The sequence below is a fragment of the Drosophila sulfurigaster genome, chromosome 3 (genome assembly GCF_023558435.1).
Source record: "Drosophila sulfurigaster albostrigata strain 15112-1811.04 chromosome 3, ASM2355843v2, whole genome shotgun sequence".
NCBI lineage: Eukaryota > Metazoa > Arthropoda > Insecta > Diptera > Drosophilidae > Drosophila > Drosophila sulfurigaster.
This window is the reverse complement of record NC_084883.1, coordinates 47,509,728-47,616,124: the sequence shown is the minus strand read 5'-3', so window position 1 is coordinate 47,616,124 and position 106,397 is coordinate 47,509,728. Positions and strand designations below refer to the sequence as shown.

The 106,397-nt window shown below is 37.0% G+C and overlaps 16 protein-coding genes across 18 annotated transcripts; 9 read left to right on the top strand and 7 right to left on the bottom strand.

The window, feature by feature from the left end:
- Positions 1-2,866: 2,866 nt before the first annotated feature.
- Positions 2,867-15,947, top strand: LOC133841365 (serine/arginine repetitive matrix protein 1). The gene is given in 11 exon segments (XM_062273782.1): positions 2,867-2,988; positions 8,884-8,975; positions 9,207-9,388; positions 10,585-10,679; positions 10,756-10,870; positions 12,181-12,314; positions 12,375-12,753; positions 12,755-13,093; positions 13,095-13,865; positions 14,569-14,740; positions 15,643-15,947. Coding segments are annotated over 9 exon segments (2,136 nt in total). The 5' UTR covers positions 2,867-2,988; positions 8,884-8,935; the 3' UTR covers positions 14,650-14,740; positions 15,643-15,947.
- Positions 15,491-22,935, bottom strand: LOC133841364 (helicase POLQ-like). The gene is made up of 6 exons (XM_062273781.1): positions 21,648-22,935; positions 18,651-18,856; positions 17,990-18,592; positions 17,051-17,929; positions 16,331-16,465; positions 15,491-16,277 (listed from the first exon to the last, which is right to left on the bottom strand). The coding sequence occupies exons 1-6, from the start codon at positions 22,873-22,875 to the stop codon at positions 16,179-16,181; spliced, it is 3,150 nt and encodes a 1,049-aa protein (XP_062129765.1). The 5' UTR covers positions 22,876-22,935; the 3' UTR covers positions 15,491-16,178.
- Positions 22,936-23,230: 295 nt separating this feature from the next.
- LOC133846090 (uncharacterized) lies at positions 23,231-29,405 on the top strand. Its single transcript, XM_062280838.1, is given in 7 exon segments — positions 23,231-23,357; positions 23,359-23,502; positions 23,561-26,085; positions 26,141-26,286; positions 26,957-27,058; positions 27,124-28,748; positions 28,812-29,405. Coding segments are annotated over 7 exon segments (4,746 nt in total). The 5' UTR covers positions 23,231-23,309; the 3' UTR covers positions 28,968-29,405.
- Positions 29,129-33,007, bottom strand: LOC133846093 (phosphatidate cytidylyltransferase, photoreceptor-specific). Its single transcript, XM_062280842.1, has 8 exons — positions 32,759-33,007; positions 31,803-31,927; positions 31,488-31,584; positions 31,233-31,409; positions 30,675-31,163; positions 30,479-30,610; positions 30,285-30,419; positions 29,129-30,218 (listed from the first exon to the last, which is right to left on the bottom strand). The coding sequence occupies exons 1-8, from the start codon at positions 32,849-32,851 to the stop codon at positions 30,141-30,143; spliced, it is 1,326 nt and encodes a 441-aa protein (XP_062136826.1). The 5' UTR covers positions 32,852-33,007; the 3' UTR covers positions 29,129-30,140.
- A 75-nt stretch (positions 33,008-33,082) lies between these two features.
- Positions 33,083-35,635, top strand: LOC133846091 (SUMO-activating enzyme subunit 2). Its single transcript, XM_062280839.1, has 4 exons — positions 33,083-33,407; positions 33,471-33,625; positions 33,686-33,973; positions 34,031-35,635. The coding sequence occupies exons 1-4, from the start codon at positions 33,264-33,266 to the stop codon at positions 35,562-35,564; spliced, it is 2,121 nt and encodes a 706-aa protein (XP_062136823.1). The 5' UTR covers positions 33,083-33,263; the 3' UTR covers positions 35,565-35,635.
- Positions 35,636-36,074: 439 nt separating this feature from the next.
- On the top strand, positions 36,075-36,742 carry LOC133846095 (uncharacterized). The gene is made up of 2 exons (XM_062280844.1): positions 36,075-36,207; positions 36,264-36,742. The coding sequence occupies exon 2, from the start codon at positions 36,264-36,266 to the stop codon at positions 36,654-36,656; it is 393 nt and encodes a 130-aa protein (XP_062136828.1). The 5' UTR covers positions 36,075-36,207; the 3' UTR covers positions 36,657-36,742.
- Positions 36,743-36,861: 119 nt separating this feature from the next.
- Positions 36,862-37,904, top strand: LOC133846094 (2-aminoethanethiol dioxygenase). The gene has a single exon (XM_062280843.1). The coding sequence runs from the start codon at positions 37,158-37,160 to the stop codon at positions 37,902-37,904; it is 747 nt and encodes a 248-aa protein (XP_062136827.1). The 5' UTR covers positions 36,862-37,157.
- Positions 37,905-38,059: 155 nt separating this feature from the next.
- LOC133846092 (lariat debranching enzyme) lies at positions 38,060-40,114 on the bottom strand. The gene is made up of 2 exons (XM_062280841.1): positions 39,837-40,114; positions 38,060-39,782 (listed from the first exon to the last, which is right to left on the bottom strand). The coding sequence occupies exons 1-2, from the start codon at positions 40,031-40,033 to the stop codon at positions 38,111-38,113; spliced, it is 1,869 nt and encodes a 622-aa protein (XP_062136825.1). The 5' UTR covers positions 40,034-40,114; the 3' UTR covers positions 38,060-38,110.
- Positions 40,115-40,564: 450 nt separating this feature from the next.
- On the bottom strand, positions 40,565-46,490 carry LOC133843748 (importin-7). The gene is made up of 11 exons (XM_062277419.1): positions 46,166-46,490; positions 44,554-44,789; positions 43,990-44,487; positions 43,751-43,927; positions 43,542-43,687; positions 42,677-43,474; positions 42,394-42,617; positions 42,015-42,325; positions 41,755-41,957; positions 41,426-41,695; positions 40,565-41,354 (listed from the first exon to the last, which is right to left on the bottom strand). The coding sequence occupies exons 1-11, from the start codon at positions 46,253-46,255 to the stop codon at positions 41,158-41,160; spliced, it is 3,150 nt and encodes a 1,049-aa protein (XP_062133403.1). The 5' UTR covers positions 46,256-46,490; the 3' UTR covers positions 40,565-41,157.
- A 257-nt stretch (positions 46,491-46,747) lies between these two features.
- On the top strand, positions 46,748-49,779 carry LOC133843752 (actin-related protein 3). The gene is made up of 6 exons (XM_062277426.1): positions 46,748-47,028; positions 47,105-47,285; positions 47,342-47,656; positions 47,733-48,269; positions 48,335-48,418; positions 48,477-49,779. The coding sequence occupies exons 1-6, from the start codon at positions 46,985-46,987 to the stop codon at positions 48,570-48,572; spliced, it is 1,257 nt and encodes a 418-aa protein (XP_062133410.1). The 5' UTR covers positions 46,748-46,984; the 3' UTR covers positions 48,573-49,779.
- On the bottom strand, positions 48,997-52,844 carry LOC133843749 (ribosome quality control complex subunit TCF25). The gene is made up of 6 exons (XM_062277420.1): positions 52,536-52,844; positions 52,090-52,469; positions 50,640-51,512; positions 50,248-50,574; positions 49,949-50,184; positions 48,997-49,840 (listed from the first exon to the last, which is right to left on the bottom strand). The coding sequence occupies exons 1-6, from the start codon at positions 52,680-52,682 to the stop codon at positions 49,677-49,679; spliced, it is 2,127 nt and encodes a 708-aa protein (XP_062133404.1). The 5' UTR covers positions 52,683-52,844; the 3' UTR covers positions 48,997-49,676.
- A 203-nt stretch (positions 52,845-53,047) lies between these two features.
- LOC133843747 (mediator of DNA damage checkpoint protein 1) lies at positions 53,048-58,003 on the top strand. 2 transcript variants are annotated; one of them, XM_062277418.1, is made up of 14 exons: positions 53,048-53,341; positions 53,405-53,611; positions 53,671-53,799; positions 53,860-54,280; positions 54,346-55,218; positions 55,277-55,446; positions 55,507-55,693; positions 55,759-56,565; positions 56,627-56,815; positions 56,879-57,019; positions 57,083-57,118; positions 57,178-57,285; positions 57,348-57,650; positions 57,712-58,003. In XM_062277418.1, the coding sequence occupies exons 1-14, from the start codon at positions 53,222-53,224 to the stop codon at positions 57,927-57,929; spliced, it is 3,909 nt and encodes a 1,302-aa protein (XP_062133402.1). In that variant the 5' UTR covers positions 53,048-53,221; the 3' UTR covers positions 57,930-58,003. The 2 variants fall into 2 exon arrangements, with proteins under 2 accessions (XP_062133402.1, XP_062133401.1); XM_062277417.1 differs by having other exon boundaries at positions 53,857-54,280.
- LOC133843751 (microfibrillar-associated protein 1) lies at positions 57,943-59,667 on the bottom strand. The gene is made up of 3 exons (XM_062277425.1): positions 59,497-59,667; positions 58,532-59,441; positions 57,943-58,472 (listed from the first exon to the last, which is right to left on the bottom strand). Exons 1-3 carry the CDS (start codon positions 59,564-59,566, stop codon positions 58,037-58,039), a joined length of 1,416 nt encoding a protein of 471 aa, XP_062133409.1. The 5' UTR covers positions 59,567-59,667; the 3' UTR covers positions 57,943-58,036.
- Positions 59,668-62,066: 2,399 nt separating this feature from the next.
- On the top strand, positions 62,067-65,413 carry LOC133842623 (uncharacterized). The gene is made up of 2 exons (XM_062275805.1): positions 62,067-62,381; positions 65,321-65,413. Exon 1 carries the CDS (start codon positions 62,228-62,230, stop codon positions 62,294-62,296), a length of 69 nt encoding a protein of 22 aa, XP_062131789.1. The 5' UTR covers positions 62,067-62,227; the 3' UTR covers positions 62,297-62,381; positions 65,321-65,413.
- On the top strand, positions 65,412-69,534 carry LOC133842622 (sodium-coupled monocarboxylate transporter 1). The gene is made up of 6 exons (XM_062275804.1): positions 65,412-66,059; positions 66,125-66,286; positions 67,105-67,220; positions 67,277-67,636; positions 67,699-68,160; positions 69,101-69,534. Exons 1-6 carry the CDS (start codon positions 65,412-65,414, stop codon positions 69,384-69,386), a joined length of 2,034 nt encoding a protein of 677 aa, XP_062131788.1. The 3' UTR covers positions 69,387-69,534.
- A 131-nt stretch (positions 69,535-69,665) lies between these two features.
- Positions 69,666-90,069, bottom strand: LOC133842621 (H2.0-like homeobox protein). 2 transcript variants are annotated; one of them, XM_062275802.1, is made up of 6 exons: positions 89,980-90,069; positions 88,770-89,916; positions 84,118-84,879; positions 83,869-83,973; positions 83,692-83,795; positions 69,666-70,739 (listed from the first exon to the last, which is right to left on the bottom strand). In XM_062275802.1, the coding sequence occupies exons 2-6, from the start codon at positions 89,347-89,349 to the stop codon at positions 69,873-69,875; spliced, it is 2,418 nt and encodes an 805-aa protein (XP_062131786.1). In that variant the 5' UTR covers positions 89,350-89,916; positions 89,980-90,069; the 3' UTR covers positions 69,666-69,872. The 2 variants fall into 2 exon arrangements, with proteins under 2 accessions (XP_062131786.1, XP_062131787.1); XM_062275803.1 differs by lacking the exons at positions 88,770-89,916; positions 89,980-90,069 and adding an exon at positions 85,038-85,107.
- Between the last annotated feature and the right edge of the window lie 16,328 nt (positions 90,070-106,397).

The window sequence follows — 106,397 nt, the reverse complement described above, 5'->3', positions numbered from 1 at the left end:
AGTGTGAGTGTGTGAGTGAGTGTGAGTGTGACGGACCTTTGCGAGATGTAATACGATGCAAGTTAAAAGTATTATACCACTACTATTTCAATGTTCACAGCTGTAGTACGTGTGTAAGGAAGTTCCATTGAGAGTTGAAAGCATTTAGTATTTATAATTTATAATTTAGTATTTAGTATTATACTGCTATTTCAATGTTCACAGATGTCGTGTAAGATGTGTGTAAGAAAGTTCCATTGAGAGTTAAGAGTATATTCAGTATATCATACAGCATTATGGTATGTGTGTCAGGTCGCTAGCACTGCTATTTCAAAGTTCACATCTGTATATTTAGTATTTTATACAGCATTAAAGTATGTATGCATCGAAGTTCCGTTGGTAGTTAAAAGTATATTTAGTATATTATAGCACTACTATATCAAAGCTGACATCTGTAGTATATACAGCATTATAGTATGTGTGTAAGGAAGTAGTTGAAAGTATATTTAGTATATTACACTAGCACTGCTATTTACACTAGCACTGCTATTTCAATGTTCCCAACTGTACTATATTATACAGCAATCATAGTTCACATTAAGCAATCATAGTTCACATTTGTATATATAGTATAATCTAGTAAGAAATTTCGATTGAGAGTTGAAAGTATATTTAGTATATTATACTAGCACTGCTATTTCAACGTTCACATCTGCATATATGGTATATTAAAACATTATAGTATGTGTGTAAGGAAGTTCCATTCAGAGCTGAAACTATATTTAGTATATTATACTCGATTATAGTATGTGTGGCTGGCACTGCTATTTCAAAGTTCACAGCTGTAGTATATTATGCAGCATTATAGTATGTGTGTTAGGCAGTTCCATTGAGAGTGTTGCGACTATTATGCTCTAATTTGAATACACAGACAACAACTGACAACGACTGACGACAACGCACACACACACACACACACACAGACACACACACAGAAAATCAAATTCAACTTTCACATGCGCAGATGCAGTGCACCACTCGCCAAGTACTTTGGATTTGTGACGTAATGAAAGCACACACACACACACACACACACACAGAGAGACTGCAGACACAGCTTCAAGTCAAGTCGTTTGGCAGTTAAAAGTAAAAAAACAAAACCATAATCCGCAGTTACGGCAACCGATAACAACAACAACAACAGCAACAACAATGCAGAAAGGGGAGCAGTTGAACTAGCGGCCGATTGAAATCATTATGAGCCGCTTGAAATGCTTAACATTATTTTGCATTCAGTCAATTCGGTTTGTGTATATGAAATGGCCTAACTAAAATTTAATTGTGATCCGCACCACGCGGCGTATACGCAATAATTCATGAGCCGTTTAAGCAATTTATGTCGCTGGACAGCGTCCATTGGGTTTGCGCTCAGCTCTCTGTTACGGTTATTTTCTTGTTACTGCTGCCAGTGTGTGTGTGTGTGTGTGTGCGTATGTGTGTGTGTGTGTATTTGTGACTAATGCCAGATGGATTTGGCCTACGTTAGTTCATTAATTGAAATGCCTGTCGATGCTGTTGTTGCTGTTGCTGTTGTTATTATTATTATTGTTGTTGATTGTGGCAATTTGTTGTGTTATTGTTATTATGTCATTGCGGTCGCTGAGCAAATAAAACGGAAAGTATTTAAACAAATTAACAAATGTGAATCGTTTAGAGTGGAGCAGTTAACATAGTTAGGAAATAGCTCCAATAAATAAATAATGCAAAGCATATTCTTAAAGTTGCACAAATATATTAAGTATACGAATTTCCTGCATGCATATTTCCAGCATAAGAAACAAAAAAGTTACAGCCGAGTGTGATCGACTGTGAGATACCCGCTACGCATTCTCAAAAAATATACCGAAAAATACTGAAAATATACCAAGGAATATATTTAGTATATCGCATTGGATTGAAAATATACCGGAAACAAAATATAATAAATTGTTAATATGTTGGAAAAATACTGAAATATACCAAGTGCTATATTTGGTATATCGACATACTATTGGATTTAAAACAAATCATAGAGTACAACATTTGACAGATTCTTAAAATACTAAGAAAATCGATATATTATTACATTTAAAAAAATACCAAAGAGTACAACATATGGCATATTGTTAATATACTGAGAATACTGAAATATACCAAGGGTTATATTTGGTATATCAATATACTATTACACTTTGGTATATATTAAGTGTAATAGAGTACAAAATATACCAGATTGTCAATTAAAGCAACTAAAACCCAACTGCAGCAGCTGCCTTTTTTTTGTCATATACCTTTATTTCTTAACGCGATTAGATAATAATTGTATAGGTAACACAATTAATTTCTAATCGCAAACAAATTTTCAGAAACAATAAAGACTGTAAATAATATTGTATGCACGAAAAATCGTTTTAAGTAAAGCATATTCTAAACGTTGCAGAAATCAAGTATACGCTCTTTCTGTTTTCATATTTACAGCAAAAGCAAAAAAATAAGATTTTATCAAAATAAAAACAAAAGCAAAACAAAACCGTATGCGAACTATTGCAGAATGTTGACATAGGAAAAACTGTAACAAAACTGCTATAAAATGAAAAGCTCGAGAGCACTCTTTGAGCTCACTTGACTCTCTCAAAGTCTTGCTCTCTCGCTCTCTCTCTGTCTCTTTCGATGTTTGTCTCTCTTGTGCTTGTCTTAAGCTCTTTTTCTTGAGCCGAACGCATGCGCATGCGCCGCTGCGACGAAGCGGCAAGAAACCTGTTCCACGAGACATGCGCGAGACTGGAAACCAAATTAGCGAGCTCTGCACCAACAACAACAACAAGACAGCAAAAAGCTTCGTTTGGATTCGTAACGAAACAGCGACGACGACGACGATTTTTATGCCAACGCAAAGTTGGCCAACAGTCTGCAATTTCAGTCTGCAAACGGTGAGCCTGGTGAACGGCAGCCAAGACACGTTGGCAAACAGTAAGTGGGCGTGGCTTAAACTCTTTTTTCGAATGACGCTACGCATGCGCAGCAATCGCACAAGTGTTCACACAGTTACATATATATATGTATATATCTTTATATATATATTTATTGTGCGCTTCGCATTGTTGTGTTGTAAAAAATTATATAAAAAAGAAATAAATACAAGTGTGGCGCGCGTAACAAAAGTTTTTTGCATAAAGCGGATTGCAATCTTCCAAAAAAAAATATGTTCAACAAAGTGTTAAATGCAAAAATGCATTTTCTTAGTGAAAATTTAGTGTTGTAATAATCTTAAAAAGAAACATAAACTGATTTTGAAATGGGATTAAAACGCGAGTGTTTGTAAAATCAGCGAAAATCAACAAGAGATTTTCACAACCACGCAACAAACTGCACGAAACACTCACACACACACAAATACGTTACCATATATTGAGTATATAAATGTATATATCTCACTCTGTCTCTCTGCGTATATCTCTCTCTTTTCTCTTATATCAAAGTGCGCTTGTGTTTGTGCAGTTTATTGTAAACTATTTCTTTTTATGCAGCAAAACTAAAAAGAAACACTATAATATTATAGAAATACTGTAAAAAATACCATCATACTATTAAAATACTGTAAAATCCTGTGGATGAAAAAATACCATAATATTATAAAAATACTGTAAAATCCTGTGGATAGTTTTTACCATTTTGTGCTTGTGCTTAAGGTAAGCATATATAGTATATAGTATATTCTGCTATCAAAAGAAGTATTTATAGATGCTACTATAGCATTTGATTACCAAGTTGCCAAGCCAGCCTCTTGATCGTTCATGGCCAAATCTCTTGGCAAAACTTTGCAAAATTATCTCAAGCGTAGCTAATTATTTTCCATGTACTTGTTGTACGCTCTTATTGTTGTTGATGTTGTTGTTGTGCATTACTCGCTAAAAAACACACAAACAATTGCAATCATTTGTTTATACACACATTTCATCGGTGTTTTCTTTGTGTTGTGCCTCGTTTTTTATGTTTTTCTCTCTCTCTCTCTCTCCTCATCTGCTGTGCGCATCTTTGCCAAACAAAACTACACCGATTTTACTTTCATCATCACAGCCACAGCAACAACTTCGGTTACAACAACTTTTTGCTTTTTTCTTTTTTTTAATTTTACTTTCATCCCATTTGCGAATATCATACGCATACGTAGCTCTTCATGTATTTGGTTTAGTTCGATTTGTGTTTAATTTCGTCACTGAATTTTAAAATATGTTCACTTTGGAAGCATCTAGAAAGCTTTGCCAATTCTATATGCTGGAGTAAATTTCCTATAGTCGACAACTTCAACTTCAACTCATAACCGGAATCGACTTTATTATTAACTTAAGCGACAAACTACCAAAGAGACACTAATTGAGACTGACAATGATTTTTCCAAGCGGAAATTTTGTATTTTCACCAACGACACAAAGCTGTTTTTTTTTTTTTTTCGCAAAAGAAATTGTGCAAGTTTTAAAAGTATTCGAAATTAGTCTAAAAAGAATGGCAAATTGTACGTGAACTGAGCTAAACTCATTTGTTATATAAAACAATGCTAAATCGATGCGATAAAAATAAACTAAAACAATCAACAGCTGCACCACAAAATTCAATAGAAATCAAAAGTCATAGCATCGACCTTGAAAGAGCATCAAAATTGAAAAGATATAAAATAAAACAAACAACATGAGAGAAAAGTAACGAAAAAAAAACCGATTGACTGTGGCCCAGAGATGCTAATTTTTAGTGACAACACAGCAGACGATGCGATGCGATGCGATGATTATACGGAGTAAACCGGGGAACCGGCACCAAAAGTGAGGAGGAGGAGATGAAGATTGAGATGAAGATGAAGATCGGTGGGTAACGGTGGTCCTCTGTTAGATGAGCCAGATGAGCAACCGGTTGCAGCGACTTGAAATATAAATTAAATATTATCAAGTTAAATACGAACAAGCAAAAAAAAAAACACAAAAAGGAAAAACTATCTGGCAAAACCAGTTGCTGACGTCGACGACGACGATATATTTCAAAGAAATTTTGTGACTTTTGAGACTTGAAGATTAGAAATGGAAATGAAATCGAGAGTTAATCAAGACGAGAGCCAAACACACAGGTTCAACTTGTTGTCGAGACGAGTCGAGACGAGACACGAGACATCTTATGACCTTTGAGTAATGAATGAATAATGCACAAAAAGTACAAAATAAATTGAATAAATGTTTCTAATTGTGCATTGTTTGATTCTATCTATGTGAATGACCTTACGATATTATTCCCTCCGATTCTAAACGCCATTCATTGTCTATATTTACGTAGGCTAATCAGCTAACGTCATTTGCCAAAAAAAAAAACAGAAGAGAAAAAAAACCCCGTAGACACGCATAGATAGAATTTATTGTTAAATTATATGAAAAGCAATTCGGTTTGTCTACAAATTTGCACAAATTCAAGGAACTTGCTCTCATAAAACCCATAAGCGAACGATTAAAAACAAACGAAACATTCTAATTAAAAAACTTCCTCTGAAGTGACTTTGCTTTGCTTACCATAAGCGAATATTTCCTTTTTCCGGCTACAGTGAAATAGATGATTTGATTTAGTAACTGTGACTGTGATTGTGACTCGTTACACATGATCAATAATTGTTAAAAGACAACAGACAAAGACAGAAACAAAGACAAAGACAAAGACAATGACATCAACAACAGCGACGAAAACAACAATGATTTACCGGTATTCATGTGTTTGTAAGACGTCGTGCTTAGCCTTGAATTTGAACTTGGCTAAAACAGTTTAACAACAATACCAACAACAACAACAACAACAATTTCGATACTGTAAAGACATCGCGCACATCTCCGCTGGTGGGCAGTAAAAATAAATATTCGCTTTTTTATTATTATTTTTATATTGCCAGACAGACAACAAAATTAATGAATTAATACAAAAGCTGTGCCATAACTTTAATATGGTTTAATATGGTCATTTATCACACGATCTGACCTTAGATATTTCAAATATTGGCAGTTCAAATATGATCTTCATATTTGGAACACGATCTGCAGACGCACACACACTTTGAGGGCATTGAACAGTCAATGGATCTATTAAAAAATACTTAGAAATCAACTGACAAATGCAAATCAGGTGTCGCGATCTCAAGTGTTAACAATGAAACTAAAAATAAAATACCATTTATTATTTATTAGATGTTTAATTAAATTTATCGGTAACTGAACTGTCAAATAACAAGTGAGTGTGTTCGTGCTTGCTATCCATGTTATAAAAAGCAAAACAGTTTGATATTGCTCTTAAAATAAAAGTAATTAATATAACCGAAGAAATACTAAAATATACCGAAGGCTATCTTTTTTATATTCATTCTACCACAATCAATATATACCATGCCTGAATATGTCAGCTTGTCCAATAAATATTATAGCTCTATCTCTTTTAGTCTCTCATATCTAAGATTTGATGGTGATCAAGGGTTTGTGTATGTATGTATATGGGATGTTAGATGCCTCAGTCGGCCTGTATTATATATTTTCGTATTTCTTTTATAATACACTTTTATCCTATAGTTATCGGGCTTAAAAATCAGTTGTAGCCATTTATAAAAGTAAAAACAAAATGCAATTTGTTACTTGTTAGATTATGTTTAATAATATATATCGCTGGTCTTTATATTTCCTAAGATATACCAAATTCAAATAAAAATTACTATTTTATACCGAAGGCTATGCCTGGTATATCGATATACTGCTATATTCAAAATATACCATAATAAACTTAATGTGTATATCAGATTGTCAATAAATTTTAACTATATCTTTTTATCTTAGGTGGCTTAGATGCATTCTGCTGTTAGTATAATACACTTCTGTCCAATAGCGGGCATAAAAATCATATGTCGGAATTTATCAAGTTATAAATGAAATGCAATACGATACTTGTTATTTTATGTTGTGCGGTATTATTCTTAAAATATACCAATTTAATATACCGAAATTTTATAGAAATATACTAAAGGATATCTTTGCTATATTTATTCTACATTTGTTAAAAATTCTAAACTATACCGATGTATTCATAATACTGCAATTGTAAAAATACTAAAATATACCGAAACCTATCTTTGGTATATTCATTCAAATATTAAAATATAGCGACGGTTATCCTTGCCTTACAACATTCAAAATATACTAAAAACTAAAATGATCAGATTGTTAAAAAAAAAGTATAGATATATCTTTTTTAGTCGCTTATATTTAGATGCTGACGCTGATTAAGAATTTATATACTTTAGATGCCTTCTTCTGCCTATTAAATATATTTCTTGTATAATAAACATGAGATGTCGCGATCTATGAAATTAAAAATAAACAGCAATATGTTACTTGTTATGAGTTTGTTAAATAATATTTATAACTCGCTTATTTGCATTTATTAAACAGAACCAGTTGGAGATGCTTCACACTGTGCAGCGTAAACCAAAAGCAACACTTGATTATCGTATTTTGTCACATACGTATTTATGCATTAAGCTAAAAGCCACAAAATGTCAGAAACCGCATATTAACTCAACGCAACGCAACGCAATACAAAGAAGTACTTCAACGACAATACAACGAAAAATCGAGAAAAATACAAATACAAATCCACTTAAAATGCGCGACACACTTTAGTTTTTTTTTTTGTTTCGTTTTTTTTTTGGAGCGGGGTGTGAAACGGTGTTGGATCTTTGAACTCGACAGTGAATGAAGCGAACGATGAAGACGAAACGAAACGAAACGAAACGAATCGAAACGCCTTCGTCATACAAAATGCAGCTAACAGTGATTCCAAAATATTTTGTGCCATGAATAAAATTGAAAGGCAATGCGGAGGAGGATGAACTCGCAGACAATTCGCAAAAGTTGCGTATACGCCCCGTTCTGTGTAATCGAATTTATGGGCAATCAATAAACAATGCATCTTAAACCAGCAAAAACAATCACAAGCTGCCGAATTACATTGCTCTCGTGCACTTTTGCCATCGCATTGTCTTTCATTTGTATTCGATTCAAATTCGATTGTGCTTCCCTTTTCTCTCTCCCTCTCTCTCTCTCTCTCTGTCTTTCGATTGTTTTGCAATAAATCAACCGCAGATTGTGGAATTTGCAACCACGCCAATAGTTTGTCTATATACCACAAGCTCTTAAATGAAACCAATATAAATAATTAAAAACACTTGTGTTTTATGGCAGCTGCCAGTTTTGATTTTTTTCTTTCTTTTTCCTCTTTTTCTATTTACTATTTGCACAGGGGAAAATGAAAGTGTTGGAGCTCTGTTTGCAAAGTGTAATTGTAACTATTGTTCAGCATTCAATTTGATATAGTTATGCATTATCTACTTGTATATTAATTGGCTTTCAAGCTGCCCTTTCGCTGCGCTTTACGTAAGTGACATTGATGGCCAGCCACTAATAATTATGCAATTACTTTGTATAAAACTATATTTCAAAGAAATCACTGAAGAGAAAATGTATTTTTCTATGCAATCAACTTGAGTCTAGAACACTTTCTACAACCATATCAAGTAGCCAAGTGCCTTTCTTTTCCGTCTTTAGCTTCAACGCAAAGGCAACTCAATTAACTGCTGACAAAAAGTAACGTTAATCAACACACAAAAGAGCAGAGAAAAACTGTTCGAGTGTCCGAAATGCGTGTCGAAAATGTTAAACAAGTGAAGAACTCGCAACACCGCAAAGCATAAATCTTATTTATTTCATTTGTATTTATTTCGGGGCGTGTTTTTAGCAAATTGTATTCCTTTGTAAATTTGCATAATATTTCATGATTTATTTTTTTTTTGTCTAGCAAACTAAACGTGGAACAAGTAAGAAACAAAAGAAACTAAAGAGTCATTACCATGAAGAGGGCCAAACGTTGGCTGTTCACAACAGCAACAGGTGAGTTGAGTAAAATAAATGTTCAGGTTCAGACATACTGTAATAACTTAATGGTTGTCTGAGTCCACACAACAAACAAAGCAAATAGCTAAATGACTGCTTACTACAAAATTGCTTGTCAGTGATAAGACAAAAAACTGAAAACAGAAAACAAACTCAGCTCTGATTATGAAATGTTGTTTGGCAAAAACTTCGCATTGATGTAATTTTGATATTTCTTACTTTTTGTAGTGCTGCTACTTTGTGTGCTGGCATCGACAGATGCCGCACTGCCCTTTAAAAAGGTTTCCATTGCCAAAGCATCCGCCTCCACAACAAGCACGAGCACGACGACCACAGCAGCTCCGGATTATGACACGGACAAGGAGGAGGAGGTGCCAGCAGAAGTCCCAAGTGAGAGTGAGGATAACAAAGTGAGTCTACTATTAAGATATGTATTAATGGGGGCAACAAGTAAAGCAAATTTGTTATTGATTACTTCAACCGATTGCTGATGGTTTCTTTATTGATATCCATTCAAAATTACAAGTTTAAATATGAATTTGATTTTGGTATACACGATTTTTTTGTAAAAAACTTCAATTGAATGTTTTGTTTTGGTATTTATGTTTAAACTATTCAGCACCACAATTCAACTGAATTTTGTGTGCTAATTAAAGTTTCTTTTACTAAAATCTGAAAGGTATAGTGTTAGAATTCTAATATGAATATGAACATCTCTAATGTTATTATACTAATTTTCTTTATGAATTCTTCACTTGATAAATAAATAGTTCAAAAACAAACCTAGAATATGATCTTGAAAACAAGAGTTAATAAATTGTTAATCATTTTTAAAAAGGCAGTTCATAAAGCATTAAATTCGAAAGAAAACACAGAATAACCTTTCACATCAATTAATAAGTTCAACCACAAACACAACAAACAATTGAAGCTCGATTTATAGTAAGACATGTCAGCGAGATTTTTGGAATATCAATAGGATCACTGAAAACCATTTTGAGTGACAATTCAAATGGTCACAGTATGGAAAAATATCAAGTGTACACAAAAACGAATCATTTGATTAAAAATGAGTTCCATTATACTATTTCATCAGTAATTAAATAGACCCAACAAAAAAAGGTATTACTCCTTATTATTATTAATAATAAAAAAAAGAATAAAATAATAAGATAATAATCACCAGATTATTTGCATTAGTGAAGTGGATCATATAATTTTATGACAAATGTCGAAGACCGACCAATGAACAGCATTTTTAAGATGAGAAATTATGAAAGGGAAATCACTTCATTTAATTTTAAGTTAAGTATTCTTTCGCATAATATAATATATAATATGTTATTCATTCTGATAGTTCAAATAGTTAGTTCATATTTATTTCAATTATTAGTATGTATAACCTAAGTAGAACAGGCATTTTTTTTTTGCATATTTTGTAAAATTAAATAAAACTCTTTGTCGCAAGTGTATTGCATGTAGGGAGGACTTTTTCAAGGCGTATAAAACTAATTTAAGTGAATAAATAAATATTAATAAGGTTATAGCAACAGACTCAATACTAAAACTACTTTAAAGCTAAAATAAAATACTTTTTCTTTTACAGTCAGACAATGCGACGCTGTCGAAGAACTCCAAGTTGACGGGCATACCGCAAATTGATTATATCTGGGATCCAAATTTGCCACGAGAACTGCGAGGGTAAGAAGCCAACTCTTAAATAAAATCTATATCTTAATTTCGAATCTAACAACTATGTTAAACTCTTAATTTACAGCTACAACCTCTCAACATATCCTTTCCTGTCCACCGTGCCACCCATGGATGAGATTCATTTCAAATGCGAGGGTCTCCACGACGGTTTCTATGCCTCCATCGAGTACAAGTGCCAGGTAAGGTTCAATGTAATCTCTTTAGATTCCCGAACTCCTGTGTGCAAAGAGGATGAACAGCCACTCGAGCTAGACGAGTTGACCTTGTGCTCAAAAGCGCAACGGTTGCTTTTGGGGCATATGTAGGGGAGAAGGAGGGAAAGGAGGGGCTATTCCAATTGGTCAAGCGTCGACGTAATTCATATCCAGTAATTTCTCTTTTTTGCTGTCGACGACTTGCGGACTTGCGGCTTACGTGCCCAAACGTGAAGCCAAAAACCCAAAGCAACAGTAAAATAACAAAAGCAACAACAAGTGAAAAAAAAACTTGTCTGCATGTCGATCTTGACCTCAAAAGTTGAAATTTGTTTGCCTGGTGAAGAGACGTTCAACAGACGTCATTCACACCTCCATTTTGACATCGCGTAATTGGGTTTAGGACTCAAGACAGCCAGACAATGTAAATTCAAAATAACTTAAATTAGGATTGACTACCGAAAGGTTAAAGTTTTGCAAACCATTTGATAATTTAAATAAATAAATAAATAAATATGAAGAGCCTAATTTATCTCAATTAAATATTTAAATGTGTTTCAAGTGATTTTCGGTAGAAATAATCTAAAATCGCGCCTTTTCAATTTCTTTCGCATAATCTCATCCTTAAATATTCGATTTTTATTGTTATTTTATATTTCAATATGTGTAACATATAATATATAAAACTATGAGAAATTTTAGTAAACAAATCTAAATATACGATTTTTGCCAATTGAGAAAAGTTTTAAAGCCAAGATTTTTGTTTTTATTGAAACTTCGACAAAGATTTTTTTTACCCTGTAAGGTTTAAATATAATACAGAAATGGTTCGAAAATATTAATGTGCTCAATTGGTATATGAAAATATGAAAATTTAAATATAGCTAGTTCAAAAATTAAATACCTCCTTAAATTGTTCCTTAAATTGAGTCGAATAAAGGTAAAAAAAAGTTTAAAATTTGAGCATAAAATTATTATTATTTTTTTTTTTACAAAATTTATTAATTCATTTAAATAAAATATATTCGGTTACCTGACAGCCTAACAAGTTATACATAAGAACAACAAAAAAGGAATTTATCAAATAAGAAGTATTCAATATTTACAGCAATTTGTGTTGTAGTGATCTATAAGAAATCTATAATCAACAAGTTCTTAACTTTAATGTCGTTTAACAGTTAAAAAACGAACTTAATTTCTATATCCAAGGTATTCTTCGATAAATAATAATATTAATAATATCAATAAAATAATTATATTCCCTTTATTATATTGTTGTATTCTCTTATCTGCAGATCTATCATCATTGTGTTTATGGCATAAGACACGACTTTTTGTGCGCCAATTTCACGGCCTTCGATCAGCGAACATTCATCTGTCACTTTGCATCCGATGTGGACTGCGAGGGATCTCAAAAGTATTGGAACAGGTGAGCAGCAAAGTGAATCACACCTAACTACAACTAAGGGGAGTCTTTTTAACTGAATAGGAACGATGAGCTGTACATGGCGACGACGACAACATCGACGAGCACAAGCACAACCGAGGCACCTGCCACAGCGCCGCCAAGACGTCGCCCCACACGTCCTTATCAACGACGCCATCGCCGTCCTCTGCCCGATTACTATGAGGAAGATGATTATTACTACAATGACTATGACGATGAGGTGCCTCGCAACAAGCAGCGACCTAGATCTCGGCCACGAAAGCCGCAGCCGGACTATGACGATGAGTATGTGGAGAAGCAGCCAGCGCGACGCAATCGGAATCGGTATAGGGACGAGGAATACGACAGCGATGACGACTATGATGATCGTCGCAAGCGTCCAGGACGTCGCAAGGCGATTGCAGCAGCAGCTGGCGGACGTGGAAAGGGGAACACCGAGAAAGCCAGGACGTGTGGACGAACGTAGGAGTTTCAATGAGGATCGCACGGCGGATGAACCGCGACGTGCATCGGCGGGCAGACGTCGTGCCAATGAGAAACGCACCACGCCCTCGACTGCGGATTTGATCGACGATCTGGAGGAGATCGAGAAACCCTACGGACTGGATCAAGAGGAGGCAGCCGAGGAGCAAACGCCACAAAAGGTGAAGACAACGCCCAAGCCACTGGCCGAGTACATCACACCGAAGTCGGCTGCCTCCGTCTACTCACGTCCACGTGCTCCCCCTCGCATAGCGCGTCCGGTGCCCATCAATGAGAAGAAAAAAGTATTCCTATCCGGTGCAAAAGAATGCGGCTGCCAATGCAGCAGGCGATGCGGACGAAGAGGATTACTATCAAGAGCCGGAACAAGAGGCACAGGAGGAACCTCAGCATGAGGATGACTACGTTGAACCTCAACGCACGACGCCCCGTCGTCGCACTGTCGCCCCGCCCCGGGAGCAGAAGCAACATCCCACGCGTCCAACGCTCCGGAAGCCCGTGACAGACAAGAAGCAATTGCTCAGTCAAGACGATCAGGATTACTATGCGAATGAGGCGCCGCGTCGCAAGCGTCCGCAAGGCAACAGCAGATCCCGTGGCACGCCAGCTCCTGCGCCAACCGCAGCGGATGCCGATTTTGTGGATGATGTGGACTACGAAGAAAAACCTTTGCCAGCGCGCAATCAACGCCTGCGTCCCAAGACAGCAGCTGCTGCAGCTCCCGCAGCACGCAAACCCATCCAGCGTCCACGTCAACCCATAGTGCAACCCGAAGAGCCCGAAGCGGAGCTAGAACCCAGCAGCGAGGAACAGGAGCCAGCGCCTCCTCCGCGTCCCAGAGTCAATGCAGCCAACAACGCGCGACGCAATCAGAAGCTGGCTCAGGCAACCAGACAGCGAGCGCTGCCTACGGTGAAGACCACAGCGGCGAGCATAGTCAACGATGAGGTGGAGCAGGAGCAAGAGCCGGAGCTCGATGAACCGGAACTGGATGAGACTGATGAGCCGCTGGCGCCGGCAGCACCAGCGAAATCGCAACGCCCCGCATCGGTACGTGTGGTCAAGCGACCGTTTCTTCCCTCACGTGGGGGCAGCCCATACTTGCCGCGCGGCCTGCAGCCGGTGGGCGTGGCCGTGAGGCAGCAACAGCAGCTTTCGGGTAACAACGAAGCTACACTGCAGCTGCATCGCACCACAGAGAGCACGCCCATCGACATGGGTTCAACCATATCGGGCGTGCGTCTGCTGGAGCACGGTGCGCCGCTGTTGCGTGGCGAAGAGGCGCCACAGCCACCGCATCCACCGTCGACACATGCGCCACGCACCACGTTGCCACCGCGCAGCTCGTTGCCCACAGCGGTGACGCCAAGGCGTCCGGAACCGTTGCCGGCCAAGCTCAATTTGGATGAGCTGTATGAGAACGATTACGATGTGACGCTGAACGATGCGCTCGATCCCACGCTTAAGCCGCTTACGCCACAGCATTCACAACCGCATCAGCATCAGCCACAGCATGCCAGCTATCAGGGTCGTCCTTATGCGAGTGCGTATGCAGCGCCAGCATCTGAGAGCGGTGCCTACAATCCATTCAACAGCTATCAACAACCGCAGCAGACATCCATCTATCAGAATCATTCGCCATCATCCGCATCCGCTTTGCAGTCACCATCACAGCCACAGCATCAGCATCAGTCGCAATCCCAATCCCAGCCAGCGAGCAGCTATCATAGTGATTCCTATTTCTCATCAACAGATATACGCAGGCGGGCGATTGCAACGGCGCCGGCCTCGCGTTCACATAGACACGAATACGCTGCTACCGGAGGAGCAGTGACCCATTCCCAACTGGCTGCGCGACCCCAACAGCAATTCTACGACGACTTTGCATATTAAAAGGGAAAGGATCGCGTGATTCAAACAAAAAGGTGAAAACTCCCATCCATATCGGGGCTGCAAACTTTGAAAACAATAATAATACCCGCTATACCTGAAATGAAAATATAATAAGCAGAATAGGGCATTTCCAGCCTATAAAGTATATATATATATATATATATATATATATTCTATATATTCTTGATCAGCATTAACTACCGAGACGTTATAGGAATGTCCGTCTGTCTGTCTGTCTATCCATGTGTTCATGGATCTCAGAGATTATAAGAGATAGAGATAGAGCAGATCAGCTTGTTTTCGATTTTTGCCACACCCCCTTCTGACCCCTTAAATCAGAAAAATTTAATAGCAAACGTAACTTTAAACCTAAAGTCACAATGTTTGGTACATACTATAATAATAACAGAGTATTTATGATTACTGTTTGGGATCAGTTAAAAAATGTAGAAGTTATTCTAGAAATACTTTTTTATGACAAAAAAACGGCTACAGCAATCGAGTCCTAGTTGCTTTGGTTGACCATCTGGTATATTTTATACTCTATGATGTATTTAGAACTTATTACTATATGCCTATACCAAATATAGCCTTTGTATATTTTTAGAATATCGTTTAAATTAAAATATAATGATAGTATAAAGGTATACCAAATATAGCCTTCGGTACTTTTTATGTATTCATTTGGTATATTTTTAGAATATGGCTTTATTGCAAATGTACCAAATGTAGCCTTTGGTATTGTATTATTTTTTTTTTTTTGTATATTTTTAAACTATGGCTTTGTTGATCTTTAGTAGCGGGTAAATCACTGTCGAACACACTCGACTGTAGCTTTCATACTTCTTAAACCTTGTAAGCGGTTTGCAGCCTTTATCTCACATCCATATACATATATCCATATATATTTAATCCTGTAATTCTTCTGTTGCAGCTGCAGATGTAAATAACTTTCAAGAGAGAGAGAGAGAGAGAGAGAGCGTTCCAGGTGCCTAGGCAACATAAATACATACAATGTACTCGTACTTTTCTCAACTATCTTTTTATTTTATATATATACTACACATACATATATATTTTAGTATCTTAGCCACAGTCTACTTATACTCTTATAGTTAATGCTAAAGTTTATTCAGACCTAAGTAACACACACGCAAAACACACAACACGTTTATCTTAAAAAACTAATTAACATATCGTACATTTACATTATATAATACTCAATTCTCGTGATAGTAGCCGAGACAAAAGTAAATTACAATTTTGTCAGCTAAATTTAAAGTAAAACAACAACAAAAAACCAACCAATTTTCCCTGTGACTGCGGAAAAACAAAAAAAAAGAATTCGAAAACAAATAAAAAAAAATTAAATATTACAAAAATTGCAAGAACAACAAAAAAGTGCGCCTAATATTTAAGTAAAACAAAATAAATAAAACAAAAAACCTAAAGCCTTGCTTTTTGACTTACTTATGTGGCTGTATTTTGAGATGTCTCTTGGTTTGATAAACAATTCTTTAGCAGCTCCGTTGCCTCCTCCAGATGATCCAACTTTTTCATTAAAATTATCTAAAAATGTAACAAGTTATAAGAACTTTCTGTACAGTAAAGGCAATACAAACCTTGGCTGCTGAAATCATTTCAGTGGCCACTTTGACGGACATGAATTCCACAGATTTTGCCAGCGTTATGGGTCGGGCTTTGGCCACATCCTCAATAGTTCTGAAACCTTGGGCATACAGCTGCTTAGCGCGATTCTAAAGCATACAAAGAAATTATAAATTATTATTGATAAATGATTTATTACATACAAGATATCAGATGAATAAACTTATAAAATTAAGAAATATTTAAATTTTTAAACGATAAAATTTGGACAGATTCTAATAACTATTAAAAAAGCTACAGTCGAGTGTACTCGAAATAAACCATATAGTGCAAAATATACCAATATATTTATATATGTATGTATATATATAATGTTTATATCCTTTTACCCTATGCATACCGGGTATAAAAAGCTAAGGAGATTTTATTTGACAGCCAGGAACAGCCGAGTTCGAAAAAGATTGTAAATTCTTAAAAACTCTAAAAATTATCGGGTTTCTGTGACAGGGCTGAAATTTTCCAGCGGAATTTCTGCTAGCGGAATCAATTCCATTAGCGATTTGTGTGGCACAATTTAAAAATTGTAAACAAACCTGATATTTATCTACTCAAAAGCTAAGGAAATAAAATATGCTACAAAAATTTTCAGGTTTATGTGGCAGCGCTAAAATTTTCAAGCGGAATCAATTCCGCAATTTAAAAACTGTAAACAAATAGGATATTTATCTACTCACAATTTTAACTGCTGGCAATTCGAGAAGCGGCTCCAACTCCAACGTGCCACAACGATCTATTTTATGATTGATGCGCTCAAACAGAGGTTTATAGCACCAGAACTCATCAATCTGCTCACAGAGACGCACAATGGCACTTGCCGCAGCCGTTGACTGGCTGATCAGATGCTGCAACGTGCCTCGCTCGATGTTGTACTTATTTGCCACTTCAGGCAGTGGCAGCAGGTCCAAGACATCGGTAAGAATGAGAACTTTGTAGAGACGATTCAATTGCAGCGACAATGGTCCTTGCACAGACTGCGTTTTGGCCAAGCGCGCAGCGTGAGCTTCTGTGAAGCCGAGTTGAGCAAACAGAGCGTGAGTCTTTGCTGTGTGAGTTGTGTATTCGCGGAAGAGTATCGTGGCATCGGCTGGAAACAATTCATCACCGCGCTCATTCGAATTGAAACAGACAACCAAATACAATAGATGCATGTAGCTAGATAGGATCAGACGTTGCTGAGCTTGCTGCAGCTCATTGTGTATGGCAAAGGCACGCTTGTAATCGATGCCCGCCTTGAAGGCGGCACAACCGATGCTCGTCAACTGGAATCGTGTGGACTGACTAATGAGCAGACGACGATTTAGTGACGCGGCGTGACTGCTCGACTGATTGATGTCTTGTGTGGTCATTATATCTGAACAATTCGACTTTGGTGCACTATCTTTGAGTTTAAGCACTTTGTTCTTAAACATATCGCGCAGTATGCGCAGCACAAGATCATCGACAGCCACCTCAAGGGCACCAGCCTGCACTGCCAGCAGTGTGCTGTTCACCAGACGATTGAGATCTCGACGACAATCCGCGAGGTTCAGTCCAATAACACTCAGTATTAAAGTCTGCAAAAATATGCAAGGATTTATTAACAATCAAAATCGAAGTAAATTCATTGCACTCACCTGCAAACCGGTGGCCTCTTGTTGCTCCAACGAACTCAACGCTTTGTCCATGGGCGAGAAGAGCATTTCACCCACTTTCAAGTTGTCTTTGTTCTGCGTGATGAGAATACTTTCGCCCGCATCCCCCAAGCCAGCGCGACCAGCGCGTCCAACCATTTGTTTGTATTTGCACAGCGTCATGAACTCTTGACCCACATAAGGAGCGCGTATAATCACACGCTTGGCAGGCAGATTGACACCAGCAGCTAGCGTGGATGTGCAGCAAATCACTGTGATGACTCCAAAGCGATACGCAGTCTCAATGAACTTGCGCTCGTCGGTTGTGAGTCCCGAGTGATGATAGGCAATGCCATAGGGCAGCGTTTTGGCCAACACAGGACTAAGAACGCCACAAATATTGTCCAGTGCATTCATGAGATCGACTTTCTCGCTCTGACGATGCTCAAAGAACTTTTGCTTTGACACAATGCGACTTAAAAGCAACGCGACATTCTCGCAATTCTTACGAGACGAACAAAAGACAAGGCAGCAATTTTCTGGTGCACACTCGCTGACCAGGCCAGCTAAGTGATCCGGATCAGCACGCTCCACAGCTGGACTATACTGTTAAAAAAAAAATGTTAAATTATCAGTTAGTTATTATGCATTATTTGTGACTCACATTGAAGTTGACGCTCCGCGTGGGCACAAAGATCTCCTCCATCGTTTGGCCAGCTGAATTGATCTGCAGAATGTCCTTGCCACATTTGATGTATTCCTTCAACTCCACTGGACGAAAGCCGCGTGTATAAACATCGGCATTTAGGAACATTGAGATCTCGTTTAGATTTCCAATAGTTGCACTCATGCCCACAATTTGTATGTTGGCTAAAAGAAGATAAAAAGTTTCATATAAGTTATTGCGTTTACTGGCAAATCTAAAACATTCAACTAAAACTTCAGACTTGTAATTAGAATTTGTAGAGTTTGAACCTTTACTGGTTTAATCAATGAGTCAGTCAATGAAACCGATGAGAATTGTCGTTGATTGCGTACTTAAGAAAGAATGAAATTAACTGCAATATGCACTTAAAAATACGCTTACACCTATTTTATCCGGAAGTACTGTAACTTTTGAAGGTCACTCGATTTTTAGTGTGCTGATAAATTATGTAACTTAATAACTATTGTGAAACTTATAAAAAAATTCGATCATAAAATTTTATTTTAATTAATAACAGTCATTGTGAACATTACTGGAATAGAATGCATTTAGGTAAAACAATGAATGCGATGATAATGGCTTCGAAGAACTGCAATTATGCAGTTATCTGGGATACTTAATTAAGTGCAATTAGTGATATTGCATATATTTTAATGCATACTGTAATGCAAACGTAAACAAGTAAGAAAGCTACAGTCGAGGGTACTCGACTGTGAGATACCCCCCTACCTATTTTGAATAAAAGAAATGTATTTTGCGGTATTTTTCTCAAAATATACCGAATATATTACACAAATACTAAAAATATACTAAATGGAATATTTGGTATATCGATATAGTACCAGACTCAAAATATACCACAGACGTCACAATATACTAGATTGTCAGCCAAAGCAACTAAGACCCCTAGTAAGTAGGCGTTTTTTTTGCCCATACAAAAGTATGTCTTTAATAACTTCGACAATTTTTATCTGATCGCAACCAAATAAGGAATCAAACTACTATAGTTATTACTATATATACCAAAATTCGTAACTCTAGCTTTAAAATTACGCTTGTTATTCGATTTTTTTGATTTGCAGGGGCGTAAGGGGGCGTGGCAAAAATTTGAAACAAATTTGATCTGCGTGCAAATATAACAAATGCTGTCGAAAAAAAAAATTATAGCTCTATGTCTTATAGTCTCTGAGATCTAGGTGTTCACACAGACGGACATGGCTATATCGTCTCGGCTGTTGACGCTGATCAAGAATATATAGACTTTATAGGGTCGGAGATGCCTCGTTCTACCTGTTACATACATTTCCTGCCGGCACAAAGTTATAATACCCTTCTACCCCATGGGTAGCGGGTATAAAACGATTCAAAGGTTAGGATATATAGTATTACTCTGGCATAATAATTGTACAGCACTTGTGTAAAACTGATCTACGCATATGGGCATTTCCCAAAGTCGCGAACGTACGTTCGTACGAGATAAATTAAAAAATAAAATCGAAAACAAACGTTTCCTGAAACTTTTTTTTTACTCTTCGATAGCATTTGTTTAGCTCTTTGGTTAGTGTAAATTATGGGGCTTATCGATTTTTAATTTTCATAATATTGTCAAAAAACATGCGGTCGCGAACGTACGCAAAATGGAAGTCGACTTTGGCTTAATACAGTAAAATGCAAAACTCTGCGAATTGAGACGGAATATTTTAAAGAAATAACTTTACTTTTAAAGTAGAATCATGTAGCTTTCTATTAAGTCTACTCCCAAGAAAATATCTCCATTTATTTATTTTTAATTTAATTAAGTTCCGGTCGCGAACGTACGGTCGCGAACGTACGATTTTTCCATGTTGTTTTATTTATTAAATTTTTATTTTAACCACAACTTTTTTTTATTAATAACTTCATATTTCATAAATCAAACGGATTTAACTCCATTTAAGGTGTCTAATAACATTTAAAAGCAAAAAAAATAAATTTTTATTAAATATGAAATATGTACTGAAATTTATTAATAGCAAGAAAAATATGTAATAAATAATAAGTAATAACTAACAAGTAATAAGTAACTGCAAACGACATAGTTTTCAAAAACAAAAACAAAAAAAAATTTTTTTTTTTTAAATCCATGCGACGCTAGTGAAAATCGACATATGCTTATAGGTAAGGTCGCGAACGTACGCTACTTTGACAATCAATAAAAAAAGATTGGTTTGAGTAACCCCAACGATTTTTTATATTTAAAATATATATACCAAAATAACTTAACACGCGAAGTTTCATCCACCTGCTTGCCCTTAATGCGAAGCAATTACAATAAAATGATGTTTTCGGTCGCGAACGTACGATTTGAACATAGATAAGAAGCAAAATAAAAATTAACAGTTAATTGAACATTTTTTCGCTCACTTTGCATTTTTATCTTATTATTGGATTGCTATTAAGAAATTTGGTAGAAAAAGAGCAAACATATCATATGTTTTCTTTGTGAAATAATAAAACATAAAAATGCATACAAAAGGAGCTAAAAGTGAAAAAATTACATTTTTTCAGTTTGCAGGGAAATTTTTTTATAAAAACAACGGACATATGCTACGGAGCCATTGTATTATGAAAATTTGGATATTTCTTTATGACATTATACAAAAAAATACGTTGAATGTGAAGATTTTTTTTTCGGTCGTGGTTTACCATTTTTTGGGAATTGCCCATATATAAGAAAAAACTCTTCACTCCATGTGGTAAAATGTTCCCTGCGTAAAAAAAAAATTACCTGTGTATGATAAGTATGTAAGGACCTATACTATATAAGACCTATCCGCAGGTATTAAAAAAGGAAACCAAGGAAGGTGACTAAATATTAGTTCTAAGAAAACATAAAAAGGAAACAATGCACTAGCAATAAACTTAAGCCGTTGTCAAGTGACCTTTTTAAGAGACAATCCTCATGCCTTTACATACCATTCAAGAACATCACCTTAGTGAGAAATGCTTCGAGTGTGGCGCCACGTCCACGTTCGCCAATCAAATGCAGCTCATCCACCACAACCAGCCCAATCTCATGTGGTCGCTCTGCATCTATCAAGCTGTCCATAAGCACAGCACCTTTCTCAATCGATGCAATGAACAAACATCGACGCTTGCGTTGCGGCTGTGGCGGACACTTTCCTTTCCCCGCTGTATACTCGTCCACAATGAAGTCCATGGCAATGGCAAACGGTGACATGGCACTAACCTTCTCCTGCACTATGGACACATATGGGAGGATAAACAGCACGTTACGTTCCCGGCACAGAATCTCACGCAACATTAGAATTTCGGCAACCAACGTTTTGCCGCCACTCGTGGGAAGTGCATAAATCAGATTCTTTCGCTGCTTTATCGCCGGTAGATTGAGGCATTCTTGTTGCCATTCATATAAGCTGTCGATGCCTTTGTGCTCGAATATTAGCCTCTTCACCTTATCTGGCAATCCATAGAAACTGCCCTTGGATGGAAAACTATCGTTGAGCTGCTGCTGCTGCTTTGTGCTCTCAAATTCAGCAAAAGCTTGAGTCTGCCAGTCCAAAGGATCGAGCTCTGCAAGTTCATTATTACATTGACTTGCCATGATCGTGCGACTTTTTAAAGCTTCGTATGTTTCGTATTGTGTGCCATGAACAATCCCATCGAGTATTGATTTTGATAGAAATGACATCGATTGGGACAACGACACATTTGGTGATTTTAGCAAAGGCATTGCATCCAAAAACATTTGCGTATTTTGCACTTCGGTAAAATCATCAGCATCGTAGAAAATGTCCTTGACTTCGGCTGCTGTCAAATCGGTTATGTTAATTTCATTAAAACTGTTCTCAATCACGTTGTTGGGAACAGTTGCATTCCTGGTTTGAGTTGCACTGTGTAGCGACATGTCACCAAAGAGACTATCGTCGGAGTCATTTTGAAATAATTTACAATTTGTTTGGCTGCTAAATGGAGCCGAAACAACACCATCTTGTCCACTAAACACTTCCTCCAGATTGACATGGCTAAAGAAGCTGGCATCGTTCTCCGGCCAAAATATACTTTCACTTAATGGCCTCGCGTCTGTAGTTTTCTTTGTCGATTGCACTTGTTCACTACGAATTCGCTTTGCATGTTTATTGTACAATGGTGTTAACTTTTCATTTGTTTGCTTTCGCGACATAATGTGCAACGAATTGTCAATTCAACAACAACGCGCCAAAACTACATAAAACAGCTGATGATCTGAATTTGCATGTAGATATGCCAGGGCTACATATCATCAAATCCAGTTGCGGTTTGTGATCAACTGGGCACACTAGTCGTTTCAAACCCGAATTGTACTTCAAGTGCAACTATAGTTTGTGTAAAGTTGGTGATTATTTGTTCATGCAAATATTTACAAATATGTAGTTGCAGTTATTAAACTATTTTTTTGATATCCTCGATTCCAATTAAAAAACATTACATCAATAAACTTGGCGGTAGATTTGAAATCAAAAATCCTAGAAAATAATAGCAGTTGGTCACACTAGTTCGCACAGTCTCGGCTCGTACATTGCGGAGTGCGCAACAGTTAATGTTGTTTGGATTGAATTTCATCATTGCCCTTCCGCAATGGATGCACCAACCAACTATTGGTATCTGGAGCACATTAGCTCTGGCAAAAAAGATAATATTGCAGTCTGGTGAAAATACAGTGGGTCGGCACTCGTGCTGCAAGGTTGTGCTGCCGGGAAATGAGTTTTTGTCGAGGATGCATGCCAAATTAATTGTAAACATTGAGACTGGAGTTGTTTTGGAACAAATGGTGAGTGGGTGATATAAACAAACGATGTGCAGCCTTTAAACATTTCTATTACAAACAGAAATCTCTGAATGGCGTGTTTATAAATAAGGCATTACTTAAAGCCAACACTCAGCTACTCAATGATGGAGACCGATTAGGTTTGGGAGTTGAAGTAGATGAACCAGGGATTGTGCCACCAAACTATGCCATATTTATAGTGAAACAAATGTGCCCTACAGCAGAAGATGTTATACAAATTTCCGATGACGAAGATGATGATAATAATGGCAAAATCATTAGCACAACGAAACCGGCAAATGTAGAGCTTAGCAATGAAAATGCCAATAAAGATAATGAAAATGCGCATCGAGCATTGCATTTGCCGATATTGCCGGAAGTTAAAGCCGAAGCTTTGTTGACAGCCACCCACGACATTGAAAATATATTCGGCGAACCTGATAAAGAGCTGCTGGAATCCGTTTTGCAGATTAATCCGTATGTTTTCCAGAAGCTGAATAACAAGCATGTTCCAGTGGGTCCAAATAATATATGCAATGGTGATGTAATTGAATTGAACGAGGACAAAACTGAAGATGTTGACAAGGACAAAAATGTAGAGGTTGCTGTTGAAGCCGGCGGAAACGCGGAGGTTGTTGTGGAAGACAAAAATGAAGAGGCTGTTGTTGAAGAGATTGTTCTCGGTGATGAGAGCGATGGCGATTATGATGAAAATTTTGCTATGTCACAGGCTGTGCTGCAAGAGATTAAAGAAGATATGGACTTCGAGGGCATCAATCTCAGCGGAGATGATGTTGACAATCGGGACAATGATAACTTGCTGGAACCGATCAAAATGGAAAGTGATATATCCAAACAATTCGACGAGAATGAGATTGTGATTATCGATGATGACGACGAAGTCGAGCTGTTCACCAAGGTGGCAGATTGGTCGTCGAAACTGCTTTCGCAAAACGTCATGTCGCAAATCTATCCTATGGATAATGAAGAAAATCTAGGCTTTGATAACATTCAGGAGGAGCCAAGCGATCAGGCAGCTAATGAGAAATCTAGTAAATCTAGTAAAAGCTCATCGCACAGCAAGGACTCAAAAAAGAGGCATAGAAGAAAAAGCTCAGACAAAACTGCCACAACGTCCAAGTCCGACAAGACAAAGGACAAGAAAAGCTCAACTAAGGAGAAATCTACTACAAATCGTAAGCGTTCCTACTCGAGTTCAACCACTGAGAAATCCAGCGACTCGAATCGCAAATCCCAGGAATCCACAGCCAAAGAATCAAGTAAATCCGCGGAGTCGACAAATGAGTCAACAAAGGTGAAGTCTGACGCAGCACCCAAAACTAAGTCGCCTCGGTTGATGAACAGATCTGTATCATGTTATGTTGAACGCCCTGCTTTAATACCTGAAAAGGATGTTGAAAATCCGAAATTGTTGGAGAAAACCAATCAAGAACCAATATTGATTTGCTCTAGCTCAACAACTGAGAAATCAAGCGACTTCATTTGCAAACCTCAGGAAACCTTAAACAAAGAATCACCAAGCAAATCCGTCGAGCCAACAAATGAAGGAACAAAAGAATTACCTTCCACAACACCGAAAAATAAATCACCTCGCCTGATGAACAGATCTATCTCATGTTATGTTGATCGAAATGACTTAATTGAGAAACCACCATTGATTGAAAAAACCAATCGCGGACCAACATTGATTACAGCACCGCAATTACCCAAGCATCGTGGCAAGCTAAGAGGCGTTTCAGCCGAAAGCAAGAAAGTCGAAGATAAACAAAACATTTTGGAAAGACAGCGCTCCAAAGATTACCAAGACGAAATGAAAAAGAAATGGTATCAAAAGCCCAAAGATCAGAAGATCGAGTATGAAAAGAATAAGGAAAAGCGTCGCGAGCATCTCAAGAAATTGTCCGAAAAATCGAAACCTTCCCCAGAGAAATCTTCATCATCATCGTCCGAGTTGAAACGCAAACACAGCGTACCCAAGCCAAGTAATAGCAACCGTGGTGATTTTCTCACAAAGGAGGTGGAGCCCGTAACATCAGCAAAGCGAAACAAATTGGACACAACCGCTGCAAGAGCTCAGTTAACTCGGCGGCGTGTTACACTCGATTGTCCTTCACAGCTGGAAGATCCGCCCGTTCAATCCAATCAGCCGGCGGAGCGTAAGGACGCTGAATCGGCACGAAATCGTCGAACCTGTAATCGAGTTACATTTGCCGAAATGGAACGTGACTTCGCTTTGCAGGAGGAACGGAATATGAAAGTCAAACGCAATCGTCGTGTTCGATTCAACGACAACGTTCAAATCCGCATTATCGAGCGTGTGGAAGGTGCGATCAGAAAAACGAACAATATCAAGGACACCAACAAGTTCTCGCTGAGCACATATGCTGAGCGACGCGAATGGGCTTTGGCCCTGGGAAAGGCACAAAACTGTAATGAGTTCATCACTAGCAACATTCTAAGCTGGGGCAATCAATGGCTCTCCCTGCGCGATCCAAACGAGGTAGCGGAATCGGATATCCTTTTGCCCATTCCAACCGAATTCAATACCTTTAAACAGTACAAAGAGTAAGTGATTTGCCTTTGTTGTTCGATTATTGATTGTAATAACTTTCTTTTTTAGAACATTCGTGCCATTAATGAAAGTCGAGCTCTTGACCACCATAGAACGTGAATACAAGAACTCCACACATACCTATGAAGTTAGTTTAGAGAGCTTTACCTGTGAGAGCACAAAAAGTCGTCCACGTTATATTCTGATCACCCGATGTAAGTTAAGTTTATACCCGCTACTGCTTGCAGGAAATTTATGTAAAAGACAGAATGATACATCTCCGACCCTATAAAGTATATACATTCATGATCAGGGTCAACAACCGAGAAGTTATTCCATGGTCCGTCTGTCTGTCCGTCCGTTCATATGAACATCTAGATCTCAGAGATTATAAGAGATAGAGCTATCAATCTTTTTCGGCACGCACATCCAAATTGTTTAAAATTTTTGACACGCGCATTTCCGCCCCTCAAATCGATAAAAGTCGAATAACAAGCGTTTAAAGTTAGAATCCCGAATTTTGCTACAGACAATAATATCTATAGTTTTTATTATTACTGCAAATTTGGATGCGATCAGGTAAGTTGTAGAAGTGGTTTAAGAAATATGTTTATATGGGAAACAACGGGTTTTAGTTGCTTTGGCTGACAATCTGGTCTATGGTATATTTTGAACGTAGTACTATATGAATATACCAAATAAATATATTTTAGTATTTTTGTGGTATATTAATTAGAATAATTCCGCACTGTTTTGCTTTTATTAAAAATAAGTAGCGGGTATATTACAGTCGAGCACTCTCGACTGTAGCTTTTTTACTTGTTTATATTGTTATAAAATTAAATATAGAAAATATATAATATATAATTTCATCTTCATTCGCAGGCAAAAACAAGCCCGCTAAGCAATTTGATCTCTATACTTTGAGCAGTGATGGAAACATTTTTGAAACATTCGCAACAATGCCTCGCATGAGGCACATAGCCGGTAACTGTATACTAAATATGCATTATAGTATATTCGATATACTCATTTTGTTTGTCAACTTTTAGGCACTATTTTTGAGTTGACCTTTGAAATACTGACGCAGAACATCAACAAGGAGATGCTGGAGATGGCTAAGACGCTTACGATTCGCCCTGTCGTGGACAATTTGCGAGTGGAGCTGGGAGCGTTCAGTGCCGTTTATCAACTGGGCCGCTCACCATTGTATCGCCGTATCCTGCAACCCAGCGAGAATGTGCTATCCTTTGACAAGCATATATTGAAGGATACGGAATATAAAGGCTTCACGAAACTGAATGATCATCAGATCGATATTTGTCAGAATACATGGATACGTTTAATTGACGATTCAACACCCAGCATCACATTGATACAGGGTCCGCCGGGAACTGGCAAATCGGTGGTCATCTCGAATCTGACGTTACAATGCATGTATGGCCGAAGCAATCGTCAACTCGATCGCAAAATTTTAATATGCGCTCACAGCAACACGGCTGTTGATAATATAACAATGTATTTGAATCGTGCACGCAAATGCATGACTCACTCGCAATTCCGATTGCTGCGTTTTGGTCGATTTGATAAGATCGATTCGAAGGTCGGCGAAGTCTCGTTGGAGCATCTGTTGAAAATTGAACGTGAAGAGAAAGGCAAGCGTCTGACGGCTGAGAACAGAGCGAACTTAATGCAACAACAGGAGATGCTTAAAGCAGAAATTGCCGAGCTTAAGCAGAAGAACTCTGCGAGCACTAGCTATTTGCAACCGTTGTTGCAGTCGAAGGAGCGACAATTAAAGACACTGAATGAACGACTCAATCCACCATTGACGCCCCGCGAAGAGTACGAACTCTCGAAGAAATATATCCGGCGTGCCAACATTGTGTGCACAACGCTCTCCAGTTGTGTGAAACTCGCTTACTACATCGATTACTTTGATGTTTGCATCATTGATGAGGCGACTCAATGCACTGAGCCCTGGACACTTCTACCTCTGCAGTTTGGAGTACGTGGTCTCGTTTTAGTGGGCGACACTCAGCAGTTGCCTGCAACAGTGCTGTCTCAGAAGGCTATTGATCTTGGATTGGGTAACTCGATGTTCGATCGCATTCAACGCAATTTGACGCATCATCTCAGCAAGTCGGGTAAAAATTATTTGGCCCATACCAAAGTGTTTAAACTGAGCATGCAGTATCGAATGCATCCGGAGATATGCAGATGGCCGAATAGTTACTTTTATCATGATCAACTGGTCAATGCGGATGCAACAAAACAGTTATTGTCGCCCATTATTCCGTATTGTGTGATCAACTTGAGTTACACAAAAGACACAAACGACAGCAGAAGCCGGAGTATTAGCAACATCGAGGAGGCTCACTTTGTGGCCAAGTTGCTGATAGAGTTGAAGAAACATATGCCGACAACGCGTTACAAATACGGCTTAATAACGCCGTACAGCAATCAGTGCTCTGTGCTTAGCAGTGTGATACCCAGAGAAATGATGATCGTACCAAATACGGTAGATGCATATCAAGGACAGGAGCGAGATGTCATCATTATATCGAATGCACGCACTCGTGGAGTTGGCTTCCTCACTAATTATCAACGATTAAACGTGGCCATTACGAGACCTCGTCGTTGCCTCATCATCTGTGGTAATTTCGATGATTTGAAGGTATACTTGTATTGAACAATCCAATGTATATACGAATAGTTAAAATATTTTGCATTATTATAGGCTGTGGATATGTGGCGACATTTACTGGATGATGCGCGCCATCGGCAGATTTACTTTAATCTGAAGAAAACCGATGTTGAAGATCTAAACCGTTCACTGATCAGCAAGATCCTAGTGAAGCCTATTGAAATAAGCGATGGGCCTTCCTCCAAATGATATTGTAGATATATATTATATCTATCGAAATAAAAGCTTTAAATACAAATGGAATTATTTCTTTTTTGAGTTTGATCCATCACCAATAGTTTTTGTTTCTCATTAACTTACATTCACTTTAATATTGTTTTCGTTTTATAACATCAATAGAGACTTGCCTTATATATTAAACAGTTTGCTGGATCTGAATTCAATTGAGTAAGTGTAAGAAATTGTTTTTTTTTTCTTTCTTGTTAACCGTATATCATTAACCAAAACATATATAAATGCTAAGATTATACAATTCAATAAATTAAGAATTTAAAAAAAATCATGAATTGAAATAAAAAACAATGTTTTAAATGGTATTATGTATATTGCACTAGACATGAACTGGTAAAATATGAAATCATTTGATACTCAATATTACGTATTGATTAGATACAACAAAATGCGCATCCAACTTTTAGACTACAAGTTAGACATTAACTAGGGAACATTTCACAAACTAAACTAAATTTGCCTCGATTGAAGGACATTCTTCTTCCCTTTTCTAAACTAATAGTTGGTAAAATAGTACACATACATATATGCATAAGTAGTTTTATACAGACTCGTGCAGGGATGTCATTTCACACATAGTACATATGGAGACACACAAAACATCAAATTTATAGGATCGCTTAACTGGTTGTTTGAATTTTTTTTTGTTTTTGTTCGCATTTCGTTTGCTTTCATTTTTCCAGTGTTTAATTCGATTTGGTAAAAAGTCAATCTCATAACGCAATCGCATGTCATTAAAATTAATGGAATCGCTTAATAGCAAATCTCCGATAAGGGGATTACAATTGCACTATATAATGCCATATTGATCATAATTATAATAATCATAATAATAATCGTAACTGAAATAACTTAAAATTGTAACAACAACAAAATTCTAAACTATAACTAAAAACATAACAAAAATTATGCTCAAAATTAAAACTATCCGCGCGTGTTTTGATTGGATTCAAGCGAATCGCTTTTTTTTAAGGAGACTAACAGCATTCGAGAGGTTTTTGCTGCATTTTCTTATACCGATCATCATATATATATATATATATATATATGTATATATAGAATCTTCCATTTTTATAATGAATATTTATATAGACGTACGACTAAAGCAAACAATTGTTGTTGTCGAAATATTTAGTTTAGCATATCGCCCAGAGAATCCTTCAAGGACTGATAGATTTGGTATTGTTGATCCGGTTTAAGATTATAAATCTGGAAGAGTAATGAAAATAATTACATTTCAAAAGTTATTTTTAACTTTCTTAGATATTCACAAACCTGTGTCAAGAGTTTAGCTGGTGAAGGAGTTCTAATAAAACTCGAAATGTAAACATTTACGAACGTGGCCATGAGGAACTGACAGTCGAAGCGATCCATGATACCGCCATGTCCAGGAATCATATCGCCAAAGTCCTATGTAGAACAAAAATGTTAATAATTGAAATAATAAAAGATTGACAAAATGTTCTTACCTTGATCTTGAAAGCACGCTTAAATCCGGACGCAAAGAAGCCGCCGAAAGGTCCAATTATTGAACTGAACAGACTCAACGAAATCGAGTGCCAAATGAATGGATAAATGTTCAAGGTTTTTCCAATGCCAAACTGCAATTTCCATTTGATTAGATTATTATTAAATTGTGCCTAATTGCAGTGCATATAGACTTACCAATTTAAGACTGTATTCCTGTGGCGTAAACAGATAGCTGGGAACACAGGACATGGTCATGCGACCCAGTTCCTCCGAATATTGTATGGGACAGATGAAATATTGGTAATTGCACAAGACGTATGAGAACAATATGCCAAATAGTACCGTGGCAAAACCACCACCAATAAAGCCCTCCCACGTCTTCTTCGGGCTGAGCTTTATGAGGGGTGTGCGTCCAAAGAAGAAACCAAACACATACGCCATGACATCATTGCAAACAATCATCGATACGGGCACTATAAACCAAATAAGTCCCTCGAATATGTTCTGTATAATTAGATAGCTCTGTGTGACGACAATCAGCAGCGAGACGTGCGTCCAGGCGAATAGGCTGAACTGTTTGATATAGTATTTCTTGACCAGCGAGAGCACGAACCAAACGAAGCCAACGATATACAGGGCAAATGAGAGGAAGCGGTGATAGGTCACCAAGAACTTAAGATATTCCTGCGAAAGCAATACATAATTATAAGTATGCAAGTATTACAATGACAATTGTGGTGTATAGACACTTACCACACGATTGATTACGACCCCAAAGTAATCGACTAGATTCTCGCCATAGAAGAAATAGTTGGAAGTGAGCAAGAAATACCAGGAGAGACTACGAAACCAGGGCAAACCGTGTATACGATACACTTGATAACCAATTGAGATAATTTCCTGAAAGCACTTCACTTGCACCAACAGCGTCTATAAATGCATTTAGATAAGTAACTAGTTAATATAGTTATTAACCTCTAATAAATGAACAATTCAAATGAAACGCACCGTAATCATCAAGGCTAATGGTCCACCATAGATGATTAATGCGAACCCACAGATCATGATCCATGTGAATATACCGCGTATGACCCAATTTTTCCATCTAAAAGAAAATAGTGTAATATATATAAACAAATTGAATACCATATGTCGATTAAATGTTTTCACACACATTTAATTTTCACAGTCATTAGTTTTGCAATAATTTAAATTGGAAATTTTGACCTTTAAGTGTTACGGTACATATACTTTAGACAGCTGGTGGCTGTCTTGAAATAATTTTGGAATTTTTGGATAAATAAACAAATATATATCACATACCGATCGGGCAAATCCTTCAGAGCAGAGTCCAAAAGTTCTGGTGTTTTATCTGTACCTTGGGGCAAATTCTTAGCCAACTCCTCAACGAATTTCTCCTCAGGTATTTTCTCCTCCTCCGAATCAACCTATAAAATAAATCACAAAAAGAACAGACTAAGTCATTTTCGAACAAAATATCAAAGTCCAATATTCCGGTTGAATATGTACACATGTACATATGTACATGTGTAGAACATATAATCAGTACAAAACATTTGGGTAATTTATTTATCCAAGTTGGCGTGGTTGGCTGTTGGAAGGTGGCGTGTTTTGTTTGGGTGACAACATATTAGCAAGGTCTTGATAAGAAAGTGAAAGACGCTAGCTAGCTGAAACATAGTGCGGCTTTTGAGCATTATCACCGTCATCATTATCATTATCATAAAGACACGGCGCGCAACCAAAAGACAAGCGTGTCTCTTACAGAATGCACGGTGTCGAGCTAATTCGCTGGGGGTGAGTAACAGATGGGGGGTTGGAAGCGTCCCACCGCTTCCGTAATGGTCACTTAATTGGATTTGCCTATTATTCTTGTAACTATGGGAGAGAGTAAGCAAGTGTGTGTGTGTGTGAGAGTACACAGTATATTTGTTATTGGTTTTTCACCGTTAGTGTCCTCAGTCTCTCTCTCTCTCTCGTTGCTCTCTCGCTAGATGGCGCTCTCTTACCACCTGCTTTTGCGTCAGAAAATAACAAAAACACTGCACACACAGAAACATACACGTATGTGTTTGTGTATGTATGTATTAAATTTCTTGTTGTGTGGGTATACATACATAAATTTTGCCTGATTTTGCGCTTCAATTATTGCAAATTGGGAATGCGCAGCAAATAAGGATGCATTCCATATTTATGCCAAAGAAGTGAAGTTGCATTTTCTCTTAATTTCCTGGACAGGGAAAAGGAAACAAACTTACATGATCCGAAGAATCAGCTGCACTACTCGCGGCAACAGCAGCAGCAGCATCGTCAGCCTCGTTGTCCGTCTTCCTACGTCGCACCTCTGCCATGTTTGTAGTGTGTGTGTTTTGAATAAATTCTTCAAATGATTTTAATATGTTTTTTCAAATTAACAGATTTAGCGCAGTAGGTGTCGTGCTGCACAAAAACAAGCACCTAAAAAATAAAACGTCCGCTTTTCGCTTCAACACAACAATACACACACATGAAGCTACAAAAAATACAATCAATTGAAATTGTGTGGCTGTGTGTGACAAATACAGAAAATGCTTAAAAATATGTGTTGTGAAACGTCAAACTGCTTATCCCAAGGGTTACATACGCACACACCCAGCTGATCCATTTATATTCCAGGGCTGGAGTAATAGCTATACATACACATTGAAGAAAGCCGGCGAGCGTCATTTGCGAATTTATTTTCTATCAGCACGACTGTGGAAGCATCATAATAATAATCAAATAATGGCCTCATCAATTGATGGCGTTTTGCCCGCAACATTGCAGGAATTAGTTAAGAAGTCCAAAGTGTTGGTTGTTGGCGCCGGTGGCATCGGCTGCGAGGTGCTTAAAAATCTTGTCCTCAGCGGCTTCACGCAAATTGAAATTGTAAGTAAAAGAATTAGCCGCCATAGTGTAAATTAAAAGTGCAACTAATTAAAATACTTTTAGATCGATTTGGATACCATCGATCTAAGCAATTTGAATCGGCAGTTCCTGTTCCATCGTGAGCATGTGGGCAAGTCAAAAGCACGCGTAGCACGCGAAAGTGCACTCAGCTTCAATCCTGATGCGAATATAACGGCATACCACGATAGCGTTACATCGTAAGTGATCGGTGTTGATCCGTGCAATTGAGATTGATTAACGATTGGTTTTATTTGCAGAACTGATTATGGTGTCAACTTCTTCAAGAAATTTGATGTGGTCCTCAGCGCCTTAGATAACCGAGCAGCTCGCAACCATGTGAACCGCATGTGTTTGAATGCCGATGTACCGCTAATCGAAAGTGGCACCTCTGGCTACAATGGTCAAGTGGAGCTGATTAAGCGCGGCTTGACGCAATGCTACGAATGCACACCAAAGGAGAAGCAACGCAGTTTTCCCGGCTGCACCATAAGGAACACACCATCGGAGCCCATTCATTGCATTGTCTGGGCCAAGCATTTGTTCAAGTAAGCTGTAGTAAAATTAACATTTTAAGAATAAATAATTCATCAATTCTTTTGCAGTCAACTCTTTGGAGAATCTGTTGAGGATGAGGATATTTCGCCAGACTCTGCTGATCCGGAAGCACAAAATGAAAGTGTAACAGCAGAAGCAAAAGCAGCTGATGGCGCTGGTGATGTTGCCATGGAGGATAAAGAAAATGATAAGGAGCAAGAGAAATCAACTGAAGCTGAATCTGAAGGCGAGCCAAAAAACAATGGCAATGTGGTGCGCATCAATACACGCCAATGGGCGAAGGACTGTAACTATGATGCTGGCAAATTGTTCAACAAGTTCTTCAACGAGGACATCAACTACTTGTTGCGCATGTCGAATCTCTGGAAGTCTCGCAAGGCGCCTGTGCCCGTTCAATGGGATACGTTGTTGCCCGACGGCACCAAGACAGCAGAAGCTCCAGAGTTCGCGCGTCAGCATCATAAAGTTTGGACCGTGGAGGAATGCGCCCATGTGTTTGCCAATGCTATCAAAGAGTTGAGCGCTGCTTTCCTGAAGCTAGAAGGCAGTGATACCCTTGTATGGGATAAGGATGATCAGCCTGCCATGGATTTTGTGGCTGCCTGTGCCAATGTGCGTTCCCATATTTTTGATATAGAGCGCAAATCACGCTTCGAAATCAAATCAATGGCTGGCAACATCATTCCAGCTATTGCGACCACAAATGCCATAACCGCTGGCATTTCCGTGATGCGCGCATTCAGTGTGTTGCAGTCCAAGTGGGAGCAATGCAAGGCTGTCTATGCTCGTCTACGTCTCAATGGACGCCAGCAGTTCCTTGTGGCAGATACATTCTTTCCGCCACCAAATCCCAATTGTTATGTGTGTGCCAGTGATCCGGCAATTACATTGCGCATCGACACCAAGCGCATTCAAGTTAAAGCTTTTCGCGATGATGTTCTCATTAAAACTCTGAATATGGTCAATCCGGATGTCACAGTCGAGGCCACCGGCTCCATTGTCATCTCTTCGGAGGAGGGTGAAACCGAATGCAATGAACAGAAGCTGCTCTCGGAGATGAACATTGTAGATGGTGTGATTCTCAAGTGCGATGATTTCTTCCAAAGCTATGAGCTTAGCATTATCATATCGCACTTCGATGCTGAACGTGATGATGTGCTGTTCGAGGTAATCGCCGATAAAAGTCAATTACAGCCCAAGCAAGAAGAGAAACCGAAGGAAGATAGCGAGGAACAGAGTTCCACCTCCCGCAAGCGTCCGGCGAATGGTAGTGATATTGCTGATGATGGTCCATCGACCTCAAAGCGCACTCGATTGCCTGAAGTTGAGGACGATGATGATGATTGTCTCGTCATTGAAGAAGATGATGATGTTCAGGAGATTGTAAACACGAAAACAGAACAGCTTACCGTCAAAAGCCCACCAAAGGTAGCAATTAAACGGAAGCCAGACAATCTGACAGATGATGAAAATATAACCGAAATACTTGACTCATCGGATGAGGAAGATGTGGGTCCTACTAAAAGCAAGCGCACGAAACTAAATGACAGTCAGCCTAATGAAGTAATTAGTATTGACTAATATACTTTGAATGTTCCAACTTAATGTCATTCTCAACTTAAACAAATGATTTTTATTTGTATAAAATTCTACATATATACTGTGGCAGACACATAAGTTGTTTAAATTTTTTATTTGTCAACGAAATCTGGTAGATTGCGTCTCCAAAGTATCAAGATATTGTTTCTTGCCATCGATTTCACCAATGGGCCGCTATTACACCATGTAAGGAATCTTTCTCATTTTATCGAAATTAAGAGTACTGCTTGCACAAAATATGATAAATATGAATAGATTTGATCCACCTTCAGTAACTAAAGAGCAATGTAACACAACAATAAGATAGAAATCTTCGGGATTCCTCAATTTATCAAGTTTGAATTTAAAAAAAGTGTTAAAAAACAATCATGCAAAAGTTGAAAGCTTGACTTTTTTAAATAAAAATATATAAAAATATTTATTTGTTCCATTAAAAAATTAAGTCGATTAATGAATACAGGTCAGAAGTGATAAATATATATAAGGATGTGCTCGCCACTGTATATTTTCATTTTATATCTCATGCTATTTGAATTTTAAGTGTTGACTAGTGTAAGTAAAATAAAATTGGTGGCAGCACTACGCTTTTAACATTTATAGTTTGGCAACACTCATACAATCAGAGGTGTGTGTTTCTATTATATTGTTATTGAAAAATATAAATAAAAACGTTCGTTACAGATGTCGTTCGCAAGCAAACTTTTACAGTCCAGCGTTCGGCTGTGGAATGGAATAAGTGTCACGAGGAGCTTCCATGCTCTGGTGCGTCCCACCATTGGAACATCTTCGCCGGCCCAAAATTCACTTGTCCATCAACAGCAATTAAATGGATCAAATAATCAGGTTGTACCGTTGCTTTCGCCTCTAAATACACTGGTGCAACAAGTGGCAGGATTCAAGGTGAAAGGACGTCTAAAGCGGCGCTGCAAGGACTGCTTAATTGTCGTGCGTCAGGAGCGTGGTTATGTCATCTGTCCAACGCATCCGCGGCACAAGCAAATGTCTATGAAGAAACGTGACTACAAGTCGTGGCTGTTAACACATGCTACACAATCCAAGGAAAGGGGCTTTTAGTTCAATAAATACGAAAACTTATAATTAAAAAATAAAACCAAAACACATGTTAGTTTGTTAAAATAAAAGGCTTTTATTTAGCATAATTATTTTGTCTCTCAATTGAAGCGATTTGCAACACTGTTCATTGTTTTTGTTTATTTTGAAATGCCGCAGTTGGCCGCAGTCTTATTTTCAGTAGAAGTGAAACAAAGCAGCTTTGCATTAACACCACATCTCACTGCATTATAAAGTTAGTTATCATTTCAGTTCTTAACAATCAACAAAACTGAAAACTGCTTTTGAAATTCATATTCATTTAACGCGACGTATTTTAGCAATTGCCAACACTTGTCGTCAAACAGCTGATTTTTTGTTTATCTACAATTCGCTTTCTGGTTGATTTAGACGGCATTTGCTGTTTTTCGCGAAATTGCACATATCGACAATCAAAAATAAACCTTACGTCAGTGTCGTGTAAAGTCGTTGCATTATTGATAACGCGCCGCGAGGCTTTCGGCCATGACGTCCCATTTTATGAGCGTGCTGCGCCAGGCCTTCAAGACATTTGATCGAGCCAATCTTGCCAACTTCAATGCGAATCTGCAGCATTTAAAGCAGCTAACGGATCAATTAACTTACCGGGACTTGCACATCAGAGAGGAGTTGTTTCGCGATGACGCTGACGTTGACATTGGGTGCCAGCAGCCAAGAGCACCCTGCACCTACATGCACATCTTCGAGGACGAACGCTTCTCCATGAGCCTGTTCATTGTACGCGGCAACAATTCGATTCCCCTGCACGATCATCCCATGATGTATGGCTTGCTACGTTGCCTCTGGGGCAAGGTACACATCCAGAGCTACTCGCAGAAATTACAGCCAGATGAGCCGGTGGGCTACGACATAAATCCCACGTTGGTCAAGGTGATGCCCGAGGAGCCCTCAATGGTGACGCCGGAGACAACAAGTGCTGTATTAACGCCACGTAAACGCAACTATCATCAGATAACAGAGGCCGGAAATGGCATTGCCGCATTCTTTGATATTCTAAGTCCACCATACGATGCCAATATGCCGTTATATGGACCACGTCGCTGTCGCTTCTACCGGCCCAAGTGCGACGACGATGGTCAGGTGCAGCTACAGTGCATCCCATCGCCAACCAGCTACTACTGTGATTTGGCCGATACGCCCGAGTCTGTGCTGCAGTGCGGATTCATTTGTGCCGCCGAAGCATTTGCCGCCAATTCCGCCAGCAACTCTTAAAACTACTTACAACTTACTTTATCTAGTTGAATCCTTATTTATTTTGTCACGCATGCCGCGTGTCAAGCATCTTCTGTGTTATTCAAATAAAATTGCCTCCTTTTTTGGTTTTTTAAAAGCACATTCATTCACTCAATGAAAGCTTCCATTTTATTATCAATAACTACTATTTATAGTTAACCTTCAGATTGTCGTTAGTTTTTTGTTTAATCGTCCATATCATCAGCTTTATAAATGCTCTGATTTCTTCTCTTAAGCTTTTTTATACTAGTTGTCGCAGGTAACTCTGCTCTTGGCTCCTCTACCTTCTCTTCAGTGACTTTAACAGGCACTTCACTGATAATATTATCAGTTTTTGATGCAATTGGCTCTGGCAGCGTTAAATTGAGTTTCCGCTTCGTCGGCGCCAATTGAAAATCTTGTTCGTTCATTGTTGAATCCACTGCAACATTAGTAGGAAGCGGATTTGACTCCTCATCGACTTCAGCTGGCACTTCGCTGATATCTTTGTCAACTTCTGAAGCAGTTGGCGCTGGCAACTTTAAATTCAGTTTCCTCTTCGACGGCGACAATTGTAAATCTTGTTCAACATCCGAAACACGTGACGTAGCATCCTCATCGTCTTCCACCGGCAGCTCAATGACATTCTTATCAACTTCCGCTGCAATTGGTGCTGGCAGTGTTAAATTTAGTTTTCTTTGCGTCGGAGCCAATGGCACATCTTCGTCTTTAGTTTCCTGCACGTTTAGCTCAGCTGTACTCTCCTCCAAACTCCTGGTTTGCGGTAACTCCTTGCCATTTGCCAGCATGGCCAGGCAGAGTGGATCATCGATCCCCAGCATAGCACAGAAATCATTGCATTGTGGATTCAATTGTGCCTGCGGCTGATCAACAAACATTTGCTTATAATTCTGTTGCTCATCGGCATCGAATGCGTTGACAGTGCGACAAAAGTTCTTGGGCACCTCAAGATTATTGAATTTGTGGCGAATGTGCGACAATTCATCGACAGTTGGCGTAAAGTTGCAGCGTTCTTCCATGCTGCCCGCCTTCTTGCCGGGCAAATAGTAATTGTTATCCTTGATAGAAGTCAGATGATTTGTGGTGAGCAATATCGACAACCATTCGATGTCGTACTCTAGAGTTGGCTTTTCGCTTTCTTGGCTTGTGGGCATGTCGAGCACTTGCAGAAAACGACGCTTTGGCAAGCATTTATCCAGCGCCAAGAATTTGGTTACTGCAACAGGAGCAGCCGGTGCTGTTGCTGATGACTTTGAGTGCTTCTCCTCTTCCTCCTCTTCGCTATCGCTGTTGCTATCTGAGGATGATTCCTCCTCATTCAAGGATTTACCTGCAGTTCTCGTGTGCTGCACCAGAGCAGCAAACTTGCAGTGCAAATGAGCAGCAAACCAATAGGTTGGCTGCAGTGTCTTTAGCAATTCCTCCAGCGGGCGGCTTCCCAGTTGCCCCTTCTCAATGTCCTCGGCGAAATGTGGTTTAAATCTCAACAGTTGTGCCTTGTTGCCATACTCGTGTATGCCACGCGGCCAATCGTGCGACATAAAGATGTCCACCTTTCCTGACAACTGTTGCAAGCGAAACACCTCCAGTTGACGCACATGGTAGACACTGCGACATGTTTTCTCCGTGTACGGCGGAAACTCGTGATGACCGCGCAGAAAGTCGTGTCCCTTGTAAATACCACTGATGCCTGCTATACGAATGCCATTCACATTCACGACACCAGCATAACCCAGGTAATAAATATTGGGAGCAACCCAGCCACCATAGGGCAGCTCCTGAAGATAGTTGGATGCCTCATGATTTCCGCCAATGAAGATGGTGAGAATTGGCGCAACGCGCTCTCCACTGTAATATCTGCAATGAACACGATATAGTCGAGTTATGCCGCCTATTAATTTAGTAACTTACTTGTAAAATGTGCACATATCCATGTACTTTCGGGGCACAGCCATGGTTTGCAAATCCGCAAGATTGCGCGTCGATTGAAAGTCACCGCAGCAGAGCAGCAGATCGACCTTGATGTTGCGCTCCTTTTCGATGCCCTCGATGGTATCGTAGATGCGTTCCAGCTCCCCATGCGCACATCCTTCTATTGCGATTTTCATTTTAATTTATATTTATTTGTTTATTTCGATTGTAAACAAAACAAATGCGGCAATGCAATTGCCGCGCTTTACTGTGAATGGCAATAACAAGAGTTACAGTCGCGTGCTATGCTATTAACAGAATGTGTCTACTGTTAACACATTTGTACTAAAACTGTTACATTTCTGTTGTTGATGATATTGTTGTAACGGAAATCTATGGCAAAAATTAAAAAAAAAAGTTTCTATAAATTTTATTTTTGGAAAACAATGACTTCTGTATTTAGGTATATTTCATCCCCGTTAATAATATATATTTAAAAAATCCGGCTTTGGGTCACACCTTAAAAATTAGAAAATGTATTGAAAACAATTCACTGTACACTGATTTATCCCTGCAAGCTCACAAATGTCTTGAAAAGTGTTATTCAAACTGCGCGCCACTGAAAAAACCCATTAAAAACTTGGAATTATTGTATTGTTCATATATTGATCAATTCAGTACTTTAATACCGAAAATAATTAAAATAAAAAACCAAACAAACAGATCAATTCAAACGTTAAAAATGTTTTTATTTTTCAAAAATATCTCTCCATCTGGTACATTTAATGTGTGTTCTCGTGTGTGTGTATGTGTGTGGGGGGTGTGTCGTAAAGACAGTGTAATTGAAATGCTCTGCGTTAAATTCTCATTCTCTTACCAATTGTGTTTCGTTTTTGGAGTGTGCTCAGCAAGCTTGACGCAATCTCATTCCATGAGGCGGCGACATCCAAGTAGTTTTCGTAATAGTCACACACACGCATAATGATGATATACAATAGATTTCAACTTAAGTTTTATCATAATTTAGTTGGCATGGACTTGCCAAGAATAGAAATTTAAAATATAAATCTACAATAAATATATAAAGCGATCATGTCCCACTTGCCCGCCTCTTCGCCGACCGCTACCTTTGAAGCATGCAACATATATATATGTTTATGTATATAAACGTATGTTGAATGTGTGTCGTACTCAAGATGTACGAGAATCTAGAGAATGCTTGAACAGTCATATTACATCAAGTGTTGTTTTTTTGGAAAGAATATGAGAAACAATGAAGTCAGAAAGATGGTACAAAGTGTCAGTGTACTGCAGCTACTTTTTAAGAGCCAAACTTAAACGATGTGGGCACAGTTGTCTGGGGGAATGCGAATCCACCCTGTTTCTCAATCAGTTTCGATTCTTTGGCAGCCTTGCGTTGATCAGCTGTCACGACCACCTCCTGAAGCGCTTTAGCCTGTTCGGGTGTCAGGTTTGAGGTCAGCAGCGAATACCAGGCCTGATCTTGTGCAGAAAGTGCTAAAAAAAATAAAAATTACAGAACACATTAGCTAAAGAATGATATCAAAATCACATCTGAATCTTATTACCGGTAATAACTTCCTTAAATGTCCAATATTCATCGATAGCAGTTTCGTTCTCTTCGTCATCAATGGGCGTGGTGAATGTTTCGAGGCCAGTTTCATTTAAATCACCAACAGATTCCTCTGCCTCATCGTCGGAATCTTCCTCATCATCCTTGAGCTCAGCTTTCACCTCAAAGCCAGCTGCACTTCCTTTCGTCTTTGCGAAATCGGCTAGTTTATCCAAATAGTTGGGCGCCATTTCATCCATCTCGTCTTCATCGCTCGAAAGAGCCTCTGTAGGAAAATAATAGTTTTTAAAACAGTAAAAGTAACACTTTCATTTTGAGTCTAACCTTCGCAATCATCACCACCCTCTTCTTCTTCCTCCTCTTCCTCTTCCTGGGCACGCGATTCATAGGCACGCTTGAGGCCATCGAACAGCAATATCAGTGACGGCACAATCTTGTCCGCAACCTCGCTTAGCACTTGTGGTTTGGAATCTCCCAAGGAGATTAGTGTACACAAACCAAGCACGCACAGTTTACGATCGTGAATGCTAAAAAAGAATAATGATAAGTAAGCAATTTGCGATTTGAAATGTATTCGGAATTACCCCAAGAAGCAGTCCGTATCGTGTAGCCATTGTTTAATGAAATGCGAGGCAATTGGTTCTTCACTGGTTTGAGACATCTTGTCCAGAATGGAGAGTAATAGCTGGGGATTATAATACAGTGCAGCGATGACCACCTGCAAGCACATGGTCCGCAACTCCGACGATTGCACCTCGCGTGTCAAACGCGACAACGCCAATTCAACAAACACATGGACCACCGAATCGATTTGTCCCTTGCACTGCAATAAAATCACTTCCATCAATTTGGCGGCATGGCATTCGGGATCCTCGCCAGGGTTGCCAGTTAGCATCTAGAGTACAAAAAGAGAACATTTTAACAAAACAAGTCTCGACCAAGGTTTGGTGTAGATTCACTTACAGTTTTGCACATGTCCAAAATGGCCAGTAACCGATTTGGATTCGACAGGAACGCTGGTGTATCAACGGTTACATAGTTGTGTAATGCCGGCATAATATCAATAAAGTAATCTACACCATCCTTCTTAAAGACCTGATAGATAAGTTCGAGCATCTGCCACATTTCGGCCGAAATCGCTTTGGACGTTAAATCGTAAACCAACGAAAAGGTTTCCTCGTAGAAATCTATAATAAAGTTACGAGTTAAAGAAATATTAACATTTTATTTTTAATAATTAACTCACCCGTAATGTTGTGCTGGAATATATGACCGACTACATTGATAACAATTGGATGCAGATTGAGCAACACATCCGGATGTTCCTCCATAACACTGAGCAGTGTTTCTATCGTGTTAAGCAAACCCATTGCTGTGATTGCCTTCTCATCGGAACCTTCTTCCGACTCCAACACTTGACTGAATGTTGTTGCCAAATGCTGACAGATTTCCGTTGCAACTGGGAGCAGTTGTTCGGTAAATGTGCAGACAATCTTTTGCATGACATTGGTCAAGTCTTCGTTTTCCGTTTCACGTATGATGGTCAACAATTCTTTAGTAATCTCTTTGATTTGCGATGACACATACTGAGGTGCCTCATCCTGCGATGATAGGAACATTTGCAGGCCAATGGCGGCCTCCACCTTAACCGGCAGCTCTTTATCGGTGAGCAAGGCATTCGTGGTTAGGCGCATCGTTTCGGCCAGCACCTGAGGATTCTTGATTTGAACGTCGCAGAAATAGTGCAATACCCAACAGGCACGAGCACGCATATGACCGGCCGGATTCTGGAATTCCGGAAAGACATAGGTGGTGAGCATAGACTCTACTTGATCACGATATAGGGCCTTCTTCAATAGCACATCTGCGAGAGTGCCAATCATATGCAGAGCACCATCCTTCTGCTTGTTATCAGCATTGGGCGAGGTAATTATTTGCATAATGGTGCTCATTGCCTTGGGCAAGATGCCTTTGCGTTTTTTGCAAACGGAATGCAACAGAGATTGGGCAGCTGGCACTGGAGTAGCATAATCCTCAAAGATATCTGCAATGCAAATGCATAATATGAATCCACATTTCTTCTTCTAATCATTCCGATTTATAGCTCATACCAAACTTGAGGCGAATGTACTCGTAGGGGTCGCTTTCCCACAGCTCCTGATCAGAGTCGGTAAATGACATGATAGGGAATATGACATCTTGAATAACTGCCACCATGTGCGGCTTTATCAGCTTCCAGGTGTAAGCATGGCTCACACTATATAAAAACATAGAAAATCAACAAATGGCTAATCAATTAAATTTATAATTAAAAACTTACGCTATTTTTAGATAGTTCAGCACATCTGTGAGCACACGCGGCGAAACATAGACGCGATTGCGATATTGATCCAAGATCTTAAGCAGGACTTCCAATACGCCAGAGCTGAAGGTTGGCAGATACCATTCCGCAAACTTCTGGTACTTTTCGCTAACAAGACTGGTGGGACTGCCATAACTGCAAAATATAATTCATGTTTATTTACTAAGTATGGTGATTCATATCGATTCGCTACTTACCGCTCAAACATGCGCACCATGATGTGCAGCGCCCATTTCTTTGTCTTCCAGTAGGGGAATTCAGTGCGCTCATCATCATCCAAATGCGAACAATCGGGCACAGCGCGATCTGCAATCTGCCGGCAAATTTCCATCCACTGGGAGAAAATTTCCTTAGTGATGAGATCTAGTGGCAAACTGTACTGTGTCAGGGCATAATAGATTTTGAGTATTTGCTTTTGCAGCAACACCGATTGCTCCGACTGATCGTTGAGCAGCGTCATCATCAGCTGATAAATCATGGGCAACAACAGATTCATTGCCTCATTTAATGGTGTACGCTCCTCGAAACGTTTGTATTCGTACGTCTTGACCAACTGATACATGGTGACCAAGGCGCCATTCCAGCCATTCACATCAGGATTTTGCAAATAGATGCTAATGTTGTCAACCACCTGTGGCCAACGTCCGGGGAAATCACTCTTGATGATGTGATTCACACACACAGACAGCTGAACTCTGTAATATTTTTTTTTGGATTTAGATTCAATTCAAAACTGTTATGTTATAATTGTGTATTCTTACCTGATGAGCTCTGGAGCGTGGACAATAGCATCGACAATGGATCCGCGAATCATGGCGCGATCCTGCTCGTGAATGGAGAATGGTATCGGCTCGCCGGGCTTGGTTTCATGATCCGACCAGCTGCTATTGATAAGATTCTTTAGATAAACAGCGCCGGCTTGACGAACTGGCTGGTCGAGCGTCGTTTGCATGACGATTTGCAATATAGTCGGCACAAAACCAATGATTTTGTGTATCTAAAAGTGGGTGGAAAATGTGCGAGAGGTGTGAGAGAGAGCATTTAGTATTTTTCCCGGCTGCCGTCAACAGTTTGTTTACACAGCTGCCGCATAACATGGCGTATGAGTAATGTGATTCTCTAGGCTAACATTTCGCGTGCCAGTGCGAAAAGAATCTGCACATTGTATTGATAAAACAATACCAAGCAGCAGCGTAACACATGTAGCACCTGTTTATTTCGATCCTACTACCAATCCGGGCAGCATTTAAAAATTCCAAGCACATTTTGTCTACTCATATATATATGTGATTACTTATACATAAATACATATTTAAATAGCATGCGTTTTCCCATTAAAGAAGCTCCAATCAACGTGCCCTGGTAGTAGCAGCAGTTTGCAATATATGCTGATAAAGACAATTAACCGATTGAATAAGGCGGGGCATGGAAATCGTTAGAAGCTGACTCAGCCACAAGTCTAGAGGCTCTTGAACAGTGGTACAAGCACAATTGAATAAATGTTTAATTACTGCCAATTAAATACCAAGGCGTGACAGACTTGGAATTTTTTATTTCTGTAGATAATTACATTTATTACTGGGTAGTTAAATAGTTTGAAATCAGAGATTCTTATATTCTTAAGTGATCGTTTCAAAAATAAAGCTTCGGGATAGTTTGCGATATTTTTAAAATATCCAAATTGAATAAGTTAGAGAGCTAAGACACAAACCATTAAAGCCACGAAAAATATTTAACCCTATTATATTGAAGATGCAAACTAAGTAAACTTTTAACTTGAATTAGAATAAATAGAAATATTAATTCATTGACATAAATTCATGATCATATGCGCTTGTCTTCGATGTTTTTTCCCACAATTTTTGGGAGAATTTTTCTAACAGACAATTACAGTAAATTTGTAATATTACATCAAATGATTGATTGTAAATAAACCGTAACACACAGTGCAGTAAACACACACACACATGTGATTGAGATTGCGAAACTGCATTTGTATGTAAAAATTGCCGAGCGCTTCCTATTGGCCCGTATTACTTGTTGCCCCTATTCGATTATTTACCATACAGCAGAAATTTGCTTTAATGCCAACAAAATAATCGTTCTTTTTTTGATACTATAAACTTAATATTGACTAAAGCACAGCCGCAACTACATACAAATATGCATATACACACACACACTAGAATATATCCAGTGTGAGCAATGATAGGCACCAACAGGGAGGGAAGAGGTTAAAAGCGAACAATTAAAAAAGCACATGGTTTTGGGCTACAGCAGCAACCAAATGGCATTACTTTAAAGTGGAGGGAATGATGCGCTTGTTGTGTCATTATTGCAGCTAACTGGTTTTAATAACAAGGCTTCGCTTACTTGTGCCAATTGGTCCTCGGCTGCTTTCCTTTGCTCGGGATTCGGATCAATCGTTGCGCGCAACAGTTCCGTCAATTTCTGTGCCTCCATTTTCGCGTATGTGGTTTGTCCAATTCGCCGGTTTTATCGCAGTGATTGCTGCCGCAGAAACAAAGAAGCTCCCACAAAGCACCCGAAATACGCACGATTTTTCGTTCAATTGTCAATTGCAATTGACACACCAGCAGAAATAATGACAATAGCAAAAAAATGTGCCAATAGGAAAAAACGTGGAAAAAGGCTGTGACAGCCACACAACACCGCCGAAATTTCCGAGTCCGAACGTACTTCGGAAAAGCATCGATACTCCTATTGCTGCAGCAATATCGATATATTTTTCGCAATGTTGTGAATCTTCACAGCAAATATTATTTGAATGATTACATTGATTTATGTCGTTTTGAGATATGCTGCATTAAAATTTTAAATTCTAAATTTCAAATTTCAATCACGCACACAGATTTTGGTCGATATAAATCCGACAGTATTGCCGAGATTTATTTGATTTATTTGGATAGTGCTGTAAAACACATATTTGAGGAATGCAACACTGCAACTTATTCATGCATGTATGAGTATGTCGTATGTGTGTGTGAGAGGAGTGACAAAGAGCGAAGTTTTCTAAATGACACATCGCGTTGCTGGAGGAGGTGTGGTTGAAAATTTATAAACTTGGCTGTTTATCAAACGTAAAATTCATTTGCAAGTGCTGTGTAACTTGAGCTTAAAGTGTAATTCATCGCGCTCCATAGTTAACTAGAAGCAAATCCTCAAGACACGATGACAGGCAGGCTACCGGCATGCGTAATTGATGTGGGCACCGGGTAAGTTTCTGCTGTCTGCTTTTGTTGTTTGATAATGAATCAGATTTTAATTTATGTGTAATCTCGGTTTATGCAGGTACTCGAAACTGGGTTTTGCTGGCAACAAGGAGCCCCAGTTCATAATTCCCTCTGCAATTGCGATTAAGGAGTCCGCTCGTGTTGGTGACAACAATGCGCGACGCATCACAAAAGGTATCGAGGACTTGGACTTTTTTATCGGTGACGAAGCCTTCGATGCCACCGGCTATTCCATTAAAGTAAGTGAATATTCTTTGTATATACGACAATGAATTGAACCTTATTTATTTTATAGTATCCAGTGCGACATGGATTGGTGGAAGATTGGGATTTGATGGAACGGTTTCTGGAGCAATGCGTCTTCAAGTATTTACGTGCGGAGCCAGAGGATCATTATTTCCTGTTGACAGAGCCGCCGCTTAATACGCCCGAGAATCGTGAATACACTGCCGAAATCATGTTTGAGACATTCAATGTTCCTGGTCTCTATATTGCGGTGCAGGCGGTGTTAGCTTTGGCTGCCAGTTGGGCATCCAGATCCGCCGAGGAGCGCACACTGACTGGTATTGTGGTGGACAGTGGTGATGGTGTGACGCACGTCATACCTGTGGTATGTTGAAGAGAGCGCAATATTTCGATATCTTATCGCTTACTATTTTCATGACATCGTTTTGTTTTGCTGACAGGCGGAAGGTTATGTGATTGGATCGTGCATTAAGCATATACCGATTGCTGGCCGCAACATTACATCGTTTATTCAAAGTTTGCTGCGTGAACGCGAGGTGGGCATACCGCCGGAACAGAGCCTCGAAACTGCCAAAGCGATCAAAGAGAAGCATTGCTACATTTGTCCAGACATTGCCAAAGAGTTTGCCAAGTATGATACGGAGCCAAACAAATGGATTCGCAATTATACCGGCCTCAATACCGTCACCAAGCAACCCTTCAATGTCGATGTGGGCTATGAACGTTTTCTCGGTCCAGAAATCTTCTTCCATCCCGAATTTTCCAACCCAGACTTTACCATACCGCTGTCAGAGATTGTTGACAATGTCATACAAAACTGTCCCATTGATGTGCGGCGTCCACTCTACAACAATATTGTATTGAGCGGTGGCTCGACTATGTTCAAGGACTTTGGCCGACGTTTACAACGCGACATTAAGAGATCGGTGGACACACGCTTGCGTATTAGCGAAAACCTGTCGGAGGGTCGCATTAAGGTATGTATATTTAGATAGATTATTTTGCAAACATTGTAATCTTTAAACAATTTGTTATTTTGTAGCCAAAACCAATCGATGTGCAGGTGGTAACGCATCATATGCAGCGTTATGCTGTTTGGTTTGGAGGCAGCATGTTGGCCTCAACGGTAAGACAATATTTACTGTTAAAAAGAAGAGAGATTTACCATACGTATTTGCTTTCAGCCGGAGTTCTATCAGGTGTGTCACACTAAGGCTGCCTATGAGGAATACGGACCCAGCATCTGCCGTCATAATCCTGTCTTTGGTACCATGACATAATCATAATCGTTTTGATGTAAAAAGTGGCAGATACAACACAGATTAATGCCGCGCCTTAACCTATTATTATTTTGTCGTTTTTCAAGTTTTGTTTTCTATGTATTTCTATATATATATGCGATCACGTATTCCACGCTATAGTATTGCTTAGCCGTTAGTAATGATTTTCTGTGTTAAGCTCTAAAGTTGTCTAAAACGTATTTTGTATATCAATAGCAATACGGAAAAATTAATCATTTTGGCCAAATATCTTTAATTTCAAGTGTGATTCGGATTCTGACTTTTGAATTAAGCTAAAAGACCTATACACAAACAGCAACAACAACAAGAACAACAACCAAATGTCTGCCAGTTGAACTTTTTATAAGGTGCATTACTTCTACAAGATTATCATAATTATACACTTTTATACACATACAAACACACACATACACACACCAAACGGCGCTTCATTGAATACCGATCTAAACCTAAACCCAATTATATATAAATATAAAAAATTGAACTTGTCGTAGTAATATTTACATATATTGCAATAACCGCAAAATGATTGATTACATGTAAAAGAAGTGAAAACATGAAAACTAATATTGATGAAAAAATCTGTTTGTTATAATTGATAAGCGTAAAAACTGAAGGCATTCATAAAAATCAATAAAACATTCTTTAAGCTAAAGGTGAAATACATGTTTCAGTTTCAATGACACCATTGCATTTATTTTACTTTTTTTTGTTCTAAAGCTTTGACAAGAAATTTGATTAATGCATTACATAGGTTTTGTTTTGTTGAATACACAGGTGTAATAAACATTACTTAAATATTCAAATTTTTTGTGACTGGCGCATATAATAAGCGTAAGAGGAGAACAACAATGTGTTTTTAAAAAACACTCGAAGAGCGCTGCTCTAAGGACGACGCTGCCCAAGAAGCGATGCCTGGATGCAATTACAAATAGTAAACTGTTTTTATCCTTTTTGGTTTTTTTTTTTTCTTGATAGAAAATGTCGTGCAAGTTATCGTCTTTAAGTAGCTGTGAGGGGATTAATAATAATATAATATGTGATAAGCATGAATATATTTGCTGGCCAGGACTGTGGACTACTCTAATCCACATAGTCGCTGGATCCTTCCTCTTCGTCATCATTGCTGCTACTCGAATGGGCAACGGCTGTTTCAGGTGCTCTCAACGTTTCAGCTGTGCGAAAGTTATGCAGAAAGTCACGCATCGCATCCATCATCAGAGTCAACGACTGCTGTAGACCAGTTTCTATAAAGATTGTTTGCAAACGAACAAATGAAATTTAATAATAGTTTTTTTTAACAACAAAATATCTTCAACTCAAGAAATGAATGAAAACCGAAATATAAATTTAACCTTCTGCTTGGCCTTGGGCCACTTGTGCTAGTCTTCGTTGTTGTGCCACGATATCAGCAGCATCGATATTTTCCTCGCCAGCAACACCACCAGCTTGTTGTTGTTGCGGCTGCTGCTGTTGTTGCTGCTGCTGTGCAGCAATGTTGTTCAAATTGAATGACGGCAAGAGTGATTGGAAAAACATGGATACAGAACTGTTGGTATTGGTAGTTGGACTACTGCTCGAAGATGATTTACTGCAAATGAAGTTAACAAACATTTAAGTAGCTGTACAAGTTCATTATTCATTTTAGTCTTACCGCTGATAACAGTTGACAGTGTCAGCGGGTGGCAGCGGATCGTAAGTCATGATTGCCTGCTTCTCCTTTGCCACAAACACGGCTAAGGGCACTTTCTCCTTGTAGTCCGAGAGGACGACATGACGCAAAATGGGACGCGGCGGTGTGCCGCTGTAGCGTAACGAACGCTTCTCTTTGCAATCAGCGACAATCGGATCCTTGGCATCAATGCGATCCAGAACGCTATTCACATTCGTCTCCAGCCAAGAAAGCACATCATTCTGACGATAAACGATTTTCGCTCGACACACATACAAGCAAACAAGCTGATGTAGCGCTGGTGATTGACTATAAAACAAAGGGTAATCTATTAGATTGGAGTGCAATGTTGATAAAGCCAGTTGATGACTCACTTGCCAGACACGTCGGCAAAGAAATACGACGAAGCCAATACACGTTTATCCGTTTGTACAGACATCTCGTCGAGCAGCGGACGCAGTACGCCCGGGAACATCAAGAGCGCGTATTGCAGAGCCTCGTTGGCACGCTCACAACTGCCATGCAGCGTGTAGAGCGCTAGGGCATAAGAGTAAGCCATGTTGGGCAGCTGGCTGAGATTGCGTGCCGCATTGTACTGCTCATAGAACTCCACTAGCCAGCCATATTGTTTGCTACGCAATGCATAATAATCGATGACCAGAATCATGGCCAGCGGATCAACATCTGGCTGCAGACTCAACAACAGTTTGGAGATCTCAAATGCGGTGCGACAGCAAGCACGTTCCTCCAAATATTGTGCATGCTTGAAGAGCACAATGAAGAAAGCGCGATTCTCCTGTCGACGATAATCCAAGCGAGAATTGCCCGATGTCAGGCTGAAGTTGATATGCAGCGACGACTCCAAGAGTAGAAGCGCACGCTCAATCAGCTCGGAAGCAAGCGCAAAATCTTCCGTCATCTTGCACACCTCACTCAGCTGGACCAGCGAGTCGACGTGGTAGGGGCAGCGTTTGATTAGCGTGATCAGAAACTCGGAATCGATGCGTTCCAGTGCCGAAAGAAACATATGCTGTATGCCTTGATAGTATTGACTGTGCTGGAAGCTGAACCACTGAACATTCTCCTCGTCGTTGATTTGGATTTTCGGACTTGTGGATGTGGTTGGAGTATCCGGCGATGGCAGCAATTTCATTGTGACAATATTCTTGGTCAAGGGTGGCCACGAATCCTTTGCGGTTACTATGTAAGTAGACTTCAGCGAGGGCTTTTGGCGACCACGTTTATTTCTAATAAAGAGAGATTGAAAATGTATATAGTTAAGAGTTGTAATAATAAACATAAGTACGTTAGCTACATTCTAAATGGTTTCTAAGAATTTCATTCATATTAATGTATAATCAATTTATGATAATACGAGTAAACTCCACCGTAGCTTCTTAAAATATGCACATTGCAATCTATAACTTGCAAAAATACGTATAATCTGTGTGAATTCTGAGAAAACCTTTACAATAGTGTAATAAATATGGATATGATAACGATATGTAAATTACTTTGTATTTCCATTCTAAAGGAATTGTTAACAGTAAATATAAATAAATATGTAATCTATGATAACAGGCTCTTCTCGAATTATGTATATACATACGTAAATTATAAATAATCTCATTCTAAATAAATTCAGAAAGTTTCATTACGACTGAGCTGGGCAGGTATCTAATAATCGGTGCACTCTGCTTAAAATTCTTAACTAACATAATAAATATCACATTCTAAATGGATTCTGAGAATTTCATTACGATCAGAGGAAAAATTTGCATTATTAGCGGGTATATTAGGGCCGGACACAAACTGTTAACTTACTCGACTTTGACGACACGTTTGCCAAAAGTACGCCGCATTTCGTTCTGTTGATTCAGATGTTTCAGCTCCACCGTCAACAGTTTTTGGCTGGCCAGCTTCCGAATTGAAGCTGCTGCAGATGCCGCTGAAGTCTTTTGCGACTGTTTGCTGTTGGAGGTCGCTTCATGGAGTTTGCCGTAGAGGGGATCAAGGTGTTCCAAGTACTTGTCTTGACGTTCATTATCTTCGCTGCTTATGTGATTGCCATGCGACTTGGTCTTCTTCTTGCGTTTCTTCTTCTTCTTTTTAGCAGCGGCATTTGCTTGCAGCGCTGCCGATGGATGCTCGGTCTCGTTGTCATCCTCTTTAAATTCGCTCTCGGACAAACTTTGTTGATTTAGCTGCACAACAATATCACACGTCACAAACGGGTATACACTTTAAATGCACGCGTGTCCAAATCTTACCAAATCAAATGGATTTAAATGCGAATTCCCTCGAACCGTGTCCAGTTCATCATTGTCAGTTAAGTGATCATTGTCCAATTCATCATCTGGCGGCGGGGCCAATTTATCGGCTTCGCCTTGCAGCTTTTTTAGCATACGTGCGGACATTGTTTTCTATCGTTTCTTTCCACTAAGCAAATTTATACATGTGAAAAATTATTTACAAGAAATCACAAACAAATGTCGTTTCCTCGTTCCTTTTCTTATTGTTGTTGTCAATCGGACTAGAATGACGTCCCTGTTCAATAAATACAGATATTAGCTTTAATTTCGCCACAACAGCGATAACGATAACATAACATTTTCCCAAATCGTTAACAACTGACAATGCTCTGGTAACATGATTTTTTGCTGTTTAGTATTTAAAGTAAAAATCGACGCGGTCTCACTCGACAAATCTGTCAACTGAAAGACGCTTAACTATTAGATTTGTGTTTACTTACAATAATAATTGCGAATTTATAAATGTTGTTTACGTTTATGTGATTTTTTTTTAAATTTAATTGTTATTTTCTTTGTGCCATATTTGTTTTAAAAGCTCATATAACGTTATTAATGAGCTACAAATCTAGTGATTAACCAGTAGTAGGTTTTGGCGCCAATCGCCTGTTACCTGTTTTGCAATTGCAAATTTATTTGTTGTCATCATGGTGTTTGTGACTTTCCGCTTTGAGGATGGTACAAATCCGGAAGCTGTTCAATTGCAGCCTGATACCATATATCGCATTGGTCGTAAGCGGGAACTAGAGTTTCACAGCGACGATGAGGTGAGTTTTAGTTTCATGGAAACCAAAGTCTTCTATTTATACATATATATTTATATTTTCTAGTCCTTGGAGCTGGCACACGCTACTATAGCACTTATAGCTGGCGGAATTGTGCGAATAGCTGCGGTGGCCGGAAAAGTGTTTGTGAATGGCAGTGAAACAGAAATTCAAAGCATCAGTAATTCGGATATTGTCAATTGTCTGGTTGATTTGAAGTTTGGCAATGTTAAGGCTAAGTTATCCTTTAAGGAAGACAAGCATGATGAAGCGGTGAGTGTGGAAAAAGGCTAGACAATGTTGCAATTTCAGCAAATCGTTGTCTATTGCAGGCTCACGATAGCAGTGGCTTCGAGGAGGAGACAAAGGATAAGTCTGTGGATACAACGGGTGATAGCTTCATCATACCTGAAACAATGCCTCCACCCAAGGAGGTGTGCTTCGCTGATGACAAGGAATTGGTATGCGCAATGCCCACGTTATTTTAATTGACTGTTTACTATATATTTGCATTGCAGGAGGAGATCCAGGATAGAACTGTCAATAAAACAAGTGATAGCTTAGTCATTCCCGAATCAATGCCGCCATCGGCGAATACCACATATGACTGCGATAGTTTTAACATACCCGAAACACAAGCCGTTCCCTTGCACAGACAATCGAAAGGTCCGGAAGTGTCAAAGGTTTCATTTGATGATGATGATTTCTTAATACCGGAGACACAAGAGGTCTTACCCCAACAAAATCTTAGGCCAGACTTGGAGCATAAGACTAATGTTGTTGTGGACGACGATTCCTCGGAGCTGGGCAGCCAAATTCGGATTTGTACACAGGAGTTTAACGAATTTGATGAAGATGCCATTGATGATTTCGATTCATCTCTTTTGCTTGGCGACGTAGCTATAACAGTGCTTGGTAAAGGAGGTTTAAAGCAGCCAGCGGGTAATAATTGCGTTGAGGATGATACAAACGAACTTTGTTAAATGATTAAAATTGCTTTCTTTTAGACAACGCTGCTGTCGACCAGGAAGTGAGTGCTTTAAATTGGTCTGCAACCAACACAAAGTACTCTGCTGTAAACAGCACTAAGCTAGATGAGGAACATGCGCGCAATGAGGCTTGCTTAACACCCGAATTGTCTGCAGCAGGAATACCACTCGACGATGTACCCTGCACACCCGATTTGTTTGATTTCATTAACAATGAAGCAAATCAGAGCAGTAACTCCCCACCTCATGAATTAATCAATGTAACTGCGGATGTACATCGAAATTCGGTCTGCAGAGCAGAAAAGTCTGCAGTGAACAGCATTGAGACGCCTGACAATACACCAGGAGAGGGGAAAGATGATAATGAGGACTTCATTGAGACGCAGGCATTTCCCATGCGCAAATTAATTGCAAACGATGATGATGTTGCAACTCAAGCCTTCAATCGAAATGCTAGCTGGAACGATAATGATGATTTCATTGCCACTCAAGTATTTCCAAAGCGAACATCACTGATGAAAACCAATTTGGAGGACAACATTGCCACGCAAGCATTTATTAGAGATCCTGAAGTGTCCAAAACCAAGCCAAAGGAAACTGACGGCAACAACTCGAATACCTCATCTGCTTTTCTTGTGCCACTGCCAAAGTCCACGGTTAATAATTCAGAGAATTTCAACAACTCGAATACCTCATCTCCATTTAAGGCGCCACTGGCAAAGCCAGCGGTTAATGATATTGCTAATAATTCAGAGGACTTAATCGCTACTCAGGTGTTCTTTAAACAGCCTCGAGTATCTGAAACAATCACGAAAGAATCAACGAATTCTAGCATCAACAACAATGACGATATGCAGGAGACTCAATTGTTTATTCCTCCCAAAACTGCAGGTAATTATTTGTAGTATAATAATACATATAACTATCGCTTAACATATTTTTATTTTAGATCCAAATTCTTCCCGACTGAATATATCAGATTGCCTAAGTATCGGAGATGAGTTAGATCATGAACTCAAGGAATTTATTGCACTTAAATCACTGCCTAGTTCTTCAGAAGATGAAGATTTCCAGTTTGCAAATTCAAAATGCAACACCGAGAAAAAAGAGCAAAATGAAGTAAGTAGAATAAGCGATAATTATTATTATTTGTTGATAGTACTACAATTTTTACTACAGATATCAAAGGAGGTGGCTAACCAATCAGCTACAACTTTTAGTCGAAAACGACTTGCAGTAAATGTTCGGAACATGTCCAAGTCCAGCACTCCCATTACTGTTGAATCCAACGACGAAAAAACTCCTCTGGCTACTACAAAACAAAATCGGAAGAGGTCTTCGACGTCAAATACAAAGTTAACATCACGTGAGTCACGGTATTATATTTTACAATTTATAAATTGTATTAATAAGCCACACAATCTTTCACAGCTCCAAAAAAACAACGTTCAGAAGAAAATGAAACTTTGGAGTATGCTGATGAGAAAACTCCCCTTTCTTCAAAAATGTCCCGTCAAGCGAATTCGAAAAGTGAAGCAATTGTAGATCAAACAGCTTCAGCTCGTTCCGAATCAGATACAAAAACTCGTTCAAGAAAAGTGAAAAGCAATGAAAAATTGGATCAAGCTCCTTCAGTTCGTTCTGAGTCGGAAACAAAAAAAGGGCGTTCTAGAAGGCTAAAAACCACTGACGAAATTTTGCATGAAAAGTTGGATCAAGCAGCTTCAGGTCGTTCAGCATCAGAAACAAAAAGAGGGCGTCCTAAAAAACTGAAAACTAATGACGTGATTTTGCATGAAACAAAGGATCAAGCAGCTTCAGTTCGTTCAGAATCGGACACAAAAAGGGGACGTCCTAGTAAACTCAAAACTAATGATGTGTCTTTGCATGAAACTAAGAATCAAGAGGTATCAGTTCTTTCAGCATCAGAAGCAAAAGGTCAGCGTTCTAAAAAACCAAGAAGCACTGACGAGTGTGTGCCAGAAAAAGTAGATCAAGCAGCTTCAAGTCGTTCAACATCAAAAAGCCGTTCAGAAAAATCAGAAATTATTCAACCCATTGATCAAGTTGCTCCGCCTAAACGCAGCAAACGTCTGGCGTCACTCAAAACGGATTCACAATCATCTGAAGCTGCAGGGACAAGCAAGGAATCTACAAAGGAAACCGATGTTCCACCAGAGAAGAAAGTAAAGAAATCAAAGATCGAGAGTTCGAGTATGCCAGCCAGCGAAACTGAAGGTTAATTTCATTATTTAAAAGTCATTGTCATTATTTTAACAGCATAATTTGATGTTTTCAGTTTCTAGTCGCTCTAAATCTAAAAAGAAAACTGGCAAGTCCGAAAGTGAACCTATTTTTAGTGACAAGGCAATTGCCAGCAGTTCAACTCCAATAGCCAAATCCAGGGATGTTGCTGAGAAATTAACGACTGCATCTAAGGCTGCATCTAAACTGGATGTTGCAAGCAAGCCTGATGGCAATACCGAAGGTTGGTCAGACGAATTTATTTTTATATTGTCATAATTTTATAAGCATAATCTTTTGCTTGCAGTGCCAAGTCGCTCAAAATCATCGAAAACAACTGGAAAGTTAGACAAAGTAGCGAAAGCTGAAAAGGGAATTCCCATAGCTAAAGCTAAGGATGTTGCTAAAACAAATCACAAAGATGAAGAGGAGTCAGCGACTAATAATAGTAAGTTGAGTTTTCACTTTAGGCAAATTTCATAATGATTCATTTACAACTTTTCCATTTAAGGTAGACGGAAAAATAATCAACAGGATCCACTTCAAGGTAAGTGCTTGCAACATTTAGAAACTTTAAATTATTAATAGTCATTATTTAAATTGCAGATATTAACAAGTACATCATGAAAATAAAGAGATCGGGTCGCAAAATTCAATTATCGCTGTCAATGTGCAATTATGCAGAGTTGCGTCAAATTTTACATTCTTTGAGAAGTATGAGGATTGTTTTATTATTTATTGCCGTCTTTGACGTTTTACTTAAATGTTTTCCCCAGACGAATTTGAAGTTACTGATGATCCGCGTTGCTGTGACGTACTCCTCATGGACCGTGGGGAACGCACTTACAAGTTCTTAATAGGAATTGCATCCAATAGGCCCATTCTGTCATCTTGTTGGTTGCACGACATTAAGGAGAATCGCTCGTTGGCCGTCAAATCGAATCACATATTTAAGGACTACAAATTCATGGAGCTCTTCAAGTTCAATCCACTGGCAGTATTAGAACCAACAAATTTATTAAAAGGCTTCAATTTCATGCTTGGAACTGATATTCAACCAAATGCCAAGGATATGCAAGGTTGATTGAATACTGATTCACTTGAATCTAAAATTGAACTAAAAGTGTTTCTCTTTTGCAGCCATCATTGAATGTGCTGGTGGCACGGTGCACCGCAAAGCTCCGCCAATTGCCAGCAATGTGCGTCTCTATGCGGTGGCTAGTCAGAAGGATAAACATATGTGGCAGCTGCTCAGGAACTACACTAATCTAGAGTACATCAAAACAGAAGGCGTTATGCAGGCGCTAGTGCAACACAAGCCAGAATTGTTGGATGAGCACAAGCTCATCAGATTGTAATTTATAGTTTCTAATTTAGATATTTACTATTTGTTTTCGCATTTACACACAATATATTTTCACTTTTACACATATACTGCATATTTTGTTGTTATTCTACTTAAAATCTATTCCATCTTTTTCCGTTTGGAAGCTGTTGGCTTATCAAATTGCTGCCTCATGCCGCCAGCTCGTTCATTATGAAATTTCATGTTATTGGAGGTTTCGGCATACCAAGGTGAATCGAATTTGGTTGTATCTTGATCTACCAAATGCGTGTATTTGGTGCGACCACAGCGACCAAAGTTCTTCACTTGCATCACCTTGGGCAGAATGGTTTTGTCGAAGTGATCTTCGAGCGTGGCTTGAGCAAAGTCTCGCTTCAGCACATCGTTCTCCTCGTCCAAGTAGAAGGCACCACGATGATAGTACTTTTGCAGGAATTTGTATTTGCCTTTGGTCGCCTTGTTCGTCACCAGCTTGGGGTTTGAACGCAGCTCCTGGCGTCGCTCCTCCTCGGTGAGATTGCGCATACGTTCGATCTCTACCTTTTCACGATCCGCGCTGCAAGCATAAAATGTTTAATAAAGCGTTTTTAGTATGTTGGTAGTGGTAATGCTTACTTGTCTCGCTCCTCGCGATCACGCTTCATGCGCTTGAGCTCGCGCAGTTTCCACGCTTCGTACTCGACCTCGTCATTCTCATCGGCTGTGCACACATCATCAATGGATGCTTCATTTGTCTCTGGCTTCACCTTTTCCAGATCCTTCTTCACGCTTTCCTCCACCATGCGCAGTGTGGCGCGTCTTCGTTCTTTGGCCGCTCGCTTGGCCTCCGCTTCAATTTGCTTTTGCTTTTGGGCTTCACGCTCCTTTTCTTGGATGGTGGCACGATCGCGTTTGCGCACAAACAATGGTTTCAATCGTGGCTCGTTTTCCTCCTCACTTTCCGTCTCCTCTTCGTACTCGGTGCTGTCGGACTCTGATGATTCCGATTGCTTTTCATCCTCTTTTTGAAGGACTTCTTCTTCCCGTTGTTGTTGCAACATGCGTGCTCTCAATTTGGAGCGTCGCTTCTCCAATTCTGTGTCGCTCAACTCGGAGTCTGTGTCGGATTCAGATGCCAATGTAATTTTATTGGTTGCCCGCTCAATGCGCTGTTGCTGCACGTTGGCGTCCTCATCATCATCATCTTCGCTTGCGCTTTCCACCATTTCCGGTTCGTGAATGTGTCGATGGCGTTCACGTCGCTCGCGCTCCAAATCTTCCATATCAGCCGGGCGAGCACGCAAGCGTCGCAAACGTGGATCATCCACCTCAGCCTCATCCTCTTGATCTAGGGCCTTCTCGTCGGCGCTGTCACGTCGCTCCAATTCAAGCTTATGGCGTTCAGCCTTGTGTCGCTCCATGCGTTTGCGATTGTCCACGAAGTCATCGTCGTCACTTTCATCTGAGCTGGAATCGGCGCATGCATAATCAGGTCTCTTTCCAGATATATAACGCTGCACCTTCACCTTTTGCATGGAAATCTCGCCTGCAAGCGCATCAAGAATCAGTTGTCAGTTCATTATTCTCATTTTTTAACTCACCCTTTTCATTGCGCACGGGAACTGCACCCGCGGTGCATTGGATGCCCGTTGGAGCTGCTGGTGCGCTCATAGTTTAGGTTTTATGGAAATCTAATTAACTAAAAAACAATTTGTTTCCTTATTTATATTTTCTTTTGGCAGGAAGTATTGTTAAGTGTGACCAAAGTTTGCAAACTTGAATATACCACTGTAGCTTAATGAAAATATACTTTTAAATATACTATTAACCACCAACTCGCTCATCGGAGCTATTTTGATTCCGAGTTGTTGTTGAAACGTATTTGTATGCAAACATCTTCATTTACCATACCTATATATATAGGTTACATCGACTTTTTCTTATAATAATTAATATTTACGTTAATTCAACCCAGTTATATTATTAATAAAAGAGGCTTAGAAACTTATTAAAAACATCTTTACGATTAGTAATAGCAGTTGCTGCACCTTGTCTAATATACATCAAACTGTAAGGTTGACGAGCCGAGTCTATCCTACATCAAACTGTCTAATGTACATCAAACAGTAAGGTTGATGTGCATATTTTTAAATCATTTTCAAACTGTAAGGTTAATGATCTTATTTTCAAATAATTTTTAACAAAATATTTCATTTTTCTTGCTTAATCTGCTGATATAAAAGAAATTTGTAATTAGAAAAGCCTTCCTGAAATACTATCTATAGCCACTTAAGAAATTGTTTTTGTTTCGGTTTTAATTATAACCGCATAGACAGTTGGTAATGTTGTATAGAAAACTGAGTCATAAAAAAAAATATCTTCTATGTAGAAATTTTGCAGGTCGACAATTTATCGCCCACTTTCATTAGTGAACACAATTAACGGTTTGGCTTTTAAAGCTTTCTCCTTAACAAGTTTCAGGGGAAGACACCCACATTCAGGGTTACGAGTGTCAATTAATAGAAATAAAACAATTACAAATTTGCAATTATTATGTGACGAAATATGTCTTAACATTTGAACTCTCAAACACATCTCTGTGCAGTCAGAGCACAGAAGATAAACAAATTTGGGGATTTTTCCCAAAATGCGTTGAACTGCATTTGACTAGTTTAAGACTGAGATTGTTTAAATATGTACATACATAATTAAAAAACTCGAAGTTGGCTACCAGATAAAATGTCTTTTATGAGAGGGGAAGCACCGCATAGTCCGATTTTAATGGAATGGAATTTATATTACTCATACGCCAGGTACACGTGCATATTGGAAACCATTCAACAGTTTGATAAAGATTTATATATGCGGCGCCTCTGGCAATGTTTTCAATTTTAATTCGGCATACATTTCAATTAACACTAAAACACTTGCAGCATTTTGCAAGAAGAGCGAAAGAGTACTATAAACAAATTGTAAACAAATAATTTTCTATTAACAAGAACGTGAGCTCGCTGTTCCAGATCAAACTCGTTTTTTCGTTATCCAAGCTCGGGGGCCTAAATAGTATGCATAACCGGGAGACCAAAGCTCCCCGCCCCAATTGGATCGCTAAGATAAAATTATATATATACATATATTGTATTGTATTGTTTACGGTTTACTCGAAAATTTATTGATGATCGTTTTTTTTTTTTGCGACTTTCTTGAGTTATTTACACATTTCAAATTCAAAAGGGCAGCTGAACAGAATTCATCACACACAAAAACCTAAAAACTTATTAACATTTGACGTCTCTTATGGCTCGTCAATTAAAATGTTGCACGCAAATCGCGATGCTGGATGATATTGGAGGCGCCTCCGATTAGCCTTTTGGGTGAGCAACTAATTGTTGATGTGTGCTCGCTTCGAGCACAGCCTTCAAGACCGCCTTAAAGAAGTCTTCTCCGGTATTTTCCGCCAATCTCTTCCTGTTCTTCTACGCGTGAATCATTTAACAAGAAGTTTTCACTTTGGGGGAAGGGAAAACTTCTTGCTAAATGATTCACGCTTAGGAGAACATGAAGGGATTGACCGAAAATATATAAAATGAATTACGAAATATTATGAAATGCAGCTAATATTAGCCAATCTTTTTGTAATAAAAATTGTTATATAAATAAATTTTTGTATTTGATTTCATAAAGTTGATTAGTTAAGATTGGTTCTGATATATTATGAAATGCAACTAACATTAGACAATCTTTTGTAATAATAAATTTTTATAAAAATGAATTAATTTCGATCAAAGTTATAGGTATCAGTTTGTATTTTTTGTTCATAAAATTGATCAGTAGAGATTGGTTTATATATATTATGAAATGCAGCTAATATTAGACAATCTTTTGTAATAATAAATTGTATAAAAACTAAATTAAATTATGATCAAAGTTTTTATAGTATCTGTTTGTATTTCATAAAATTGATCAGTAAAGATTGTTTCACTTGATTTGCTGCAACGTTCTCGCTTGCTGCACTCAATATCCATCTTAATTTATTAATCGAGCTCGTTCTCTTTTCTGTTTTGGGTTTCATATTCATTGTGCTCTTTCCAATTTCCAAACACAGCGAGAAGCTGGAGCTCGATGAATTGCTGACCAATCGGGCTTATAAAAGCCCATCACGATCGCTGACCGCAGCTCATTCCGTTGAAAATTGTCGAACGCGTTCGAACTATTGAAAACCTAAAAAAAAACATATCAAGTTGTGCAATTCCTAGATTCGATAAAAGTCCTCAAAAACAAAAGCGGATATTTCGATTTCTATTCTTGTGATTTGAAAAGTGTTTGGTGTTAATGAAATACAGAAATAATCGTGGAACAATTCTACAAATACAATTCAGAACATTTTTACTTGAGCTGTGAGTTTCAATAACGAACGGGAAATAATACTACGATTTTAACGAAAGAAAAGGATTTTCTAAACACGGATTATATCACATTTAAAATAGTAAGTTTTCATTACAAAATTGTGCGAGTTTGGAAATATTTTGTGAATTTAAAATATTTTTTCATTTTATGTAGACACGCAAAGCTTGTTACAATTTCAATAGTTTAATTGTTAATTAAAGATTGAATAAAGATGCTAATCTTCAAATTAAAAAAAAAAACTTCTGTAACTATAAATAGACACATTCTTTTATTATTTTGTAGAAATAGATTTAATTAAAAGAGAAACGAAACAACAAAATTATACAATATATAAAAAAAACTATGCGCAGTTTAAATATTTAATTTCATTAAGTCACGCTAAGGTAATTGAGATCCATATTTTTATATATAGTAATTTGAAGATCGGAGCTGACCATTTTGTCAATAAATCTGTTGACCTGCTTAATTTTATTTTACGAAATAGATTGTAAATCAAATAGATTTATTTGATGTTATGACTTCATAGAGAAATTTGCGTAAGCTACTTTTTTTTAGAGTTCGCTGTAACAATTAAATTGCACAGTTATCTCGATAGCTCGCCTGTAATAAATTTTAATAAATATATGACGAGTATTAAAACGTCAAAATGGAATTGCGCCCAAGATGCCAGCCAAGATGTATTATTATTAAAATTCTTATTATTATAATTAATATTAATGACCGGGCAGCGAGTCACTTTGCCAGACAACGAAAAAACCAAAAAAAAAGCGAGATATGCGCATATCAATTGACTCGATAAGGCTGGAAAAGAAGAACACACAGATTGCAATCTTCAGTTGAAAGTGACGCGTGCTTCGGGTTAAGTGGAAACTAGGGAGACTGAGAAACAGAACAGAACAGATTTATTTTTTTTTTTCATTTTTGGTAAAGCATCGATTTGGTTCCTTTAGTCATTGTGTTCGACGATGCTCTTGACTTGTTCAACGCTCTTTGTTCTTAGGCCAATTTCTAGTCGAAACTGGTGCAAGGCAGCTTAAAATTTCCAATCGAAACCAGTTCAAATCGCTTAATTCCCACTTGAAACCATGCGACAGGAGCTGCTCGCAACGCGTTGCGAGAATATTTTATAGTTTTGCAGTTTGCATGTTCATCAGATACTCATCATCATCGTATCAAATCGTCGCTTGTTTATTTGATGTCTTTTATTTAATGGGTTCCTCTTGAGTGTGTTAAGCAATTAATTGTGTTTTCTCAACGCGTAACAATTTCATTTCTTTTTCTAACTACAAAAGATCACAGATAATCAGATTAATGTCTGAAAATGAAATTGAAAAAATGATAAAGAAATCCATTTAAATATTCAAATGTATAAAATAGTTTTAAAAAAGAATTTCAAAACAAATATCTTACGATAAAATAATAACAAAAAACGTACTTTCTTAGCATATTCATTTTTTAAATAAATCTTTTATGTAACCAAATAATTTAATGGGTTACTTTTGAGTGTGTTAAGCAATTAATTGAGTTTTCTCAACGCGTATCAATTTATTTATTTTTTTTAAACAAATTCTGAAAAACAAATTGAAAAAAAGACAAAGACATGCATTTAAATATTCAAATATATAAAATGAAGAATAATATTAAGTTTAAATAAAGAATTTTAAAATAAATATCTTACTATAAAATAATAACAAAAACATTCTTTTTTAGCACATTACGTTTTTGAATGAAATTGTTTATGTAACCAAATAATATACATATGGTTATGAGTGCCTCTTGAGTGTGTTAAGCAATTACTTGTGTTTTCTTCTTTTTTTACGATTAAAGATCACATTTGATTAACAAATTAATGTCTGAAAATCAAATTGAAAAAAGAAAAAGAAATACATTTAAATATTCAACTATAAGAAATGAAGAGGAATATAAAGAATTTAAAAATAAATATCTTACAAAAAAGTTCTTTGTTAGCATATTTCTTTTCTTAATTAAATTGTTTATGTAACCAAATAATATAGATGTGTGTACGCGACTCTGAAGCAATGGCCATCAGACATTGTCACGAGTGTGAATGTGTCGATTTTATTACAGCTACACTTACAGACGAAGATCTTAATTAATTAACGACACCCACAGCTCTTTGCATTACAAATTGCCGCCCTGGCGCAATTTCTCTTCCAATAAAACCTTGAACTTGCCATTAGTCGAAAATCTTCATCGTCGATCTACAATAGCAATTAAATTAATATGCGCATTTTAACTGCTTCCTGAGTTCATGGCTTTATGTTACATATTTTTGAAATATTGTAAATAAAAATTGTATTTTATTTTTATATCCGCTATCCATAGAGTAGAAGGGTTTTATAACTTTGTTTATGCAGGAAATCTATGTAACAGGCAGAAAGAGGCACCATCAACCTTTTAAATTACATATATTCTTGATCAGCGACAACAGCCGTCAAAAGTCATGTCCGTCTGAACGTCCGCTTGTCTGTCCGTATGTCTGTCCATCCATATAAACATCTATATTTCAGAGACTATATGAGATAGAGCTATAATATATTTTGGCAGGATTTATTCTGTTTGCACGCAGATCAAGTTTGTTTCAAATTTTTAACACGCGCTCTTCCGTCCCTTCAAATGAACTAAAAATCGAATAGCAAGCGTAATTTTAAGTTTAAACGAGACTCGCGAATTTTGATATAGACAATAATAACTAAGTTGTTTAAGAAGTTATTTAAGGCTTACTGCAATCGGGTCTTAGCTGCTTTGACTGACAATCTGGTATATTTTAACTAGTACATTACGGTACATTATTAGGTATACTTTAAGAATAATACTGCACTGTTTTGATTTTATTCAAAATGGGTAGCGGGTATCTCACAGTCGAGCACACTCGACTTTAGCTTTCTTATTTCTTTCTTAGCTTCAGTTGCTCTGGCTTATTTCATTGCAATAAGAAATTGTATTATTACAAAAAATAAAAATAAATATTTAAATAATTGTTCCTTTCTATTACAGATCATTTTTGTGGGCTGTGAGATGTAAATGCAACATTTACTAATTGTATGATTACAACGAATTTTCCGCTAACTTCAACGCTCTTCCCAACATGTGTGCTAATACCATTTTAAAATTGTTAACCCTGTGTGCTCTGGCCCATTTTATAAGCGCCCACACTGTGAAGGAACAACCCATCTCCACCGAGCAAAAGTATCTGATTGTGCGAGGCGAGAGGCCGAAGGAATCTGCTGGCTCCCAGGAGCATGTGGAGTTCAATGATGCTGCCACCTTGCTGCTCACTTCATTCAAGACCCAAACGATATCTGCGAGCAATGCAATCGAGGAATGCAGTCAGCCAGCTCATAAGGCGACCTTCTCGGGCATCGACTACGTCATTTTGCTGGGCATGTTGGTCGTCTCCTTGGGCATTGGCATCTTTTATGGCTTCTTCGAAACTGGCGGCAGTTCATCCGAAGATTTCCTGCTTGGCTCTGGTATGAGTTTACTTCCAGTTACGCTAAGTTTAACAACGAGTTTCATCACCGCAATTGAGTTGCTTGGAAATCCCTCCGAGATGTATTTCCAGGGCACGCAGTTTGTGCTCATTGTGATTCCCATGGTGCTCGTTATTCCCGTGGCTGTGAAGATCTTTTATCCCATCTACTTTAAAATGGAGCTGACCAGCTGTTATGAGTATCTGGGTATTCGCTTTGGCAAGGAGATTCGCATTCTAGGCGCAGTACTTTATGTAATTCAAGTGAGTTGTCTGATCGTTTATATCATATGTATTAGATTATATTTAAATTATTTTGAATTATTCAGATGTGCTTTTATACCGCTGTTGCTGTACTTGCTCCGGCTATTGCTTTATCCAAAGCCACGGGCTTGAATACCAAAATTGCTGTCATCTTAATATACGTCGTCTGTGTCTTCTACTCTTCCATGGGCGGCATCAAAGCTTGTGTAATTGCAGATTCTTTTCAGGTGAGTTATGACAAGGGTTTAAGACATAAACAATAAAAAACCAATTCGAATAAAATTATAACTATATATTTATATGAAATCGGCAACCTTCTTAAAATCAAAAATATTTCAACCTAGAAATATTTAAAAATCAAAAATAAATTTTACAATTTAAAATTTGAAAATCTATTTGTGAATTGTGAAATTTGAATTCATTTGAAATTTGATACAACCTTAACATCATCAAATTTGTCAAATTCGAGAAAAATCTAAAATCGCCAAAGTTTTCAAAAACAAAAAAAGTCTAAAATAAAGATTGTTCAGTCGAAAAAAATTCTCATTAATAAAGAAACAAAATGTTCAAATTGGAATAAAATTCGAATTATATAATTAAAATTGCCAACAAAATCAAAAATATTTAAAAAAATAAATTTAATTTTCAAATCTATAATGTATAACAATAGTGAAATCTGAATAAGTATTGCGTATTCGGAAAAATTTGAAATAGTAAAACTTTTCGTAAACGAAAAATTCTAAAATTAAGATTTTTAGATCGAAAAGTGGATCAATCTAAATATACTATTTTTTATTAATTTCTTATTTAAACTTAAACATGAATTAAAAATAGGAAGTAACATGTATTCTTGACAGCAAAAATTTAGTAGCCAAGACGTCTTGACATATTAGAAGTCGGCTTTGTATTAGTATTATAGTAGATTAAAGTAGAATTATATGAATCCAAATATTGATTTTATATTTTCATTTATCTCTCTATGCTTATTGAATAATACATCTATAAATATTTACCCTTCACTTTTATAAATTCCTGTTTATTCCAGGCTGCTGTTTTGGCCGTCTCGTTGGTCTTGATCGTGGGTCTTGGCTCTTTTTATAGTGGCAATCCGATAGAAGTCTTTCAGACTGCAGCTGAATACGATCGCTTGGAGTTTTTCAAGTAAGTTGGCATAATAAAATTATAAAGTTATATCTAAAGTTTCTATTAATCATCAGCTTTGATCCCGATCCAACCACTCGGCATACAGTTTGGTCTGTGGTCATTGGAGGCTTCTTCTACTGGACTTCGCTTTTCTGCACCAATCAGGCTTCCGTACAAAAATGCATGTCCCTGAAATCCCTGAAGCTGGCCAAGATTGCGTTGGGATTTGCCATAATTGGACTGATTATCGTCTTTCTGCTTAACTTTTACACCGGTCTGATGGTCTTCACTCACTATGCGGAATGCGATCCCTTGATTGTGGGTCGCATCACAGCCTCCGATCAACTTTTGCCTTACTATGTGATCAATACCTATGAAGGAGTTTACACCATCGCTGGCATCTTTGTGGCTGGCATCTTTGCAGCCAGTTTGGGGTAGGTTTTAAATTGATTCATTGATGATTGATGGTTGACTTACTGTTAACTTATCTTCACAGAACTGTTGCCTCAGCCTTGAACTCATTGTCAGCGGTGACTTGCGAAGATTTGCTCATCAATGGCATGAACATCAAGATTTCACCTGAGAAAGGCGCCACCTATGCCAAATGGATGTCTTTGGGCTTTGGTGCTGTATCATTTGGTTTGGTTTTCATTGTGGAACACTTGGGTGGTGTACTTCAGGCAACATTGACGCTCAACGGTCTGATTGGAGGCGTTACTTTGGGGCTTTTTGTTCTTGGCATAGCTTGCAAGCAGGCGAACACAAAGGGAGCATTCTATGGAGGACTTTTGTCGCTGGCCTTGGTCGTATTTGTGGGCGTGGTGGCGCAACTTGGCGATGTAAAGACACCAACGTTGCCAACGTCTGTGGAAAGTTGCAATTGTCATATGAATGTGACGGACATCATTGGCGATTTACTAAGCGAAAGTCTACTAGTGAAAACTGAGGGAGGATTCACGTAAGTCTCGAAATCGATTATAATTATTATTTTATTAAAATAGCGAATACAATTCCTCATTGCAATGTGACGAGCCAGAGCCACAAAGGTCTTCAGACTGTCGAGCAAATTATTTTCATTTTAGTATAAATTTCTTAGTCCAAACTAAAGGGTCTACTGAAGTCTATACTCAAATGTAGCTTTCGTATTTCTTATGTTCAAGATTGCTACCAAAGCAAAGGGTCTATAAAGTTAATACTTTATTTGCTTTCATATTTGTTGGCGCTTCTTCATAGAAGCTTTTATCTCTTCTTCTTTTACTTGAGATATAAAAAGTCACGGGTCCATTATAGTCAACAATTAGTTTTTTATTTACTTAAGATACATAAATTAAAAGGTCTGTTACAGTCAATAGTTAATGAAGCTGAATTTGTTATCATTGTGTCATAGAATTCTTTTCATCTGTTATTTGGTTTACATGCTGAATCATAGTAAAGAGTCTAATGCAGCCAATATTTAGAGGAAACTTTTATAATTATTTGTGTTTCTTTAGATTTTATTCTATTGATCTCTTACAAATGTAAGACCAAAGTAAAGGGTCTATATAAGTCAATACTCAACTGTTATGTTATTATTATTATGAATTTTGTTCAGCTGTTCCTTTTTATTACGAGTACATTGAATATTGTAGTTGGAAAACCAAGCTAAAGGGTCTATGGCAGTCAAGACTAACAGTATCTTTAATAAGTGTAATAGTTATTTCGAAGATTTCTCTTCGTCGGTTACTTTGATTAGTAAAGGGTCTATTACAGTTAGACCAAAATGTATCTTTTAGAAGCGTAATGTTTGTTACTGCTACTTTATTTTGTAAAGGGTCTACTCCAGTCAATACTCAACTGTAACTTTTGTATTTTTTAACGTTGTTTAATAATATTTTCTTCTTTTCCTCTCCCTCCAACAGCTCTTGGCCGATTTTCCGAATCAGCTACATGTGGTTCAGCATGATCGGTTGCCTGTTAACCGTTTTCCTCGGCTGGCTGATATCACTTATCATCGATGCACTGCAGCGTCGAAGCGTGCTGAAGATAACCGGCAAAGGTATTGACAATCCTGCGATATCCGATGACATTTTCCAGAAGGAAACTTCCGTAACGTTCTCCACAGTAGTGAAGCCGACTGAGACGACAAGTGGAGAGGGTCACATTAATCTGGCCATTCACCTCGACGATGAAAGCCAATCAAAATAGGTTTTTCGAAAATGAAGAAGAAATATTCCTGTAACTGTAACTGTAACCTCCATGTACAAAGCAAAGTTGTCGTTTAGTTTAGTCGCCAAAAAAAAAAATTATCTACTAAGTTATAGTCGAATGAGTGATTTATTTTTGTTATTTATAAGCACACACTTACAGTATTTTGCTAAACAACTATTAAAACGCCTTTTGTTGCGTTGAGACACACAATAAAAATCGTGTTGAAGAGAAATAATACATCGGAGGTTGTGAATTGCTCAAAGACCTTTATTTTTGTTGTTGTATTTTGTGTGTGTGTTTGTATGTGTATTTGAATTTAAATTCGAATGAAATATGCACACGTTAAGTACAATAAATTAATGCAATAATTAATGAATTAATGGATTAGTTTATAAGAGCATAAAATGTACAATTAAAAGTGCTAAACATATATATTATATATCGAGTATTTACAATGCGCTCTCTTGCTGCCAATTTTGGCAATCACGTAACGCTTATTTCCTCATCGCTATCCGAGTTGGAGTCGTCGTATTCATCGTAGTAGAGCTTCATGAACTCTGCACTCTGGAAATGCGCCGCTGAAGTTGGCGTCGATTGCAATTGTTGCTGCTGTTGCTGCTGTTGTTGTTGCTGCTGTTGGTGATGATGATGCAGTTGAGCAGCAGCAGCTGCAGCAGCCAGCTCAACTTCTCGCATGGCTGTGAAATGCGGTGAATGATGAAGTTGCTGCAGCTGCTCGAAGCGTCTTTGCTTCGCCTCTTGGATGCTCGTCTCCAGCTTGAACTTGAGATCGGCAGCAACCAATTGCTTTTGCATTTCCGCATTGATCTTGGCCTGGAATTCGGCCACTCCGGGTGGCGATGAGGCAGCCGAGGAGACCGTTGTGGTGGGCGTTGGTGTGGGCGTGGCTGACTGATCACTCATCTTGATGCTGGTGAGCAGCGGCGGCGGCGAACTGATTTGCATCCCATAGCCAGACGACGATGTTGGCGTCGGAGCACCCTCAACGGGTGAGCTGCTGCTGCTCGCTGTCTGCGATTGCGGTGATTTGGGTGTGACAGCCAAGGCAGCTCCGACTCCTCCTCCGCCTGCTGCTGCTGCTGATGTCAGCTCATCCTTCCCAGCAGCTGCTGTTGTTAATGACGGTGGCGGTGTGCTGGCGCTGCCATTGGGCGAGAGCAGCGAGGGGGAGAGCGGCGTCAAGGGGCGATCGCATTTGGCATCGGACAAATCCGGATTCGGGTTGTTCTTGTTGGGCAGCGTTTGGTCGCGTGAGCCGCCGTTGGCCAAGAGTTCGCGTTCCTTCGAGTTGCGCCATTTCATGCGGCGATTTTGAAACCAAATTTTTACCTGCAAAGATGAAATGGGTAAATTGAAAATGTTAAAGTTTTCTTCTTCTTTTTTTTGGATGGATTGCTGTCCTAGGACTCTGCTCAACTGTCCGCTGCAGCTGCGTTGAGTAGATAAGGAGTTGGCCCCAAAAAAGTTTTCATAACCACAGGCATAGGATAAAATTCATGGCCGTCGCTCTTCGGTCAATTCAACTTTTCGGCTAAAGTTTTCTGTGGCCAAAAAGGGGATGGAAGTGTGTGTGTGTGTGTGTGTGATGAAGGGAAGGAGGCGGTGACGTGTGTGTGGGTGTGGCCGGGGCAAAAGTTTCAAACTGCAATGCCAACAACAGATGCCTGGCAAATCCATAATAAATGCAAATGAGAGAGGCATTTGCTTAGCGGCAACAAATTGATTAGAGCATCCGCACAGTGTCACCAACTGCATTTGAAATGCACTCCAACTACATGCTGCACACATTTTGTCTGTTTTGTCACACTGTGCCGATTAAAAGTTGGTCCAGCAAAAGTGCTGTAAGCCCATCGTGTGTTTATGTGCGTTTGCTGCATGTGACAGGGACACTAAGAGACAAGTAGGACGCCAAACACTCAAAGCAAATTGCAGGCATGCTGGCAACCCTGCCTGCCTCACACACCCTGACAACCATGCTTCTTCCCTTTGTTGTTGTTGCTGCTAAGTTTGCGACTGTTTTTGAGTTATTATTCAATGGGTGTTTACCTCTGCCCTGACTTGTTGTTGTGCTCTTGTTGTCCTTCGCCTGTCTAGGACACAGCAGGAGACTCGCACTTTGTTGCCAGGCATACAGGGCAACAAGTTTGCAACAATTTATAGGACTGCCAGTCCCCAAAATACAGCAACTCATCTCATAATTAGTTTTGATTTAATTGAAAATTAAAGCGCAAATTGTGCACGTTCAACATAGCCTATAATTATTAATCTGTTTGTGATGATTTGCTGAAGTATCAAGGCAAAGCTTGAAAGGTTTTACTTAGAAGGCTGAAGGTTTTTAAAAGCGTATCTCTTTCCTTGTTCAATAAGACAGAACTAACTAACTTTTAGTTTGACATTAATCCTTTCCTATATTGATTACTCATTTTAACGGTATAGCTGACTAATGCGAAAGGGTAAGAGCTGGAAGGCTACACTTTTTATACAAAGAACCTCTATTATTTTCCGCGTGCAGTAAAAAAAGAGCTGCAGAATATTGCATTGACTAGATGATTGAGTAACTGAAATGGTAAGAGCTGGAAGGCTGCAGTTTTTGTGAAGTCTTAAGTATTCAATTCAATAAATAAGATAGAACACAAAAATCTTTCTAATTAACTGACTGACTAACTAAACTATCAAAGTTCAGCTCAATCGGTAAGAGTTTTTAAGAAGCGCACCTCTTACAATTTTGTTGCACAATAAAAAGGATTTTAAAAAAAATTGCAATGGCAAGCAACTGAAATGGTAAGAGCTAGAAGGCTGTAGTTGTTTTACAATGTACACAAATCTTATTTTTAGTTGCACATCATCCTGAGCCTATACTTATTCATTTATTTATTTTATCTAGATCTGGAAAGATGTAGTTTATTACAAGCCCAGTTTTATTTGTACATTATCTTTAGCCTATATTTATTCTTTTATTTGCTGACTTAACAGAAATGGTAATAGCTTAAAGGCCGTAGTTTTTAGAAAGCATTCTAATCACAATTTCTTTGAACAATAAGGCGGTATACATTAATGGATCCCTTTTTCACGACTAGGGTAGGAGATAAAAGACTGCAATTCTTAGACATCGTATTTCTTACTCTCCCCACATGCTATGAAACGCAACTTCGGAATATTGAAATAGCAAGATGACTGAGTAACTAAAATAGTAAGAGGTAGAAGGTTGCATTTATTTCACAGCTTTATCTCTAGTTAACTATTTCATCAATAAGATAGAACTCCAAAATCGAACTGATTAACGTTAATTAGCTGATTGCCTCGCTAAACTGTCAACGCTCAGTCCAAGCACTAAGAGCTAGAAAGCTAAGCTCATTTGTAGTTGATAATTATCCCTAGTCGAAGTACATTAATTTATTATTAATTACATTAAAGGCTGTAGCTTTTACACAGCTTTCTTCTTACAATTTTAGTAAGCAATAATACGGTGCACGTAGCTAACTTTTATATATTTTACAATTATTTATATTATTCTATAATCTACAATCTACTCTATATTTATTTATATTTTTCCATAATCTATCTTAACTAAAAAAGTAAAATGTAGAAGGCTGCAACTTTTGCACAGCTCTCAATTTTATAAGATAGAGTAAATAGATAGTACTATCAACCTTCAGACCAGAACTAAAGTTAAGAGTTAGAAGGCTGAAGCTTGTACAACAAGACGGTATACGAAGTTAGCTTCTATCTAGTTTAGACTTAACTAAAATGGTAAGAGCTAGAAGGCTGCTTTTAACACAGTTGTTAACTCTCACAATTTTTTCAGAATTTTGCAATATTGCAATGTTAAATGTGATGTATGGGAACTGCAGGGATTAGCAAGCAAGTACTCGATATAATCGCTCGGCATATAAATAAATAAACAACAATTACCACAACAACAACAGCAGCAGCAGCAAAGTGGAAAAGTGCTGACATGTTGAACAAGCGATTAACCGCAGAGATTGTGCCGAGGAGCTTAACATCGTCGCCTTGCCTCTGGCTCTAGTTTGAGTCTTCGACTCCCCTCCGCGTTTTGGCCACGTGGCGAGTCTTTTTTGGGATTTGCTGTTTTACTTACTTCCGGTCATTGAATTTTCCAACGGCAGTTGCACAAGCAATCCACCCAAGCAATTCACCACCCCGTCGCCCCACCCAACCGCTTTCTCTCGCTCTCTCTCTCGTCTCAAACAACATCAGCAGCAATTGAAATAATAAGCTCAGGCGGCGATAAGATTAATGATTATGGCCCAACCCGAATTGTGAGCCAGCCTTCGTCCGTTGTCCGTTTTCGTCCTGTGTGCGTCCTTTCGTCGTCTGTTTTTGATGGAAATTAATTATAAAGCGTGCAATTTAGTATGCGTCTCGGGGTGAACGGACCGTGCAAAAAGTCGAAAGTCGACTGGAAAATGTGGCTCCAACTCCCTCCCTCCCTCTCTTCTTTAATCTATGCTTTACTTCCAAGTTTAATGAGCTTGAAATTATGATGTTTGCTCTGGCTTTTAATAGCTTGCCTTTTGGCTCAACAAATAACAAGAGTCAAGTCAAGTTCTGTCCCGAATCACCTCACATAGAGCCAGCTAATTAATGCACAACTTCGAAATAATTAAATAACTGACCTATCAAATGCAACTCGAAACTGAACTCTCGCAATCTGCATTTAATTGAAGAATCTAACATAATAATCGTAATAATATTGTAGAAACAATTAGTGGCAATTGAAATGCGTATACATTTATTTGCCATGTTTTTCTAGTACATTATTAATTTACATGCTGAACAATGAATGTGTTTTTGTCCACAAATTAATACACAAATAGTGCACAATATGAAAATGTAAGCAAATGACTTTTTGCTCGCTTATTCATTTGCATTCTGTGCAAAACAATTGAGGGATTTGCAGTCTGCATAATTTCGATTATAACATATGATAATAGTTACTATATTGATTATTATTATTCATTTGCTTTTTCTATGATAAACCTAATTATTAGTACGAAATTAACACTTTTAATGGCATTTTATATCTTTTAAATCTTAAAACAGAAATTTTTAATCTATTGTCGGTTTGCTAATAAAGTTTTCTCTAAATAGCGTTTTCATCTAAAATTGTATTATATTAGGTTGTTTGGTAATGACATACCGGTTTTTTATTGATTTTTGACGACAATTTTAAAATAGTTAGCATTGTCCGATTTAAGTGCTTTATGTACCGTTCTCTTCGATGATTTTCTGCCATTTTGATGGTAACTTGTATATGCCTCTTCTAAAGAAGTCCTTGTCCCTACTGGCACAAAACTCGGCGATTCGATTTTCACAATCCTCCCTTGAACTCAATTTTTGTCCATCGAAAAAATTTTGCATGGTCAAAAACAGATGGTAATCGCTTGGAGCAATGTCCGGTCTATAAAGTGGATGCATTAACACTTCCCAACCAAGCTCCCGTAGCTTGTGATGCGTCACCAAAGATGTATGGGGCCTGGCGTTGTCATGATGGAACACAACGCCCTTACGATTCACCATGGCTGGCCGCTTCTGTTCAAGTGCAATCTTCAATCGCTCCAGTTGTTCACAGTAGAGGTCAGAATTGATGGTTTGGCCATAGGGGAAACACTTCATAATGGATAATTCCTCTGATATCCCACCATACACTCAGCAACACCTGTTGCTGGCTTTGCCACCGTTTGAGACGACTCACCGTGCTTCGACCAGGATCTTTTACGCTTTATGTTGTCATATGTGATCCATTTTTCATCACCAGTGACTAACCGATCCAGAAATGAGTCGAGTTTATTACGGTGCAACAAAGATTCACAGATTGATACACGGTCGAAAAGATTTTTTTGGGATAACTCATGAGGCACCCATACACCGAGCTTTTTTTGTTAAATTTTTCGACTTTAAATGCCTATGGACGGTTTCCGTGATTAGTTGCAGCTCCTCTGCGAGGGTTCTAATAGTCACATGACGATCTCGATCCACTATTTCTATGATTTTATCCGTATCAACGGTCACTGGTCGTCCGGAAGGCCTGGGTGTTTCGGCATCAAAATTGCCACTTCGGAATCGCCTAAACCACTGTTCGGCGATTTGAATCGAAAGTTTGTTATCTCCTAAGACAGCAATAATCTGTCTGCGAGATTCCGCAGAAGTTTTTCCTTGTGCGAAATAAAATTTAAAATTTGCCCGAATTTCTGCGTTTGTGAACTCCATTTCAATCTATTGTAATTTTTTTAACGTGGAAGCTCATGTAAACAAACTATATGTCATTTTAAAGGTGATGCCAATACCTTTGAAACGATATATAGCATTGCCAGATACGATTATATTTGACTTCACAAAAGAAGCCCGAAATTTTAATGTAAAAAACCGGTATGTCATTACCAAACAACCTAATATTATACTATTGTCTTTATTTTGTTTTTCTTTACCTTACAATTTCGTGTAATAATAAGACTGTGCACATAGCTAACATTTATTTAGTTTTTGTCTTCTAATTTGTTTAATTTGGAAAGGTTTATTTGCCCAATATATTTTATTGAATAGTAGATAGACATATGGATAATTCTCTGGAGAAAAATGTACAGTCTAGAAACATAAACTGAAACTATTTTAAAAATGAGTTAAGCTTATTATTATAGCTCTGGGTTAGCACTATATTTAGAGTTAGGATTGATTTCAGTAACTTTTCCTGCTTCAAGACAAAATATATAAATTCGTTAATTTTTTGTTTTTCGAACGAATTGGTTCCTTTTTGGAATAATTTAAGAACAGAAAAATAATTTCAAAAATCATTCAATAGTTCATTCTTACTTCTAATGAATGTGATAATCAAGAGATATGAGACTCATCTTTATTCAAAGTAAACAAGTAAAAAAGGGACAGTCGGGTGTGCTACCTAAGGCTATATTTGGTATATTAACATAGGACTACATTCAAAATATACTATATAGTATAAAATATACCAGATTGTGAGATAAAGCTATTGAAGCCTGTAGTAAAATAGGTTCCACATTTTTTATCTATTATTGTATGTACCTAGCTTCAAAATATTATTATTATAAATAATACATATGTTTTACAAAAAAATATAAAGAATATATAAAAGAGTTTGTTTATAAAAATCATACAAATCACGACTTTTATAAAAAACTCGTCGCAAGTATTAGACTTGGTGTTTAAGAGTCAAATCAATTATCTAAACGAGAGCAATTTAGTCTTGATTCTCAATTTCGTTAAGGACTCGAGATATTCAACACATTGTGCTCAACTAGTTTGAGCCACATTCGGCAGCCATGTAACAGATTTTTCAGACACACGCTCCGCCAGCATAAAGCGGATATCATTTGCTACAAGTTTTTATAAAGCTGGCAAAGTGAAAGAAAAACATAGACGAGGGGTAAATGGAGTTTAAGTGGTGGAAATTGGTTTGCTCAGAGTCAGTTTGGCTACAAATTGTTTTGGCTCCCTTTTTTGGCCGAAAATTGACTTTGGCAATGAGCACAAGCTGTTGTTTGTTTCGAGTTAGACTCGGAATCAGAGTCAGAGTTGGAGTTGGAGATGCAAACAGTGTTGAGAGAGGGGGAGAGGAAGGGCAGAGGAAGATAAAGTGTGAGTCTGGGTGGGCAACATATGTTAACTAATGAGGCACAATTGCTACTTGGGGGTGACTTTGTCTCCTGGCATGTCATTCGATATGCTGCGTAATAGCGTATTAAATAGTCTGCTACTATTTGCCAAAGTCATTTCCAGAGCCGTTTTGGGTTACCAACAAAATTGTGTTACACGACTGGCCAATGTCCCGTGTGTGTGTGTGGAAATCTGAACCGAGTTCTCTCTCTCTCTCTTTTGCTCTCAATTTTTGCTGGGCATTTATTTAGCAATTTGTCATAAATTTATTTTGTAACCAAAGTTGCAAATGATGGTTTTTAATGTGTTTCTCAATCGTTTTTGCAAGACAAATGAAATTCGAGTTATGAACGCATTTTGTGTTCTGCAAAAGTGCTTTTTGATTGCCATGCGAATTTTGGCAGACGTCTAAGAAAAATGTCATATGTTGACTTGAACAAGTGATAAATGGAATTAATATCTTTTCCTTCCTTAAATCAATTGCAGATGTCTCCCACCAAAAAAACAAAAGAATGCTGTCTGGCCATTAAGGCGATAACAAGACTCATAAAAAACAAGCAAAACAGACGACCGAAAAGACCAACCAAAAGTCAGTTATTTTTACTGCTTATAGTGCTCTATATATACAAGTAAGCTCTCTCTCTTTTATTTCACAGCTTATTTATCATTCAATTTGATTTAAAGCCTTCGCCGGCGAGTAAATAAAACGCAGACGAAATCGAAATGACAAACAAATAAAATGGAAAATACAAAACATAAAAAAAAGAATACCACAAATGTGTGGAGTAATCCTCCCTTATCCCATCTCCCCCCCTTTCCACCGGACTCGTTTCGCCCTCGCAGTGCCAGACAAATGAAATAAAGATAAAAATATTTATAACGTGAAAATTCCAAAAGCGAAGAGAGCCTCAGCACTGAGTTTCCACAATTGATATTAAGGATTTTCCCACTGTCTGCTTGGTTGGTGCTTTTTTTTTCGCTGCGAGTTTCCCCCATTTTTGGGCAAATCAAAAACAGACGAATTTGTTTTGGACATGACACTTAAAAAGTTGCTGCCAGGCATTTGCCATAGCTTTGACACGTGTGGCTCTCTTTGTGTGTGTGTGAGTGTGCGGGTGTGTTTGTGTGTGTTTCTGTTTTGCTTGCAGGGATGCTAAAGAACCAACTCGTTCAGTGATCTCACGATTCCTTGAACTCTGATTTAAAAATGCAAATCAACTTTGAGTATTGAATTTGCCCTCAAGTTATTTTCATTTCCGCGTTTTTTTGTTGTGGTTGCTATTTGAATTGTGCTATTAATGGCAATTAAATTTATCGCAGCCAGATTATGAGGCTGCTAACTGTCAAATGCAGTTACGAGAGCAGCCATATTTACCACACGATATACGTGCAGACAAAACTATCGAAAGAGTGTGACCATTATTAGCACAACAAATATATCGATAATTGAAATGAATGAAATGATATCGATAAGAGACAGAAGCAAGAAAAAAGCTTGCAACGAAACAGAGTGAAAAGAAAAGAAAAAGGAGACAAAGTTAAACTTATTATTTAATTTAAAGTGTTTTACAATGTTTTATGTGTATTGTGTCTCAAGATATATGTATATAACGCAGCAACACTACGTATTTACATCGCTCACATAAATTGCACTGCAATAAAAATGCTCGCTGGACCAATTTGCGAGCTTTGAGTGCGTTTGTTAAAATCGCAATAAAAGTTGCAATGAACAACACTCGAAATGATGAATCACCTGAGCGGTTTTGGTTGCCATCAATGCAACGATTGTCAACCGCAAGGCACGCGACTCCAAAAGCCAAAGCCAAACTCCCAAACTCTGGAGGCATTCTAGGTGCATTTCACACTCTAAGGGGGAAAATTTATGACGTGGCGTCCGACAAAAGGGCAGCGTGCAGCAAATGAACAGCAGCGAACAACAAAAAGTGCAGCAAGAGAAATACAAATGCGAGGCAAAGTCCTTAAATCATGTTGCATACAACTAGGCGCCACGACACGCGTTGCATTGCAATCCACACACACTGACTCACACTCTACTTTGTGTACGTGTGTGTGTCACTTGAGTGTGAATATCCACACTCGTTCATCACCCATACCCTAAAAAAATTTCACAGTCAACCACAAGTTCTCTTTCCCCACTTTGAAGCTGTTAATGGAGCCGGTGTCGCCATCGCCGACGGCTGGACAACACTTTGTCCACTTTATAAGGAGAGCGGGGAGCGGGAAACTGGGAGTTGGGTCCAGCCTTGGACATTGGACATTGGACCAACTGCTGCGATTTGACTGTGAGTTTTTCTGACATTTTTGCACATTTTTTAAACGGTTCTCTTTTAGGGTTCTTTGGCTCTTTGTTTCTGACGCCATCCCGTCGACATTTTCATTTTGCCATTTTCCCATTTTTGGTAAAGTGCAATTGATGAATGCTTTGATTTGCTTTTCTTTTCCACTCGATGAAAAGTACAAAGTACTACAGCTTTGTACTATATTTTTTTTTGATTTTTTGCCAACTCAGATTAATGGCTGAGAGCGCTGCGGACAATAATCGTAAAATAATTGTAAGACCAAGCGGTGCAAAGGCCTTAGAAAAAATGCGAAGTATATAACATAGAACATGATTTATATAGAGTATGATTTGCTTTGAAGAAGAAAGACTCTTTAGAATTTTATAAAAATAATGCTTTAGTAAAGTATTATCATGTTTTGTGTTCCCCATTTTCAATATTATAATGCTGAGCAGTACTTATTTTAGAGCTCACTTGTGAAATATAAATATTTAAAAAAAAGAAATCTGTTTCTAAAAAGATTCTACAAAAGTAATTAAATTACTTTGATACCGCAAAATAATTCAAAGCGATCTCAAGGCACAAATACTAAGATCGATATATTAATTTTAATGATCTTTAAGCAATCATCATTATGTAATACTAAGAGATAATTTTTTGCATAAGAGTTCTCTTAGGTAACTAAATGAATCGCAGTGGTTTGAACAAAGTCAATCTATTCATGTAGTTTCGAGCACATGGTTCGCATTATAAGATCATTAGGTTGCATATGATCGATCGACTCATCAGCAGCAGGCAACTGAGCGTAAAAAAGGGGCGTGAGTTGATGATGATGATGAATTCTTGTCTGGCAAACGGACAAATGCAACTGGACACGCTTATTGCGTAATTATGAAATTTTTATGAATTATATGCAGTTGCATTGTTAGTGGCAAAATTTCGAAAAACGAAAAAAAGAGCTGCACTAATTTGGCATAAAATTGTCAGCATCATCATTCGACTGTCAATTGCCGACGGCATCAGCGGCTGCAGTTCCTCATCATCAGTTCAGTCATCTCCGACGGCTGCTGACAACTCGCAGTTGTCTTTTGATTGAGTTGTGATCGATTACATTGTGACAAGGCCAAATTGGTCATGCCACATTTGTAGCAGCAACAACAGCAGCAGCAGTCATGCGAAAATTTCGCTGTGGAAATTGCGAAGTCGTATTTTTTATATAGACCCTTTATGGGGTAGTAAAATTATGCATTTAAATCGAGCTCATAATTTGCGGCTAAATACAGCTCGTAACAATTTGAGATATGAATATTAGTATTGAAGTCAAATTTCAGTAAATAAATATCAAATAATAAGCTAGCATGATATAACACAACTTGACTTAGTCAGTACTCTAATTTGAGTATTCTTCAATTATATTTTCTCTTCGCAAGGAATAATAAATTCATTTATTAATTCTTTATTCATGCAAACAAAATCATTGTACGAATGCGAATTCAATTTTTTACACCTCTTCATTGGGTAGTACAGTTTTAAATTATTACATTTGACCTGGTAATAATCGGCCTAGAGATTGAATAGAATTCATATAAAAAATATTGCAAAAGTAAATTTTAAAGATTAGAAACTTTTCAACTTCTATTTTAGATAATGTAATATATTAATTTTCAACTTCTTTTTTAGAATGATATAATATATTCATTTTAAAAAAGAAGTTGAAAAGTTTCTTATCTTTGAAAATTATTTTCATCACATTTGTTAAATTTATTCTATTCCATTCATTTTCAAAAATTAGAAGTGTGTTAACATTTTGTCTTTAAATGCAAAATTTAACTTTGTCAGTCTCCTATTTAAATTATTATTCAATCGCTTATCGCTACATATAATATTAAAATCATATTTCTCGCAGATTTAATATTTATTGAGACATGCGAAACTAATGTTGCAAACATTCTTAAGATTTGTTTGTAACCGTTTACTGCCAATAATGTTAATTTGTAATGCTTAGAAATGTTTTAATAGATTGTCTTTAAAAGCAAAAATTAAGTTAGTCAGCATTCCTATTTAAATAACTCTCCCTCTATTAATCTCTATCTGGAATATTTAGATCCATTTCATATTTCTCATCCACTAAACGCTGCTTTATAATTTTAAAATCCATTTAATAATTCCCATAATCTCAAACTTTATTGAGACATGCGAAACTAATGTTGTAAACATTCTTAAAATACTTAATAGTAATAATATTAATTTTCAATGATTAAACATGTTTTATATGTTATCTTTTAAGAATCTACTTTCGTAGTTTTCATATTTATGTAAATAATTGTCTATCCACTAAGATTAGTCTGATCCATTGCCTTTGTCCCATCCACTTAATGCTGTAATTTTATATTTCCCACCGTCTTAAACTTTACTGAACCTTTCTTTATATTTTCGGCCGCTTTTCAGCTTTTGGCAAAAAGTAAGTAAAATAAAAAGAGGAAAGATGAAAATGAAAATAAAGAAGGAATCAGCTTAATTATGCCCGGCTACACGCAATCAATAAGAGCTGCTGCTGCTGATTTTGCTTCAGGACTCGCGATTCTTTGCGTCTGGATTTTCAAAAAGGAGAAATGAATTTCTTATAGCTCGTTATAATTTCATTATATGTATTTCGCTGACAGGGCGACCTTTATGTGTGAGTATGCGTGTTGTATACTCTATATATGTATGTATGTTGGTTGAAGACAAGCGACTGCGCATTTAAAGGAAGCACGCCCAGCCCCTCTCTCCCATCCTCCCCTTCATCCGCTCCCCGCTTTATAAGCTTGCTGCTGCTTCCATTTTTGGTGTGCGCAGCCATTGCTGAGAGCTTTTCGATATTCCACTTGCCACTTAAAGGGCGGAGTTTTATATTCCCTTATGTGTGTGCTTATTTTATATTTTCATGTTGTTCTTATTATTTCGTATTATTATTGTTGTTCTAGTTGTTGTTGTTGTTGTTGAAGCTGATTTGAAAAGTTTTCGAAAAATGTTTATGCGTGCTTAAAAATGATATTCATAAAAGCATTATAAAGCAAGTTTATTATGAGCACGTCTCGTCGGAGTTTATATAATTTGATTGGCTCTCCAGCAAACTTGGAATTAGCGCAATTCCAGTTTCGGGGTTATTTTAAATTAAAGAGCAGTTTATTGGCATAACATAGCTACACTTTAATATGTAAACTTTCAGTTAAGAATATGATATATTAAAGGGCATTTCAATAAATAGATTTTAAATGACTCATTTTAAGATCTAAACTTTCAGTTAACGGTATAAATTATGAATGAGCATTTCTTAATGTATCAGAGACACTGATTAGAATGAAAAATCAGTTTAGAATATGATATATTAAAGAACACTCAGTAGCAAATCAGTCTTGAAGTTTTCTACTTAATTAAAAATAAATTAAATGAATCGTATAACAAATACATACTTTGCTTAGAATGTAAAATGTATGTTTAAAATGCGAAATATTAGCCACTCTTTAAAGTATAATCTTTTATTAAGAATATGAAATTCTGAATAGCATTTTTGAGTATATTTTATACTCATTTATTATATTCTATACTTTCAATTAAAATTTTAGAATATTAAAGAACTTTCATACATATATCATAACCATTCTTTAAACTTTTCGGAAGTATTATAGACCTCTTTTGAATTGTAAACTGGATATTGTAAATTGGATATTAAAAATGAAAGAACAGTTAGAGACATACTCATAAAACTAAAACTCTAAACTTTTTCATTATGAAATAAGTATTTTATATGAATCAAACACTTTCATAATTGTAAACTTTCGGTAAGGAATATGATATATTAAAGATATCACACTCGAAATTCTCACACTTTAGTTAGTAGTCTTTTAGTTAAAACTTTAAAATATTATATTATGTTATATTCACTCTTGAAATTCTGAGCTTACTTTTTAATACATGAATATTCAAAATAATTCGAAGACACTCTCTAAATTTACATATATCAAATCATATCATATCATATAAGTATTTTAGTATGAATCATAGACACTTTCCTAAAATTAAACTTTCGGTTAAGAATATGATATCATATTATATCATATCATATCATATCTCATCATATTATATTGTATCATATTATATAATATATCATGAGATATGGTCTATTATTATAAGGTATATTATATATCATATCATAGTCTCTCAATTACTATCTTAACTGTCCTATAAAGAGACACATTTATAAGAAAGTTAAAAAGCAATAATTTGTCACTTTCTTAATATTTTAATTTCTAATTAATAACTAAATACTTTAAAATAAAATCTTAGCTCACCTGCGAGTCTTTAAGACCCAATCTCTCAGCGAGTTTCTTGCGATCTGGCTTGCTGATATATTTCTGCTGCTGGAAACGTTTCTCCAATCCTTTTCGCTGTGAATCTGTGGAGCGAGACAAAAGTGCAACATGTGATTAATCGCATTGAAGGGGATTAAAGCAACTCATGCTACGAACCTGAGAAGACGGCACGCCGCATCATGCCACGCCTTGGCTTTCCACGTGTCGAGTGCGCCCAGGGAAATCCCTGACCAGGTGGCAGGGGAAATACTTGGGCACCAACTGCAATGAGGATGTAATTTGTGTAATCGGAATGGGAAAATGCATTAGACATGCAGGCAAACATTTGTTAATGAGCGCCATGGGGTGCCCGAAATTGAGAAGGAGCGAGAGAGAGGATTAGAAGAGAGGAGAGGCGCTGCTTACCACTCATGTAGGGATTGCGACAGTGAGCCAGCAACGAATGCAAATGCGGATGGTTGAGTGTGTGGGGCAGAAACGGAGTCGGGCGACTGGGCATCGGCTTGGCAATCACCGGATGTATGGGCGGGGGTGGAGGCGGTGGCGTTGGATGCGCTGTTGGTGGTCCAACGCCTCCTCCTCCTCCTCCTCCTCCTCCGCCTGTTGCTTGTCCACTCAACAGTTGCTGCTGCTTTTCTTGCGTTAATCTTCGATTGCTGTTGTCCTCGTTGTTGTCGATTTCATGCGGTCGCCCATCCTGTCCAATGTTGCCATTACTACTGCTGCTGTTGTTGTTGTTGTTGTTGCTGTTGTGATTGTTGTCGCTATCACTAATTGTGCTGCCAGGTGACGACGAGGATGCGGCCGTCGTTGCTGTGGTTTGCGGTTGACAACTATTGCCGTGATGTTGCTGCTGCTGCTGCTGTTGTTGTTGTTGTTGCTGCTGATGCGTTAGAAATGCGGGATGCGGAAAATGGGCATGTGCATGGTGATGCAGTGGATGCGGCAATCCAACGAGTGCCGTCTGTCCAACCAATGCCTGATGGTGTTGCTGCTGCTGCTGCTGCTGATGGTGATGATGATGATGATGCGATGTTGGTGGCGCCGACTGTTGCTGCTGATGCTGGGGATGTTGCTGCTGCGGATGGTGCTGGTGATATTGATGTGCGTGCTGTTGCATAAAGTTCTGTTGCAGATAAGGCCATATATGCTGCGGTTGCATAAACTCTGTTGGCACCAAATAACACCAGCAAAAGAAGATAGTTATTAGTTAGTAGACAATGCTAAAGTAGGGAAGAACTCAATAAAAGAACTTTAGAGGATAAAGTGCTTAGCGCAAAATGAATATTTTTAACTAAAATTTAGTTTTTGACGATAGTGTTAACCTAATTTCACAGAACAGCCAAGTAATAAATCCTGATGAGAGAAACTTAATACCAAAAAATTAAGTTTTCTTTCTTTCTATTCAAGTTTATGAGATATGTAATTGGCATATCATAAACACTATTCAAATTCTAAACATTCGGTTAGGAATAGAAATTTTGTAGAGCATTCTTTAACATATTATTGTGAGAATATAGCAAACACTACTCTAAAATCAAGGTGAGCATTTTAGAACAAATATTTTGAATTCGAAATTTGAATTGCTTTTGAGTTAGTGTAATTTCATTTGAGGTTTTTGATGCCTTGAGATATTAGATCACATTTGGGTTTAACCTAGAGCTTATTTATCTTATCGATTTTTAGAATAAGTGAAAAAATACTGAAATGCGAAACAGACTAAAATTATTAACTGAATCTGAATTTTATATTTTTTTCTATGTTAAGTATAAATTGGATTTATTTAGTGTGTTATAAAGTAAATCTTAAAATATTTGAACGTATGTTGAATAAATATCATCATAAATACCCACTTCCCACCCAAAAAAATCGAAAATGGTTGCGATCGGATAAAAATTGTAAAGAAAAATTGTATAAGAAAAACTTCTGTACGGAAAAAACGCATACTCAGTTGCTTTGGCTGACAATGGTATATGGTATATTTTGCAAGTAGTACTTTATTAATGTTCCAAATATACCATTTGTTATATTTTCAGTATTTTCGCGGTATATTAATTTGGTATAATTAGTATTTATCTGTATTTAAGAATAAACTTTCTTGTTTCAATTTATATTCAATATTTTTTTCTGATCACGTTTTTTTTTTTCTGTGTATAGTTTATCAATTTTTCTCGAAAATATTGTACCATTTAATTTTGTATTTTTCTTTAGTTTATTTTCTGTGGTAATTTGATTTATGGTTCTCACTAAACTAAATAAGATTTATTTATTGGTATTTATGCTTGCATAATTTAAAATTAGCCGTAAATGTTATACTCCAATTTAAGAACAGAAGGTCTTCAGGGAAGGGTCTAAGATCTTGGGTAAGATTTGCTCAAGTGTTTTCATTGACGCCCCAAAGTCCCCACACCCCCGCCCCCAGTCATGTCTTGGAATCAACCCTTCACATGTGAGACTAAGAGATAAGTTGTGGCCGTGATTCGCCTTTCGCTTGCCAGATGCTGCTTTGAAGTGTCAAACTGGCATAATTAAACAGCTCGCAGCTTTCAGTTCCACTCAGTTCCTTACAGAGCCCCCAAACACATTGAAAACTTTTGAACACATCCCACGCACACACACACACACATACACACACACACACACACTCACACACATTGGAAGCAGACGTTGATTTGAACCAAAAGTTTTGTGCCTTTGATTTCAGTGCTGAGGAGTTTAGCCTGCGGAAAGATTTTGGCGCTTTTGCGGCTGCATTTCATTTTCTAATTAAACACCCCCAAAGCAGCAGCAGCAGTCGCCATTTACAAACACAAACACACACAAGGACACACACACACACACACACTGACAGACGCTGCAGGATATGATTTTAATTCGATTAGAGCGACTGAAACAATTAACATATTAACGCCTCTTCAGGCGCATTGTGTGTATATAATTTGATGCTGAAATCTTTGTGGTTTAACTTTTTGGCATGCTCCACATGTGTGTTAGTGTGTGTGTGTGTGTGGAGGAGTGTGAGTGTGTTAGTGTGTGTGTGCCACATGTGTGCCTAATGAGCGCACAAATTAAGTTATAATTGTTCGCATTGTTTGTTTTATTTCCACTGCTGCTTTTTGGCCACTTTTGCATCTGTGCCACGGAAATTTTCCCCCCACGCCGTGAAAAACTGTTAGTTTTGGGCAAAAACTTTGCCCCAATCGCTTTATGGCACAAAAAGTTCATTTGCGGCCTTCGACTCTAGCGAAAGTAAACGCACTTGGTTTCTATTTATTGGCAATTAGTGGGATGCCATTATCTAATGGATTAGTCCTAAGTATTTGATTGCTCCCCAAAATTAGTTGTGTGCTTATGATATTATAATTATATGCGAAATATTACTATAGAGCTATTTTCTAATTGTGATGACCATCCTTGTAAAGGAAGTTTTTACAAGAAGTGATTCTAACTTAAATGAGGAATTGAATTCGAAATTATAAATAACTTGCTAGCGAAATATGAAATAAAGCGTCTCAATTATTTTCTTGTTCTTTAATATTTATTTGTCAGATGAAGTTCAAAAATAGAATTCTCCTGTTTTGGAATCTTCCAGAAATAAGAATCGTTTTTTTTTTTATTTTTTAAGTAATGATAGTTATTGTTTTGGCCATGCTGCCAATACTAAAAAATACGAGTTCCAATTTTTAGTATGGGTGAGTTTAGTTTAAAGTTTACAAATAAATCTCTAGCATTCTTAAAGCAAACTTTTCTTTTTTTAACTTAACAGTATCTAAAAATTAAAAAAAGATATTGTCATGTTTCGTTTATTAGAATTACTTTGAAAGCAAAATCTTTTTTTTTGTGTTTTTAATGATTTCAATATTTCAACATTTAAGATTCCTTTTTGTATTTCGATTGATTCAGAAGAATATTCAATATAACAAAATAAAAACAAAAATACAAACCTATTGAAAGAAAATAGATTTATTTTGAACTTATTTGTGTGTATTGTTTAAGGGAATTACACAAAGTTAAAAACAAATTGTTATATATTAGTAGATTACTTTATTTAAATAGATTTCTATTCAATTTACTTGCATGTGTTACTTAAAAGACCTTCAAAAAAGTTTAGATGAAATCTATTTGCTTTTAATAATGACTAATATATTCAGTTCATATTTAACGTATTTATTTGATCTCGAATTTATATGACATATATTTATTTCCTTTTTAATGTTCTTGCCAATCATTAATGACCAAATAATATACTCTATTCTATTACATAGTAGATTACTTTTGGCATAATAATCATTATTTTGTTTTCATAATCTATTTTCTCCCACTTCTGGCCACGCTCTAGTCATAAAATGCGATTTACTAAATGCGAAATGATCTTTGGCCAAAAAAAGTGCACCACAAAATCACATAAAAAATGCCATAAAAAACTACGGAAAAAATAAGTCAGCCTACTCATTAATAAAAGGCCATGACAATTAAAATCCCACAATCCAATTGCAATTCACATGCTAAAAAGATGGATAAAATTGCGGCGCAGTTACATTGACTAATAGACGATTTGTCACGCCTACTTTTTGGCGATGCACAGCGCTAAAAAAAGGACCCTCAATGAACCCTCGTTCTGATCCTCTAAGTATGTGTGTGTGTGTGTGTGTGTGTAAGTAGCACGCGCAGCCGCAAAAAAGGACGAGCAGAGATAGTGAAAACGGAAGCTGAACTGGTTTATGCGCATTTATCGAGGTGAGGCGAGGCGAGGCTGAGATACAATAATTTAAACATGATTAGGTCTGGTTGTGTTTTTACAGCCTGCGAGAATGAGAATGCCTCAAGGGGCTTAGGGAGCACAATAAAAAAATGGATAAACTGATCCCCGTGGCACATTGAAATTGAAATGGAAATTGCAATCGGTAGTCGGTAGTCGAGGCAAGGGGCAAGTTGTTATTCTTTTGGATTTTCATATTGCAATTGTATTTTTAATTCAGTTTTATATTCTGCCATTGTTTATGTTTGGCATTAGCCACGGCAAATTAATTGCCAAGCCGCGTTTATTGCGATCTTACCATTCCTAACCCGAACTCCTTCACGCGTGTCTCCCAGAATGGCGGACACACTGAACTTGAGTATCGGTTTGCTGTTGTTATCCTTAAGGATCGTTGTGCCACCACTCGGAAGAGGCGTATTGACCTCCTTGGGTTCGAGTTTGGGCAATTTGATTGCCTCACGTCGCGACGTCTCCATCTCCAGCTCATCGTCGAGCAGTTCATCATCGTCCAAGTGTGGCGCATCAATGCTGCCGATGTCAGCCACGATTTCATCTTCATCCTCATCATCGTCGTCGTCTTCCAGCTCCATTTCCTCAATGCTATCGACACTTTCCGCACGCAATTCGCGACACTTATCACATTTGTAGCCCCGCTTGGCCAACGCACAATTGCAGCTGCACAACAACTCACTCGAACTGGAGCTGGAGCGTTCCTCCTGTGCCGGCTGTCTCTCAGCTGTCGGCTCTGTCGACTGGCCGCGGCTCAGGAGCATCTCGCTCAGACTTGACTTCAACTGACTCTCACTGTAACTCTGGGCGCGCTGTTGTTGTTGTTGTTGTGCATGCAACAAACTGTCCACGAGAAACGCCGTAGACATTACGAAAGCACAAAACTGTTTCTATTTGCTTGGCCTGTGCTGTGCTTGCGGATTTTACTCGGATTTAGTTCTTTGCTTTCTACCGCGCCGCGTACGCGTCGAGTGCTCGATTCGTACTGAACAAGAAGAAGCCTTGACTGGTGCTCGCTGCTGCTGGCTGGCGCAGCATCCCAGAAGCATAACGGCAGCAACACACATTTTTAGGGGTTGCTCTACGGTGGTTGGTCCTCGTCTCCTGCCCAGTGGGACTTGTGTTTTATATGTGTGGCACGTGACGTCCTCCTTTCATTACATACATATATACACACACACACATACACAATGCTCTCTCTTCACTCTTTGCGTGTGTGTGTGCGTGTCTGTTCTCTGTTATTGTTGTACGCTTTTTATTTGATTTTATTTGTGTGAAAACAATAAAAATTTAATTTTCTTGTTGCTCGCTTTTCAACGTGTTTTGTTTTTGGCTGTGCCTCCATATTGTCGTTGCTGTCTCGCTTTCGCTCTCTATTTGCTGGCTCGCTCTAACACGCCTTTTTAGAACTACGCACAGTGGGCTAAAGTTGCGCTCTTGGGTATGGGAATGTGTTCAGTAAATATATTCATAATTTTATTTGGCTTAGCTTAGCATACACTGAGCGATAATGCTTGAAACAACAACAAAATGTTAATAGCAAGTGTGTGGCATTGATTTAAATATTTAGTTTATCTTAATTGTGTGGATTTTCGGCTCTTCTTTTTTAATTGCCTTTTAATGCGACAATCTCCTCTTTTACTTTTACTTTCTACTAACTCGCCTTTGCCAGCCGAAATAATACTGCATTCGATCGTTAATGCTATCGAATATCGATAGTTATTTGCAAACTTTGCATGCAACGCAGCGTTGCCAGATCGTTGTATTGCTTCGAAAGCTGCGTGCTCTGACGTTGCCTGATCAATTATTGCATAGAAAAAGCATGTAATGCAGACTACAAAATAAATATTTTAGAAAATAAATTATAATGAAATTCTTTGCTGTCTGATTTGTACAATTTTGGAGCAAAGCTTGCTTGGCTATAAGTTCTTAGTGTCCACACGCAATTTGTTGCAGCAGCTACACAACAACATTGTTGTTGTTGTTGTTGCTGGTGGGCAAACAAGAGCGCCAAGAGTCAGAAGATTAACTTTTATTATGACCGCAAATTAGTTGTCCTCGGCGCGTTGATGACGACAATCGACAATGATGACTTATTTACTAGCCAAGCGGAGTTCAGCAATGAAATTACACCGAGTACATAGCTGGCAAAGTTGGCCAACTTGACAGAATGCTGCGTCTGGCTCTGGTTTATGTAAGCTTAGATAGCACAACTGCCTGGGCTTTTCCTTATGCCGCAGACTCTCTATTGTATACAACATACATAACACACACACACAAACACACACACACAAACACACACACACTTAGTCAGCTATGTAGACAGAGAGATGTGAACTAAAAGCAACCCTTGTTGCGGCTTTGCTGAGCAAGCTGAGCAAGCAGCAAAAGCGAAAAGTGCAAGTGGTTGCCCTCTCGTCGTCCGCTCTCCTTCCTCCTCTGACGATGGGGCGTGGCCTCACTCGAATTGGAAACTCATCAGGAGCACTCTCAGCGCAACAATAAGAATAAGGATAACAAAGCGCTGTCTTTGTCAGTATATGTGTGTGTGCGTGTGTGTTTGTGTGTTATCCTCGCATTGTTTTGTCAGCCTTTTTGCGCTGCCATTTGTGGGTTTTTGCCTTCAAAAGGATTACGACTATGACTACTCCGCATCCTGCATCCTTGAGTGCTGCTGCTGCTGCTTCAGTTGCTGCCTCTGCCAGCGAGTACATAAAACATGCTCATATAAACGTATAAATATGTGATAATAATGATTAAAAGTTCTCATCATGCCATCATCATTTATGCAAAGGATTTCGTATCCTTCTGGCTCCCTTTGCTTCTGTTTGTATTGGTATTCGTTTCGTGTATGTGTGTGTGTCCTTACATTTTTATTTGGCACCACAAAGCTTAGCGACGGCTTCTGGCTTGAATTCGACTGCGATTTCAATTTGCCAGTTGTCACTGCGTATACTTAATTTCATATATATGTATGTATGTGTGTAGTAGGGATCCCTTTGTCGCCAACATAATGCATATGAGGACAATTATTTGATGAGTGGGCTGAAGAGGGACGAGTATTTGTACTGAATCCTTTACTTGTCAAATCAAAAAGGGGTCACACTTCACACTCTTTTGGGGGGAATATTTTCGTACCTAACAATTTCAATTCCATTTCCAGTCGCTGTTGCTGAAGACAAAGTTGAAAACAAACAAAAGTTTTAATTGTTTTCGGCGGCAGAATTGAGCTACTATTGTGTGTTATAAAAGTGTTTGCTGAATTGGAAATATGTAAATGATTTGAGTTTTGTTTTGTGCTTTATTTCAATGTTTTAGCTTTTCGTGGCTTTCATCGTGCTCTCAGCAAAAGGACTCTGAATGTTTATTTGGCCAGAATGTTGCCATTTTTTGGGTTATAATACAAGTTATTTGTAGAGTGAGAGATTTATCTATATCCCATATCTATTATTTATCATGTTTTTACAATCACAACTTTAAACTTCTAAATCCACTTCTCTAATGTTTTCTTTAAAACGAGTCTAAATAAAAAGAAGAATAAAAATATATGAATTGTAAAATAATCGAAATACTAGATTTTTTTTCATTTATGTTTTTTTATAACAACTTTCATTCACATTTTTAAACAGTGTATGAAAGTTGTCATCTATATTTCGTAGAGACATCCCTCATATTTATAATGTCAAACTTAAAATATATTTTTAAGTGAAATGTTTCCCTTGTAATTTGTATTTTTGCTTCTAAATACTATATATTTCTAATATTTCTTTAAATCAAGTTTAATAAAAAAGGAATTCTAAAATTAGAAATGTAAGTAAATACAAAAAAGTTGTCCTTTTGCATAGTTGTATATCTAATTCTTATTTAAATAGATTCTTTGTTAATACAATATATTTTTTTTATGATGCGAAATTTGCTAATGAATTTAATGATTTTCTATACTCCTTAATCGCAGCTTTAAATAATCATAAAATATAATATTAATTATTCAAAAGAGTAATAATAAACTAAGAGATTAATAATATACAATTTATGTTGTAATATTAGATCAAGATCTTTAGTTAAGTGATCATATTTTTCGAACATATATTTAAAAATATAAAGTGCAAAATTGCACTTACATATATCTTGTTAGTCATTTTTTTGGATGAAGACAGATTAACAACATAAAAACAATATTAAATTAGAATGAAGAAATATTAAAAAAAATTCAGTTTGTTAAATTTCTGTTATATGTTTATAGAATTTATGAACTAAAGCAATTAAATAACATGAAAATTATTATTATACGTTATGCGTTAATCTGTTAAATGTTCATAAAAACATATAAATTATTATTATTATTGTACATATTTTTCAGATAAAAAAACAAAATAAATAAATTAAAAATATATGTTTTTATAGGTATTTAGAAGTTAAATGGCAATATCTTTTTTCCAAATCTAATTCAACATTTATAGTATTAAGGAACTTCGACAAAACCTAATCGCATCAAAAGGCTACTCGCAGGCTCTGTAACAAGGACAAACAGGGAGTCTTCTTCTTCTTGCTCCAGGACGTGAAAATGCCAATGGGGAATGAAATTGACAGGCGCATCATTATATGGATATCATTATCGTGTACTCGAATCGAATGTGTATCGGCATGAGACGACAATGGATGTCGATTGCACGTTGAGTTGCAAAAAGGAAAAAAAAGAAGTAAAAATAAGGTAAAATGTCACAAGATGCTGCCGACGTATATGTTTCGATGAGGGCGTGGATGGGCAATATAATAAAGCGCAAACATTTATACACGACACTCGATGGGAACGTTATAGCTATAGCATAACAGAACAGAACTCTGAGTTCTGAGTTCATGAGCCACGACAACCGCCGCCGCCGCCAAGTCAACTGTCGATATCAGCTGCTGCCCACCTCCCTCTCCTCCCCTCTTGAATGCTCCCTTCCCCCTCTCCCTGTTGGCTGCTGGCAAACTGAATGCGAATTCTGTTTGCTATCGATTTTCAACAGAGGAACGTTTATTATTTTTATTATATGGCAAAGCAGCAAAGCAAGCGAGGCGGAGGGTGGCTGGCAAATTATGGGCTTTTCATAACGTTAACAGTCGCATAAATACGCTCTTTGTGTCAACCAAGTAGAAAAAATGCGATAAAAGATTATAAACTGTGTGTGTTGGTTGGTTTGCTACGTTGCCTGGCTCTGACTCTGACTCTCTCGCTTCTGGCTTTTGGCTTTTGCTTTGGCACAGGCTGCTGGTGGAAAGGGAGGCGACGACATCTGTTTCCGACATCTTTTAATAAAATTTTCATCTTTATTACGAAACGATTGTTTTATATGCGCCCTGCGCCCAGTTTCTACACTCGACACTCAACACTCGACACTACTTCGAACTAGAGAAACGTGTCCACAGCGAGGCACGAAGCAAAAGGAAGTTCTCTTTGCGGCTCCGCGATCCACAACTTGAAGCGTCTCCGTTTTCCCTTGGGACCCAAACAGGAAGTAATTAGAATGAAGCGATTTTTAGTTGCCAGCGACGTCGACAAAAGTTTCTGCAAGTTTTCCATTTCTTTTATTACATTTTTCACAAAGTTTTATGCAAACTCGCCGCGAGTTCATAATAACTTCAGTCCATGAAAATTTAATATTATTACACAGTTTTTTTTTTATTCTGTTTTTCTTTTTTTTTATTTGCGTACGTTGAGTATGTGTAAATTTTTGTCAAAAGTGGACAGTAAACAGGTGCTTGTATTGAAATAATTGCGTACTTAATTGCTTAATTTATTAATATTACACAATGCATAATTATTAATGGACTGCATGTGTGTGTGTGTGTGTGTGTGTTTGTGTGTGGTTGGTTTGCGGTTTCCGCTGCTGTTGCATTTCGTGTCAACGTTTTTAAAGTATTGGCCAAATTATTTAGTGGTCAGTTGTGTGGTAAAAAGCAATGAAATCGTTAAATACATTTAATATATTTATTTATATTTTTTTCAATTATAGAAATAGGCTTTTTATTGAGTGTAATCTATGAAGTCTTCGACAACATTAAGAGTTATGTGTTGCCATATTAATTTTTATTTTTTTCAAAGTTTTTAATGTATTGGCCAAATTTTTAATGTGTGGTAAATACTAATAAAATTATGTATTAAGTCCATTTTATATATATTTTTTTTTAAATTGTGTGTATCGTCTTTTTATTGAGTCTTTTCATCGATGAGTGAACTATGAAAGTTCGTCCTATTAAAGGGTTAAATTTTGCTATATTCATTTTCATTTTTAACCACCTTTTTAAAGTATTTCAAGTAAGTTATTTAGTGGTCAGATGTGTGTTGAATAACAATGAAATTATTAAGGTAATTTATTTATTTATTTTTAAATTATAGAAATAGACTTTTTATTAAGTCTTTGCATCGATGAATGAGCCAACATAAAGGGTTAAATTTGGCAATATTTATTTTCATTTATTGTGAATTTTTATACCCTCTATCCATAGGCTCGAAGGGTGTTATTACTTACGAAAATATAGATTTGTGATTTATGATAATTTAGCTTTTGTGGATCCTGAAAATTTGGCGATTGGAAAATAAATTTTAGAAATTAAAAACAATTGAATGTGGGAAAAAACGACAGGTATATTTTGTAGTTTATGGTATATTTTGAACGTAATAGTATATCAACATACTAAATATAGTATTTGGTATATTTTAGTATTTTGTCGGAATATTTTGCACTTTGTGGAATATTGTGAACGTAATAATATATCGATATACCAAATGTAGTACTCGGTATGTTTCAGTATTATGTCGGTATATTTTGCACTATTTGGTATATTTTGAAACGTAACAGTATTTGGCATGCAAACTAAAGTATATGGTATTTTGTCGGTATATTTTGTAAACTATGGTATATTTTGAAAGCAATAGTATATCGAATTTCAAATACAGTATTCGATACATTTCAGTATTAAGTCGGTGTAATAATTTGGCATATTTTCTTTCGCTTTTATTTAAAATGAATAGCGGCTATCTCACAGTCGAGCACACCCGACTGTAGCTTTCTTAATTGTTTTTTTCATTTATCATTTTTTTTTTGTGAAATGCGGCTGCCCAGAATTTTTGCATTGATGTTCGCATGAAGGCGCAGAATAAACCAACTGGAAAATTTGCATGTGGCTATTCACAATTTTTTTTGCCCGCGTCCAAACAACAATAAGAAGAGCGAGAGCAATAAATAAATAAACAAAGTGCACAGCAGCAGCAGCTTTAATCAATGCAAGCAAAATAATCGAAAGAGAGAACTGCATAATTCATCCAAAAAAATAATAATAATAATTATATTAATTAAATCATTAATATTTTGATTGCATACAAATTGCATAATTAGTCAAAACTAAATGACAGCAATTGAGAAAGGATGTTGTGCAGCTGAAGGAAGGGAAAAGAAAACGAATGTGTTGTTGTGATTAATAAAATAACACAAATGAAAATACAACGAAATTTGACAGCTCAAAACAATAACAACATCGGTGGAAGCATTAAAGAAGGGATGTTTTGTTGTTGTTGTTGTTACCTTTTTGGGGCGTTAAATAAAAAGGCGCATCACTTGACGCCGCGGCTGCTACAAGGACTCGCAATTGTGGCAGAGATACAGACAGAGAGAGTGAGAGAGAGATGGAGAGAAAGGACAGACTGAGAAAGGTAGAGAGACAGAGGTCAGACAGTGGGCAATTGTTGTTGCAGCCTTTAAGGCGTATAAAGATGCCACAAGATGTTGCAATCGCAACGTGTGAACAATTTAGGGAAAACGAAACGAAGACATTGCCGCGATTTGATGTTCCTCACCCTTGCAAGGGGGTTGAGACATCACCCAAAAGGACTTTAATTAATTTTTATATTTGCCGTTTGCCGTTTGCTCGCTGCTCTCTTTGGTCCCATTGTGTTGACCTGAGTTATGTGACTTGCTGTGGGCATTTGGCAGCATTGTGAAGTGCAGTTCTTAAGATCGATTTGCCCAGGCGGAAGTAACTTGAAAATTTATGTTTCCCTTTGCGAGCACTTAATATATCACACACAGAAACACACACACACATATGAGAATCGATGTTGAATTGCTTTGTTCGGACGTGGTAAGTAATTAGTCAAAAATTAGCTAGCCATGTGATTTACTCAAGTGTGGAAGAAAAGTTCCGAAGAAAAAGGAGTAAGGAGCAAAATGTGTAAGTGATTTTTACATGGCGATTTTGGGAAAACACTAATTATGTTTACTACAATAGGATTTCATTTGTATTAGGCTATAAGATTATTGAAATATTGTTGAAGTTTTCAATAAGAGGACTAATGATGAAAGTCTGATTTTTTTCTTGTTCTATATTGAGAAAAGTCAAATGGTATCATTAGTATTATCACGATAAGGCAAAATTGAATATATTACAATCTTTAAAATGTTTTGATCAGCTAATGGGTTAAGAAGTTATTAAATGGAGTAATGATGAAAGACTAAGTGATTATTATAAGTTATTATTTATATTTTACGATCTTGAAGAATTTTGTCTTAAAAAATTTGTTCTACTACTATCTTAAAGAAATTTTCTTAACAATTTGTTTTCTTTCTGAGGGAAGTCAAAGTAAAAAATAAAGTCTAATTTGTAATTATTTATGAAAATTAAATTTTTTGTAGGCGATATTGTAGATTATTTGTATATTACCAGAAGTTAAAGCTATTTGAAAGCACTTTGAAGAATTTCTTCTTAGTCTTTTTTGAGAAAATGATTTCATAAGAGTAATGATGCCTTCTGCGATAGGATTTAGATTGTAAAGTTCAATTGTCTAGTGTTTAAGAAAGAACTAATAAGAAAGTCTGTGGGCGTTTTTTTCTTGCAAGTTTTTGAATTAAGTCAAATGGTGTCTTTAGCCCTACATTATGAAAAAACGATATAGCTTTTATGACATATATGTAAGTTGAAGTATTTGAACAAATTATCTAGGTCTTAAGTACATATTATATAATATTATAATTTGTAATTTTTAAACTATCTTTAAAAGATTTTTCATATACGATATTATAGTATAATACATATTTATATGCTATGCTTTTTGAAAGTTTTCTTTTATTTGTTAAATTTCGAAAAAAAAGTCAAATCATGTCATAAGACATGATGTTTACTACAATGAAACTAGTATAACCTTTGATATATTTTAGAAATATTTCGATATACTAATACTAATACCATACTCTCTTGTTTGTAGATGGATGGGTAGTGAATAACTCCAAGCTTTCTCAATTGTATTTTTTTTAATATGGCATCTAATATTTATAATGCTACTATAATAGGTATATCGAATATAACCTTTTATATATTATATCAATATTTTTGTATATTAATTGGGTTAATAATAATGCCTCTATATTATAACTAATATAACCTTTGGTACTATAACAAGAATAATACCACACTCTTTTGTAGATGGCTAGCGGATACTTCACAGCTTTCCTAATTGATTTTTTTCTATGAAATGTCTAATATTTATAGTGCTCAGCTTAGCTAAATGTCTAATAACTTATGGCACTTGTTTGATTGCATATCAGTGCTTAATAAGGATGCCCTCCCCTTGGTGGCACATGATGCCCCCGCACCACCACCAAAAGAGGCAAATGTGACAGCGATGTTACGCTTAGTTAGGTAACAGATTGCGTTGAAATGTATCATATTAGAGAGAGAGATTGAAGACTCACGATTTAAGGGATGCCCAAACGTTTCGATGCGGTGCTAAATAAGTGAAAGGGTGGCTCGATGATTTGTCATACGTGGCCAATCTGCAAGCAGAAATAGATTGTTATATAGAGCAATAGTTGGCTTATAAATGCGATTATGTTGCATACGATGCGAATGAAAATGATAATTAAATTTGTTATGGTCACGTGCATCGTCAAATGCTTAGACGGACTTATAAAAGACAATATGGGAAATATGAATTAATGATTATGATTCAAATGCAAAGCTGTCCAAACTAATTGAAATCCATTGCCCTAATTCCTAATAAAAATAACAAAAAATTCGACTGGCTATCGAAAGGATTTCTCGGTTTTCAATTAACTAGCTGCCAGAAGTTTGAGTGAAATCGTGTTTGCCTGAGGCGCAGCATTTTTAATTAACCCGTTGATGGATCGCGCCCATTTTCATTTTCCATTTACCGTTCATCATTCATCGTTTACCGTTTAACGTTTTTCACCTGCTGTCCATTGGCTGCATCTTTGATGGACATTTGGCGTCTGTTTCTGAACGGAAGCCTTCACAGCACATTTGGCATTTTGGCTTTTTCGGTTTTTGCATTGCAACTCTACGCTTTTTTTTTTGATTGCACATTTTAATTTAATTTCACATTTTTTGCTACTTACACGATGTGGCATAGAATCGAATTGTCATTCCACTAGACAGCTGTATCACATAATTTGCTATGCAAACGATTTGTGTTTGCTTTTTGTTATTTGATTTGATTGACATTTCAGGCGAGTTGCAATTACAATGAGAACAACAACAACAAAAAAAAAGGGTTGCATTTGCATAATTAAGTAAATACGAATATGAAAATAATTATTATTTGCATTGGTTGTATTTGCCAAGTGTTTCATTTTTTCGTCATTCTAATATGCTTACATGAATTTGAGTTTAAAGTTAAACTCAGTCAATATTGTTTTTATAAATTCTGAATTCCAGCTTCAAAACGCTTTTATGAATTGCTTGATTAAACGCAATTTGTATAATGTATAATGTACCTTTTTAAAATGATTTGACTAATTCAATAAAAAGCTTTTCTAATGAATTTAGTTAGTGAGTCAAAAAAATCGGTATAATTCTTTTAAAGACTTTTTGACTAAACTTTGACTTGAAATAAATTTTTTAATTCAAGTTCAAACTTAAGTATATAATAAATCTAACACAATTGAATTTTGAATTCTTGTAAAAAATTCGGTGTGAAGCTTAATAAATAAAATGTTAGCCAGAGTTAAAAAATTCTATAAATTAATGTAATTATACCCAGAATTTTCTATATTAATAAAATATGAACTCGAGTTCAAAATTTGTTTACATACTATATATCTTATATCAGCATAATTTATTTTAATAAATTTTGATTTTGGGTAAAAGAAAAAATAAATGAATTTGAATTTTTAAATGATTTGACTCTACTACAATTGGCTGCTCCAATAAATTCTTAATTAACTGAAGTTCAAAAATTCATCATGAATCTCTTAAATTAATTTGACTACTGTCAGCATAAATTAATTTTAATAAAATTTATGTTTAAAATTTATGTTTAAAAATTTTCCAATTCCTCGACTAAATTGAGCTGCAGCTTTTTTTAATAAAGCTTAATTTTGAATTTCAAAAATTCATTAAAAATCTTCCCATAAATTCTTTAATTAAATTGCTAGCATTAGCTATTTTGATAACATACATATTTCTCTATCTGTTTTCTTTCGTTTTTTTTATTTTTTTTTAAAAGTTTCTTTATTTCGGGGCAATAATATTATCAAAATTAATTATCAAAAAAAAAATAGCTAAAACCTTAATTTACTCTTATCAAAAATGTAGCTCAGTTCATTACGCATAACTCTGAGCAATACACGTCTCATAATATCGTGTGAAATACATATTTACATATCATAGAGATGTATATCTATATATAATTGTATGTAGCACGTCCATCCGCAGGTCAGTCGCTTAGTTCAATTAAAGCATATTAAATATGCCACCGTTCAGGCGCGCTCTGAGGGTTTCTCAAATTTCAATTTGCCAAAAACTACGACAAACTAAATTCTAAACAAGACTTTTCATCATAAATTGGACACTACTTAATTGAATCACTATTATTTTTACTTCATCGAACCTCATTCCGCTCCTGATCAGAGCACTTAAGCAGAAATTCTTGTAGAAAAGAAATCTCAAATTGAACTCGGCAGTCGAAAAGAAGAAGTCGCGCTTACACATTCGAAAGATAATATTGAAGAATAATAATATTGTTATCTAAATAGTTTATATTAATTATCGTGCTAAATTGTCTAGCTTAATAACCATAAAAAATGTGAAAATCGCATTAAACAATTATTCTGTGCACGCATTGATTAACTATCAATTGCAACATAATTAAAAGTCAGACGAGAAAGTTAATTATTTGAAGAGAATAAAAAACCCGCAATGGGTAAATTAAATTTGTATGTGTGAGTGAAGTAATTGACTAAATTTGCAAAAAAAGAACAAAAAATTATAATAAATGAAACAAGTTTCGTTCAACGAGCAGAGAAATAACATGACCTACATTGATGACGGCCCTAGGGTCACTTAGAATCAAAGAGAACAGACTGTGGGGTAGGTTTCATTTTTATGCAATACTATAATAAATTATATATGAATACGTTGTCCATTCAATTGCAAAGATGAGTGAACAATCCGGTATAAAATGGATGGGTATATCATACGAAAGTGTTGATTTATATGGTCTTATTTTTGATTCTAACAAATCAAACTTCATAAAGCACCAACATATTTATTTATTTAAAACTTTGTTATATGGGTAGTTCTCTGGAGATACTATTTACAGTAAAAAAAAACATAAGCGAGAAACTATTTTCAAAATAAGTAAAGGTTATTCTTATAGCTATATTTAAAGCTAAGATTGAATTTAGAAACTTTATCTGTTTTACAATAAAATATATAAATTCACCCTTGTTATTACACTTGCAATTATCTTAAAACACAAAAAATAATACCGAAATCATTCTTAACTCTAATCAAGAGCTATAAGATTAATCTTTAAAGAAATGTTTTGGTATGTTTTTTTCACTATAGTTTTCGCTAGAGTATTACCTCATATATGTAGATTAATAGATTTGTATTTGTTTTTTTCTAACTTTTAGTAATCGATAGCTTGTAATCAACAACAAAAACTGTTTAGCGATCAAAACTTAAAAGTATTATAATGAAGTGAAATGAATTGACATAATTGCATGCTTCTCATTAGAGCAATGCTCTACAATAAATAAATTAATTAAACGTGCCTGTAATTAAGGCAAACAAGTTTCTAAAACATAGCTTGAAATTTGAGCTGAACCGCTCTGTGTAAGTTCATGACGGAAATACTTATAACGAGTGCATGCTGTTATTAAATGTATTTATCAATGCCGAAAAGTATGCAACACTTTTGACCAAACATTTTTGCTGCTGTTAAAAAAATTTGAATATTGTGTACATTGAACTGTTGTTGAATACATATTTGTAGAAAATTAGTTTTTGAAATATTTATGGCTAGAAAGAACTATTAGCTATATAATCAAGAAAAATAGGTAGAAATAAAATTGATGCTATTTTTAATTTGCGTCTCAATATTAAGCTTTTATAGCTAAATTTTGTTTCAAAGTAGCATTTTTCAATTTTAAATGTGCAAGTCGAAAGCACTGCTATTTTAAAGTACACATCTGCAAAGTCCATTTGTATGCATACAATTTTGTTTATGTCTATTTTTGTAGAAATGCAAAAAGTACATAATTAGTTTTATCTAGTCATTGTGTGTAATTTTCAATATATAATTAGTGAAAGCCTTAAAGTCTAAAAAAAAGGAATATTTTTGCAAAAAATGTTTAAATATTTTGAAGGTACTAAGAATACTATCAACTATAGAAACTTAATGATATATTCATAAAAAAATTACAAAAAGTGGTACTTAAAATGAATTATTTATGAATACTATACTTAATAGTAATTTTTGTGAAGATGCCGTACAAGAAATTAATAATAGTACTAAGTAAAACATTAGAGTTTAAAATGCATATTAACAAACTTAACCACTTAACATAGCTCACCAATTAATAGGAATTAGTAAGTTATTTAGCTGAGAGTCTGGTATATTTTCTTCTCTATAGTATATATTTAATTTAGTACTATATAAATATACCAAACATAGCCTTTGCTATGATTTCGTTTTTTTTGTGGTATATTAATTATAATTAAAACTTTATTGATATACCAAATATAGAATACTTTAGTATTTTGGTGGGATATTTATTTGATGTATTTTTAAGAATAATACCGTACTGTGTTGTTTTTATTCAGCATGGGTAGCGGGTATCTCAAAGTCAAGCTTACTCGACTGTAGGTATATTACTTGCTTTCTTACTTGTTATATTATACTCCAATAATTAATAATTTACATGACATTGAAATCATACATACATAAGTATCTTAGCATTTTGGTTTTCCAACTATGATTACCAAATGAATTATACAAATGGCATTTTTAATATATATGTCATAATCCAATAACTGTTTTTATACACCTATTACAATTCTTAATAATATTAAATGGAGTTGCAAGATAAATCGAAACGTTGTGCTGATGCTAAGCGAATTAATGTAAAAAGTCTGCTGGTAATTATTTCCATATCAGCGCCTTTATTGTACGGCGCGTTAACGACGAAAACTTTTCAAAGATTTCGCATGGCAAACACAGACATTTGCTCTCCCCCTCTGCCTTGAGAGGGGGGTGAACGAAATCTTCCCCTCATTCAACTCAGAGTAAGCCCCAAAAAAAACAAAAGCGATATTAAAATGATGTCCTTCGTAGAGTAATTGAAAACACAAAACAAAACACGAAAAAAAAAGTTAAGAAATCAACGTTGTAGTAAATGCTGTGTAAACCCCTCAAGCAAACTTGGCTTGGCTTCTAAACCAGCCGTCTGTGAATTATGGCCCAATAAGAGCAGGTCGAATGCGAGTAACGTTGACTGCTGTGTCTTGACTGTTTTGCAGTTGTTGTTGCTGTTGCTGTTTGCTTTGTAAACCCGTTTATAAGAGCCCATTTTACGTTGTTTTGTTTTGAGTAATTGAAATACATGTAAAAATTATTGCACACAATTTTGGCAATATTTTTATACAATATTAAATAGACATATATCATAAAATATGAATAAATATAATTTTTTTGTTTCTCTACTTTGTGCTAGGTCATATTTCATGTCTCATTGTTGCGTCTGATTTCCGATTCGCTTTGGCAATGAGATGCCATTTGATCTCAGATCTTTCAGATCTTTAGTAGGCTACGAGGCACAGATCTGAGGTAATTCAACTTTCAATGTGAAGGATGTTTTGTTTTTTGGATTTAATTACATTCTGGTCACACCTTTTTTCCGTTGACGCAAGTCACACCACATTTTTATTTTTTATCGCATGTGCGAGATGAAAGATAATATTTAATGAACATTTTCAAGAAATTATTATTAGCATAAACTGTCGTTAAAAAATCCCTTAAGTTCGAAGTACGTTAATTCTATATACTCGTATATAAAAGTTATTAGTCTAAAACCGTTGCTAATCACCCATTAGAAAATTTAATTTGTGTGCTCTTTGAGCCAAACTTGAACTTGTCTGCAAAGTGGGGCTATTAAAATGAATCTGCCCTGGACAATTACTGGACATACACAACTGTGTTGTCTTTATTTGTACATTGTACTATAGTGTATCATAGCACATTTTGTATTTTTTGTTTGCGCGACATTTTAATGTGCATTGTGGCCTTTTACAGACAGCAAACAAAAACCCAAAAAAAAGAGCAAACAGCAGCAATTATAATTATAAACAATATACATTTAATTTTTGAATGCCCGTGTCCAAAAATATGTAAATTCGTTATGCGACCACAATTAAAGTCGTTCTTGTCAAGCGATTATTAGATTAAGGTCTTTTTGCATAAGTGCAGCGATATCCTTGTGCCGCATTTCAAATACTGGAATACTGATGCAATCTCTTAAGTGTTTTTTAACGGAGTTTTGACTCAGTTCCGAGTTGGGTTGAGGTTGGGTCTCTCTCTCTCTCTGTCAGCTTTGTTGACACACAATAACCGAAACACTTGAGTTTCAACATTGACTGCAATGAACTTTTATAAATATTATACTATGGAACTTCCCAGTACTTCTTTACGCTTGGTTTCATTTCGACAAATTTTAGTTTATCTTAGAGTTAAAAAGTTGAGTGAGTTGTTGATTATGTTCTTCAAGCCGATTTGTTTCAAACTGTCCGGTTTCCGCTTTATAGCGATGAGCGCTATTATATATAGTAAGTATATCAATAAAAGTTTGAACTTTGTGGTGCAATAGAACTTAGAATATGACATACTTTATGCATTTATGCATTGTAATGCAGCAACATGCAAATCAAGCGATTCGATCGTTAAAAGCCCATTAAACATTGTATTTTAACTGGTTTTTGAGTAAGTTAAGTGAATACATTTTCTGATACATTGTATGTTATTAGCAGCCACAACTTCTTCAGCATGTGCAGGAAGTTAAATACTTGTTATACCCGCTAGACATTGTGTAGAAGGGTATTATATCAGACCGGAGGAGGCATAAAGTATATATGTAATTTCTTGATCAGAGTTACTAGCAGAAACGAAATGTCCGTCTGTCCCTATGATCTCAGAGACTATATTTATATTCTTCAAATATATATTATTGAAATATGGATTTCGGTATATTTTAGTATATGTATTAATTCGATATGCTTTAAATAATTTTTTGTTTATATTTGAAATGTACTGCATCGATCTACCAAATATTGCCCTCAGTATATTTTCGGTATATTATTTAGGTATATTTTCAATGATAATACCGCACTGTTTTAATTTTATTAGAATGCAGTATTTCACAGATATACCAAATATGCATTTCAGTCAGTATATTTTTAGGTATATTAATTCGATGAACCTTTAATAAGTTTATTTTTTTTATTGGTAATGTTCTGCATCGATGTACCAAATATAGCTCTCAGTATACTTTTGGTATATTTTTAATAAGTTTTTTATTTTTATTGGAAATGTACTAAATCGATGTACTAAGTATAGCCTTTAGTATATTTCAGTATGTGTATTTGGTACATTTTTAATGATTATACCGCACTGTTTGCTTTTATTAAAATGCATTAGTTCATGGATATACCAAATATGCATTTCGGTATACTTCACTATTTTGTTTTTGGCATATTAAGTCGATATATATTTAATAATTTTGTGTCTTTTTATAATTTTACTATATGATTATACTAAATATAGCCTTTAGTATATTTGGTATATTAATTTGGTATACTTAAATGATAAAACCGAACTGTTTGACTTTTATTAAATGCTTGTGTTCATGAATAAAAGAAAATATACATATCGATTCATTACAGTAATTTTAGTAAATTAAATTGGTATACTTAAATTCAATTTTTAGTTTATTAATATGGCATACTTAAATGTTAATACCGCACTCTTAGTTTTAATGAGAACGGTTAGCTGGTATTTTACAGTCAATACCACTTGCGTTTTTAACTGGTATCTATAAATAAATCTATAAATAAATGTTTTATTATGACCAGCATAACTGCAAATTAGCCGAGTGCAAGCTTCTGAACTGTATCTATTATATAGTAGATATTGTTGTAATATAGTTCGACAACAAGTGACGTCAAGAGCTGTATATTTTAATTCTTGTTTACAAACAATAACAAATGATTGTTGCTGCTGTACTATGCGTAAAACTCCTGATTGATTTGCTTAAGTGGTTAGTACACTGACAATACTTATTAATATCGTATAAGTACATCTATTGAGGGCTTCGAGTATGGCTAACTAAGCGCGACGAAGTGTCTGATCGTTAGTTGGCTTCCAGTTTTCCGTTTAGCGGGGCTAATAAAATCAACGAGTGGCAATTGCCTGCTATGAAAAAATTTTCCACTTTAAATTGCCCATTTGTTTAGTGTTTATTAAATATTCATAATGTAGAATTTTCGCAACGTTGCCCTTCATGGTAGTAAGACTGCTCTTGCAATATACTAAGTTAATTAGGCTGGTTTAACTTGCAAAACTATTCCTTGGGGTTTTTCTTAT

What these genes read in the sequence shown, in the direction of transcription:
- LOC133841364 (XM_062273781.1), bottom strand. Translation starts at nt 22,875, where the DNA reads ATGTCGCGAAAGCAAACAAATGAAAAGTTAACACCATTGTACAATAAA. An exon ending in CGCGGAGCGTCAACTTCAAT is followed by an intron (nt 18,593 to 18,650) that starts GTGAGTCACAAA and finishes TTTTTTTAACAG; the next exon opens with TATAGTCCAGCTGTGGAGCG. An exon ending in AATTGCCAGCAGTTAAAATT is followed by an intron (nt 16,466 to 17,050) that starts GTGAGTAGATAA and finishes TGTATGCTTTAG; the next exon opens with AATCGCGCTAAGCAGCTGTA.
- LOC133846093 (XM_062280842.1), bottom strand. Translation starts at nt 32,851, where the DNA reads ATGGCAGAGGTGCGACGTAGGAAGACGGACAACGAGGCTGACGATGCT. An exon ending in CATTAGCCTTGATGATTACG is followed by an intron (nt 31,410 to 31,487) that starts GTGCGTTTCATT and finishes ATGCATTTATAG; the next exon opens with ACGCTGTTGGTGCAAGTGAA. An exon ending in CAGCTAAACTCTTGACACAG is followed by an intron (nt 30,219 to 30,284) that starts GTTTGTGAATAT and finishes TTACTCTTCCAG; the next exon opens with ATTTATAATCTTAAACCGGA.
- LOC133846091 (XM_062280839.1), top strand. Translation starts at nt 33,264, where the DNA reads ATGGCCTCATCAATTGATGGCGTTTTGCCCGCAACATTGCAGGAATTA. An exon ending in GCTTCACGCAAATTGAAATT is followed by an intron (nt 33,408 to 33,470) that starts GTAAGTAAAAGA and finishes AAATACTTTTAG; the next exon opens with ATCGATTTGGATACCATCGA. An exon ending in TACCACGATAGCGTTACATC is followed by an intron (nt 33,626 to 33,685) that starts GTAAGTGATCGG and finishes TTTTATTTGCAG; the next exon opens with AACTGATTATGGTGTCAACT.
- LOC133846095 (XM_062280844.1), top strand. Translation starts at nt 36,264, where the DNA reads ATGTCGTTCGCAAGCAAACTTTTACAGTCCAGCGTTCGGCTGTGGAAT.
- LOC133846094 (XM_062280843.1), top strand. Translation starts at nt 37,158, where the DNA reads ATGACGTCCCATTTTATGAGCGTGCTGCGCCAGGCCTTCAAGACATTT.
- LOC133846092 (XM_062280841.1), bottom strand. Translation starts at nt 40,033, where the DNA reads ATGAAAATCGCAATAGAAGGATGTGCGCATGGGGAGCTGGAACGCATC. An exon ending in GATATGTGCACATTTTACAA is followed by an intron (nt 39,783 to 39,836) that starts GTAAGTTACTAA and finishes TGTTCATTGCAG; the next exon opens with ATATTACAGTGGAGAGCGCG.
- LOC133843748 (XM_062277419.1), bottom strand. Translation starts at nt 46,255, where the DNA reads ATGGAGGCACAGAAATTGACGGAACTGTTGCGCGCAACGATTGATCCG. An exon ending in GGGTGGTGATGATTGCGAAG is followed by an intron (nt 41,696 to 41,754) that starts GTTAGACTCAAA and finishes ATTTTCCTACAG; the next exon opens with AGGCTCTTTCGAGCGATGAA. An exon ending in ATTTAAGGAAGTTATTACCG is followed by an intron (nt 41,355 to 41,425) that starts GTAATAAGATTC and finishes TATTTTTTTTAG; the next exon opens with CACTTTCTGCACAAGATCAG.
- LOC133843752 (XM_062277426.1), top strand. Translation starts at nt 46,985, where the DNA reads ATGACAGGCAGGCTACCGGCATGCGTAATTGATGTGGGCACCGG. An exon ending in CCACCGGCTATTCCATTAAA is followed by an intron (nt 47,286 to 47,341) that starts GTAAGTGAATAT and finishes TTTATTTTATAG; the next exon opens with TATCCAGTGCGACATGGATT. An exon ending in TGTCGGAGGGTCGCATTAAG is followed by an intron (nt 48,270 to 48,334) that starts GTATGTATATTT and finishes GTTATTTTGTAG; the next exon opens with CCAAAACCAATCGATGTGCA.
- LOC133843749 (XM_062277420.1), bottom strand. Translation starts at nt 52,682, where the DNA reads ATGTCCGCACGTATGCTAAAAAAGCTGCAAGGCGAAGCCGATAAATTG. An exon ending in AAACGTGTCGTCAAAGTCGA is followed by an intron (nt 51,513 to 52,089) that starts GTAAGTTAACAG and finishes TCTCTTTATTAG; the next exon opens with AAATAAACGTGGTCGCCAAA. An exon ending in ACTGTCAACTGTTATCAGCG is followed by an intron (nt 50,185 to 50,247) that starts GTAAGACTAAAA and finishes CTTCATTTGCAG; the next exon opens with TAAATCATCTTCGAGCAGTA.
- LOC133843747 (XM_062277417.1), top strand. Translation starts at nt 53,222, where the DNA reads ATGGTGTTTGTGACTTTCCGCTTTGAGGATGGTACAAATCCGGAAGCT. An exon ending in GGAGTCAGCGACTAATAATA is followed by an intron (nt 57,020 to 57,082) that starts GTAAGTTGAGTT and finishes TTTCCATTTAAG; the next exon opens with GTAGACGGAAAAATAATCAA. An exon ending in TCAACAGGATCCACTTCAAG is followed by an intron (nt 57,119 to 57,177) that starts GTAAGTGCTTGC and finishes TTTAAATTGCAG; the next exon opens with ATATTAACAAGTACATCATG.
- LOC133843751 (XM_062277425.1), bottom strand. Translation starts at nt 59,566, where the DNA reads ATGAGCGCACCAGCAGCTCCAACGGGCATCCAATGCACCGCGGGTGCA. An exon ending in TCCCGTGCGCAATGAAAAGG is followed by an intron (nt 59,442 to 59,496) that starts GTGAGTTAAAAA and finishes ATGCGCTTGCAG; the next exon opens with GCGAGATTTCCATGCAAAAG. An exon ending in GATCGCGAGGAGCGAGACAA is followed by an intron (nt 58,473 to 58,531) that starts GTAAGCATTACC and finishes TTATGCTTGCAG; the next exon opens with CGCGGATCGTGAAAAGGTAG.
- LOC133842622 (XM_062275804.1), top strand. Translation starts at nt 65,412, where the DNA reads ATGTGTGCTAATACCATTTTAAAATTGTTAACCCTGTGTGCTCTGGCC. An exon ending in GATCGCTTGGAGTTTTTCAA is followed by an intron (nt 67,221 to 67,276) that starts GTAAGTTGGCAT and finishes ATTAATCATCAG; the next exon opens with CTTTGATCCCGATCCAACCA. An exon ending in ATCTTTGCAGCCAGTTTGGG is followed by an intron (nt 67,637 to 67,698) that starts GTAGGTTTTAAA and finishes TTATCTTCACAG; the next exon opens with AACTGTTGCCTCAGCCTTGA.
- LOC133842621 (XM_062275802.1), bottom strand. Translation starts at nt 89,349, where the DNA reads ATGTCTACGGCGTTTCTCGTGGACAGTTTGTTGCATGCACAACAACAA. An exon ending in AGGAGTTCGGGTTAGGAATG is followed by an intron (nt 84,880 to 88,769) that starts GTAAGATCGCAA and finishes TGGTGCCAACAG; the next exon opens with AGTTTATGCAACCGCAGCAT. An exon ending in GCGGCGTGCCGTCTTCTCAG is followed by an intron (nt 83,796 to 83,868) that starts GTTCGTAGCATG and finishes CTCGCTCCACAG; the next exon opens with ATTCACAGCGAAAAGGATTG.